This window comes from Bubalus kerabau, chromosome X (assembly GCF_029407905.1).
Source record: "Bubalus kerabau isolate K-KA32 ecotype Philippines breed swamp buffalo chromosome X, PCC_UOA_SB_1v2, whole genome shotgun sequence".
In the NCBI taxonomy this organism is placed as follows: domain Eukaryota; kingdom Metazoa; phylum Chordata; class Mammalia; order Artiodactyla; family Bovidae; genus Bubalus; species Bubalus kerabau.
The window spans coordinates 158,410,984-158,555,162 of NC_073647.1; the positions used below are offsets into that span (position 1 = coordinate 158,410,984).

Genomic DNA, 144,179 nt, shown 5'->3' on the forward strand with positions numbered 1-144,179 from the left:
AGATGCTCAACCTCTCTGTGTCTCTATTCTCATCTGTGATACAGGGTGGGAGCACCAGCGTTTTGGTCTGTTGCATAAGCACAGGCAGAATCTGGCAGAGGCTGGCTGAGAATGCAAGCCCCGCCGTTGCTGTTATTTGTGTTTTGTTCTTTAATCTTTTTAAATTTTTTAACTGAAGGATAGTTGCTTTACAGAATTGTGTTTTCTGCATGTCCTTCAACCCCCATATCTTCCAGGTCTTCAGACCTAGACGAGGAAGGGGCTGTTTAGGCACTTAGCTGCCCTGATGAGGACATGTGAGGTCAGGGATGCTAAGGGAGCAAGACCTCCCTTCCCACCATTGCTGTTCTTACTGAGCTGGGCAGCCCCAGAGCCCCTCCACACAGACAGGCAGTGCTGACAGTCGTCCACCCTGCGGACAACAGAGCCTGGAGCCACGTGTGCAGGAAACTCTTGTCCAGACCCCATCCCACCCCCTACCTGGAGGGTCCTTGAAGCCCACACTGTGGCTTCTCTAATGCACAGGTCTTGTACCTGTGCCCACGTGCTTTGGTCAATGCTGTTGCGACCTTGAAATTCTTAACTATGAAATAGTTCATCCTTACACTTCCCTTTTATGAGTGAAGTCTGATGGACCATAGGGTGCGCTGTGAGCAGAGCAGATGCACACAGTACAGCCCCCAGGGCTGACCAGTCTGCACGTGGGGACAAGGTGGACAAAGAGTCCACCCCCCCGCAGGTGAGTGAAGGTGGTGACTGCACCAGGAAGCCACGCTTGCTTAGACCCAGAACTGAGTTCCAACACAGAGTGGAGGCAATGGTGTTCTTAGCAGTTGACCACACCCTTCCCTCTATGGAAAAAAAAAAAGAGAGAGAGAGAAAAAAAAATCTAGGCAAAAAGCCTACAGCACCCAGTATTCCCAGGTGGTCTCCCATCCAAGTCCTAACCAGGCCTGACCCTGCTTAGCTTTGGAGATCAGCCGAGATCGGGTGCCTTCAGGCTGATATATGCGGAGACATATGCCCAATATGCTACTGGAGATGAGTGGAGAAATAACTCCAGAAAGAATGAAGGGATGGAGCCAAAGAAAAAACAATACCCAGCTGTGGATGTTACTGGTGATAGAAGTAAGGTCCGATGCTGTAAAGAGCAATATTGCATAGGAACCTGGAATGTCAGGTCCATGAATCAAGGCAAATTGGAAGTGGTCAAACAAGAGATGGCAAGAGTGAATGACAACATTCTAGGAATCAGCGAACTGAAATGGACTGCAATGGGTGAATTTAACTCAGATGACCATTATATCTACTACTGCGGGCAGGAATCCCTCAGAAGAAATGGAGTGGCCATCATGGTCAACAAAAGAGTTCGAAATGCAGTACTTGGATGCAATCTCAAAAACGACAGAATGATCTCTGTTCGTTTCCAAGGCAAATCATTCAATATCACAGTAATCCAAGTCTATGCCCCAACCAGTAACGCTGAAGAAGCTGAAGTTGAACGGTTCTATGAAGACCTACAAGACCTTTTAGAACTAACACCCAAAAAAGATGTCCTTTTCATTATAGGGGACAGGAATGCAAAAGTAGGAAGTCAAGAAACTCTTGGAGTAACAGGCAAATTTGGCCTTGGAATATGGAATGAAGCAGGGAAAAGACTAATAGAGTTTTGCCAAGAAAATGCACTGGTCATAACAAACACCCTCTTGCAACAACACAAGAGAAGACTCTATACATGGACATCACCAGATGGTCAACATAGAAATCACATTGATTATATTCTTTGCAGCCAAAGATGGAGAAGCTCTATACAGTCAGCAAAAACAAGACCAGGAGATGACTGTGGCTCAGACCATGAACTCCTTATTGCCAAATTCAGACTTAAATTGAAGAAAGTAGGGAAAACCACTAAACCATTCAGGTATGACCTAAATCAAATCCCTTATGATTATACAGTGGAAGTGAGAAATAGATTTAAGGGCCTAGATCTGATAGATAGAGTGCCTGATGAACTATGGATGGAGGTTCCTGACATTGTACAGGAGACAGGGATCAAGACCATTCCCATAGAAAAGAAATGCAAAAAAGCAAAATGGCTGTCTGGGGAGACCTTACAAATAGCTGTGAAAAGAAGAGAAGTGAAAAGCAATGGAGAAAAGGAAAGATACAAACATCTGAATGCAGAGTTTCAAAGAATAGCAAGAAGAGATAAGAAAGCCTTCTTCAGTGATCAATGCAAAGAAATAGAGGAAAACAACAGAATGGGAAAGACTAGGGATCTCTTCAAGAAAATCAGAGATACCAAAGGAACATTTCATGCAAAGATGGGCTCGATAAAGGACAGAAATGGTATGGACATAGCAGAAGCAGAAGATATTAAGAAGAGATGGCAAGAATACACAGAAGAACTGTACAAAAAAGATCTTCACGACCCAGATAATCACGATGATGTGATCACTGACCTAGAGCCAGACATCCTGGAATGTGAAGTCAAGTGGGCCTTAGAAAGCATCACTACGAACAAAGCTAGTGGAGGTGATGAAATTGCAGTTGAGCTATTTCAACTCCTGAAAGATGATGCTGTGAAAGTGCTGCACTCAATATGCCAGCAAATTTGGAAAACTCAGCAGTGGCCACAGGACTGGAAAAGGTCAGTTTTCATTCCAATCCCAAAGAAAGGCAATGCCAAAGAATGCTCAAACTACCGCACAATTGCACTCATCTCACACGCTAGTAAAGTAATGCTCAAAATTCTCCAAGCCAGGCTTCAGCAATATGTGAACCATGAACTTCCTGATGTTCAAGCTGGTTTTAGAAAAGGCAGAGGAACCAGAGATCAAATTGCCAACATCCGCTGGATCATCAAAAAAGCCAGAGAGTTCCAGAAAAACATCTATTTCTGCTTTATTGACTATGCCAAAACCTTTGACTCTGTGGATCACAATAAACTGTGGGAAATTCTTCAAGAGATGGGAATACCAGACCATCTGACCTGCCTCTTGAGAAATCTGTATGCAGGTCAGGAAGCAACAGTTAGAACTGGACATGGAACAACAGACTGGTTCCAAATAGGAAAAGGAGTTCGTCAAGGCTGTATACCGTCACCCTGTTTATTTAACTTATATGCAGAGTACATCATGAGAAACGCTGGACTGGAAGAAACACAAGCTGGAATCAAGATTGCAGGGAGAAATATCAATAACCTCAGATATGCAGATGACACCACCCTTATGGCAGAAAGTGAAGAGGAACTCAAAAGGCTCTTGATGAAAGTGAAAGTGGAGAGCGGAAAAGTTGGCTTAAAGCTCAACATTCAGAAAACGAAGATCATGGGATCCGGTCCCACCACTTCATTGGAAATAGATGGGGAAACAGTGGAAACAGTGTTAGACTTTATTTTTCTGGGCTCGAAAATCACTACAGATGGTGACTGCAGCCATGAAATTAAAAGACGCTTACTCCTTGGAAGGAAAGTTATGACCAACCTAGACAGCATATTCAAAAGCAGAGACATTACTTTGCCAACAAAGGTTCGTCTAGTCAAGGCTATGGTTTTTCCTGTGGTCATGTATGGATGTGAGAGCTGGACTGTGAAGTAGGCTGAGCGCCGAAGAATTGATGCTTTTGAACTGTGGTGTTGGAGAAGACTCTTGAGAGTCCCTTGGACTGCAAGGAGATCCAACCAGTCCATTCTGAAGATCAGCCCTGGGATTTCTTTGGAACGAATGATGCTAAAACTGAAACTCTAGTACTTTGGCCACCTCATACGAAGAGTTGACTCATTGGAAAAGACTCTGATGCTGGGAGAGATTGGGGGCAGGAGGAGAAGGGGACGACAGAGGATGAGATGGCTGGATGGCATCACTGACTAGATGGACGTGAGGCTGGGTGAACTCCGGGAGTTGGTGATGGACAGGGAGGCCTGGCGTGCTGTGATTCATGGGGTTGCAAAGAGTCGGACACGACTGAGCGACTGATCTGATCTGATCCCTTTATGAATGAACTCTGCTGTGTCCTGATCCTTCCATAATGGGTTCAGGAGGCTGAAGTCCAATCGGTCACCAGAGGACATCAAGGGGTGAGTGGGCTATGGGGCAGGGGGGAGGAGGGGTGGGAGGTGGTAACTCCAGGACTGGGGGAAATGGCCCTCAGTTCCCTCCCTGTTCCAGGCTTGTGAAGTGTTGCTACATGAACCGTGTCAGTAATAACCACCCACTGTTATTTTCTCGTTTCTTTCATGCTTTCCTAAAGGAACACGTTTGTCTGCTTGGTTTCCCTATTGGAAGGGAAGCCACGTAAACTCTCCATCTTCCATGACTTGTGGCTGGGGCCACAGGAGTGAGAGAGAGTTGGGGGTGATGCAGGCAGAGGAGTTTCAACTGAAATACAGTGGAGACCCAGAAACTTGCAGGGGCTTCTCACCTGCACCTCCCACCAGAGCAGGGTCTGGAATCCCCTGGAAGCCTGAGCAGGTCAAAGCTTCTCCCTCCCCTCCCCTCCCCTCTCCTCCCCTCAAAAAGCTGGATCCTGGGCCAGCCCACAATACCCCCAAAACCCCCATCACCCACAGGCCTTCACAGGCCCTCCCTCACAGAAGTGGGAAGACCTGCATGGCGGCAGCGATGGTGTGTGACCCCAGAGCTTGGGGTCTCAGCTGACCTTGAGCAAGGGGGCTGGTGCTTTACACACCCTCCCAGCCCAGAGAGATGCCAGCAGCCACAAGCCACAAAATGAAGCAGAGGTGAGGGAGGGGGCTGTTGATGTGAGCTGTCTGAGGTCCCATCCTGTCCCCATGACAGTGGCCAGGCCTCACCTGACACCATAACTGCCCTGCATGGGCAAACAAGACAGCAGCATTCACAGTGACAGGACAGCCAGCTGCCTCCATTGCACGCTCCACTCGGACCTCAGAGGCCCCATAGCTGTACCTGACCCACCTGGCGCTGCTCTGCTTGGCTGCCAGGACTCGGGGACCCTGGGTGAGTAAGTGAGTGCAGAGCACCAGAGGCCAAGCCTGTTTTCAGCTGCCAGACCTGCCCTGGTCGCCAGACCCATGAGCCCAACCAGTATCTGAAGCCAAGATGCCTTTGGGAGAATGACACCACAGACGCTGACCTCAGAGCTCAGACTCCTGAAAATTTACTAAACAGGTTGTTTTTAGTCTTTTTTTTTTTTAAAGTAGGAGGTTGTCAGGAAGAGGGAGGGGAATGACTTCCTTGGTGGTGCAGTGGTTAAAAATCTGCCTGCCAATGCAGGAGACATGGGTTCATCCCCGATCTGGGAAGATCCCACATGCTGTGGAGCAACTAAGCCTGTGCACAACTACTGCAGCCCAAATGCCTAGTGCCCATGCTTCCCAACAAGAGAAGCCACCACAGTGAGAAGTTCAAGCACAGGAACTAGAGAGTAGCCCCCACTCCCTACAACCAGGGAAAAGCCCGCATAGCAACAAAGGCCCAGCACAGCCAAAAATAAATAACATTTTTTTTAAAGTAGGATGCTGCAGCATTCCCTGCTGGTCCAGAGGCTAAGACTCTGAGCTCCCAACACAGGGGGGCCGGGTTCAATCCCTGGTCAGGGCACTAGATCCCACATGCCTCAACTGAATACCCTGTGTACCACAACTAAGACCCAGCGCAGCTGATTAAATAAATATTTCAAAGTAAGAGGTGGGGCGGTCCTAAGATGGTGGAGGAATAGAAAGAGGAAACCACTTTCTTCCCTACAAATTCATCAAAATATCATTTGAATGCTGAGCAACTTCCACAAAACAACTTCTGAACGCTGGTGGAGGACACCGGGCACCCAGAAAGGCAGCCCATTCTCTTCAAAAGGAGGTATGACAAAATGTAACAGACAAAAAGAGAGACAGAAGAGTTAGGGAAGGAGACCCGTCCTGGGGAGGGAGTCGTGAAGGAGGAGAAGTTTCCAATCACCAGGAAACCCTCTTACCAGGCCTGTGGGGAGTTTTGGAATTGCAGAGGGAAACATAAGTGGGAGGGGAAAAAAATTCCACAGAATATGTGCCTTAACCACAACTCCCAGCGGAGAAATAGCCTAGACACTCACATCTGCCACAGCAAGCAGGAGAGGCGTGGGTTGCATGCTTAGGGTAAGGACTGGGCCTGAATGCCCTGAGGACAATCTGAGGGAGCTAAGGTGAGATAGCAACCCAAACTGTGGGATAGCCAGAGAGAGAGAGAATTTTCCTGTGAAAGCTCTAACCTAAGGCACAGTCTGGCCACTTCACAGAACAAAGGACTGAGTGAACACCAAAGGAGAGCTAGCTAGCTGTGGACTGGCCCCTCACTCTGCCAGAGGCAGAGAGGCAGGTGGGCGACAGCCAGAGGTGGAAGACGAGGGGCAATCTCTGCCCCAGAGATGGCATCCTGCACCAATCTGTGAGCAGGCTCGTACTTGCTAACCACATCTTCCTGGGATCCTGGATGATTGGCATCTGCCAGGAGGGTCACAGCCTGAGATCAGCCCCCCAGAGGAGACATACAGCACACCTGAGACACCGCTCTTTTGGCACACATGGGACACCGAGCAGCCGGGACCAGGGAGGTGATTAAGACACATGGCCCACCTGGGGCAGTGTGCTTGCCAAGCACCTGGTCGCCTGAGCTGCTTGGACCTGGGAAGGGCACAAAACGCAGGTCCAACTGAGTCTGTGCCTTTGTGGAGTACCCGAGAACCTGAACCTGAGCAGCTCAGACCAGGGAAGTGCATGAAATGCAGGGCCAACTTTGGACAGTTCCCCTGCAGAGCAACCTGGAGCCTGAGCAGTGTAGACTGGGAAAGCACAGGCCATCATGAGTTGGGGCAAGCCCCATGTGGTCCATACACCATGAGTACTCCCCACACATGCCAAAGATATTTGTTTTCAGTGCTCCTCCCTCTCCACAACACAACTGAACAAGTGAGCCAAAATAAGTGACCACCTTCACTCCCTTGTGTCACGGTGGAAATTAGACACTGAAAGGACTTGCAAACAGAGGAAGGTAAAAGAAATAAAGAAGAGGGAGCCACTCTTGAAGTGACAGCTGCAGCAGATTAAAACCCTGTAGCTAGCATTGACTATGCATTGGAAGGGGCCTATAGACCTTGAGAAGAAGTATAAGCTGGAACAGGGAACTATCCGAAACTGAACTGACCCCACCCTGCTGGCAGCAGCTCCAGAGAAATTCCTAGATATATTTTTACAATTATAATTTTTTAATTATTTTATTTTTAAGTTCTTTATTACTCCTTTAATTTTCATTTTTAAAACCTACTATTACTTTGCAAAAACCTATTTTTTAAAGCAAACCATATATATATATATATATATTATAATTTTTGTGATTTTTTTTTTTAATATTGTGTTTTTGAGAATCCAACCTCTACTCTAGATGTTTAATCTTTGCTTTTTGGTATTTGTTACCAATTTTGTACCTTTAAGAATCTAATCTTCAGTACCCATTTCTACTTAGGGGTGTGAATACTGGCTTGATTTCTTTCTCCCCTTTTGACTCTCCCTTTTCTCCCCCATGTCACCTCTATCTCCTCCCTCCCCCTTCTCTTCTCTACTTAACCCTGTGAAGTGTGTTCTCAGCTGTGGAGAACACTTAAGGAACTGATTACTGGCTAGATTGCTCTCTCCCCTTTTGACTGACCCTCTTCTCCTCCTGGTCACCTCTGTCTCCCTCCTCCCTCTTCTCTTCTCCATATAAGTCTGTGAACCTTTCTGGGTGTCCCTCACTGTGGAGAATCTTTTCACCATTAAGCTAGATGTTTTATCATCATTGCTGTATGGATGGAGAAGTCTTGAGCCTACTGTAAGAATAAGACTGAAAGCCAAGGGCAGGAGGCCTAAATACAAAACTTGAGAAAACCAGAGAACTCCTGACTCCATACCTGCACTGAAACAAAGCTCCATCCAAGAGCCAACAAGTTCCAGAGCAAGACACACCATGCTAATTCTCCAGCAATGCAGGAATATAGCCCTGAGCATTAAAATACAGGCTGCCCAAAGTCACACCAAACCCATAGACACCTCAAAACTCACTACTGGACACTTCATTGCACTCCAGAGAGAAGAGATCCAGCTCCACCCACCAGAACACTGACGAAAGCTTCCTTAACCAGGAAATCTTGACAAGCCACTAGTCCAACCCCACCCACAGGGAGGAACATCCACAATAAAGAGGAACCAAAAACTTCCAGCATACAGAAAGGCAACCCCAAACACAGCAATCTAAACAAAATGAAAAGGCATAGAAATATTCAGCAGGTAAAGGAACATGGTAAACGCCCACCAAACCAAACAAAAGAGGAGGAGATAGGGCGTCTACCTGAGAAAGAATTCAGAATGATAGGAAAGATGATCCAAAATCTTGAAAACAAAATGGAGTTAAAGATAAAGAGACTGAAGGCAAGGATTGAGCAGATGCAAGAAATGTTTAACAAGGACCTAGAAGAAATAAAAAAGTGTCAATCAATAATGAATAATGCAATAACTGAGATCAAAAGCACTCTGGAGGGAACCAACAGTAGAGTAACTGAGGCAGAAAATAGGATAAGTGAGGTGCAAGATAGAATGGTGGAAATATATGAAGCAGACAGGAAAAAAGGAAAACGAATGAAAAGAAATGAGGACAACCTCAGAGACTTTTGGGACAATGTTAAATGCCCCAACATTCGAATCATAGGAGTCCCAGAAGAAGAAGACAAAAAGAAAGGCCATGAGAAAATACTTGAGGAGATAATAGTTGAAAACTTCCTTAAAATGGGGAAGGAAATAACCACCCAATTCCAAGAAACCCAGAGGGCCCCAAACAGGATAAACCCAAAGAAAAACACCCCAAGGCACATACTAATCAAATTAATGAAGATCAAACACAAAGAACAAATACTAAAAGCAGCAAGGGAAAGCAACAAGTAACACACAAGGGGATTCCCAAAAGGATAACAGCTGATCTTTCAATGGAAACTTCATGCCAGAAGGGAATGGCAGGACATACTTAAAGTCATGAAAGAGAAAAACATACAACCCAGATTACTATACCCAGCAAGGATCTCATTCAAATATGAAGGAGAAATCAAAAGCTTTACAGACAAGCAAAAGCTGAGAGAATTCAGCACTACCAAACCAGCTCTTGAGCAAATGCTAAAGGATCTTCTCTACACAGGAAACAGAAAAGGTTTATAAACTTGAACTCAAAACACACAGTTACTGTAGAAGTGAAGTTTTGAGAATAGAGGGCTATTACTCTAAACCCTATGACATTAGTGTTGGTCGTTCAGTCGTGTCCGACTCTTTGTGACTCCATGGACTGACCGCATGGAGCCCACCAAGCTCCTCTGTCCATGGGATTCTCCAGCTAAGAATACTGGAGTGGGTTGCCATGCCTTTCTCCAACTATGATATTAGAGGGGGCTGTTACTATAGAAGGGGAACTATCACTGTACAGGGGAGAGTATGACAATAGAAGGGGAGTATTACTGTAGAGGGGGGACTATGACAACAGAAGGGAACTATTACTATAGAGAGGGGAACTTAAGAATAGAGACAACCCCTGTCCATGGAGAGCAGTAAACACAAAAATAAAGGTCCAGGAATGTGTTTGCCATGAAAGGAGTCCTGATGGCATGCAGACCACCAGGACACCCACCCATAACAGGAGAGAGGGGACACTCAGACCCTGACTGGAGGCATTCCCAGCTTCTTAGCTGCTCAGGTGGGTGCTTCATCCTGGGAGCCTGTCCAGTCACTTTTACTGCAGCAACACCAGATCGAGAGACCGCCTCTGGGGAGTGACGGGCATGTGACCTTGTGCCTGGGCTCCATCGCCCCTAGGGTGGAAGCCCCCATACCTGGAGCACACAGGCTCAACTGGGCCCCTCTCAGCCCCAAGAGGAGGGGGCTGGTGCACAGTTCGAGGAAGGGGGACCCTCTGGAGGGGGTCACCAGCTCTAGCCTCAGGGAGAACAGACTTGAGCTGCTGGAGTCTGTCTGTTGGTCCCTATCTCCCCGCTCCCTTGCTCCTCCTCAAACCCCCACTTAACCTCCTGTGTCTCTCTGCCCCCTCACTCTACTTCTGTCTGTCTCTCTTCATGTCTCTGTCCATTTTTTTCTGTGTCTCAGTTTCTCCGTCTCTAGAGCACTTCTCCCCTCTCCACCACCCCATCCTCCTTTCTCTTCGAAGGAAGTCCACAGGTACCGGTTTCTCAGAGCCACGCCTCCACGCCGCCAGCACCGGGTCTTCTGTATGTCCTGTTTTCATTATGCAACACCCCATTTCCTCCCCCAGATTGCCCAGGCTCGGCCTCTTATGGGCTGGCAGGTGAGCTTTCCCGGCTCCTTTCTATGCCACAAAGGTGAATGCCAACTGTATGTCGGCACTGAGTTCTCGGCTCTGGAACATGCCCCTGCACCACCTCTCCATCCCAGGTGAGGCCCCACAGGCTCAGCTCAGCGGGGATGCGGCTGCAAGACGGGTCCAAGTGTGGGAAGCCTCAGAGCCAAACATGCACACATGCAGGCACACACAGGCACACTGAACACATACATGCATGCATACACACACACCAAACACACATGAAGAGACACACACCAAACACACATGTACACATACTGCACACACACACACACACACACCAGCACCTTCCCTTGTCTGTCCACTTTATCCCATTCAACCCGGAAGGTACGAGAACCCCCGAGAGCCTGCCTTCAGGACACATGCCGGCCTCCCTGGGGGGCGGGATTGTGTTTTCTCAGCCACTCTGTCCTACTCCTGGGGACACTACCTTTCCACCCACGTTTTCCATCAGAGCTTGTGCAGCACCTTCTGCACTTGAGCCTGGAGGGCCCAAAGTTTAAGGGGGCCACCCGCCCCCAAAACAACTCGATAAGTGGTACCAGAACTACCTAATTAAAATGAGGAACCTCTGACTCCAGCCAATTTGGTTGCAAAAAGTGCTGCAAAGCTCAGCTATAGGCGGGCATCTGGACTTGGGGATGGCCAGTGGTGACCAGGCAGGCGGGCACTTCCAGGGTGACACTGCTGTGCTCAGGCCATCTGAGGGGTGGCCACCAGACACCGTGGCCTGGGAGGGGAGGGTCCCTGCCAGACAGCACCCTGCTCACCTCCTCAAGGTGCAAACGTGCCTCATTCTCCACCAGCACTCCTCTGGCCATGCAGACACTGGGCCCTGCCCTGGCTCTGTGACCCTGAGCACTGCCCGATGGGAGCGCACATGGACAGTTGGACAAACAGGAAGTGCTGTTTTCTATGGAAGGCAGCTTTAGACTCTTTCTCACCCTCTTGACAGCTGTGGGGTTCTATGCCTGCCACCCCACCCTGCCTGGGAGGAGGGGCCCCCACAGGGCTCTTCCCTTGAGAGTGTGGAGCAGACAGGGAACCGTGGACCCAGTCTCTGGGCCCTTCCGGGTGCTTCCAGGTGGGAAACGCTGTGGGTGCCCCACAAGGAGGAGGCTTCTGAGTCTTCAGGACCACAGAGGGGCCCTTGGCCGCTCTCCTTCCCATACCCCTTACAAAATTACTCATGATGCCTCTCCCCTAAGCCCGGGCACCACTTATCTGCTTCTGTCTTTGTAAATTTGCCTGTTCTGGACATCTCTTATAAATGGACAGGTAAAATGTGTCCTTCTGTGTCTGCTTCTCTCACTGACCATCGTGTGTTCAAGGTCCATCCACGATGTAGCCTGTGTCAGAACTTCAATCCTTTTCATGGTGACTCATACACCACTGTGTGCATGGACCACATGCTGCTGACTCACCCATCCACCCACACACCCATCCATCCACTCATCTATCTGTCCATCCACCCACTCACCTATCCATCCACTCATCCATCCAACCACCCACTCATCCATCCATAAATCCACCCATCCAGCATCCATCCATCCATCCATCCACCGACCAATCCATCATCCACCCATCCACTGATTGATCCATCCACCCACTCACCATCCATTCATCCATCCATCCACTTATCTATCCACCCATCCATCCACTCTTCCATAACATCATCAAATCAAATTATATTATGAACTTGTAAATCCTCCTTCCCATCCCTTGACCCTGAGAATAAATAAGAAAAGAAAAAAGAGAAAGAAATAAAGCTAGTCCAAACCTATGTTCAGAGACAGAAGGGAAGGATTTCTGGATTGTCCCCAGGTGACTGCTAAAGTGTGAACCTCTCCACACTGTCTCTGAAACAGATCACACAGATTTAAAAGGGAAAAGAATAAGTAAAACCACACATAAATGACCACAACATTGGCGTCATAAAAAGCCTGAAAATACTATGAATAATTTCAAAGTACTTGTAACTAGAGAGGGTCTGTCTGTGCTCAGTTGTGTCTGACTCTTTGCAGCCCCATGGACTGTGCCCACCAGGCCCCTCTGTTCATGGGATTCTCCAGGCAAGAATAATGGAGTAGGTTCTCATTCCCTTCCCAGGGGATCTTCCCAACCCAGGGATCACCACTCCATCCTTTATGCCTCCTGCTTTGGCAAGCAGGCTCTTTGCCACGAGTACCACCTGGGAAACAACAAACCATAAAATCAAAAGCCATCTTAAGCCTTTCCTGTCCAAAAACGGGATTCCTTAAATAAATTGACTTTCACTTTCTCACATCTGCAGAGACCCCATTTCGAGACAAGATTCAGTCCCCAGGACTCAGCGGATATGACTTTCGGGACTCCCCCATACCCCGCGGTGCTATAGCTGTGCATCCTTAGGGTGGCTTGGAGGCACAGAGGACAGGCTCAAGGGGTGACATGTCCCCCGCCTGGTTTGCCTGCAGGGAGCCACAGCATGATGACCTACTGCCTGAACAAGAAGTCACCCATCTCTCACAAGGAGTCAAGGCTGCTGCAGCTTCTGGGCAAAGTGCTGCCATGAGTCACCTTGCCCATGGTGCTCAAGAGGTCCACCACCCAGGTGAGGGTCTGTGGGCACTCCCGGGCCCTGGACCCAGCTCCAGCCGCTAGTGTCCCCCACAGGGGGCGGTGTCCTTATCCCTCTTAGGGAAACGGGATTGAGAACAAACCTGCTGTAAAGCAGAATTGCTGTTTAGTTGCTCAGTCATGTCTGACCCCATGGACTGTAGTCTGCCAGGCTTCTCTGTCCATGAGATTCTGCAGGCAAGAATACTGGAGTGTGTTTCCATGTCCTCCTCCAGGAGATCTTCCCCACCCAGAGAGCCTCCCAGAAAGGTAGGAAAGGACACAGCTTTACTGTGGAACCAGCCTGAAGCCAGAACGGGGACCCATGGACTAACAGCATCACCGTCTGAAGTTACAGAGGCTGGGGGAGCTGGGAGGGGAAGGGGGAGGCTGGTTCCCGCCCTTTGTGCAGCTGAGCTGACACTAGAGCTCCTTCCTGGTCCCAGATAAGCAATAGCTGAGTTCCCATGTCCTCTGAGGTAGGTTTACGTTTGCACCCCAGCACCCCCTTCAGGGAGACTTTCTTGGTGGCGCAGACGGGAAAGAATCAGCCTGCAATGCGTGGGACCCAGGATAGATCCCTGGATCGGGAAGATCCCATGGAGGAGAAAATGGCACCCCACTGTAGTATTCTCACATGGGAAGTCCCATGGACAGAGGAGCCCAGCAGGCTAGAGTCTATGGGGTCACAGAGAGTCGAGATGACTGAAGTGACTGAGAACACACGCACGCACTCACACCCCTCCCCTGTAGTGCTTCTCCTGGGTGGATCGGGGGATTTATGGGGTGCAGAGAAGCCTGGGTGGGAGGCAGTCATTGTGGAGGATGGAGAGGAGTCAATGGCGGGGGCCCTGTCTGTGGGGAGGGGGCACCCAATTGACAGTGGTCCTGTCACTGGCACACACATTGCCCAGGGGGTGGATGCAGGCCAGGGTAGAAACCCACCTGGGCCCAGGTGCCCTCAGGAGCAGGGGCCCACCTGGACGGGACAGATGGCCCCTGCCTTCCTGTACCCACACTTGAGGGGCACTCATATTCCTGGTTTTTCTGCTCCCAGGCTGGTCCTCCCAAGAGGACAAGAGGCTGTCAAGCACAGCTCTTACCTGTGTAACTGCTTCCTCCTGGGAGGTCCCTGGTTGCTGGAATCCGCCTCAGGGGATCTGATTGGCAGAGAGCCAGGGCTGGAATGGGAACAACTACATTCTTGCCTGCATCAGCTGCCTACAGCCTGGCCCTAAGAGCTCACACCCAGAGGAGGGAGCAAGCAGCCGGGGGTCCACCAGAGCCAAGGAGTCCTGCAGGACTGGGGTCCCTCTGCTCAGAGGGTCCCTTGGTGCTGGGTCCCTCTCTTCTGCGTCCCTCCAGGGCAGGGTCCCCTCCATACTGGGGGACCTTGGTGCCATGGTCTCAAGTGGTATGGCTCCCAAAGAGACCTCGGTGTATGTGGGGTAGGGGCACAGGTGATGGTCTTTCAGGGGGTGTTTAAGATCAGCGGCTGTAGTAGCACTTCATTTAATCCTTGTAGAGGTGGATGGCAAGTGCCTGACAGTGGCTGACAATATTCATATGAGTCATTGTTTTTTCTTTTAATTTGGATTGAGGGGGGCTGTGACACCCTTTCCCATTTTTTATCCTTATATCTTTTTCTTTTTCCATTGTGACTCTGTGTAGAGAACACAGTACCATTTTCTGCGACTAGTTTATGTTAATATTAGTTTTTGCTTTTTCTTTTATTTTGGATAGAGAGAATCTATTATTTTCTTCCCCACTTTTTTATCCTTATGTTTTTTTCTTTTTCCATTATGACTCCTTGTAGAGAACACAGTACATTTTCTGCTACAAATTTATATTAGGGCTTCCCTGGTGGCTAGTTGGTAAAGAATGTGCTTGCAATGAGGGTGATGTGGGTTCGATCTGGGGTTGGGAAGATCTGGAGAAGGGAAAGGCAACCCACTCAGGTAATCTTGCCTGGATAATTCCATGGACAGAGGGGTCTGGTGGGCTACAGTCCACCGGATCAAAATGAGCTGGAAACAACTACGCAACTTTCACTTTTCAATGTACGTTAAAGTTTTTTTTTGCTTTTTCCTGTCTTATTTGTGTCATGGACAGATGTTTCATCCTTTCGTTCTCTTCCCTTGATTCCTTCTTGCCTTTCCTAGTACTGTTTGTGGGGGTGGGCACAGACCTCTGTGGGTCTAGTGTGTCCTCATGTCCAAGGGTCCAGCTTGGGTGTCATGGAGCCTTGGCATTGAACCCACAGGGAGCTTCCACCCAGGGACTGCCTGAAGGAGCGTGAGGCTGAACTCTGCAGGAACACGACCCCAAGACCACAATCTCGACCCGGGCTCTGTGCTCCACATGACCAGTGACCCTGGGGACCCCGTTCCCAGAAGCAGTGCCTCAACCCCAGCAGCACCAACACGGTTGATTTCACAGTGGCCGATGTGGCCCTCAGTTGGGCATCCTCAGTGCATGCCCAGCCCCTGAGTGGGGCCGCCCTCTGTGCCCAGCACAGATGACTGACCTCTGTGTGCAGGTGCTGAGCATCATGAAGTACCTGGATGCTGGCGTGAGGACCTGCAGATGCCGCACATGGAGGAGGGCACTGAGAGGAACCTGCACTCTGGCCACATGGTGTACATGACAGCCCTCATGGAGGTGGGGGTGGGGGCAGGGGTACGGATGGGGGGTCCGCCCGCCAGGGACACCACGTCTGGTCCAGGCAGGAGAGGGAGGGCCTCTGAGGGGATAGGCACACTTCCACTGAGATGGACATATGGTCACTCCAGGCAGGAGAGGCTGACCTCTAAGGGTACAACACAGGTCCACTCCCATTAGAAGACACTGACCTCTAATGGGACAGACACACGTCCACTCAGACGGACACACAGTCACTCCAGACAGGAGAGGCTGACCTCTAAGGGGAAAACACAGGTCCACTCCCATTAGAGGACACTGACCTCTAATGGGACGGACACACGTCCACTCCAGGCATGAGAGAGCTGACCTCTGGCATCAGTCACTCAGAATTCCCAACCAACACGCGTTTCTGAACTCACACCTGCACCCCTGGCCTCTGGGGTGTCTCCCAGAGTTTGGCTATACCAGGTCCCTGACACGTCTTTTCCTGTGTCTAGTTTTGGGCTGTCCAGTCCATTCTCTCGGCTGCTGGCCAAGTCACTTAAAGTCTCACACTGGCCTCGGCCCCCAGTGCCCCCACCACAGAACCTAATGACCCTTGGGGTCTGGAGGTTCTGTCCTGGGCCTCAGTGTACATGTACCCTGCTGGCCTTGCACGCTCCCTGGAATACAGACTTCACACAATATTATAAGCACTGCTCTCTGCTGCTGTCCATGCACACACACATGCATATCCATGCACACACAGGCCCTGAACACATGCACACCTGTGTGCACCTGTACCTACTGGAGTGTGTACATACACAGACACACACACACACACACCAGAGCAATTCCACGGCTCCTCACTGCCACTCAGGAGAGGCTGGGTCCCTTGGGAGCAGGCACCATGCTTTATGTCTTTGTGTGTCAGGACACCTCCACCCGTCTGTAGAGTGGCTGTGCTGGGGGAATTCCCCACCCATGACCCTCTGTCTCTAACTACAAGGCCCTTCACCCCACCCCACCCAGGACATGCTCATGGAGATCTGAGTGGCTGGAGAAGCACCCCCAGGAAGTGGTTATCCTGGCATGCAGGAACTTCGAGGGCGTGATAGAGGACCTGCACGAGTACCTGATGGGCTGCATCAAGAACATTTTGGGGACATGCTGTGTCCCCGTGGGGTGTGAGCAGGGGCCACAGGCTCCCCATGCTCTTGGAAGCGGGGGTGGTGGGAGCACTAGGCCTCACTGTAATCAGACTATCTGCTCGCTGTGTGAAGCTGATTCAGGCACCAGGTGATGCTGCTCATGGAACCCCAGTAATCCACCCACCACTCTCTCCACTCAAACACCCCAATGACCAGCCCATCACTGGTCACCGGCACCCCAAATAATCCACCCTGCCCGGTCTCTATTCAGACACCCCCAAAATCCATCCATCACCCCTCACGATGCCCCAGTAATCCACCAGCCATTTTCTATCAAAAACCCCAATAATCAATCCACCTCTGTTTCCACTCAGGCACCCCAATAATCGACCCATCACTGCTCAAGACACCCAAGTAATCTACCCACCACTGTCTCCACTCAAACACCCCCAAAATCTACCAATCACTGCTCAAGACACCCCAATAACCCACCCATCACCGTCTCCACTCAGACACCCTAGTAATCGACCCACTAGTGTCTCTACTCAGACATGCCAATAACCCACCCATGACTGTCCTTCTCACAGAGAACCCAATAACCAGCCCATCACTGCTCATAGACACCCTAATAATCGACACATCACTGTAGCTTCTCGGACACCCCCAATAACTGACACACTGTGTCACAAGGCACCCCAATAACCCCTGTGCACATGTCTCATGGGCACCCGGATGATTCTCCCCCTAGGAGGTGCTGACTCTGCACCAGCTGTGGTCCCACGGCCAGCAGGTCATCCTGTCGTACAAGGACGAGGCATCCATGAGTCAGCATGCAGAACTGTGGCCCAGTATCCCCTACTGGTGGGGGAACCAGGTGAAGCCCCGAGACCTCGTCCACTACCTGGAGCTCATGAAGAGCTGCAGCCACCCAGGGGAGTGCCGCCTTCAAACCGGGACACCTGGTCACACACATGTCATAGTGCATGAGGCTGGCTTTGGGGTCAAGTGGAGAAATGGAACAGGACATATTAGGGGACGTTATTCTGTTCAGCACATGGGGACCAGAGCATGGACATCCTTGGGGACGTTACTGTGTCCACCACAGGGGGTCAGGATGTAGACAGGATGTGGACATCCGTGTGGACATTATTGTGTCTACCACATGGGGCCAGGACATGGACATCTTTGGGGTCACTGTCCAGCCCGCCTGCCCTCTGTAACAGGAGAAATTCATGAGTCAACACCCCTGTGAGCCCCTGCTGTCTGAACTTTGGTCTCTGTCGGACATCTGAATCTCTGACCTCTGCGGAGGCCAGAGTCTGGGTGGGTGATGGCACAGCTTGGTGACTGCATGTGCAGGTGACCCCATGGGTTAGGGGTCGCATGGGTGGGTGACTGTGTGGGTGGGTGACCCCATGGGTTACTGGTCACATGGGCGTGAGACTGTGTGGGTAGGTGACTGTGTGGGTGGGTGACTGTGTGGGTGGGTGACCAGTTTGAGTTGCTGAGTGCAGGGTGTGTTACCATATGAGTTGCTGACCCGGTGAGTGGGTGACCACATGGGCGGGTGACGATGTGAGTGGGTAATCATGTGGACAGGTTAGCACATGACCTCACAGGTTAGTGACCCCTTGGGTGGGTGCCCACGGGGGTTGGTGGCCAGTGGAGGGATCACTGCATGGGGTGGTGACCCTGTGGGTGGGTGACCACGTGAGTCGCTGCCCACACGGTTTGGTTGGCCACATGACTCGGTGAGTTAGTGGCCGCATGCCTGGGCAGCTGACCCCACAGCCTGCACCATGAACAGCAGCCCCTCTCTTGTCCCAGGCAGGCTGTGGGTGGCCAGCATCAACCTCACCGAGAACCTGGAGTTTGTCCGCGTCCACCCGGCCTGGTCCCTGGAGAAGCTGACCCAGTGGGGGCTCCCGTACCTTTGCACATGGGTGCGGGACCTGTGCCCGGGGTCAGCCACCGGCAGTCGCAGGCGACTTCATCTGGGCCGACGAGTTTGTTGGCGACCTCATCGGGTTGAACTGGAAGCTGCTTTGGGGCTGATGGAGGGTGCGGGTGTGGAGCTGGGCGTCACGGAGGCTGCGTCTCAGTCACGTCCTGCAACGTAACCGGCCTGAACCGGAAGCCACCTCGGGGCGGAGGGACGGCGCACTGGGGAGCTGGGCCTTGCGGAGGCAGCTCCTCATTCTCATCCTGTGACGTCACTGGGCTGAACCGGAAGCTGCTTCGGGGCTGAGGGATGGCGCATGGGTGGAGCTGGGTATCATGGAGGCTGCGTCTCAGTCATGTCCTGTGACGTCACCGGCCTGAACGAGAAGCCACCTCGAGGCTACCGGTCGGCACGTTGAGGAGCTGGGCATTGCGGAGGCTATTCTCAGCCCTGTCCTTTGGGGCTTGTCATCCGTCCACGTGTCCACTGAATGTGGGTGACTGCCGAGGTGGGGCCAGGTGGCAGGGTCCATGGTCTCCTCAGTCCTCCGTGTGTCTCTCCGCGAATGCAGGGGGTGAGGCGATGATTAAAGGTGAGTGCATGATTTGTACAATCACATCCTCAGGGAGACACACCTGGTTCTCGGGTCTGTGGCTTCCCCATGGGAGAGGCTGGGGTGCCCCCTCCCCCCAGGCACTGAGACTAGCAGACGGTGACCCCCAGCTGGGGAGGGGAGGAGGCACTATGACAGTGTCCATAGGAGGGGACTGAGCGCATAGCGATCCCACTGAGAAATCCCTTTTATTAGATAAAGGGCTTCCCTGGTGGCTCACTTAAGAAGGCCTTCTTTTCTCTCCTTGCTAGTCTTTGGGACTCGGCATTCAGGTCACTATATCTTTCTGTGTCTCCTTGGCTTTTCTCTTCTCTTCTCATCTATTTGTAAGGCCTCCTCAGACACCCACTTTGCGTTTTTGCATTTTTTTCTCCTGGATGGTTTTGATCACCACCTCCTGTACAATGTTAGGAACCTCCATCCATAGGTCTTCTGGTACTCTGTGTGCCAGATCTAACCCTTGAATCTATTTGTCACTTCCAAAGTATACTCACAAGGGATTTGAGTAAAGCAAAGAAACAGAGGAAAACAATACAATGGGAAAGACTGGAGATCTTTTTAAGAAAATGAGAAATGCCAAGGGAACATTCCATGCAAAGACAGGCACAATAAAGGACAGAAACGTTATGGGCCTAACTAAAGCAGAAGAGATTAAGAAAAAGTAGCAAGAATACACAGAAGAACTGTTAAAAAAAATCTTAATAACCTGGATAACCATGATGGTGTGATCACTCACCTAGAGCCAGACATCCTGTAGTGCAGACACGTGGGCCTTAGGAAGCAGCAGTACCAGCAAAGCTAGTGGAGGTGATTAAATTGTACCTGAATGCTTTCAAATCCTAAACGGTGGTGCTGTTAAAGTGCTGCACTCAATATGCCAGCCAGTTTGGAAAACTTGGCAGTGGCCACAGGACTGGAAAAGGTCAGTTTTCATTTCAATCACAAAGAAGGGCAATGCCAGACAATGTTCCAACTACCGCACAACTGCACTTGTTTCACATGCTAGGAAGGTAATGCTCAAAGTCCTTCAAGCTAGGCTTCAACAGTATATGACCTGAGAACTTCACAGTCCACACATTCAAACAGTTGATTCTAAATGCACAGTGATGCCACAAAGATGGTCAAGGCAAAGACACACAATGTGATTTTATTTATGTCTAAATCAGTGAAACAAAATATTCACTGCAAGGTACAAACTTTTTTATCATGAAAAATCTTACGTTTGAATATGAAATATCCTGCTGAAATTGAAAAATATGTTTTAAAGTGAAATTCTTTAATTGTCAGTTATTTTGAGACATGGGAAAAAAGAAAATAAAATTACATTCATTGAGGCTGCTTCAGTTCAGTTCAGTCGCTCAGTCGTGTCCAACTCTTTTCATTGGGGGCTGCTTAAACTTTCACAGATTTTTTTCTTAGAAATTCCCTTACAGTTTTACAGTCTTAATTAGACTTAAAATGGTCAGTAGATTTTATACTATGTTTGTTTTCTGAACATTTTCATTTCCTTTAATTTATGAATGTAACTGCAATATTTTTCTATTAAGTGAGTATTAAAAATTACTCCTCTCTCCTGTGTGGAACACACTGCTTACCCTACTGTTGAGAGACATTTTATTGCCTAAAACCTTTCATAATTCAGCTCTACGATCTAGGTTTTTTTTGTTTGTTTGTCTTGCTTTGTTTAGGCTGAGAATTTTCTCATCTATTTTTAGTATCTTCAGAGTCTCTGTTAGGCATATGTGTCTGCTGTTGTTTACTTGCACAGTCATGTCCCAACTCTTTGCCACCCCATGGACTGTAAGCCCACCAGTCTCTTGTGTTCATGGGGATTCTCCAGGCAAGAATACTGGAGTGGGTTGCCATGCTGTCCTTCAGGGGATCTTCCTGACCCAGAGATGGAATTCGCACCTGCTACGGCTCCTGCATTGCAGGCGGATTCTTTACTACTGAGTGAAAAGAGATCATGTATACATGAAACCCACTTTAATTATGAAGACTCATAATTGGCGAAAAGCAAAGATGGAAAAGCCCAAACAAGCATTCATCTTTTACCAATTAATAATAAGAAAAAAAACCCTTAATTTCAATTTGCCTTCCTTTATTTTTTCAATTAACTTTTCATTGAAGAATGATTGCTTTCCAGAATTTTGTTGTTTTCTGTCAAACTTCAACATAACAGTCTTTCTTAACTCATAGTTTCTCTTCAATATCATCTTATCCTGTGTCAATAACTTCTTTTAACATTTCTTACAGACAAGGTATAGGCTGAGAATGAATTCCCCAATTTTTTGTTCATATTAAAATATCTCCTTCTCCTTTGTTTTTGAAGGATAATATTCCTGGATGTAGAAATTAATTTCAGTAATTAAAAAAAAAAACATTTTATTTATTGACATGTTGTACCTGTACCATGGATTTACTAGTTAAGCTGTATAATTCATTGATTTGTAACTTATTCATAGGTTGAATAACCATAACCACAGCCTCATTCTAGAATATTTTCATCCCTCCAATGGGAAACACTCTCCAGTTGGCAGACATTTTTCATTTGCCCTTTCATCTGGGCCCTTGCATTCACTCCTCTGTTTTCGATCTTTAGAGAATTACCTAATCTGGGACATATGCATTCACATGAACAGTATAGTGCAATACACAGCCTTTTGTTCCTGGCTTCTTTTAATTAACATAATCATTTCAGAGCGCTAGCATGTAATAGCTTGTATAAGAACTCCATTCATTTGATGGCCAAATAATTTTGCATTGCATGCTTTATTTATTCAATCACCAGTTGATGGACATATGAGTTATTTCAACTTTTTAAACTTTTTTTAGTTTATTTCTTTTTAAACTTTATTTTTAATTTAATAATTTAAAAAATTTAAATTTGATGGCTTTTTCTGCATCTATTTAGGTTATCATATGATTTTTAGCTTTCCTCTGGTTAATATGGTCTGTCACATTGATTGATTTGCAAATATTGAAGAATCCTTGCATCCCTGGAATAAACCCAACTTGATCGTGGTTTTTGATGTGTTGTTGAATTCTGTTTGCTAAAATTTTGCTGAGGATGTTTTTGCATCCATGTTCATCAGTGATATTGGTCTGTAGTTTTCTTATTTGGTCTTGTCTTTGTCTGGTTTTGATATCAGGGTGATGGTAGCCTTGCAGAATGAGTTTGGAAGTGTTCCTTCCTCTGCAGTTTTTTGAAAGAGTTTTAGAAGGATAGACATTTGCTCGTCTCTGAATGTTTGATAGAATTCACCTGTGAAGCCACCTGGTCCTGGGCTTTTGGCTTTGGGGAATTTCTCGATCACAGCTTCGATATGGAGCTTGTAATTGGGTGGTTCACAATTTCTATTTCTTCCTGGTTCAGTCTTGGAAGATTGAGCTTTTCTAAACATCTGTCCATTTCTTCCAGGTTATCCATTTTATTGCCATAGAGTTGTTCATAATAGTCTCTTATAATCCTTTGTATTTCTGCATTTTCTGTTGTAACCTCTCCTTTTTCATTCCTAAGTTTGTTGATTTGATTCATCTCTCTATTGTTCTTGATGAGTCTGGCTAAAGGTTTATCAATTTTGTTTATCTTCTCAAAGAACCAGCTTTCAGTTTATTAATCTTTGCTGTTGTTTCTTTCATTTATTTTTCATTTATTTCCGTTCAGATCTTTATGATTTCTTTCCATGTACTAATTTTGGCTATTTTTTTGTTGTTCTTCTTTATCGGTTGTTTTAGGAGTCAATTGAGGTTGTCTATTCGATGCTTTTCTTGTTTCTTGAGTTAGGATTGTATTGCTACAAACTTCCCTCTTAGAACTGCTTTTCCTGCATCCCGTAGGTTTTCAGTTGTCATGTTTTCATTGTCATTTTTTCCTAGAAAGTTTTTGATTTCCATTTTTATTTCTTCAGTAACCATTGGTTATTTAGAAATATGTTGTTTAATCTCCACATGTTTGTGTTTCTTACAGTTTTTTTTTTCTTCTAATTGATATCTAGTCTCATAGTGTGGTCAGAGAAGATGCTTGATACAAGTTCAATTTTGTTAATTTTACTGAGGTTTGATTTGGGACCCAAGATGTGGTCTATCCTGGAGAATGTTCCATGTGCACTTGAGAAGAAAGTGTATTCGTCTCCATTTGGATGGCATGTCCTCAAGATATCAATGAGATTCATCTCATCTCATGTGTCATTTAAGAGATATGTTTCTGTATTAATTTTCTGTTTTGGTGATCTGTCCATTGGTGTGAGTGGGGTGTTAAAGTCGACTATGATTGTTTTACTGTCAGTTTCTCTTTTAATGTCTGTTAGTGTTTGTCTTATGTATTGAGGTGCTCCTGTGTTGGGGGCATAGATGTTTACAATTGCTATGTCTTCATCTTGTATTGATCCCTTCATCACTATGTAGTGTCCTTCCTTATCTATTGTAATCTTCTTTAGTTTAAGGTATGATATGAGGATTGCTATTCCATCTTTCTTTTGATTCCCATTTGCATGGCATATATTTTTCCATCCTGTCACTTTCAGTCTATATGTGTCTTTAGGTCTGAAGTGAGTTTCTTGTAGACAGCATGTACATGGGTCTTTTTCTTTTAAATTAATGTATTTATTTTAATTGGAGGCTATTGACTTTGCAGCATTGTGGTGGGTTTTGCCATATATTGAGTTGAATCAGCCATGGGTGTACATGTCTTCCCCATCCTGAAACCCCGACCACCTCTCTCCCCATCCCATCCCTCAGGGTTTTCCTAGTGCACTGACTTTGAGTGCCCTATGTCATGCATCAAAGTTTGATGGGTGATCTACTTCACATATCTGTAGTCATTGCCAGGTTGAAGATAATTTACTATTTGTAGTCATTTTCATCTGAAATTTAACATAGTTTATCAGAAAAACTTGTCTGGAGCACTGCTGAAATTTCTGGATAATACACTCACCTAATATTTCTTTTCTATTTTAGATCATTATGTTTTTCTGCTTATATAATGATGCATATCACTATGACTGACTTTGCTTTGGTAACATAAGACCTCAGTAAAAAGCCATTACATTTTTCAAGTTGGATTGAAAATTTTTTTCTTCTAGTGAAAATCAGTTTGTTTTTTCTTGCCCATTTTTCAGGTTATTCTAAAAGCTGGGATGTTTGTAGCCAGTTAGCACAATCAGAAGGTTACCAGGACTTGGCCACTCGGCAAGAGCTCATGGCTTTTGCTCTGACACATTGCCCTCCCAGCAGCATTGAACTTCTTTTAGCTGCCAGCAGCTCTCTGAAGACAGAAGTAAGTCTCCCAATAAAGTAAATCCTGAACTGTATCAAGTGTATTTTGTTGGGTCTGTGGATCTTGGGTTTGTGCTTTTTTTGTTTTTCCAATAATATGAAAATTTTAATTTATGGAAAAAATAGTTTGTTACTTACAATTTTGAAGATATTAAGCTATAAAATAGTGTTGTTGGCTTTATTCCAGTAAAGAAAGGCTACAGGTATGAGAAATAAGAGAAGAGTATTAGGAAACAATTTATTGAATATAATGGGGAACATTAGTATTGTCAAGAACAAAATATATAAGGGGAGGTCCTGTGTAGTATACTGGAAACCATGTGAATTAAAACCAGTGGTGACACCATCCCCTTAGAAGCTCTTTGGAAATAGCAGGGTGTGGTCTTTGGTTGGAGAGAAGCTCAGTTTCCTAAAATTCACAGGCTAAATCTGCATCAGGGGGATGTTAGGCCAGTTGTGAAACGTGTGTGAAGAGTTCTGGAATTCATATTTTTATCTCCTGGTCATTCATTACATTGTACATCAGGTTTTCCACAGTTAATTCCACTCCTGAAACTGTGGTTGCATCCTTGGGAAGGTGTTCATGAAGCCCTGAAGTAAGCCTGTTACCACTAGGAGATAGCATTTTTTTGTTTGTTTGTTTTTCCCCCTCGAAAGAATGCTTTTTAAATTTCAAGTCTACATTGTAAAATGAGGCAAATTTTAAAACAATTCTGTTATAATATATAGTGTTCTTTTTCAGATTCTTTATCAAAGAGTGAATTTTCAAATCCATCCAGAAGGAGGGGAGAGTATCAGTATGTCACCATTGATGAGTAAAGCACTGCAAGAGGTGAGTCTGGGTGAGAGGGAGGAGTTTGAAAGGTGCTTGTGAGAGGAATGAAACAATTATCTCACACTGTATGTGTGGTATGTGTAGACTGTTCTTTTAAGCTTTGTGTGTCTGTGTGAAATGTAGCATTCATATCAGTTCAGTTCAGTCGCTCAGTCGTGTCCGACTCTTTGCGACCCCATGGACTGCAGCACACCAGGCCTCCCTGTCCCTCACCAACTCCTGGATTCATATGGAAAAATTTATAGAACAAAGATGTCCATCTTAATAAAGTATCATAAAGAAAACATGCACAAACCCATCACACAGATAAAGAGCTCATGACAAGCCTTCCCCCGCACACCCTTCTAACTCTTTGCTGTCCTTCCAGAGATCCTGACTCATCATGATAACCAGATCCATGTGTGTTCTGTTCTTCTTTTAAAGTAATTTAGAAACCTATAACACCCATCCCAGAGTGGTAGTTTAATTTTAGCTGTTTTTGCACTGTATAGAAATAATTACACTCAGTATTACATTTGTGAGGTTTATCCATGCTATTGTAAGTATTGCAGTTGATCTTATTGTTACTGCGGTATAGAGATTAATTGCTATATGCATACATTCCAGTTTATCCTTTGTAATACTGACTGACACTGGTTTATTTTCAATTTTGGTACTGAAATAATGCTGTATCATCACTGTGTAGTGTTCCTAGTGCACATGTACAGACTTGGAGGTGTGTGTTATTAGATAAGTGTGTTTGTTCAACCCCAGTTGATAGTCCCTGATGATTCTCTTGAATGGTTTTACCCATTGCACACTCAGCAGCCATGTCTGGGATTTTCATTTGCTCCCCTCCAGGTAGTGCCAACTACTTTGGCATGGGTAGTTGTCGAAACTTTACCTCTTAACTGTTTTGAGATACCTGTTTATGCTTTTGATTTGCATTTTTCTGGTTGCTGGTGAGATGAACTTAACTCAGGAGGGAGCCTCTTTTGTGAGGTTCCTTGTTCAATTCCTTTGTCCATTTTCTGTTGAATTTTAGTCCTTTTTCTCTTTCCTCATTGAAATTCTTATGAATAAAATTTGTCTGGAGTCATTAAGTATTAATATGTATGAATCTCAGGAGAGCTGGTCCTGGAAAAGGAAGGAGGAAGTGTGTACTCACCAATACCTCTTTAACTCTTTAACCTTTGCTCCCTGGAATTTAACTTCTTATGACAATTTCTGGCAATACAGAAGTGGCGTTTGTTTGTTTGTTTGTTTTAGGTCAAAAACAGTAGGTAGTCTAACTAGGTAAATTAAGAGATGATAATCGTCTTTATAGGAATCCACAGGATTCCTTTAAATGGTAAGGCTTTACTTTTAAAGCGTAAAATGTCATTCATTTTCCTAGCAACTATTTTAGAAGACATCTGTTGTGATAAGTGAGCTATATCTTAGCTCCTTTTTTTGTTTTTATCTATTTTTTTTGTTTTGTTTGCTTTATAGTTCCATACATTGATTCACAATTTTTAAAGATCATACTCTGTTTATAGGTATTATAATGTTGACTACATTCCTGGTTCTGTACAGTCTGTCTTTGTAGCTTATTTATTTTATACCTAATAGTTTTTAATCTCTTAATCCATTATCTCTATTTTGCCCCTCCCACCTTCCCTTTCCTCACTCATAACCACTAATTTGTTCTGTGTACCTGTAACTCTGTTTCCTTTTGTTATATTCACTAGCATGTTGTATTTTTTATATTCCACATATAAGTGGTTTCATACAGTGTTTGTCTTTCTAACACAGCACCTTCCAAGTTCATCCATGTTATTGCAGATGACAAAATTTCATTCTTTTTTATGGCTGAGTACTCTCCATTGTGTGTGCTTGTGTATATACACCACATCTTTATAAATTGACTGTAACTATCTTGTCAAATTCATTTGTAGTTGTATACCTTGTAGTTCTTTTAGAAGTCTGGTTCAAAGCTTCATCTGTGGAGTCTATTGATAGAGTTAGGGCAAGATTATTTAGATTTTGCCTACAGTCAAATATACACAATTACCTCATTTCCATAATTCTTTCTTTTATATTAAACTTCTGCTTGGCAGCCATTTATGGATTATACATGTGTATCCCCAGTTCAGTACCAAGTGATCTCAGGATCTCAAAAAAGTTTGTAAAGTGACTTTTGGCCCTTAAGGATTTTTATCCTCTTCCTCCTATAAATAGTAACTCCAAGACAGCAGTGATCAATAGAATTTTCTACAGTGAGGGGAATATTCTATATATCTACATTGTCCAGTATAGCAGCAACTAGTCACATAGAGCTGCTGAGTATGTGACATATAGGTAGTGCAACTAAGGAATCAACATTTAAATTTTGCTTAATTTTATTTAAGTTAATTTCACTTAATTAAGGCTGCTGGGTACCCGAGTGGGCATCACAGTTCTAGAAGGTGAGATACTCAGAAGAGGAGGGTGTTCCGCCATCAGTGCTGCAGACAAAGGACTGTGTTTGTTTCTATGGTTGCACTCCCTTTGAATTGAAGTCACAGCATTTTCCAGGGGCTTGGAGTGATGGGGATGCTTTCTTCCTTTGGCATGTTTTGACTTGTATTGATTAGAAACTATTCGGTTTTCCCTTCCTGGATCTGAGAGCACATTGAATTCTGTGGTGTTTTCTCCAGGGGATTCAGAACAGATCTTATATTGGAGATTTGGCAGATTTTACTATTTCTCAAGGTCCAGTAGAAGACTTGCTTTTCACAAGATCTTTATCCCAGTTTTTGTACCTTTTGATCCTCTGATCTCTTCCCATTTGTTCAGCTACATCTCTCACTGTTGCTCCAGCCTCCTCTCTTTTCATGCCTTCCAAACATGTGCTGTGTTCCATTCATGCTGAACTTACCCCATTCTCTGAGTAGGCTCTCTCACAGCTTTGGTGTTATTTAGGGTTCTCTCTGAAGCTCCAGAACTTTGGCCACCTGATGCGAAGAGCCGACTCCTTGGAAAAGACCCTGATGCTGGGAAAGATTGAAGGCAGGAGGAGAATGGGATGACAGAGGATGAGATGGTTGGATGGTATTACTGAATCAATGGACATGAGTTTGGGCAAAGTTCAGGAGATAGTGAAGGACAGGGAAGCCTGGCGTGGTCCATGAGGTTGCAGGGGGTAGGACACGACTGAGCGACTGAACAACAGCAGCTGCCTGTACTGCCCTTCTTGTATTGTTTCTGATCATCTTGCTGCCCTCTTGATCTCACCTAAGCTGTCGTCGTCTTTATCAAGTTTTCCTTGAGTCCTCGTCGTTCCCTCTTCTGCATCCCCCAAATATCTCATAGCATTGGATCAGCTCATGTGTGGTACGGTTTGGCGTGTATGGTGACTGGAAGTGTGTCACTTACCTTTGGTGCTCTCTCCAGAGAGTGCTTGCCACAGAGTGAGTGCCTAGTGAATGCTTAATACAGATGCATTGGAAACTCCCACTGCAGAAGGATCAGTGTGTGGTAAAAATGGATTAGAAAGTAAAACTAGAAGGAATTTCCAACTAGATGCATGTGTGTGACCTGGGTGCTGTTGAGGACCTGTTGTGTTCTGGCCATGTAAGGGGAGTATCATTTCTCTATTCAGTATAGAACTGCACCGTGTTTCTGCTGAGTTCAGCTCCATAAGCTTATTCTGAAATCCCCACATCCTTCTTTATAAAATCCACGAGAAGCCTCTTGCGACCTTTGGGTTTTCCATTTCCTGCTCTCTGATGAATTAGAAAGTCAGCCAGGCTCCGTGGTGGCCTCTGTGGAGTAGGGCATGCTGTGTCTCCACAGGGCACGTCCTGATCCATTCAGCGTCCTCAGTACCTGTGGGAGACTGCCAGCAGTGCTTCACAGGATCCACTTTGCGAGGAAGAGGAATTGTTCCAGAATGATTCTTGTATTTTTTTTTATTTTTTAGCACCTTAAAAGCGTTCCTGTCTTCCTTTCTCCTCTTTCAGCAAGCTCTAATATTAATAGATCTAGATCTGACAAAGTGCTAATCCAAACCCTCAAACACATCATGTCTTTGATTCATGAGGCACATTTCAGAATATTATAGCTACTATTATTAGATTAAAATACAGTGCTTAGCTATAAGATGCTGTGTGTTACACATTAACAGTAAATGCAATAACCACATTAAATTATAACTTATAAATGAGAACCGACTGTATATGTAATCGGCTTAATGCCCAAGACTTTCATTACTCAGTTGTGAAAATGATGATTTTTACTTATATATCCAAATAAAGTAAAGATGTAACTGCTGTGCAGTTGCATTTGTGTTACTACAAGTGGAGCCTTCAAGTTTGAAGATATTAGCTGTTGTTCTCAGGAACGAGATATTTGTTTTTAAATAAAATGCATAATTTATGAATAACTACCAAAATTAGAGTTTCCAGCTTCTTAATGTTGGTTATTATGTTTTTTAGATGTAGTAGTATTCCACCACTTAGAGCGTATTAACATTTTGTTTAGATAGTGTTAGCTATATCAGTTAGGCAATAGTGTTTTCCCCAGATAAATCTAATTAGAGTTGAAAATGGATTATATACAGGGTTCCCATTAAAAAATCATCTTCACTGTGGGAAATCTTGTTATGAACATTTTAAGTGGCTACAAATTTATAAGACTGGACTAATTATTGTTTCGAACTGGGGGCAGGGCTTGGCATAGAGCTGTTTTGAATGTATAAAAGGATTATTTAGAAATATTAAAATAAATTTCTGACAGTTGTATTTCAGTACCATGACAACTCTTTCTCTTCCCCTTCACCAGTTAATGGGCATTTGGGTTGTTTGTACTTTTTAGCTATAATGAATACTGTTGCTATGCTATGAACATTTGTATACAAGTCTTTGTATGAAAATATGTTTTGATTTGTTGTGTAGGTATCTGGGAGTGGAACTGAAGCATTGTATGGTGTATATGCTCTAAATATTGGAAAACATTGCCAAATTGTTTTCCAAAGTGGCTGCACCAGGAATTTTTAAGTTTCCCCTTTCTTCATATCCTTGCTAATACTTAACTCTTGAATGGCTTTTTGCTAAAGCCATTCTTATGAATATATGTGGTATCTCCTTATCGTTTTGGTATGTGTTTCCAAATAAGTAACGATAATGAGCTCTTTTCATGTGCTTACTTGCCATTTCTGTACCTTCTTTGATGAAATGGCTACAAATATTTTCCCAGTTTCTTTTTAGCTGTTATGTCAACTCCTTATTAAGTCATAAGAGTTTTTGTTGTTGTTTTTAAACTCTTGGATACAAGTTGTTGTTGGATGTGCGATTTGAAAAGATTTTTCTGTCAGTGTGTGATTTGACTTTTTACTTTCTTAATAGTGCCTTTTGAAGTGCAGAACCTTTTAACGTTGCTCAAGTCCATTTTATTAACCTTTTCCTTTATTGCTTGCATTTTTGGTGTTGTATCAAAGAAATCTGTGCCTAGCTCAAACCTGTGAAGATTTACTCCTGTGCTTTTTCCTAAGAGTTTTATAGTTTTAGCTTTTATATGTATTGAGAGGTAGTAATGAGCCACTTTTTGTATGAGATAAGTATAAGGTTGAGGAAAATCCACATGCAGAAAGATCAGTTTAGAATTTTATCTCCTGTTATATGCAAAAATGAACTCGATAGGATCATGTTTGTTTTCTCTTTTATGTGATCTTGTTCTTTCTTAAAGGATTTTAAATCTTACACTGCACAAAGGCACAAATTAATATTTTAAAGTTTAAAATGATTTCATCTGAAATGAATTTGTACCATAATTATTGCCTTAGTAATTTTCTTTTTTCGAGATGTTTTGGAATTTTGGTTTTCAAGCTCATGTTGTGTTTCCTGAACCATCTGCCTTTGTCGTTACATACAGATCATTTATGTCATAGCGTGATAGTGGTTATTGGATGCATGTGCCATGATTATTTATGTTTTCCTTTGCTTTTGGGCATTTGAATTGTGCCCAGTCTTCCTATATTTTAGACTGAACTTCACTGAGCATTTTATGTACATATCTTTGCATATTCATGCTTGTATTGCCCTGGGATATAATGGAAAATATGGGCTCCTAAGACAGATAATTTCCTGTTTCTTGTGGTCCATCCTCTGTAACTTTAAGTGCTGATTTAAAAAATGAAAAAGAAAATAAAAATATACTAAATATACCTCTATTTTTCCTAAATACAGTTCTCTTAATTTGGATTCAAGAATGAATGCTAGAAGATTCAAGAAGGGTTCAGTCCCTAAAGCCCCTGAAATAGTGTGTCAAATCTGGTGTGTCTGTCTGTGACTTGGTGTGTTCATGTATGTTCACACAATGAGTACATCAGTTTTGCATTCAGTTTTCTGGGGAAGGCACTTACAGCTTGCCTTAGAAATGTGTAGGGGGCCGGGTCTTCTAAAGATAAGAAATTGTAGCCTGGCATTTTAATTAGCAGATGAACTGAAGCAGAGTCAGACGTCAGAGTGATTAGTCCTCATGGGGTTTTCTTCTACTGCTTCTTCTGACAAATAATTCCAGAAGCAGCATCACCAGTAATAAGCATTCCATTCTTAATATTTTGAGTTCAGGATGCAATTTGCTCCAAGTGTGGGGCTTCCCCAGTGGCTCAAGTAGTAAAGAATCTACGTGCAGTGCAGGAGACACAGGAGACACGAGTTTGACCCCTGGGTTGGAAAGATACTCTGGAGGAGGAAATGGCAACCTACTCGAGTATTCTTGCCTGGATAATCCCGTGGGCAGAGGATACAGTCCATGGGGTCGTAGTGTCAGACACGACTGAGCACATGCATGCCCATGACACGATGAAGTGTTAGGTGAAGGGAAGTACTTTTGATCATTTAAAGATACGTTGGAAGAGAAAGGGTAGTGGCTTAGCTCAGTTTGAGCTGTTTGTGATCCTTAGTCTCTGTTATGGGTACCACCAGCTCAGTTTGAACTTGACAAACCAGTTTCTTAGAAATCAACCCTCAGATCACCAGACACCAGAGGGATAGGGAGTCCTGGCATGCTGTGGTCCATGAGGTCAGAAAGAGTTGGACAAGACTTGGCGGCTGACTGAACAACAACAATATCAGACACCAGAGAAAGCAGTTCCTGCATGGGTTTACTATAGTGATTGATGAACAAGAATTGTTTCTGTAAGCCAGACTTGACATGTGGAACTGTTCTTGTTCTTGTGAACCTGTTTGGTAATGTTGTCTATTGTAGGACTTGGAAAATACTACCAGTGCCTATGAAGTTAACCTTTGAGCTATGTAACACTTGATGCTAATGAGATTTCATGTTAAATTTTATGCTGGGAGTTGTTGACTTGGTTTGGGAGATTAATCTATTTCTGCTGTTATACACTCTAAATTAATTGCAATATGTGACTATGAATATAAAAACTGCCAGTAGTCATCATTTCAGGAGTAAATTTTCCTAACCTCTTTTTTCTTTCCCTATTACATGAAGTTGAAATAAAAGTATTTTCCTCATTAATGACTCTGGTTACACTCTAATCTTGGTAGACTGTTCCCCGATTAAATGTTTCTTCTGTAGTCTAAATGAGCCTTTTATTTTGCTTTCTCTTTTGTAATTCCTATAAGGGAGGGATTTCTTACAGAAAAGCCTTTTGTCATGCACATTTCTGTGCATTGAAATTTCATTTACTTTTCGGTTTCAGATGTTTAAATTTTTTATATTGAGTCAGCCAATCCATATGAACAGAGTAAAGTTTAGGTTTATTTTATGAAATGGTATAATTGTCTTATAGCCTATATTTTTTGATATTTTTCAGTGAATTTGATTTTCCCCTGAATGAAGTTATTTCATACTTAAGTGCCATTTTTCTTATCATGTTTATATTTTTTAGTTTCTATAGTTGATAGCATTCAAATCATTCCATAACCCTCTCGAGTAAGAAGATTCTAAAGATGAACCAGAATTGAAAGTGTGACACGAAATCTTATCTGAATAACAGTTAGTTGCTGTAGGCATAACATATTAGATTTAGAAAATGTTTCTTCAAGCATAGGTACAGTAGAATCAGACTTCTTATTCATATCTACAGTACAAGCTATACTTCAGTAATTTTCATATACCCTGAGCATGTAGTAATCAACAAACATCATCTCTGCCCTTGAAAAGCTATTGTCTAGTTGAGAAGAAAGACAGAAAAAATCATAATTATGGCAAGTATATTAAAAGTAGGCATGTAATGTAATGAGTGGGAAGGAGAAGAGTATTTCTTGACAGGATTTTACTGACAGCAAAAATACCACATTTCAAGGAAGATATAGAATTTCTTTGTGACCTTGGAGCAGGAAAAGACTTCATACAAAAAAAATACTAATTATAAAGTTTAAAAGCTGATAAATTAAACTAATTTAGAAGTTTAAAAACTTCTCTTAATCAAGACATCATTAAGATAATAAAATATAATCTGCAGAATAATAGAAAATGTCCATAAATCATTTATCTAATAAGGGCTATGTATCCAAAATATACAAAGAAAAACCAAAAAAATGGCGCATGAATAAGAAAGATAGACAACCAACAGAAGAATGGGCAGAAGATTTGAACAGGCACTTGAAGATCGTCCACTTTCATTTTTCTGTGGTTGGATCCAGAATCCTTGAATTTCTCTTCTTATCTGACTTACCTCAGTCCCTTTTCATCTTTAGAAGAAACAAATAAAAGCATATGAACTTAAAAATGCATTTCAGATTCAAATATACCTTATGGAAACCTCTTCTATTCCCAGTATCACTGCCTTAATTCAGTTCCCGATTATTTTATCTTTTTAATTTTTTTTTTTTTTTTTTTTTTTGCCATGCAAGGCAGCTTGCAGGATCTTAGTTCCCTAACTGATTTTGGGTGGCCTCCGGCTACAACCACATGGAACAAGGCTTGGGTTCCCAGTCACAGATGGGCTGGGTCGCAGTGGTAAAAGCACCAGGTCCTAGCCACTAGGCCAGTGGTCAGTGTCAAGGGCCCTGACCCTTTGGCTTTGCAGAAAAGAACTGCCACAAAGACAGAAAGTGGTGAAGCAAGTAAAGTATTTATTAGGAGTAAAAAGAGTACATTACCTGTGGATAGACACAGGCAGACTCAGAGGGAGAGTCCCTGAGTTGCTGAGTCGTGCCTTTGTGGTAGTTTGAATTACTTTCATGGGGCATTTCTTCCGGGTTTCCTTTGGCCAGTGATTTGCCTGCTTCACAGTCCTTACGTGGTTTATCTCAGGATCCTCCCATGTGGACACATGCATCTCTTTGCCAAGATGGATTCTACCACAAAGGCATATGGGTGGAACATCCCATGACATGACTCTCCTTTGGCCTCCAAGGAGCCTTTTCTGCCCATGTGTGGTTAGGGAGGTCTCTAACTTCGGGAACAAGAAATGTGTGGTCTGTGAAGTGTCTAGCCTCCTCCCTTTATTCCCCTGCTATTTTTGTCTTGGAATTTCCATCAATAGAGAATGAATCTCCAATTACTTTACCCTGGGTTGGGGGGCATGGCGAGGGTAGTCCCATCTGCCTCATGACCAAGAATTAAACCGAGGCCCTTGGCAGTGAAAGCACAGAGTCCTAACCTCTGGACCACTAGGGAATTCCCCGAGTCCCTGAATATTTTAAATTTGGACTAATTCACCAATCTCCTAATGGATTCCTGCTCCTGGAAAAAGATTTCTAAAACATAAATCTCGTTATGTTAACTCCTTTTGTTTAAAGCCTCTCAGGGGTGTTGTATTGTCCAGGTGATGATGGAGGTGCTTTGGTGTCATGTCAGTAGGTCTCTTGCTGGTCTTGCCTCTGCCTATCTTTGATCTTCGTGTGCCCTGACCTTCATCTTTGTGTATTCTTTTCTATACCGTCATTGAATCAACTCAAGTTTCCTCCAATATTCCATGTTGTTTCATGTCTCTTATTTGTATAAGTCTACCAGGAACATCCCCTGGAGGAGGGAAAAGCTACCCATTCCAATATTCTGGCCTGGAGGAGGCCATGGACTGTATAGTCCATGGGGTCGCAAAGAGTAGGACAGGACTGAGCGAATTTTACTTTCACTTTTCACCTGAAATCATGGGCGCTTCTCTGGTGGCTCAGTGGTAAATAATCCATCTGCCAATGCAGGAGACACAGGTTTGATCCTTGGATTGGGAAGATCCCCCTGCAGAAGAAAATGGCAGCCCACTCCAGTATTCTTGCTTGGGAAATCCCTTGGACAGTGGAGCCTGGCAGGGTACAATCCATGGGGTCACAAAGAGTGGGACACAAGTTAGTGACTAAACAACCTGAAATCATCACCATTTCTTCTTTGGAAGCCTGAAATTCTTTCCTGCTGAAATATTACTTCTTCTGTGAAGCTTTCTATGATGGTGCCTCTAGGCAGAGGACATAGTGATTTGTCTGTATCTTTGCCTCCCTTTGTAGTTTCTGGAGTTCAGTGGCTCCCAAGGGCAGAGGCTGTGTCCTTCTTGTTTTTATCACCTAATTGACTAGTACAATATAGTATGACATCAAATAGGAGTCTCTCAGTATTTGCTGAGTAGGGGAATGAATTCTGATTGGTTTCTGTTTTTTTTAGGTATAAAATCTAACATAAATTGAGATGCTTACTATACTGTATACTTATATATGTACACACATATTTGTGTGTGTGTATATATATATATATCTGTGTGTATATATATAGCTACACATACACACATATAGTGAGAGGGAGGGAGAAAGAGAATGTCTAGTTACTGCAAATTCCTTCTGAGATTTATTTCTGACAACGAGCTTTTTATGGCAATGTTATTCAAAGAGGGATATATATATATGTGTGTGTGTGCATATATAGTACTAGTTCTGTTCAGTGCAGAGTTACTGGGGGCAAAAGCTTAGAAGCAGAATGAAGCAGGAATGTACCTGAATCCAAAGCTTTCAGTAGCCCAGATAGATGAACACACTCAATGACGAGCTGTCCAGGGTAAGCAGGCCCTGCCCCCACGATGCAGGGAGGGAGTTAGCAGTACCATCTACACTGCTGCCTAATAATAGAAGCTTCTTCGCCGCGGTCCTGACCCTGTTAGAAAAGAGGAGCCTCTGGAGTGCAGGAGCCCGATGTGATGAGCCAACTGTGCTACTAAAGTGGAGAAGAAATGAGCCTCCTGCCGTCTTCTCAAATAGTGAAGAAATTAAGGAAAGACTTCTAGTAATGCTGCCATTGAAACAACTGTGTGTGTGTGTATGTTCCCTCGCAGTGTTTATGCCCTGTATACACGTAATGGGCCTTGTAAAGCCCTGACACATACCAAGCTTTCACGACATGGCAGCTATCGTTATGATTACTCTTGGAAAGGAGATTTGTGTTTTTTCCTATGTTGGTCTTTCTACTTGTCTTTTCAGACATGTTGATGAGCTTCAGTCTTCTGTTCTGTCTCCTTAACCCTTCCCTCCAACCTCCACAGGCATGCAGAGGACAGGGTGCACAACCTTCCTAATTGCTGAAATTGAGAGGAAAAACTGAGAATGTGAGGTTTAGCCTCCCTGGATTTCCTCTTGATTTTGCCTGTCAACAGAAAGGGTACAATGCGTGCATGTGTGCTAGGTCGCTTCAGTGGCTCAGTCGTGTCTGACTCTTTGTGACCCCATGGCCTGTAGCCCACAGGCTCCTCTGTCCATGGAATTCTCCAGGCAAGAATACTGGAGTGGGTTGCCATGCCCTCCTCCAGGGAATCTTTCTGACCCAGGGATCGAACCCACATCTCTTACGTCTCCTGCATTGGCAGGTGAGTTCTTTACCACTGGTGTTACCTAGGAAGCTCAGAAAGGGTACATTCAGTTCTAATTTTTGTTTCTTGAGGTTATACACATGTGGACTAGTTTATTTACTTGTTCATTTAGGTACTTAAGTCTTTACAATCCAGTGCATTTTACACTGACAGCACTTGCTATTTGGAGCAGCTGCATTTCCAGAGTGCAGTTGCCCCGTATATCTGCCAGCTGCCGGGTTGGACAGCACAGGTTTGGGCAGTTCTGGAAGTTTGTTCTGCTCCATTTCTACCACTGGGCTGCTATGATTATTTTGCTCAGATGTTATTCTGTAGACTCAACTCCTCCTTGGAAAAGTGACTCCCAAGATGTAGACTCGCAGAAAGATTTTAGCCTTATTATGGCTGGAGATGGTGACTGCAGCCATGAAATTAAAAGACGCTTACTCCTTGGAAGGAAAGTTATGACCAACCTAGATAGCATATTGAAAAGCAGAGATATTACTTTGCCAACAAAGGTTCGTCTAGTCAAGGCTATGGTTTTTCCTGTGGTCATGTATGGATGTGAGAGTTGGACTGTGAAGAAGGCTGAGCGCCAAAGAATTGATGCTTTTGAACTGTGGTGTTGGAGAAGACTCTTGAGAGTCCCTTGGACTGCAAGGAGATCCAACCAGTCCATTCTGAAGGAGATCAGCCCTGGGATTTCTTTGGAAGGAATGATGCTAAAGCTGAAACTCCAGTACTTTGGCCACCTCATGCGAAGAGTTGACTCATTGGACTCTGATGACCCAGACTCTGATGCTGGGAGGGATTGGGGGCAAGAGGAGAAGGGGACGACAGAGGATGAGATGGCTGGATGGCATCACTGACTCGATGGACGTGAGTCTGAGTGAACTCCGGGAGTTGGTGATGGACAGGGAGGCCTGGCGTGCTGTGATTCATGGGGTCGCAGAGTCGGACACGACTGAGCGACTGATCTGATCTCATCTGATCTGATGGCTGGAGATTTAAGCCAAAGTCTTCATCTACTGCAGAATAAAAATGATGTTGTTCTTTCAGATCAAAAATATATTTTCTTGTTTTGTTTTTTTTTTTAAATCAGTGTTCAGCTGTAAGCAACAGAAAACATTCTAGCTTTTATAAGCAGAAGGGGACTTTTTTTTTTTAATTTTAACGAGAATTGGAGTCTTGCACAATCCTTCAAAGGTCTGGAGAAGCAGGCTTTGGTGTATTTTTAGAGTAACTGTAAGAAAAATACTGAGGAGATTAACTACCACTGGAGCGGAAATCTGCCACAAGAAGTTGGGGAACTTGAAAGCCCCTCCTTGTCAGCTGTCTCTGGTGCTGCTTTGACCCTGCCAGGATAACAAGCCTGCAGAATGTAGTCCACACTGTCCTTTACCCCGTGAGGCTAGGGACTGGTCACTGGTACTTGCATCACCACTACTGCAGAAGAGCAACTAGGATGACCAGAAAAAAATAGAAAGAGGAAAAAACAAAGTTCAGTATATTTTCTACAGGGAAAGCACAGTAATAACAAAAGTACAGTCTCTACTGTAGTTTCACTGTGCAAATCTACACAGTGGGTGCATCTGTTTGAGGAAAACTAGGTCATGTGAAGAATGTCAGCCCTAGGGAGTCTGGGAAATGTAGTATTTAGCTTTTCAGCTTCTAGCAACGCAGCCTGGGAGCAGTCTAGAACTGAGTTGAGTGAACCAAGCTGCAGTATCTGCTGCAAAATCTGAAACCCAGGAGAAGTGCTGGTCTTTTTTGGGCACCTAAACCCCTAGCAGTTGTTTTTGACGTGGTTGCCCTTATATACAATCAGTTTAACATGAGTATTTTCTTCCTTAGCATATCATCTGTGTTGTTTTCATAATTAAATTATAATTTATAGTGCATCGAGTTAATAGTTTATACCTTTCCCAAAGTCCAGAAAGCTTATAGGAAACACAGGTTTAAAAATTTTTTTAGAAAATGAAGATATATTTGACATATTACACTGTATAAGTTTAAGGTATATAATATATTGATACACTGATATTATAATATAGTTGCCATTGTAGCGTTAACTGACACCTCTGTTGCATCACATAATTATCATTTCTTCTAGTGTTGGGACACAACTTTTTTTTTTCTTTGCATTAAACGAATAGAAAATCTTTTGAGAAAAGTTAACCAACTGCCCAGTGAGGAAATTGTAAGTATCAGTTAATGCAGCTTAAATACATTTCATTTTAGTACTAAGAATAAAATTAAAATGGTTTTCTAGAAATTATAAGTGTACCAACATGATGTAATCATTTTCTTTTACTGCTATGACATTTAGCAGCTTTGAAACAATGCAAGTTCTTATAATTCCCATAGTACAGAAACCTGGCAGGCTTGGGTGGGTTTCTGCTTAGGATCTCAGCCAAAGTCAGGGTGCCCACAGGACTGTGTTTTCTGGAGGAGAATTCATTTCCATGCTCATTCATGTTGGTAGTAGTGTTAGTTGCTTAGTCATGTCTGATTCTTTGTGACCCCATGGGCTGTAGCCTGCCAGGCTCCTGTGTCTGTGGAATTCTCTAGGCACTGGAGTGGGTTGCCATTCCCTTCTCTAATTCATGTTGTTGACAGAATTTAATTCCTTGTGTTTTCAGGACTGAGGTCCTCATTGCCTTGCTGGCTGTCACCTCCAGTTTCTTTTCACCTTCTCGATGCTTCTCACATTCTTTAACTCTTGGCCACCTCTCTCCATCTCCAAAGCCAGCAATGATGTGCTTCACGTCTCTCCTGCCTCTTCTCCCAGGGCGTGTCTGTGTGACCCTAGCTGGGGAGGGTTCTCTGCTTAAAAGGCTCATGTGATTAGGTTAGTTCCACTCAGATAATTCAAGATTTATCTCCTCACCTTAAGGTTTGTGTCCATAATCATATCTGCCAAGGTATTTTGCCATCTAATGTAATGTATTTGCGGGTTCTAGGGATTAGAATGCATGTATTTTCAGTTCAGTTCAGTTCAGTTGCTCAGTCGTGTCCTACTCTTTGCGACCCCATGAACTGCAGCATGCCAGGCCTCCCAGTCCATCACCATCTCCCGGAGTTCACTCAAACTCACATCCATTGAGTCGGTGATGCCATCAACCCATCTCATCCTCTGTCGTCCCCTTTTCCTCCTGCCCCCAATCCCTCCCGGCATCAGAGTCTTTTCGGGGGCCATAATTCTACCCACCCTATATGGAGGCTTTCAAGTTGGTCTAAAATGGTGAATTTCTCCTAAGTGTGTGTTGTGATGATATCTTGGTAATTATTGAGTGATTCCACGATTTATCTTTTTTTATTATTCAGATAACAAATTAATGAATGATGTGATGCAGACCCAAATAGCCGAACTAAACTCTCCTGTGAGTGGCAAGAAAGTTGTTCAGATTGGAAGACTAGACCTTCATTTTTCTTTCCTTTGACTAGAATGCTACAGGAAAAGTAAGTAGAAGTAGGCAGATACTAAACCAAAGGCTGGGTTTTCATAGAACAAATTTCCCTTTCTTTGATCAAAAAGCAGCTGTGGTCACTGTCATTTCTGTTTAAACAAATGTCGATATATTGGCATTTTTCTCCCCATGAAACCTCTTGGGTTAGTACATGGGGAGTTGGAATTGTAGCTGATTGCTTCGAGATTGGCAGGAGGTTCCACGTTAGAAACCTTTTAAATGCTATTAATCATCCACTTGTTTAGATGAAAAACAAAATGCCTTTCAGTATGTAAAGGTGGATCATCAGAATCTTGTACCTTTGTCTGGGTCACAGTAGCGTTGTTGAAGTGGATAATTTATTTCTTAATCTAAACCATAAATAGTTTAAAATGTCTTGTTAAAGAAACAAACATGAGTACCTCATTGGAGGATATTAGATTAGTAAAAAAAAAAAAAAAATAAGAACCCGCTATTTGCTTTATAAATACTTCTGAAAGAGATTCTTTGACTAATGCATTAAGATGTATTTTCCTTTACTGAATTTTCTTTTGTATATGATTCAAGGAGCTACAGTATGCTAATATCACGTTCACATTTTTTTTTTGGTTGTTATTGGTAAAGATGAATTTTTAAATCTGTTTAATTTCATGTCTGATAACTCCAAGTTGTCGCATTATCACTCTCTGCTCTGTTCTCTTCTTTTTACTCTTGCCATTTTCTCTCTCTCTCTCTTTTTTTTTTTTAAACATAGGATGAAGTAAGTGTCCCAGGCAGCAACTCAACCGACGTGCTCCACTGGACCACCGCTACCACCATGAAAGTCCTCTCCAGCACCAGCACCACCACCAAGGTTGTGCTGCAGGCCGTCAGCGATGAGCAGTGGTGGAAGAAGTCTTTGACTTACCTACGACCCCTTGAAGTGAGCGAGGCATTCTGTTTTCTTAAAGCAGTTGGGGTGGTTTATATCAATTCATTAGCATGCTCTTCAGTTGGTTTCACTATTTAAGTTTATCTTTAGATTATTAATCTCCTAAGAAATCTAGGCCTCCCATCGGATAGGGAATGAGTAATTGATTTTATAGACTGTAATTTGCTACCATACTATACTTGAAGAATACATCGATATAGATTTAAGTAAGGTTGGTTTCTATGTCAGAATTGAAGTTTACTGAGATGAAAAGGAAAATGATGTTTATTAAGGCTTTCTCTCTTTTGCTCTGTTTCTGTAGGGCAGTAGAAAGAAGAGAAACGCTAGGAGCCATCCCGGGGGCTGTCTTAGTTCTCTTCAGCTTCTGTGACAAAAATATTTTAGACTAGGTGACTTAAACAACAGACAATTTATTTCTCACAGTGCTGGAAACTGAGAAGTCCAAGGTCAAGGCCCTGGAGAATTTAGTGTTTGATGCAGGCCTGCTTCCTGGTTCATAGAATGCCTTCTGTTTGCTGTGTCCTCACATGGTAGAAGGGGGGTGAGGGACTTTTCTGGAATCTCTTTTTTTATAAAGGCACTAATCTCATTTTCCAGCTCTGCCATCATGACTTAATCACTTATCAAAGGCCCCACCTCTTAACACTATTACACAGAGGTTAGGATTTCAACATGAGTTTGGGGTGGGGGTGGGACACAAATATTCAGTCTTCAGTGGGGCCTCTAGGTAAAGGGAATGTTTTAACCGATTCTTTTGTGTTTCTGCAGGTAGAGGTCAGGACAAGCATTGAGGTTGTTTTCTGTGACTTCTTAGCCCGCTGTGTCCCTCCTGTCTTCCCTGCATCGTCATGCTGCTTTCCGTCCTTTAGCCACATACTAGGAAACTAACAGGAAAAAGAAGCATGGGCCTTTTTATAAAGGTACCCCGAACACTTGAGTATCTTATTCATTCATTCTGCAAATACTTACCAGGCATTTTCCATGTGTCAGATGTTGTGCTCATCACTGGAAATAGAGTGGGGAAACCCTTCAGTCTGATTTCCTTCCTTTGAGTCCTCTGTGTCTCAGTGGGGGCAAAAAAGAAACCAACAGATAAAATACTTGTATGATAATGAGATGGCAGGTGGTGATGAGTACTGTGCAGAGAACTTAAGCAAGGTAGTGGAATAGTGAGTGATACTGGAGGAGTGAAGTTCTGATTGCAGCAGGGGGGTTAGTTTCTCAGAAAAGGAATCACTCTGATCAGAAAGCTGAGTGAGCCATGCAGACAAGTACATTTTGAAGAAATAGCCTGATGTCTTTGTAGAAGGGGGCCAAGGTAAGGGAGAGCAGCATGATGAGTGGGAAGATGGTTGGAAATGAATGGTTGGAGAGATGGTGAAGAGACCCACGATGTAAAGCCTTCCATAGATGGTGAAGAGAACTACAGATCTGATTCTCAGCAACACAGCGTTGTTTGAAAATTCAGACAATGCAGTCATGTGATCCAAGGTTACTTTTAATACATCTGTTTAACTGCTGTGCAGAGAGTCGTCAGTAGTGAAGCAAAAAGATGCTTCTCTCTTCCAGGAGTCCAGCTCAGAGATGTTGATGGCTTAGATTAGGGTAGCCATGAGGGACATGAGAAGTCTTTGGTTTGAGGGTGTACTTTGTGGACCTGCTGATGGTCTGAACGTGGGATATGCAGGAGAGAGAATGGAGGATAATCACCCAGAAGAAACCACTTACTGATGGGCTGTGGGCTTGACTTTGGGTGAAGTCTGTGCATCTCATCACTTCATGCATCACACTGGATTTTGACTAGGGTTATTTTCTGTCTCACCTGTTGGGGCTTTTTGAAAGTTCATGTCTTAGAGTTGGACCATTAAATAAAGCAGGCTGAGTGCTGAAGAATTAATGCTTTTGAACTGTGGTGTTGGAGAAAACTCTTGAGAGTCCCTTGGACTGCAAGGAGACCATACCAGTCAAACCTAAAGGAAATCAGTCCTGAATATTCTTTGGAAGGACTGATGCTGAAGCTCCACTACTTCGGCCACCTGATGTGAAGAGCCGGCTCATTAGAAAAGATCATGATACTGGAAAAGGTTGAAGACAGGAAGAGAAGGAGTCTACAGAGGATGAGATGGTTGGATGGCATCACTGACTTGATGGACATGAGTTTAAGCATGCTCTGGGAGTTAGTGAAGGACAGGGAAGCTTGGCATTCTACAGTCCATGGGGTTGCAAAGAGTCGGACATGACTGAGCTAATGAACAACAACATCTTAGATAAAGTGGTTAGCACTGTGCCTAGTATATAGTTTTCTCTGAAGAAACTATTTTAACATCATTTGCAGCAGCAGCTTGATTGTTTCCTAGGCTGTGCTTGCCCTAAGTAAGTGCTCCATGACCTTGGAGGATTGGGTGAATGTCTTCTTCTTGGCTCTTCCAATAAGGGGCTTTACAGTCTGTTTGAGGAGAGCAAAGCATAAAGATAATTAACCATGGTAGGGATACTAAAATATTGCTAATGAAGAGGACTGAAGACCAGTCTAATAAAGATGTTCCTGTGGGTTGTAGTTGTGGGGGCGGTGGGGCTGGTGAAGGGAGCCCAGTCTTACCTTGCCTCCAGCTGCTGTGGTTTCAGCAGGTGTGGTCTGTGGCAGGCCTGGGAGGAGAGGTGGGCAGTCAGCATGGACCATTACCCTTGTAACGGGAGGAAGGCATAGAGGCCAGTAGAATGGACAAAGTAGTTGCATGGAGTGTTAGCCTTTAATGGTAATTAGCATTTAGTGAATTTGAATGTTATTCTGTGTAGTTTAGATTTGATACTGCTGACTGCATTATTCAGAGCTACTAAAGGTTTTTTGGAGCAAAGGAACAGCATATACAGAATGATGTTTTAGAAAGGTTATCCGGACTGTTGTATAGAAAACTGGCCATGTGTGTGACACCGATTACTTCAGTGTTTCTGATTCAGTGATGTCAAAGTGACCAGAAGAATCAAAAAGCACTTCAGGGTGAGGCTGAAGCGCTGCTCTTAGAACGTGGTGATGATTCTTAATATTCTCTGCTGGGTTTCAGTGTCGCTCTGACACTCTCTGTTCGGCTTGCACAGTACACGTTGATCCGTTTCTCCTGAAATCTATTTGTTCTTTCTTCCTTCCTTTCCTCCTCCACCTCCTCTCCCAGCTCTCTTTCCTTTATCCACTGATCGTCACTTTGTTCTGTTTAGGGTCAAGAATTTGGTGGTGTTTATCAAATTGGAACCAGAGCCAATGAAGGCCTAGAAAAACAAGGCTGTCGTCCTTTTTATGAATCTGTCATCTCCAATCCCTTTGTTGTAGAGGTAAGGGCAGTGTGCCTAAGAACATAGATTTAACTATCATGGTGGCTGCGAGCATTTTACTACAAACAAAATACGCAGTTTTTTTGAAGATGTACTTCTTTTGTTCATACTCATGTTTTGCATTGGTTTTATGTGATTCGTTACATGTTATGAGACTAAAATAAAATCTGTTTTACAATTTTACATGGAATAATATGTTTTAGTAAGTGAGAAGCTATAATTCAAGTTATGGGAAGATAAAAATCCTATCATTATCTTTTCTAAGAATATCTTTATAGAGAAAAAGCCATCCCATCAAATGATGTCACTGCTTCTCTTGTCTAGTCTGAAGTGACCTATGACACCTATCAGCATATCCTGGTAGAAAGCTTTGCAGAAGTGTTACTGAGAACTGGGAAACTGGCAGAAACTAAAACCGAAGGAGAAGAAGTATTTCCAACAACAGAAGGTATGAAAGGTTCTAGTTCCCCAACAATGTGTGACTCAGAATAATAGGTGAGACTGTATGAATGAATGAGAGTTAGGAAAACCAGTAACATTTTCAGTAATTTTGAATATCTTAACTTGACATCATCATTCATACATTTATTTATTCATTGATTTAAATCATTTATTGAGTACCTACTATTTTCTGGATACTTGTAATATTGAAGATTTAAAAGGATAAATGAGATAAAATTCCTATTTAGGGTGCTAATCATGTAAAGTGATTCTTACAGGGAATGATATAGAATAATGAGCTCAATAGATACTACTTTCTTTCCTGGTTTTATGGGTTAATCAAGAACTCTTATGTACCTGTTTCATGGACTATAGATGTGAATTTCGTCTTAAGAATTTTCTACGTGGTGCCATATTGTTCCATGTGAAATTTTTTGAAAAGAATGAAAATGTATGCAGTTGACCAAAGACCACTTGCCATTTGTACTTTTTTCTTCTTTAACCTCCTTACTTCTTTTCAAGGTTCCAGGGTAATTGCCTTGACTATTTTTATTTTTCAATTTTCCCTCTCTGCTTTGCCAGCCTTAGTAGGTACTTCAGGACTTAAAGACGACTGGGGCTCCAGCTATCTTGTCTATATTCTAGGTATCTGTAAGGAGTATAGAAGGGAAAAACAGTTTTCTTGGCAATCTTGTCCAGGACTTGCACTTCCATATAGCCTATAACTGCTAATGAGCCTGAATGATGCTGTTTTAATGGAACACATTGCAGTGTGGAGTAAAACTTGGAAAAAATGTATGTGGAGAATAGAACTGCCATGTTCCTGGAAACCTGATACTATAACTTATTTTTAGATCATCCTTCTTTCAATCATTATTTATATGCAGTTGTAAAGAGAGGAAGCAAATACTCTGCAGAGCCTGGGATGCTGGAGGTTTTTACAAAGTTACCGTTTTTCTTCAATTCTGAGATGCATATCATGATCTATAGTTTCTCTGCCTTGTTCAGTCATTAAGTCAAGTCCAACTCTCTGCGACCCCTGGGCTGCAGCATGCCAGGCTTCCCTGTCCTTCACTATCTCCTGGAGTTTGCTCAAACCCGTGTCCATTGAGATGGTGAGGCCATCCAACCATCTCATCCTTTCTTGGCTTCTTTTCTTCCTGCCCTCAATCTTTCCCAGCATTAGAGTCTTTTACAGTGAGTCAGCTCTTTGCATCAGGTAGCCTAAGTATTGGAGCTTCAGCATCAGTTCTTCCAGTGAATAGTCACAGTTGATTTCCTTTAGGATTGGCTGGTTTGATCTCCTTGCTATTCAGGGGCTCTCAAGAATCTTCTCCAATGCCACAGTTTGAAAGCATCAATTCTTCAGCACTCAGCCTTCTTTATGGTCCAACTCTTACATCTGTACATCACTACTGGAAAAACTATAGCTTTGACTAGACGGACCTTTGTCAGCAAAGTGCTATCTCTGCTTTTTAATATGCTGTCTAGGTTTGCCATAGTTTTCCTTCCAAAGAGCAAACATCTTTTAATTTCATGGCTGCAGTTACCAGCCGCAGAGACTTTGGAGCCCAAGAAAATAAAGTCTGTCACAGTTTCTACTTTTTCCCCTTCTATTTGCCATGAAGCGATGGGACCAGATGCCATGAGCTTAATTTTTTGAATGTTGAGTTTTCAGCCAGCTTTTTTACTTTCCTCTTTCACCTTCATCAAGAGGCTCTTTAAGTTCTTCCTTGCTTTTCTGAAATTAGTGTTCAAGTCACAGTTGAACGCTAATTCACAGGTACGTTCATGTTTCTTTTTTGCCTCCCAGAAGCTATTGCTAAATCATGACACATCTTATAAGTGATATTGAATTATAAGAGTATAGTTGCATTGCTGTTTCCCCTTTTAATTATTTCTTCTTTTCTTTACAAATATAGTAAAGTTTAAAAATAAAATAAAATTAAAAAAATAAACAAATATTGTAATACATTACTCATGGATTAAATTATGATTGATTGTTAGAATAGCTTATACAGATAAAATCTAAGACCCTAAGAAAATACTGGTTAGACATGGAAATATCATCTGTTAATTGGTGTAGTAAAGGACTGAATTAATAACCAGGAATTCGGAAACATTGACTTATGTAATATCTTAACACATTATCGATTAGAGAATTTTTGCAGAACCTAAGGCCTGTGACCAGAAATTTGCTGTGTAAGTGAATACTGAAACACTCTGGTCAATAACATTGGGGTAAAGTGAAAGTGAAGTCGCTCAGTCGTGACCGACCCTCAGCGACCCCATGGACCGCAGCTTTCCAGGCTCCTCCGTCCATGGGATTTTCCAGGCAAGAGTACTGGGGTTCGGTGCCGTTGCCTTCTCCAACTCTGAAAGTGAAGTGAAAGTGGCTCAATCGTGTCCAACTCTTTACGACCCCATGGACTGTCCATGGAATTCTCTAGGCCAGAATACTGGAGTGGGTAGCCTTTCCCTTCTCCAAACACTGGGGTAACAAAAGATATATTAATACATCTCCAGTCAAGAATATGTTAATTTATGATTTAGCTTATGACATATATATGTGTGTGTGTGTATTTGCATACCTCTCTTACAAAAAAAGGCAAGAAAATGGAACCACGTGCTAAAGGTTTAAAAGATGGCTGTGTCCTTGGAGAGACTCTGTCACACTGATTTCTCAGTTTATTAAAGCTTCTGCTGTTTTCCAGAGCTGTTTTTGGAGGAAGGTGGAGAGTACATGAGAATAAGGTCCTGGTGGGGCACAACTTTCTAGATTATTTGGCCTCCCCCTTTCATGGTGTTCTTAAAATACCTGACCATCTTTGTGGTAGCTGGTAACTAAATGATGAGGCCTCAGAATGATCTGGAAGCATGAAGCAAATAGAGATTTTTGTGGAGGAGCTGTATGGATTGGGGGGTAGCACAATGATAAATTGGGGATCCCCTCCTGTTCCCTTTCTCACCATGTGTACATCATTCACTGAAGCATTGGTCCTTGAGCCACCTACTCTCCTTGTACCTGGAGTATAACATTCAATTATAACTCAAAGTTGGTGATACCTTTTGACTACTTTCATCTAATTCTACCTTCCCCTACCCCCTGCCTCTGGTAACCACAAATCTAATCTCTTTTTCTGTGAGTTTGTTTCTGGAGTGTAATTGACCTACAAAATTGTTAGTTCCTGGTATATAGCATCATGATTTGATATTTCCGTATGTTACAAAATGATCACGTTTGGTTTCTCTTGAGGATGCTAACATATTTGAGACAGATATCATTAGCTATTTTATAGTGTCAAATATTTGTTAGAAACTCAACAGATTTGATGAATGATATAGGTTAAATGACCTAAATTAAAATTATAGAAATGTGACTCCTGACTTTGGTTCAGAAGTAGGTCATGAAACAAATTAAACTTCCCAACACGATCTGACTTTTCAGAATTTTTTAATAAAGTTGATGAAAAGGTTTTTTATGGAGACTAGCTGAAGAAAATTGATCATTTATTTAGCTAAATGAATGATTTAACAGCTAATGATTTCTAAATCAATAATATGGGCAGCTTTCCTCTGTGAATTCTGTTCTGGAATTAAATTTATCAGAGAGTGCTTGCCAGAGGCACTTATTTTGCAGAGAATTAGTGCTTGGAGGCTTAGGCATAGATTTCATCTGATTTCTAGACAAGTATTACTTGTCTAGAAAATGCAGTGTATTTTCTGCAAGGTTAGAAAATAAGCATTGCAAATTAAATTCATACACAGTGCTAAATGTAGGACAGATCTTTATTATTATTATTTTTTAAATAAATACATGTATTTTAAATGGTAATGAAAAATCACTGCAATACAGTCTACAGCCAGCAAGATATCTTGTGGATCCCATCCGATTGAAACCCTGTGGTTTCTGGACTACTTCAGATCCTCCTTGATAATTTTGTCATATGTAGCTTTACATGGCTCACAGATTCTCCTATATGTGAGGGTTTGAATTGCGCCTCAGTGAGGGCTGCTGAGAAAGTTGGGATTGGGGTCAAGTGTGGGCAGTTATGACGTGTCTCCCCTTTCCCCTCCTCCCATCTCTCCCCTCTCATCTTCCCCCAAGCGCCCCACCAAGTTGGTTTCCTTCAATAATTCAGTTGTTAGGGAGGAGGGGTTCTGGGTCAGCACTTGGGTTGTAGGGATTAATGAGCCGTGATCTGGCTGTGGGAGAAAAAAGATGTCACAAAGTGACTTTGACAGTTGTGTTAAGCATCAGGGAAGAGACATGATCCCTTTCCTTTCAACCTGGGGACGTAGGAGATGCTGGTGTGCCTGACACGGGTGATGGTGGCCTTTCCCGTCTTGGAGCAGCAGCGAGGCCACAGGCTTTGTGTGGCTGGAAACTCAGCTGCCTGAGTGCTAGAGAGGAGGCACATGTATACTTGTCCACACGGAACCCCGTTTGGGAAATAACTGTTGGGGAGCTTGAGCATTTGACCCTGTTTTCAGAAGGATTTTTCCCCTTTTCTTTAAATATTTTATTAAGGAAATTTTCAAATGCATAGAAAAGTCAAGAAACTTCTACAGTGAACCTCCCATATACTCTCCACCTGGATTTCAACAATTAATATTTTACTACACTTGCTCTAGTCCTCCCACCAAATACAGCTTCTTTCTCTGACACATTTCAGAGTTGTAGGCATCGTTACTCTTCGCCTCTTGACATGCACTGTGCGTATCTTTAACTACAGTCAATATTTCTTACTTTTTTATTTTACAACAGTTTTATTATTTATTTTTTTTCATTTACCAACAATGAAATGCAAAAATCCTAAGTGTAGACATAAGACTGTGAGTTTTGACAAGCACAGCACCTGTGTAACCCTGACTCCTTTCAAGATGCAGAACTTTACTGTCACCCCAGAAAGTCGATGCCTCTTTCCTGAAAACACCCACCCCACACTCCCAATCGGAACTGACACATGTTCAGTTTTTCCCCTGCTATAGATGAGCTTTGACTGCTCTAGAATTCATTCAGTGGGATATATTCTTTTATGTGGAACGAGATTTATCTGCTTCTATCAGTAGGTTTTTTTCTATTCTTTCTTTCTTATTTTTTTTAATAACTGAAAGGTATTCCACTGTATGAATATACCACAGTTTACCCCTTCTCCTAGTGAGGGACATGGGAGCTTTTTCCAGCTGAGGGTTGTTATGAAAAAGCTGCTGTGAACTCAGCAGTTTTTGTGAACCTGTGTTTTTACGGACCTTTGTTTTTATTTCTCTAGGGTAACTATCTAAGGGTGGAGTTGATGAGCCAAAGTTTTTTTTAAGGAACTATCAGACCTCTCTTGTTGGCTGTTGTGGTTTTTCTGGGCTGTGGTTCTTTAAGACTTCAAGTTCCCCATCTGAATTTTACCTGCCTGGCAAGGAGCAGACAGAAGCTTGTCCTCAGGATAGAAGCTGTAAAGATGGGAAACTCACTGGTGTCATTTCATTTTCCAAGTGGCATCTGCCCTCTAGTTTCTGTCTGCTTTGAGTGTCTCACCAGTGCCTTAAGATACCTGTTTTTCATGCTTTATCCAGAGTACAGTTTTCATCTGCAGGAGGGCTGTACAAGTAAGAGAACCCAATCCCAGAAGAATTTAAATTGGATGTAGTATTCTGGATTTCACTGGAGTTCGTCTGATGAGAGTGGGGCAAAAGTCTGAGTCATCAATTCCCCAGAAAGATGAAACAAAAAGCCAGGGTACCTTTCTCTTAGGATTAATTCTGAGGAGTCAACTCATATCAATGAAGCTTACCCTGTGGAGAGGACTTTGGACTCACCCTCAACTTAAGCGATCTTCATCTTCTGTGGTTGAAGTAGATGTCAGGAGACCTCTTGAGAAATGGGCCAAATGGGCATTCAGGTGGATGAGATATGCCAGCTAAATGGCAGTCCTGGTGGAGATGCTGCAACAAACACTTGGCTTAAAGTGAGAATTTGAAAAACATGGCAATTTGGCGATAGCTATAAAAATTATAGTTGTGGGGTTATTTGACCTAGTGATTCCGCTTCTAGGAATTTATTCCATGAATTCTCACACATGGAAAACACGGCACATGTTCATTGCTTGTAATAGCATAAGATTGTCGATAGCCTGATACATACCGATGGAGAGGGATATCTTATTTTGTATGTTTCGTTTTCTGTCTGCGTGAGTCAGCTTGGGCTGACAGGACAGAATACTATAGACCAGGTGGCTTAAACAGCAAAAATTCCCAGTCTCACAGTTTGGAGACTGGAAATCAGATGCCAGTGTGGTTGGGTTCTGGTGAGTTATCTCTTCCCAGCTAGCACACAGCTGCCCTCTCACTGTGTCTTTACCTCAGGGCAGAGAGAGAGGGAGAGGGAGGCAGAAGGTATGAAGGGGGCAGAGTATGGGTTTTCATGGGAAATAACAGGCGAGGTCTGGTAGGCATGCCTGAGCAAGCTTGAGATGAAGAGTTTGGGTAACTTTGGTGGACTCTGGGCTATGGGGTGATCTCTGCCTATCTAGCACTTGGCCCTGGGGTGATCAGGGCAGAGGTGATATTGTGCCTGGAATGCAGAAGCCAGAGAAAGGGGCTGGTTCAGAGAATTGGCTCCAAGCTGGTTGGTTTGCACATCAGTGGTGTGCCCGCAGGGAAGCTGTTTGCTTTACTTGGCAACTGACTAGTTTGCCAATAGCCCAGATTGACAGGACTCTTCCCCCTCAAATGTCAGTGCATTATAAATTGCAGAAAAGTTTTAAAATTGATGGATACTGTTGTGAATATGGGGCTTCCCTGGTGGCTCATTCAGTAAAGAATCTGCCTGTGATGCACGAGACCCGGGTTCAGTCCCTGGGTTGGGAAGATCTCCTGGAGAAGGAAATGGCAACCCACTGCAGCACTCTTTGCTGGAGAATTCCATGGACAGAGGAGCCTGGCAGGCTACAGTCCATGGGGTCACAAGAGTCAGACATAAGAGTTGTTTATATGAAATGAAGCCTTTGTGGTTATTATTCACTTGGAGCAAATATTTGTATTTTAAAATGATTATTTTCACTATTTGTAAAAATAACAATGATTCTTTGGACTTCTCTGAGGGTGATTTTTGTCATTACTTTTAGCTCATGGAAATTAATTATTTCTTTTCTCTTTTGCCTGCTAAAAGCTTTGTATTCAATGAAATATGTTCAAGAAACACTGGTGACCATCTTTTGAGTTGTACCTGTGAAATAATATAACTATTTGAAAAATAAACCTATTGAAACTTATATTTTCAGATCTAGTTTTTCCCTCACAAAGGTCTCTCAAGGGAACTCTGCTTTATTTCAGCCACGTCATCATGACTGTTCTTTGTTGTTTTTGTTTTTTGTTGGGTTGTTTTCCTTTTAGAATTTCCTTCAGGTCTCTCAAGGGAACTCTGCTTTATTTCAGCCACGTCGTCATGACTGTTCTTTGTTGTTTTTGTTTTTTGTTGGGTTGTTTTCCTTTTAGAATTTCCTTCAGGATCTGGAGCATATGCTTAGGACTTCAGGGGTAGCATATTTTTTCATCCCTTGAAGGTGCTTTGATTTTTGGAAATCGCCAAATGTACATTAAATGGAGTGTAAGATTGAGTTGATGATAGGATTAAAAACAAAAAGAAAACAAGGAAAGAAAGAAAGGAAAAAAGATCTGACTGGAAGTCAGTAATGGGACTGGATGATTTTCCCAGGAAGGGCTCAGACCAGCCCCAAACACAACTCTGAGAGGGACGGTCCTCCATTAGCTGGGGTATCGGCCATTCACCTGGAATAAGGGCTCCTGAGCCATTCGAGACAGGGCTGGTTTTGATGAGTAGGTTTAGATTCTAAAAGCCATAAAAAGGGGGTGGTTTGAAAACTGTCCTCTTTTGTACATAAGGAAGGGAAATATCTGAAGGAAGTAAAAATGGAGTGGAAAAAAGCTAGATGAGATTGGAGGTTGCAATTGTAGAGGAAATGAGTATTTAGAGAACTCAGATTCTTTTACTAGAGGTACTGTGCAAGAAGCCTAGTTCCCTTTTAGATGAGTCAGGCACAGGACATGGAGTTTTAGGTCACTTCTGACACTCCACCCACTTAGAGCTGGCTCATCTAGGCTCAGCTGGTAAAGAATCCACCTGCAATGCAGGAGACCAGGGTTCGATCCCTGAGTTGGGAAGATCCTGGAGAAGGGAAAGGCTACCCACTCCAGTATTCTGGCCTGGAGAACTGTATAGTCCATGGGGTTGCAAAGAGTCAGACATGGCTGAGCAACTTTCAGCTTCCTCTAATACACCATAAAATTATATGGTGTATTTACAAAGTGAAATATTACTTACTTTGAATTATTTAGATGCTGTTTACCATCATTAGTGAAGATCAGGAGAGTGTGTTCTCTATAAAAAAAGTTTACACTGTGATGACAGTGACTGTCTGGTATTGGCCACTTAAGGTCCTAAATGAATGCCTCCTTGTTAATACAAAATGGATAAAAACACAGGTGTTATTCGCAGTGTTCTCTCTTTTATTAAATCCATGGCATTGATAGGTTGTTGCTTATATAAAGAAGTCTTATAAAAGTTGTAACGGTTGGGATATTTTAAGATGTTATATAATCAAAGCATGAAACTTGTTTTCTTTTCGTGGAGTGTGGTGCAGAGAAAGAACCCAGCCATATTGTCATGACTGTAGTAATCAAGAGAGTTATCCTAAGTCTGCTCTCGCAGATCTGTGTTGTTGTTCTGACCATGAGTGCTCACGTGGTCATCTTCCACAGTAGCTGGCATTGATATCCAGAATTGTATAGCATGGCCTGGGTCTCTAAAACCGGAAGATTAGCTGGAAGTGACACCCTCACTGATCTGTTTGCACTTAGACTTTGTAGCTGCACTAACAGTATTCACATATGTAAGTAGCAAATGGCATAATGTGTTTGAGTTAAGGCAAGACTACCATTTAACATAGTTTCATATAATCTGTACTTTGATGGTGCTGAATAGACTTTCTTATAAAGCATCTTAAAAAGTTCTCTGAAGATAATTACAGTTGAAATCATGAAGGACTAAAATCGTGACACTTAGTAACCATGACTGTCACATGGATCCTCAAAGAAAACAATGAATTTTTTTTCCCCCGCATCCAGTTCTCTTACAGCTAGCAAGTGACGCTTTACCAAATGATATGACATTGGCTCTTGCTTATCTCCTGGCCTTACCACAGGTAAGTTTGCCCTTAACCAAGAAAAAATGACTTAAAAAATGAATAAACTGAAAGTCTCTACTGGGGATTTTCACCAGTGAATTGTTTATTGCATGTTTCATTTCCTTCTGGTTGTTCCTCTGCATAACGGAAGGGCTGTGGTCAGTATCTCAAGAGTAAAGTCTACAATGTTAGCTGAAATCTTGATTTTTAAATCTTCTTTCACATGCATAGGATCTGCCTTTATAATCTGTCTGAATTTTAATGTAGTCATGTTAAGATGAGCTTGAGTCGATTTGATAGAAACTTTGAACCAAAATTCTACAGTAAGGACTAGAAATGTAATGGTTTATGATGGTTGTGCCAATTTCCTTTCAGCTGAGCTCTTTCTCTTGTTCTCCCTTGTAGGTGTTAGATGCTAACAAGTGCTTTGAAAAGCAGTCCCACTCTGCTCTCCTTCTCCAATTGGCAGCCTATTATTATAGCCTCCAGATCTACGCCCAGTTGGCTCCATGTTTCAGGGACAAATGCCATCCTCTTTACAGGGTGAGTCCTCACAGTTTCCACTTTATTAATGAGAAATGGTAAAGCTTTTCTAAAGTAGTTACAACACTTATTTACCTCTTCGGAGGGACTGAAGCGCTTTGCATTCAGAATGGATTCACAGTGGCTGTGTTAGATGGAGTTGCTTTTCCATGCATTAATAAGAGGCAGAGGTTATAGTATGTAAGGTGAATGTTGCTGCTGCTGCTGCTAAGTCGCTTCAGTCGTGTCCAACTCTGTGCGACCCTGTAGACGGCAGCCTACCAGGCTCCCCCGTCCCTGGGATTCTCCAGGCAAGAGTACTGAAGTGGGGTGCCATCGCCTTCTCCGAAGGTGAGTGTTGATTCACCCCTAACTTCTCTGTCATTTACTTTATTTTACAGCATTCTTAGGAAAGGCTGAAGTAGTAGAGGAGAAACGGAGAACTGGCTTTGTAACTACTTTCTCAAGAGGAAGATGGCTCTGATTTAGGACAGTATGCAATGTTGTTCTTTGAACAGCACTGCACTTTTATTTATTTTTAAGCCAGAGAGGTATGAGAGTAGTAATTGTGCAGGTGAAATGTTGAGACATACTATGCCTACTTACTCCCATGGTTCTGACACCTTTTATTAAATTTATTGTTAATTTCTGAGTGAGCCCACCTAAGCTTGGCCTCAAGTTACATTGCCTTCTTTTCTGGACCCAAAAGTGTTTCAGGTGCTGCTAGAAAATGGAAGGCCTCTAGGTTTACTTGTCTGCACCAGCTTTAAGCATCAGCATTCAGAAATTATCTCCTTTTTATACTGGGTATTTTAAGAGAATTACCACTTTAAGAATAGATAAGCAAATAGATTAGACTTTCAAATCCACTCTGTGTACAAACTCAAGGCTTAGTGTCTCTTGAGGCAGGATTCTTCCTCCCCTGACCCAGAGCAGACTGCAGAGAAAGAATTTGGATGCCTTGGCCATCCAAAACATATCTAAGAGCCTGTAAGTATATGAAAACATTCTGTTCATGGCAAAATCTATGGCTTTGATTCATCAGTTTTTATTTAGAAAGAGAAAGGGGAATGAGCGAACTCTCTGCCACACAGGTTACTCTCCCAAGGGCATCACCATTATGAGTGGATATTGTTTTCAGAAATGGGTATATTAGGATGAAGTTTGGGCCAAGAAAAGAACTGTCTTTTTTAGTCTAGTTCATGTATTACTTTATTTGGGAAATTTTGAATTTCTTGTTTTGATAGCTACTACTGCTTTGTACTCCTTTTTCCCCCTATACTCTAGTAATTTTCCTTTGTTTTGCTTTTATATCACAGGTATGTTTTTGTTTGAGATAAGGAATTGACCTACTGTGTTATAAATTGAGAGGAAGAGTGATTATATATAGGTGGAAGTGTGGCAGGTTAATTTCTGGAACAGTGTACTTACTTAATGGAGCAAGCATCGTCTCTTCCTTTCTGTCGCTTCTGCATCTTTTTCCAGGCATCTGGCAGAGCAGCCTTTCCGGAATGGAGGTCTGGGCTTCCTCTCCTCCACTTCAGTGCTTCAGTGGTTTCCCGTGGCCCTAGCGAGGTCGTCTGGCCTCTGTTTCCTCACCTTCATTTTCCTTTTGTTCCAGCCATACCAAGCTGCTTAAATTTCTCACACAGCCCGTGTATTCTCTGTTCCTTGTCTTCAGCACTTTGTAATCTTTTGCCCATAATGTTTCGCCAGCATGCCTTTGCTTAGTGCTCGGGTCCTGCCACCTGCCACCATCCTGTCATGCTCCCAAGCTGTGCTGGATGCTCCTCTGTGTGCCTGTACTGCCCTTTCCTTACCTCGTGACTTCTATACTGTGTTACTTTGAATTTATCTATTTTCATCTCACTGGATAACGAGCTGTTTCAGGCCGGTGCCTGTGTTGTATTCATTGGTTTCCTCGTTGCAGGACCTGGAATGTCAAGGGGAGTAAACAGATGTTCCCTGGGGTAGAATACTGAAAATTAATGAGTCATCCTTCAGTACATAGGAGGCAGTTGGATAATGTGTGTGTGTTTATCAAAAATATTTGTCAGATGACTGCTTGTGCCAGGCAGTGTTCTAGGTCCTGGGAAGACAGTAGTGGACAGTGTATATAAAAACACTTCCCCTTTTCAGATTTACATTCTGTTTGGGGAGGGGCCCCATCAACAACAAAAAAAGTAAATATATTCTTTGTTTGATTATGATAAGAGCTTTGCAAACAAAAAGCAAAGAAGAAAGTTAAGCAGTGGAGTACAGTTTAAAACAGGCTCAGGAAAGGCCTGAGTTAAGAGGGTGACCTTTGACTAAAGAAAAGGATGAGCATAGCACGAGGAAGACTGAGGGGAGGAGAGCGTTCTAGATAAAAGGATGGAACCTATAACAGAGAAGTTGATATGTCCCTGTGCCATCCTATGTACTCTAGTGTTTTTTCACAAGTATTTAAGGAAGTATTGAAAGTATTACTTTATAAAATGTGAGGCACAGAAGTGTTGCCTGACTCCAGAGGGAAAGGACAGCAGTGGAGTCGGTGACCAGACTTCACTGTGACCCGATCGGGTCTCCTCTAGGCCGGGAAGGTGTCAGGAGGGGTCACAGCAGTGGTGTATGTGGGGCTTGTTTAGGGGAGCTGTCTGGGAACGGTAGAAGGATGAGTCTCACCGTGGGAAGACATAGGCTGTCTCAGTACCTTTCACATTCATTCTGCCGTTTGATTCCATTGAGCAGCCTCATTTTGCAGAAGTGGCAGCCTCTGCAGAAGGTAAGACTCAGAGAAATTGGGTTACTTGCTCAGGGTCGCTCCGGTAGGACGTGACCTCAGTCTCCGGAGCTCCTGATTCCAGTCTTTACCTGCCCATTGTCTGGTCGTGCGGCCACTCCAGCTTTGTTTCAGAAGCAGCGTGTCCCTGTGTTTTGGACCCGAGTGATCTCTGGCTTGCACTCCAGCATGATGTTTCTACCCGCTTTGCAGTGGCTGCTGGCTGAAATCTCCACTCCCGTGTTTGACAGGGAAGCCACTCAATGAACACTGGTGGCTCTTCCTCACCCCACCAGTCATGATCCCAACACTGGCTCATTTGAAGTTTATGCTCTGACTGTTCAGACTGTATATTTCTCTGAATCTGACATCCTTTCCCACGCCTTGGTGTCTGTGCAGATGTAATTCTCCTGCCTGAAATACCTCTTACTTCTTCCCACTAGTAGCAGATGAGTCTGAGCTTAAAAAAGCTTGCTGTGTGAAACTTTCTCTGCTGCCTGAAATGATTTTGTTTTTAATTCTCTTTCTTACCTTTCTAATTATTGTAAATAATCTTTTTTTTTTAAGTTGAAAAGTAAAGTTAAAGTCACTCAGTCGTGTCTGACTCTTTGCGACCCCATGGACTGTAGCCTACCAGGCTCCTCTGTCTATGGAATTCTCCAGGCCAGAATACTGGAGTGGGTAGCCTTTCCCTTCTCCAGGGAATCTTCCCAACCCAGGGATCGAACCCAGGTCTCCCACATTGCAGGCAGATTCTTTACCAGCTGAGCCACAAGTTAATTTCTGTCTCTCACGGCGCTCTTCCAGACTTCCCCTAGAGCGGATCTTGTAGGCTGTGATAGCCGGTGCACCTCGTCTTCTTTCCACATATGATCCTGTTGAGGGCAGGAATCCCCGTCTATTCAGAATCCCCAGGACATCACCTCCTTCTAGTTACTCAGTGACTGTTATTGGCATGTGACTAATTTGAGGAATCATTTCACCTGCTATGGTGAACAGCCATCAGTATTACATTTTGGGAGTCCTGACTTTTCTTGGACGGGCCTGTTAGCTGGATGTTTTAAGTATGTTTGCATTGTCCATTGACTACCTAATGGCTCATTATTTGAGTCTTTTCAGAATCTCTCCCTGCAAAAAACCACACAGCTGAGTTTGAATTAGACATGACAAATTTCTGATGAATCATCTTGGAAATGGAGATCCAAGTGGTTTCAATTTGTTGCCCACACATAATAACTCTCCACGAAGCTTTGCTTCCGCTCAATTGTCAGTCCAGCTTGTTTCACATTTTCTCTTTCCACTCCCTGCAGTTCTGAGCTGCGGGAATGATAACTTAGGTAGATTACTAGGTTTGAATGAAAGTGTTGATATGATTTGTGGTGTCATTTCTGATAAGAAGCCTGTGCATCTTGGTGCAAAGCACATCCTGTGTCAGCCGCACAGACCCCCAGGACCCGGCAGCAAACCTGGGTGATCATTGGAGCAGCCCAGCAGGCCTTTTTTCTTTTTAATATTTATTGATTGACTGATTGATGGATTGATTTAGCTGGCTGCACCAGATCTTAGTTGCAGCATATGGAATCTAGTTCCCCGTCCAGGTATCGACCCCAGGCCCTCTGCCCTGGGAGTGTGGAGTCTTAGCCACCTGACCACTGGGGAAGTCCCTCATGTTTCTTTTTAGAGATCTATAATGATGATTGGCAAATGGTCACTTGCAGAGAATTTCCTCTTCTAGTGTTTATCCTAATAAACTTTTTATGTTGAAAAAACAATGCAAAAACATGGCAAAAAACAGATGACGAAAATAGGATAAAACAAAAGGTCAGTTTCCTTTTTGTATCAGTCCATAAATAGTTATGGTTGTACATATTTATATAACAACTTTTCAATACAGATATGAGTAAGCTATACACATTTCTGTACCTTGTTTATTTGTATCTTTTGTAATTATTGTAACTGCATCTTTTTTACAAATTGAAGTATTTAATTGTAGTTTTTTTACAAATTGAAGTATTGAAATTTACAAAGTGTTAATTTCTGGTATACAAACAAAGTGGTTCAGTTATACATATAAGCATGCAAGTACACACGTGCATATATTCTTTTCCATTGTGGGTTATTACAAGATATTGAATATAGTTCCCTGTGCTATACAGTATGACCTTGTTGTTTATTTATTTTATACAGAATACTGTGTATCTGCTCATCTCAAACTCCTAATTTATCCCTCTTCACGTATATGCATCTTGAAGTGTAATTTCTCTAGCTTAAAAAAAAAAAGTTTAAGAAGATAAAATCATTTAAAAATGGAAATGTGTCTTTTAGTTTTATATGCTAGAGAATCAAACCTAGCAGGGGATGAAATTCAAAACTTTATGGTAGACTATTTCTAAGATGCATTTTTTTAAGCTACTAATTGAAAATACTAAGTAGAAAATTATCTCAAGCAAGTAACAACCCTAGAGGGAAAACATACCACCTGTTTAAAACTTTCCAAACAATATTACCAAGAAATGGAGACTATTAAGCCTGAATGGATTTATTACCTCTACTAGTTAGTAGTACTAGATGAAGTCATTCAGCGTTCTAGTCTCATAAATATTTATGTACATTAATTTTTTTTTTACAGGGACCTGGCCATAGTCTTTAAAGAAAGCATATTTTTTTTTCTACACCTTAAAGAAACTGCATTGCCAGATTTGGGGGGAAGATTAGAATAATTTATTCTCTACACTTCTTAAATTTTTTATGCCTTTTTATGTTTTCAGTTTTTGTAGTATCATTTCAATACTGAATATGGGAGATTTCAAAGCTACCCGTAAAGTCCTTCAAAAGTTTCTTAAAGGCTAAAAACTTTTGTACTCATGGATCATGTCATTGAACTTAGGTGGAAAAAGAGGGAGAAAGGTTTGAATATACTTTGCTCAAAAATTAGTGACTTGATGTGTAAAGCTGGATGTAGGACATTCAAGGAGCTCTGCTGGCAGGGTAGGGAGCAGGGCCTGGTACAGTGGAGAGCCCACAAGACAAGAGATCAGGAGGCTTGAGTCTCTTCCTTGCTGTGAGACTCCAGCTCAGGATGCCTAATTAGAGATTGGCATCTATAAAGCAGTTACCAGCAGTCTTCTGTGCCCATCACTGGGTTGGTATGAAGGTCAGATCAAAATCATGTGAAAGTGCTTTAGAAACTTTAATGCTGTGCACTTGTGAAGTGATTGAATGAATGTATGAAATGAAGTGTTGGGCTGAGTAGAGGATGCTTTTGGAATATATTGAGAGAAATTGTGATGAGCCCAGGGGAAGAATTGTTGCTAGAATTTAAAACTTACTTTAAAAATAAAATAAAATTAAAAAAAAAAAAAAAGAAAAAAAAAAAAAAAAAACTTACATTGGAAATAATCATGACAGGTAAAGTTTCTGGAGGAAGGGATAGAAAGTAGTAGTGATAATGATTAGAAAATAATTTGCATAGAAAGCTAGAACTTAAAACATGCTCATCCATCTACTCTCTATGAAGCGTCTGTCAAGAACAACGTATTGGTTGGCCAAAAGATTCGTTCGAATTTTTGCCCCAAATTGCATCTCTAGTAAGCAAAGGATCTGGTATATAAACTAGTACTGCTGATGTAAAAGCTGCTGCTGCTCTTTGGTGTGTCCCCCTTTTACTCCACAACTCTAATGTGCTGTGGGAAAGATACATCCACTAAGTACACCTGGTTTCTGCCCTCTAGAAACTAATTTAATACTTAAAAGAGAGGCAATGTAAAGTATGCAATAAAAGTACAATTAAAGTGTAACAGATGTATCAGTAATGTGCGTGCATAGTCACTGAGTCATGTCCTACTCTTTGCAACTCCATGTTCTGCAGCCTGCCAGGCTCCTCTGTCCATGGGATTCTCCAGGCAAGAATACTGTAGTGGGTTGCCATTTCCCTCTCCAGGGTCTCTTCCCAGTCCAGGGATCAAACCTGTATCTTTTGAGTCTCCTGAATTGGCAGGCAGCTTCTTTACTACTGTGCTACCTGGGAATACCTTTGAGTAAATTCCATAATTGCTTTCATTTTTGGAGCCCCTCCTACGGACCAGGTCTTGGTTTGTGTATTTTATATGTGTGTGTGTGTATAGTTTCTTAGGCTTTGTGCAACCATGCGAGCTATAGTATATTGCCATTTTATAGATAAGACTATTAAGTTTGTAGTTGTTAAGTAGCTTGCACAAGGACATTCAGCTAGTAACTTATGTGTATCCATGTTTATTACACTCTGTCATGCCATTTTCTTCATTGGAAAAAAAGAATAGGTGTTTTTTTGCCACGTATGAAAATGAAGGTTGTATGTGGAGACTTGAAACTCTCTGTGAGATAAAGAAAAGCCAGTGTAATGTTAGTAGTAGCAATTATGTGCATTATTGCTGTGTGCTATTCAGTACTCTTGGAGCTGAACTCTTTAACCTGGTTTGGGAATTTGCTTCATAAATGGTGTTAGAAAGAGAATAGAAATGAGATCAGATATTTGGTGTACTCTCCCAATACAGGTACCAAATCCATGAGATGCCAGAAAACTGAGTGAGAAAATGAGTATGGTACAATAACCGTAAGAAGCCCTTGGGAGAGTGAAGGTAGTCTGTTCCATGAGTAGGGAGTAGGAACCAACAGCCTGGTAGAGCAGGGCATGGAGTCATACAGAGATGGGCTGCCTGGTTGTTGCTCTGCCTTCCGAGCACACTGGGCTGTTTGAGGCTGGAGGACTTGAGTCTAAAATCAGAGGGTCAGAATATACATGGAAAAAAGCCTTCTTCACTGTTTTGATCAACATGAGTTAGCTAGTGGAGTGCAAAACCAGTACAAAGAGCTCCCTGAAAGAACACCTCAGAAGAGCTGTCCTGCTGCCCTAAGACCCCAGTTGCTGCATATTTGCTCCTGCTCTCTCTCTTTCTAGGCAGAAAAGTGCTTACTGGATGAGGTGTGAGACGAGCGGGCAACAACAGGGCACACCAGGATGCAGAGCAGGTGTAGATGGGCTGCTGGCTCCCTGGCAACATCCATATGCCAGACGGCTTCAGAGGGGGCTGTGCCTCTGGTGGGTGGTTCAGGGAGGGGCCTCATGAGCTTCAGTCTGTAAGCAGAAGGGAACCGGGTTAAATGACAGATGAAGAGGCACTAAGAGCCTAGGAATGGGATCTGATTTGCCTAAATCCGTTGCCAGATATACCAGCCTTATACAGCTTATTCCCAAATCACTTCTAAATGCAGTTAGATCAGCTTTGTGCACTCCATCTTCCCATCAGGGCTTAGCCATCTAGGCTTAGCACATATTCTCACCTTTACTGGAATTTGTTTCCCTGTTGTTTTTTTTTTAATATATAATAATTTTATTTATTTTTAGCCATGCTGGGTCTTCCTTGCTGCACAGGTGTTTTTCTAACTGCGGCAAGCGGAGACTAGTTGCGGTGCAAGGGATTCTCATCGTGGTGGCTTCTCTTGTTGCAGAGCATAGGCTCTAGGGTGTGTGGGCTTCGGCAGTTGTGGCTCCCAGGCTCTAGAGCACAGGTTCAGCAGTTGTGGCCCATGGGCTTAGTTGCTCCAAAGCATGTGGGATCTTCCCGGACCAGGGATTGAACCCATGTCTCCTGCATTGGCAGGTGGATTCTTTACCAGTGAGCCATGAGGGGAAGCCCTTTTTCTTGATGGCCTTTTTACTACTTAACACCTGAATAGTTAGACTAGGAATTAACTCTTCCACGAAGCCCTGCTTGACACATGCCTGAAGCCAACCCCTCTGTATTCATTCCCATAGCACCCTGTGCTTAGTGGTATCAAACCATTTATTGTCGTTTGATTGATTGTCTTTCCTTATAGACTACATTCCTGGAGGAAAGGGTCACATCTTCTTAGGACATCACCTGGCACATAATAGCTGCACAAAAAGTATTTGTTGAGTGAATGACAGGTGATCTTACAGCTACTTACTTGGGAGCATTGGTTTTCAAATCCAGGTCTTTTGACTTGAGATAGATAGCTGCAGTTTTTGAAGACAGGACTCAGTGTATGCATAGAGATAGCGGAAGCATTTAGTAAAGTTGACCTTTTCTTAAATCTACCTGTTGGAATCCAGGAAGATTTCTTTAATTGGTTTTTATCATCACTTCCAGACCGTTCCTTAATAGGATCAAGAGAGAGAATGTCAGGCTAGGTTTGGCAATATAGACCCGACACTGATAAATCGCCTGTGCAGCTCAGAATAATGACTTATGCATGAGAAATGCTGATGGCTTATTATAATTAGATGTGTTTTAGAGAGCCACAGGTAGATTCGGGAGTGTTTTTTTTTTTTTTCTTTCTAATTTGCTCATATTAGAATATGTACCATGTCTTCCCAGAAGCTGGGAGGGATTGAGTTAATGTTGTTCACATGTTAAGTAACTCTGGAAGCATGGTGGAGCTGCTATGGCTTCATTGACACCCAGACCAACTTTAAATAAATGTGGTTATATTATATTTATTTAATATAAATAAATAACTACCTTTCCTGTCAGCTGATCAATTCTGGGCTTTGTTCTATTTGAATAATTGTTTTGTAACATCAGTATCAGTTTAGTCGCTCAGTCGTGTCCGACTCTTTGTGACCCCATGCGCTGCAGCACGCCAGGCCTCCCTGTCCATCACCAACTCCTAGAGTTTACTCAAACTCATGTCCATTGAGTCGGTGATGCCATCCAACCATCTCATCCTCTGTCGTCCCCTTTTCCTCCCACCTTCAATCTTTCCCAGCATCAGGGTTTTTTCAAATGAGTCAAAGAATTACAGGACAGTATCCCATTGAGCCCCAAATTGAGCAAAGTACAAATTGGTTGCATACTTTCTTAGGAAACTAGAAAAAAAATGATGATTGTAGGAACAAGGATGGGTTTTTTTCCCCCTTACTTATCCCTGGAGAAAATACTCTTCTACTTAACTGCCTAGGCATTTCTAATGGGATTATTGAACTACAGCTTTGTTATTGAGAATACTTAGATGGTCCAAAGAATATTTATCCAGGGGCAATGATGACAAAAATTGCTTCCAGGGTGAATTATTATAAATGATCAGATAATTAGGGAAGAGATCTGGAATAGGCTCAGGTATCCAATGGTAGTTGAAAAAGCAAGCATATGTATTTTTTAAGTGGATGGAGGTTTTTAAGGTAAAAGAACAGAGCAGGCATCCAGAAATCCATTCCTAGACTCAGTTTCTGTGTCCTGTTCTTATGGTCTGCAAAATGGACCACCTCTGCAACAGACTCCCCAGGGTGGTTGTAAACCTTGATTAGATAGCGGCCGTGTGAAGGGCCAGACAGACGTCCAGTTGACGTGACCTTCTTCCCATTGTTACTTTTTTTTTCTAATTAGTCTTTTTGTTATTCACAGGCTGATCCCAAAGAACTGATCAAGATGGTCAGCAGGCATGTGACTCTGTACGGACAAGAGGCCTGGCCCGAGGAGCTCGCTGCACTGACCAAGCAGTTGCACTATTACAACCAACGCCTGCTGGACTTCACTCAGGCTCAGATCCTCCAGGGCCTGCAGAAGGGTGTGGACGTGCAGCGGTTCACGGCCGACGACCAGTACAAAAGGGAAACCATCCTTGGCCTGGCCGAGTAAGAGATACCTTTGTCTCATAAAGGGATGGGATAAAACACACAAGGACAAGCTGAGGTATCAGGACTATGAGTCACAGTCCCTTAAAGATGTACATTCATGGTTACCGTAAGCAGGGTTTCCTCTACTTCTTCCGATCCTGTGAGGGACATGTGAGTCTTCACAAATGGATTGTTGGTGGGATCATGGTTAGCATAGCTGCCTTCTGAATGATCAGTAGATGCGGACTGTATTTTAGGCTTGCAGATTTAAAATAGTAAGGATGATAATTATAAGAAAATTTCCCTATGATTTTGGTATCCTGACCCCAGTACCATGTTAGAGGTGATGCAGTATGATCGGGGTTAAAAGTATGAAGCTTACCGTGTGCGTGCTAAGCCACTTCAGTTGTGTCCTATTCTTGGCAACCCATGGACTATAACCTGCCAGGCTCCTCTGTCCGTGGGGTTCTCCTGGCAGAAATACTGGAGTGGGTTGCCTTGCCTCCTCCAGGGGATCTTCCTAACCCAGTGATTGAACCCATGTCTCTTACGTCTCCTGCATTGGCAGACAGGTTCTTTACTACGAATGCCACCTGGGAAGCCCATGAAGCTTACTTTAGAAATTTAAAAACAAGATTCCCTTTGATTCCTGGCTGGAATCTCACTTTCTGCTACATGGCTGTTTAATTTCCTCACTGTGTTAAAAATAGGTACAGTCGACTTAATCCAAGAGGAAGGACCACGTGTTGTGGGTCCAGGGCACCTTCATCTGTCCTGGGTTCCGAGAGAAAGCAGATCTTTCACTCTGGCAGTTTCTCTTGTTCGAAGCCTGTAGCAGCTTCCGTTTTTTCCTTTGTCCCTTAGCTCTTTCCAGAGAAAAGTTAGCCCTTGTGTGAGATGCCAGTACACTTCAAGGCCTGTGGGAATGTTCTCTTCTAGGTATGGAGTTGCCCTTGGTTTTAATACTGGTCCTCATTTTTTGTTTTAGATCAAATGAGTTCTGATCAAATGAGAATTACATGCCAGGTGTTGGGGAAGTTAAACAAGATATTTTTATAAAGTGGGCTCACTCACAATGGTTATTAAGTTAGAGGTATGTTTTGTTTTTAACACCCTGATTTGTGGAGTGCTTCTTATGGGCCTAGAATGGTGTTAGATGCTCTATAAACTTTATTTTGAAAACATCTTTTAATCCTTAAAGGTAGCCCTCTGATAGAAAATGTTATCCCCATGTTATAGCTGAAGAACTTAAAAGTGTTTGTCACTCAGTTATGTCTGACTCTGTGCAACCCCATGGACTGTAGCCCACCAGGCTCCTCTGTCCATGGGATTCTCCAGGCACGAATACTGGAGTGGGTTGCCGTTTCCTTTTCCAAAGAACTTAAGGCTTATTAATATTAAGTAATTGGCCCAAGTTTCCATAGATGGTAAGGATCACAGCTGTGATTTCCTGCTACCTACCAAAGGCATCACATCTTCAGCACCACACACCCTGCCCACACTGCCTGATTGAATTTTCCCAGAAGCATTTGTATGCAGTTCAGTCTAGGTTTCCAGCCTTTGAAACAAGGGTAGATTGTGCCTACATTTTACAGTTATTAATCTCTCCTGATAAGTACCTTAAAATCAGTGGTAAAGAATCTGCCTGCAATGCAGGAGCCGTAGGAAATGCGGGTTCGATCCCTGGGTCAGGAAGATCCCCTGGAGGAGGGCATGGCAACCCACTCTAGTATTCTTGCCTGGAGAATCACATGGACAGAGGAGCCTGATGGGCTATAGTCCATGGGGTCACAGAGTCAGACATGACTGAAGTGACTTAGCATGCACTCACGAGAGGTACCTTAAAATAGCAAAGACGGTCTTGATTATGGCAGTGGCCGTTGCTATTTTTCATCATTATTCTTAAATCTTAAAGCAGCAAAATAACTTTAGTACTCTAATAGTACTTTATATTATCCTGGGCTTTTTTCCTATGAGAAGACACTCAAATTCTTTTTAGAGTGAGGCAGGGAAAATGGAGATCAAAGAAAGATAGTAGGGACAGCCTATGGGAGAATTCAGTTAAGAGAAATGTACAGTTTTTTTTACTCTTCCCCTCTGTTCTCCTGGAGGTTCATAATTTCTTAGGTTCGTTTAATGTCCAATTTGAAAGTGACTGAAGAGATAATATCATGCAATCTCCTTACTTTTGGAAGAGGCATGTGAGAAGCACAGAGCTTTAAAGCATTGTTCAAGGTCACAGAGCCAGGAGTTGAGCCTGCACTTCCTATTGCCAAGTCCAGTGGGCTTTTCTTTGGGCATTTGGTAATCCTGAGTGAGATTGTTTATGGTTTCTTAGAAGAGGGTTATTATGCAGATACAAGTTAACAAGATAAGGCATGCCTTACATCATTTTTGCTAGGGCTTTGTCTTGTCTTTTTTTTTTAAGCATCCAGCTAGCACATGCTATTTGAAGCATATCCTAGAGGACAAATATATGCTTTTGATAAATAAATAATAGAATCTTCTCCACAATCTGTTGTTTATAAATATACACAGCAGTCTTTAGATGGCTCGTTCAAAATATCTCAAAGTATCTATGAGTTTTCTGAGTTAGCACTTCTGGTTTGGAGACAGGATTTTAGCATCTCACACAAAAGAATCCTTGAAGAACCTGCTTCCTGCTGTTTTGCAGCTCCACCTTCAAACGTGGCCATTCTTTATTTTCTTACCAATTTTATGTCCATTTTAATGGCTGTTGTTTTCTGTGCATACATTATAGTTGTCCTTTTTTGTCTGTATTATCTTAGTTATTACTATCTCAGTGGCTAGGGTGACTTTGAGGAAAACAGAATATAGTTTGGTTTCTTCCCACTTTTATCAGATAATAAAGATGTGAATACTTAGTACACACCTGGTGTCAGATGCTGTGGTAGACTCTCATAATAGGAAGGGTGAACTGCTAATGGTCCCTGTTCTCCACAGACTCTCATTTTATCCTGTGGATGTCAGGATAAAATGAGAGTTTTATCAATAAATCCTTTAAGAAATCATTTTTAATGACAGTTGCCTAATAATCCAGGTATTGACAGACTGAATTCAGTCCTTGGTCTCTTTTTTATAGTCTATGAGCATTGAATGGCTTTACATTTTTAAAAATGGCTTACATTTTTAAAGGTTTGTGGAAAAGCAGGAGTAAAAAGCAATAGAAGAATATGCTTCTGAGACCATATGGTGGTAAAGCCTGAAAGATTTACTATTTGGCTTTGAACGGAAATCATTTGCCAGCTCCTAGATGATCCAACTTACAAATATCGGTTTCCTTAGTGAGGCTAAGTGTAGTCTTAGCAGTATTACTTGATGGTAATAGGTATTTCATTCCTGTTTCTGTGGTTTTTATCCACCATCCTTCTTTTTTTTTTTAATTTATTCATTTTAATTGGAGGCTAATTACTTAGTGGTTTTGCCATGCATTGACATGAATCAGCCATAGGTGTACATGTGTTCCCCATCCTGAACCCCCCTCCCACCTCCCTCCCCATACCATTCCTCTGGGTCATCCCAGTGCACCAGCCCCGAGCACCCTGTCCTATGCATCAAACCTGGACTGGCGATCCATTTCACATATGATAATATACATGTTTCAATGCCATTCTCCCAAATCATCCCACCCTTGCCCCCTCCCACAGAGTCCAAAAGACTGTTCTATTCATCTGTGTCTCTTTTGCTGTCTCACATACAGAGTTATCATTACCATCTTTCTAAATTCCATATATATGCATTAGTATACTGTATTGATGTTTTCTTTCTGGCTTACTTCACTCTGTATAATAGGCTCCAGTTTCATCCACCTCATTAGAACTGATTCAAATGTATTCTTTTTAATGGCCGAGTAATATTCCATTGTGTATATGTACCACAGCTTTCTTATCCATTCGTCTGCTGATAGACAACCATCCTCCTAATGAAGAATCCCATCCTTATGTTTCCTTTGCTTCAGGAAAGTTGGGGTCTTGTGACAATTTCTCCAATATGGCCTTTATGTAGGTGCTCTGGACCAGAATTGTTTACATACCTAGAGATTCTCATATCTGATGACACCATTCCCTGATTTGAACTTTCCATTGAGTCTCCACTGCCTGTAGGATAAGGTATAGGTCCTTCAGTAGACCTGAGGACCCTGTGCATTCATGGTTGTGAAACCCCGTCTATCAAAAGCCCATTTGTCTCTTCTCCCTCTTTATCGCCTCTGCTTAGTTAATCCCTGTTCACTCTCTCATCTGTATCCTCACAGTATTTTGTAGTCTTTTGACATTACCCCTTTCTGTTTGATGCCTGGTTCACACCTCATACACTCCATTAGGCCGCGAGTTCCTCAAGAAGTATCTTGTTGTTTTTATATCTTAGACAGCTGGCATAATAGCTGGCCCAGTGTAGAAAATGAGAATTTATTGAGTGACTAACTGTGTTTTTCTCAGAGATTTACCTGTGGGGCAGGGATCCATTTCTTTGCATTCCTTTTTCACTGTAGGCCCTGGTACCTAGACCATCATTTTTTTATCTCACTACGTTTTGGACTGGGTCATTCTTTGTTGCAGGAAGGCTGTTCTGTGCATTGTAGGTTGGTCCACAGCCTCCCTGACCTCTGCCCACTAGATGCCAACTGCTTTCTCCTTTTCCTCATCCACCATGACAATCAAAAATGTCTCCAGACAAAATTGTCAAATGTTCCCTGAGTGGAGCTGAATCACCCTCGTTTGAGGTCCATTGATCTAGACGATTCCTTGGTCATTTGCAACGCATCACAGTGAAGAAGGAGCATTAAAATCCCTTGGGTGTACTTTTCCTGAATTACTGTGACATGTCTTATGAGGGACTGTGCTGGCTGCGCCCCCTTTAGCATGAGAGCAGTCGTAATGAACGCTTTCTCTGCTGATTAAGGTCACGTGTTTCTCTTCTTTCCTTTCCCTGTGGTTGATGCACATTTGTGAAGGACGCTGGAGGAAAACGTCTACAGCATCGCTCTTTCTCTGGCCCAGCGCTACAGCGTCTCCCGTTGGGAGATTTTTATGACCCATTTGGAGTTCCTGTTCACCGACAGTGGGTAAGCACACAACTTGTGTAAGTTTACGTCCATGTCTTTTTTCAGAGTCTGTTTTAGAGGAATCTTGAAGTTGTATTGTTCAGTTTCACTTTTCCTTTTGAGCTGTTGTCGACTGGTCTCTTTGTACAATCTCTCTTCATACATCTCTTTAGACATCAATATGCTAATGATTGTCTTAGTTTTTGTTTTCAGTGATAATCCTGAATTTGAGACTTTTTATTCATTGAATCACAGACATTTACTGAGAATCTCTTGTGTACTAGGAATAGTGTTAGGTCCTAGGGTTACAAGTCGTGAACAAAAGCAGACATTTGAGTTGTCCTGGAACTTTTAGTCTAGGGTAGAAGACAGATAATAATTGAATAATGACATAGGCAAATGTGAAATTAAAACTGTGACAGGCCCTGTATAAGAGAGCCCAACTAGGGGATTTGGCATAGTTAGGGAGGACTTTCCTGAGGAAATAACTCTTGAGCTGAGACATAACTATTGACTCAAAATTAAGTATTGAATATACTAGAAGCGTTTTCTAGGAAGGCAGGACAGTTTACTGTAAAAAGCCCCTCGATAGGATGGAACATGATTTCTGCAGGCCTAATAGATGGTGATATGGTGAGGCCCCCAGAGTCATTGGAGCATGATGTGAGATGGGGGGAAACCAGACCTTGTAACAAGAGCATGTGGGCCCTATCTAGGGCTGTGGGATCTTTCCTAAGAGTGATAGGAGGGTACCTAAGGATTCTGATAAGAGAGAGAGGTAATATGATCAGGTTTTCATTTTGATAAGATCATTGTGGCCACCATGTTGAGGAAAGATTTTAGGGAGGCCGTTGCAGACATATATGGACAGTTTAGGAAACTATGAGAGTAATAGACTATAGGACGGATGACCATAGCCTGGAGTGGGGTTTTGAAAGTATAGGAGTAATGAGAATGGGCTTCAGAGATACCTGCAAAGTGAAATAGAGGGCACTAAATAAGTCAAATAATAAGGATAAACTAGCTATGGAGGTGAGTGAAAGGAGGAGGGTTAAACATTACATCCAGGACTCTACTTGGTCAGTCCATTGGATGATGACATCATTTGAGACAGAAAATACTAGTTAGGGGCACAAGGTTAGGGGAGGGTGAGGAAAAGGCAAAGGAATAGAAGTGTTATACATGTGGCAGTTCCCAAGAGGAAAGATCAAGTGGACAGTGTGTCTTACAGATTTGGGATTCATAAGGAAAGGTGGAGTTTGGAGATAGTAATTTGGGAGTTATAGGCACATAGATAATAAATAAGTCATGTTGCTGGTGTTCTTTGGGAGTGAATGTAGAATAAGAGAGGAGAAAGACTTAGCACAAAATTTGAGGACCTTCCACAATTAGTGGGAGAGGAAGAGCTGCCAGCAAAAGGGACAAAATCAGCAATTGAGAGGGAGGAATATTGTTCTAGAGAAGCTATGGGACAAAAGGGTTTAAAGAAGAGGGGTAGTGTTGAATGGTCAGTTCAGTTCAGCTGCTCATTCTTGTCCAACTCTTTGTGACCCCACAGACTGCAGCATGCCAGGCTTCCCTGTCCATCACCAACTCCCGGAACTTACTCAAACTCATGTCCGTGGAGTCGGTGATGTCATCCAACTATCTCATCCTCTGTTGTCCCCTTCTCCTCCTGCTTTCAGTCTTTCCCAGCATCCCGGTTGAATGGTCAAGACCTGTTATAACTTATCAGCTTTAATTTTATTAATATTTCTGGAATTCTACCATCTACATCTTAAATATTTATGAAATTGTTACATGGATGACAGTATTAATCTGTAATAAATATTGTAGTAACTTCACCATTTTAGAGGCATAGACATGTTCAAATAAATGTTTATTATAAAATGCATATTGGCTTAAAAATTTTTGGCATTTTATTAAATGTCTCTTTTCATTGACTGTTTCATAAAAGGTTGTCATATCTGTCCAAACAGGATGCCCCATTGGTCTCTGAATATATTATAAATTATCAGGCAATCTAGTAATGTGCATGACTGTTCCCAGCATATCATTACGGCAGATCACAGTGTGATTATGCAGATGCACAGCAGTTACAAAAAGGAAATCATTATCTGCTGATGCCATTACTTATGAGCAACAAAACACCTAATGTTGATTTAGCAAGTGGTGTTTGGTGCTCCCTGTTCTTTACTTAAGACTGTTATTTGTCATACTGTTCAGTCCAGCTTAGTCACATGAGTATTAAAGATCAGCTGTTAATACAGTAGAAATTGCCCAATATTTACTTGCTGAATCAATGCCAATAAGATGTCAGTAGATTGCAGTTACAAGAAAAAGACGTTCTTTATTTTAGGGTTTTTGTGTTACTATTCCTTTAAAAAAGCCATCTTCGCCTCTGAAGTTGATTTTTCTATAATTTTGCCTTCTCCTTCCTCTTGGTTGAATTTGGAGGTATTTCCTCATCTCAGCCAATGTACAGAGAAGCAGGCACACAGGCTGGATGAGGGAGCCTTGTGCACTAACGCAGACGCTTCCGATCAAGAAACCGTGAGTACATCCTGATAGTCTCTCCAGCCGTGTGTCCCTGCATGGGAGAAATCAGTTCTCAGAAACTCATTCTCCTATATTCTTAAGTCATAAATGATTTCATGGTGAAATGTCAAACCTACAGAACCTGACACATGATCGATCCTTAATGAATGGTAGTGATTACTGGAATTTCACTCCTGTAAGAAAGAGATAATTGTCATAAACACCCAAACTTGAGTTCCTGGCCTCCTTTCCCCCTTATTTTTTCTCATTTTCTTTCTTTTTCTTGGTAGTTTTCAACATCAGAGATGGCTTTGTGGGTCTGTGTGCCTGTAGTCAGCTCCAGCTGGCGGACCCTGGCTCTTCTGAGTGTGTTCAGCTCCCTGAGCTCAGGGTTGATTCTCGCTCACCGCAGCCTCCACAGCCCTCTTCACCTCTGGGCTGTTCTAGGCACTTTGGTGCATCTTAGAGACGATGTCTGGTGTGAGGGCATGGGTTTTGGAGTCAGGCCACATTTCAAGATCCAGCTCTGCTCCCCATAACCCTAACTGTGTAGCCTTGAGCAAGTCTCCCGATCCTCTTGCATTGCTGTTTTCTCAGGTATGAGGACCATGATCCCCACCTGGTTATGGTTGTAAAGATTAGAGAAAATCTGTGGTGTGTGTGTGTAGCCAGGTGGCTCTTCAATCTGTCAAGATTATTCCTGTTACTGCTCTTGTCAGTTCTGCTGATTCCATCAATGTCTTTAAGTTTTGAATACGGGATCATTTTGAAATGGCAGAGGATGCTTCTAGCTGGTGGAATAGTGCATTTGTTTATTCATGAAGTATTATTATCATCTTTCTTACTAGAACTTTTGTATTTTGAGCACAGTTTTAAATGTTGAACAAAATGGGCTCCTCCTTACTCTATAGCATGTATTCTAACTGGGGAGACCCACACCACACACACACAGTTAAGAACAACTAAAAATAAATTGCTAGTCATAGTAAGTACCATAAAGGAAACCCACAAGGAGCGGATAGAAAAGACCTGTCTTAGGACATACAAACAGATCACTCTTGGAGAAAGGAAGAAAAGGCATTTGCAGAGGGACTCCATTCTGGGACAGTGGATTGTTGGCATTTTTGAGTAAAGGAACAGCCTTGGTGGCTGGAGCGAGTGGAGCCCAGTGAGCAAAGGAGGACTACACAGGGGCCAGAGATACCTTTGACTGTCAGCTTTGAGAACAGCCTCAGTCTGTTCCTTCTTATTTAAGCTGCAGACCTGAAGGCCACATATCCTACACTTTTATTTCACTCTGATATGTGCTTTTCCATCACCCAGGGGATTGATTATCTGCATGATCTTGCTTGGGTGGCAGAGATCAAGTGAGATACCTCTTCATCTCAGCTGGTCAGTTTAGTGCCACATCTTTAGATGTTGGGAAGGGACTCTGCCTGTGCTGTGCTGCTTTGCACAATCAGTTGTATATTGTCTACTAGGAGTCTGTGGTCTCACATATAAGGATGGGCAAGAGCATGTTATAGCTATGAGGAAGTCAATGAACTATGTAATGTATCTACCTTCTCCTGTGTTGAAACAGAAGCTGAGGGTTGCTGTTGTTCATAGGCTGATGTCCAGAGTGCCATGTTGTAGAGAATTCTCAGTTCTGGCTTTCTCCTCTTGGCTTAGTTGAAGAGTTAGTGTGAGAATAATTAGTGTGTAGAAAGGGGGATTTAAGGCAGCTTAGCTTTTTGTAACATTGAAAAATAAGGTAAATAAAAATTCAAGTCCAGGAAGAATCCATATTGGAGTCGAAGGCTTGACTATAGAAATTCAGGTCATAGGTCTTACCCATTTTTTAAAATTGAGCTATGCATTAACTTTGGATCTTTCTTTGGCCCAAAGGGTCATGATGCTGATCACGACTGTGATTTGCATTGTACATAAGAAAAAATCTACCAATCCTAAAAATGGAAAAACTAAATGCTACCATTACCCAAATGGAGGCAATTCTTTTCATACATCTGCTACCTCCCTTTCTGTGTTATGATACTTAGGGCTACTTTTCCCCCAAATAGTAAAGAAAAAAATTCCTTATACTGGCACAAAATGTAGTAAGAAAAAGATGCATTTGGGGCCTGTTCTCATCTTGTGAAAAGTGCTCAGTACTTGAATCCTACAGGTCTGGATTCACACCACAGCTCCATGACTTCCTTCTGATGTGGCCTTGGTGAGCAAGTTGTTTCATCCTTCTACTCCTAGAGTTTCCTCCTCTGCAAAATGAGTATTCTCACTCCATCTTGCAAAACTGCTGCAAGCTTTGAGATATTTATATAAAATACCTGGCATGTTGTAGTAGATGCTCAGGGGTGAAAAAAAGTAGCTATTTTTAAGTCTGGGCTTCCTTGGTGGCTCAGTGGGGAAGAATCTGCCTGCCAAGCAGGAGATGCAGGTTCAGTCCCTGGGTTGGGAAGATCCTCCAGAGAAGGAAATGGCAACCCTCTCCAGTATTCTTGCCTGGGGCCTGGGAAATCCCATGGACAGAGGAGCCTGGTAGGCTGACCCCATGGAGTCACAAAAGAATCAGACATGACTTAACAACTAAACAACAACAGCTATTAATTCTGGAAACAGACCAGATTTACTGAACTCACCCTCTGACAGCTGTCAACCTAAGATTGCAGATCTGATTTTTGAACAGTTATTTTTCAGGTCAATGTGAATATCAATTATAAGATAACTGCTTTGTAAGAATTAAATGAGATAGCATAATACTTGCTATCTAAGAAGTGCTTAATCAGATCAGATCAGTTACTCAGTCGTGTCCGACTCTTTGCGACCCCATGAATCGCAGCATGCCAGGCCTCCCTGTCCATCACCAACTCCCGGAGTTCACTCAGACTCACGTCCATCGAGTCAGTGATGCCATCCAGCCATCTCATCCTCTGTCATCCCCTTCTCCTCTTGCCCCCAATCCCTCCCAGCATCAGAGTCTTTTCCAATGAGTCAACTCTTCGCATGAGGTGGCCAAAGTACTGGACTTTCAGCTTTAGCATCATTCCTTCCAGAGAAATCCCAGGGCTGATCTCCTTCAGAATGGACTGGTTGGATCTCCTTGCAGTCCAAGGGACTCTCAAGAGTCTTCTCCAACACCACAGTTCAAAAGCATCAATTCTTCGGCGCTCAGCCTTCTTCACAGTCCAAATCTCACATCCATACATGACCACAGGAAAAACCATAGCCTTGACTAGACGAACCTTTGTTGGCAAAGTAATGTCTCTGCTTTTGAATATGCTATCTAGGTTGGTCATAACTTTCCTTCCAAGGAGTAAGCATCTTTTAATTTCATGGCTGCAGTCACCATCTGCAGTGATTTTGGAGCCCAGAAAAATAAAGTCTGACACTGTTTCCCCATCTATTTCCCATGAAGTGATGGGACCAGATGCCATGATCTTCGTTTTCTGAATGTTGAGCTTTAAGCCAGCTTTTTTACTCGCCACTTTCACTTTCATCAAGAGGCTTTTTAGTTCCTCTTCAAGTGAAGTTCCACTTCACTTTCTGCCATAAGGGTTGTGTCATCTGCATATCTGAGGTTATTGATATTTCTCCTGGCAATCTTGATTCCAGCTTGTGTTTCTTCCAGTCCAGTGTTTCTCATGATGTACTCTGCATATAAGTTAAATAAGCAGGGTGACAATATACAGCCTTGACAAACTCCTTTTCCTATTTGGAACCAGTGTGTTGTTCCATGTCCAGTTCTAACTGTTGCTTCCTGACCTGCATACAAATTTCTCAAGAGGCAAATCAGGTGGTCTGGTATTCCCATCTCTTTCAGAATTTGGAGGATGCCCATTGCTATGTCTGTGCTATGATATCTTTTAAAATATTTTTGGTAGAGAGATAATAGGAGACTCCATAAACCAGTCGGAGTTGACAATTTATGAGAAATGAGAAGGCTTAGGGGGTCAGGCTTGTCCTGGAGGAGACGAAGCCTGTTCACATGGCCTTCCTCCCACATAACCACTCTGTCCATAGAAACCGTTCCACAGAGGAGCTCGGCAAGTGCTAGTGTGTCAAGAAGTCGACTCCGAGGTCCTCATTACTGAGCCTCTCATGAAGTTCGTAGGTGACCTTGCAGAGTGAAAGTTCATTTTTTGGTTTGCAAAGGCACTTGGCTAACATGCTGGAGAAGCTGAAAAAGGCCATCATTTTTTCACCACATTTCCCCCACTTAATCACATATGCAGCTGTCAGGCAGCGCTACAGATCAGGTCTGTGATGTCAGGTTCCTTCGGAGGCATTTGTGTGGTAAATATCTTGAACTGTTTCCCTGACATCGAGGAGGAGTGTCCCTCCTCACATTGGAGGAGTTGTGATTTAAAGGGTAGAATCATCTCTTTCCACAGTGGGGAAAGAGTCAGTGGTGGGGGCCTGTTCACCTGTGGTCATGGTCATTCACGTGGGTTTACGCATCTTCATACTACTGGGGTTAGTCTTTGGGGGACCCCTAGGCCCATCCCTTTGCTCCTTCCAGCTTCTCCCAGGAGCCCTCACCTCTCTCCTTCCAACCCCCTTCTGTGTACTCCTTACAGTCAACTCATGAAATGGTGTATTACTCAGTCTCAGATTAAGTAAAGTATAATACATTTGAATAAATTTTTTTCCCTATACCAATAGAAGTCCTTTCAATTCATGCTGTTCTTGAATCACATTTTTGGGTGATTGACAGCTAGAAGCCATTACAGAACCCTTTAATAATGGGATTAGTGCCAATAATTTATTCCTTGTGCCTTTAGTACAACTAATGCTAGCTTCTTCCTGTAGTTAATCTCTGAAAGTTAATGAGCTGCCTTACAGCTAAAACTTAGAAAAAGCACTTAAACAGTTTTTAAGGGCAACCACTGATTTGATTAGTGAAAAGGCCACATGGTATTTCTTCCTACTCTTCTTGAATGTGGGTTCTTTGGAATTGTTTTCTAAGTAGAGATTTCATTTCTTGTTCCAAAGGGAAGATAACAGCTTCTTTCGATGGAACTATTAAAATGGATTATCGATTACTGGCATCTATAAAAGATCTTAGTACCTTGTCATTTACTGAAGAGGGAGGTTTTCGTATTTATCATGTGTCAGTAAAGATATTCCAGTATCTCTCTTGACAAGATAATTAGGGAAAATTGCACATTGAGCAAACTGAATTGTAGGCACAGAAGAGTAGGTGGGTGGGAAGGGGGAAGGTAATGTTGACTGAAAGAGACTATTTTCAGAATCAAGTCAAACATAGATGAGCTAAAGCTATTATGATTTAGTCATTGTCCATTTTGTAAATGAGTCTGTCTTAGATAATCTGTTTATCGGGTGATAGGAATGAAGTATGACAGGAGAACTCTTAGATTTTTGCCACTGGGAGAGAGAACTAATGTCTGTGTTAGAGAAAGAATCCTGTTTTTGAAATGGTTATCAGTACAGGTGCTGGAGCTCCATGGATTGGTGGCTGCTTTGTGACAAGGTGAGCAGACCCATCCACACAGAGTCCCGACAGATCTGGACACTTGGTCTTAGGCAGGTCACTTGTCTCTAATGACAGGTCTCATCTGGAAGTTGGTAATTGGGCTTGCTTGGTGGCTCAGATGGTAAAGAATCCGCCTGCAGCGCAGGAGATCTGGGTTCAATCCCTGGGTCTGGAAGATCTCCTAGAGAAGGAAATGGCAACCCACTCCAGTATTCTTGGCTGGAGAATCCCACAGACAGAGGAACCTGACAGGCTACAGTCCATGGGGTCACAAAGAGTTGGACATGACAGAGTGACTAATATTTTCACTCTCAAGTTGGTAATTACCCAGATTCCACTTGTCTGGCAGTTATCAGTGTAACAAGTACAAGGTTTTTGTTTTGTTTTTTTTTGTTTTCTTTTTTCCTTCCATCGAGCGTGTTCTTCTGCTTGCAAATCTTTGTGAGTATGAATCATCTTAACAGGATGACACAGCTTCTTATTTACTTCTTCACTACATTGTTTTCAGACTTCACTTAGCAAATTACAAAGGAACATCAGAAATTCTGTGACTTGCATATACCACTGGGTGTACAGTACAGGCATACGTTGGAGATATTGCAGGTTTGGTTACAGATCACTGCAATAAAGCCAATATCACAATACAGCTAGTCCATGAATTTTTGCTTCACAGTGCATATAAAAGTTACATTTACACTGTATTGTAGTCTGTAAGTGTGCAAAAATAATTACATCTAAAAAAACGTGCTGCTGCTGCTGCTAAGTCGCTTCAGTCGTGTCCAACTCTGTGCGACCCCATAGACGGCAGCCCACCAGGCTCCCCCGTCCCTGGGATTCTCCAGGCAAGAACACTGGAGTGGGTTGCCATTTCCTTCTCCAATGCATGAAAGGGAAAAGTGAAAGTGAAGTCGCTTAGTTGTGTCTGACTCTTCGCGAGCCCATGGTCTGCAGCCTACCAGGCTCCTCCGTCCATGGGGTTTTCCAGGCAAGAAAAACATGCAGACCTTAATTAAAAGATATTCATTGCTTGAAAATTCCAAAACAATTGCAATAGTCACATCAAAGATCACTGATCACAGATCACCATAACAAATAATGATAATGACAAAGTTTGAAATATTGCGAGAATTACCAAAATGTGACACAGAGACACGAAGTTAGCAAATGCTCTTGGGAAAATGACACCAGTCATCTTGTATGATGCAGGGGTGCCACCAAGCTTTGATTTGTCTTAAAAAAAAAACCAAGTATCTGTGAAGTATAGTAAAGCAAAGCACAGTAAAACGAGGCCTGCCTGTGTATTTCAGAGATGGCCTTGCACACTTTGAATAGTTGTAGGATCCAGAAGAGTTTCGGACTAGCCATCCATTTATACTCACTCTTTCCTATACAGACCTTGTGCTCGCTTGTCTTGATACTTTTGTTCATATTATTTCTGCTTCATTCCTTTCTACAATACCAACTTCAAGCACTTCTTTCAATAAACCTTCTGTTGTCGTTGATATCTACCTACTCTGAAGTTATAGCTTTAGTGGCCTTACCCTTTTATTTATTTTTTTTAATTGAAGGATAATTGCTTTTCAGTGTTGTGTTGGTTTCTGCCATACATCAGTGTGAATCAGTCATAAGTATACATATGTCGCCTCCCGCCCACCCCCTCGGTTGTCACAGAGCACCGGGTTCAGCTCCTTGTGTTATATGGCAGTTTCCCACTAGCTATCTATTTTACATGTGGTATATATATATATATATATTTCAGTGCTACTCTTTCATCCCACCCTTTCCTTCCCCTGCTCTGTCTACAATTCTGTTCTCTATGTCTACAAGTGGTTCTCCTCTTGATTGGGATATAATTGCATGTCCTTTGTTAGCCCACACCATTATTGTGCATTGTTGTTTAATTATTTAGAATGCAACTGGATTTTCACACTGCTAGCTGAGAGCTCTGTGTTGTAAATCTTGATACCCTCCCTGGTGCTGAGCACAGGTCTCTTATCTGTAGAGGACACCTAAGTTTTTGTTCATCCTCCCATCTATTTGGCATTCAAGGCACATGTCGAGTGTTTCCTTCATACCACACGCTGGTGCTTGGTACTGAGAAACTAAAGCTAAAGAAGATGTGGTGTCATTTTTGCCATCAAGTGGTACATAGTCTATGTGGGACAGGCAGACTAGTAAATAGTTAAAGCATATTATGAATAGAAAGAAACTGTGGGGCATTTTTATAGTCCAGGAACATTTTTATAGAGAGGGATATTTTTGCAAATGTTTGAATTGTATCTTAATAGAAAAATAGGATTTCTCTTAAACTGAAAGTTAAAAACGCATTTTGGAATTGCTTGATATTTTGACTTTATAGATTGCTGCCATTATCCCAAGTATTATCACACCCTTGTACAGATTTTAAAGTATATCGTGTGTTAACTTTATTTACATAAAACAAAAACATGTCTTGGCACTTGCTAAAAGAGGGAATTCCAATGAATAGAATGTTGTATTTCAGAGGAGTTGCTTTTAAACTATATAAAGCCTAACTTTTATCCTGCTTGAGGTCTCGCTTCATGCTCCAGGTCTCATTCTCTGCTCCCAGGTTCTTTCTCTGCTGCTACTATGAACTCTGGAAGCTGGGTGTTTCCATTAGAGCCCAGGGCTGCCTGGAGACCTCTTACAGTTAGAAAGCTTGAAGCTCTTCCTTTGTGGGGTGTCAGGATTAAACTGGGCAGGAGGCACTGTGTTCTGTCCAGAGGAAAGTATGATACCAAAATTCAGCCCTCTCCATCACCCATTTAACACAAACTGATTAACCAAACAAAACCCCTTAAAATTGTTTTCAACAGTTTGACATTAAATGACTTTTAATAAATTACATTATAAAAACATTTAAGTCAAGATTGAAACATTAAGATATGTGCTTTATTCAAGTGGCTTCTTTACTACAGACAATTCAAGTGCAAGTATCTCTTCTTTCCTATTTTTATTCTGTTTGAACACAGTATCAAGGTTATGTCCTCTGAATATCAGTTCTAGCCTCTTGAATATAAAATTTACGCCAGAAAGTTGAGCATTTTTCTTCACCTCCCTTTTTCCTAAATTCCTGAAATAATAAGTTTGTTTACATTTCTATAATGAAGCTCAAGTTTTACCTTTTTTCTTATGACATGAAGAAATAATGCATAGTGGAAGGTGACAGATCTGGGTTCATTTCCTAGCTAGTAAACACTGGGCTGCTTTCTGCTGCAGAATGTGAAATAATATGACTTTCTAGGGTTACTTTAGACCCACATGAGATAATGTGAAAATCCTGTAGTACCATTTGAAGTGGAAATGACCTGCACCTGTACCAGAAACAAGTGGTACTACTGTATTTGATTAGGCAGCAAGAAGGAATTTGTGAGAAGTAGTCTTTCTTCCTGGAGAAGGCAATGGCACCCCACTCCAATACTCTTGCCTGGAAAATCCCATGGACGGAGGAGCCTGGTGGGCTGCAGTCCATGGGGTCGCTAAGAGTGGGACACAACTGAGCGACTTCACTTTCACTTTTCCCTTTCATGCATTGGAGAAGGAAATGGCAACCCACTCCAGTGTTCTTGCCTGGAGAATCCCAGGGACGGGGGAGCCTGGTGGGCTGCCGTCTATGGGGTCGCACAGAGTCGGACACGACTGAAGCAACTTAGAAGCAGCAGCCTTTCTTCCTAGGTTTCCAGAAAAAAGGGCACTTAAAAGAAAAAAATGGAACCAAATCTTACCAATCTTAACATAATTTGTCTCTTAATTTCAGTTTGTCCACAGGAGAAATTGAAAACCACGCCCAGTCCCTTCATCTCTTTGAGACATTGAAGACCGACCCTGAAGGCTTTCACAAACACATGGTCAAGTATATTTACCCTACGATCAGTGGTTTTGATCACGAAAGGCTGCTGTACTATTTCACTCTGCTGGAGAGCTGTGGCTGTGCGGATTTCGGGAAGTACGCCATTAAACCGGAAACCCATGTTCGGCTACTGAAGAAATTTAAGGTAGTGGCATCAGGTAAGATGATCATCTTCCTGCCTGAATTCATTCTTTAAATTCAGTCTCGGACTTCATTTTTGGTACATGATCGTGTTCCTGCACCGTGGCTGGCATGACTGTGAAACCTCAGTATTTTGATGCTAATTGACTTTAGTTATCTCTCTAGCTCCTTTACTTACTGTTGAGAGACTTAAATACTAGAGAAAGTTAGGTCACACAGTGACTTACAGAAGGCCTGGTATTCAAATCCAAAGTTCTTGAGGTCTTTTTTCCCCTACTCCCATTGTTTATATTTTATCTATATAAATGACAAGGTTGAGACACTTTAAAATAGGCCATTTGGCAGAATTTTACTTCAGTGGAACCTATGTGTTTAAGGAATGTATGAAGCCTTTAAAATAAGAGCTTTAGAATCTTTAATGAATTGTGGAAATCTGTAGAATGGTGTCTATTTGTCTTTATGCTCATAACTAAGAGGTTAACCAGAAGGTATGCAATTAAAGATAGGGAGAGAAAAAGGGGAAAAAAAGAAAAGAAAAGAAGTTAACTACATTAAAATCTCTCAAATCCGTATGAAATTGTATAATTTACTGAACCCGGGTCTCCTGGCATTGCAGGCAGATTCTTTACCATCTGAGCCACCTGGGAAGCCTTTATAATTTATAAGGTACTTTCATCTGCTATTCATAACGATTGTGAGAATTTACTTCAGTTTAACAGTGGTTTACTGAGTAACTGAATTCGACCCTGGACCAGACACAGAGGAAAAGGAGTGAGGTTCAATCCCTGCCTTTAGGTAGTTGATGAGATGTCAGCTGGATGACAGATGAACCTGGTGCAGTTTGGTGAGAGAGCTGTTGGAAGAGGATGTAGGTGCTGTGGGGCACTGAGGAAGTGAGGAGATGTTGCCAGGTCCAGGGTACGTGTGAGGATGCTGGGACTCACAGAGTGACCTGTTGAGGGCTGCACAGTTGGCCAAGCTGCAGGCAGGGATTGGAACTCAGATTTTCAGTTTTATCTCAGTGACAAACGAAGCTGTCTGTTGGAACTGAATCTTTTCATTCAACCATGCAGAGAGGCCCTGTGTGGGTTTGAAAGTTCCTGTATGTTTATGTTGGAATGAACTACTCTCTCTTTTTCTTGCCTTTCCAATAGGTCTTGACTACAAAAAGGTGACTGATGAAAACATGAATCCCCTTGAGGCATTGGAGCCAATCCTTTCAAGTCAGAATATCTTATCCGTTTCCAAACTTGTTCCCAAAATCCCTGGAAAGGATGGCCGCATGCTTTCCCCAAGCTCTCCGTACACCATCTGGTTACAGAAGCTGTTCTAGACTGGAGACCCTCACCTCGTTAAACAAGTCCCGGCATCCCCCCAAGAGTGGCTGCACGCCTGTGACGTCTGCATGAAGTACTTTGATCGCCTCCTCCCAGGCGACCTCATCACTGTGGTGGATGCAGTGACCTTTTCTCCAAAAGCTGTGACCAAGGTAACCAAAAGATAGCTTCACGTATACTGGCCATTTTAGAAGAAATGAAAATTGCCCTTCTGGTCTGTCAATTGGTTTTTGTTTCCTTTCTTGAAATGAGAAATACTTACGTGGTTGGTGGTTTTGTTTTCTGCTGAGCATGACGTATGTTCATTGGGAGGTCATTTTCCTCTATCATAATTGTACAGGTAGTCTAAATCAGGCTTGACGGTTGTAATTTGCACATCCATTTTGTTCATATTATAGTTGTTCTCATAATATGTCATTTTATATTAAATGCTCCATCCTCTTCTTTCCAACTGACGAGTGGAAAGAACCTCCAGGGCCAAGCCCATGTTTCCTGCATTCAGAGCCAGGCTAACAACTTGCTGCATTGAAAATCAAGATCTTAAAAAATTTTTGCATTAATAACACTTAGGACGTGACTGGCTGGTAAAATTGCCTGGAGTCTGTGTGGCATTTTCCAATGTCCATTCTGTGTCTCGGTAAGCACTTTTAACTGGATTCTAAGTCCTGCTGTTGCTCCTTCAACAATGTAGACTTTCACAGAAATAGAGAGTATAGGTCCTTCCCCTCCCCTCTTGCCCCTCTCACCCAGACTCCCCTGCTTACCACAAATGTGAATTTCTCATTGCTTGGACATGGGGCATTGTCTCGCCTAGAAAATCTGACTGCTGGTCTCAGATCTAAACAGCATCATCTTTGGGACTCCCTTTCACTTTCTCTCCCGTCTTTGCTGCTACCTTCTCTTTTTACCAAGTTGCCCAGTCTGCCCAGGACCCTACCTTGTGTATTTTTACTGTAGTTCATGTTATCCTGAAAACTGAGCATAGAGTCTAAGAATCCAAGTCATTCATTTGGAGATTGGCACAGGTGGAGGTTCAAACATCTACTAGAAATGCTAGTTTTAGCCGCTTTGCTAGATTAATAGTTGTGGGTAACCAAGGACTCCATTTCCTTATTATAACTCAATTAATTCAGTTAATAACTTGGTTTGAAATTTTATAACCAATACGGTGAAAAGGAGATAATCATTTTTGTTGTTGTTAAGAAAAAAGCAAGGATGGTTATAAAAGGATTTAGCATGATATATCTGAAAAGAGCACACGTGTAGAGTTACAAGGCTTTGAACTTTGGACCTGCCACTTCTCAGCTCCTTGGTTTAGCCTCAGGAATCTCTGTTAGACTTCTGCCTCCTTAGGGCAAAGGCTGTAATTGGAATTTATGAAACAGATAATAGCATTACCCTGATTTGAGTAGGTGAGGAAATGAAATTGAGGTTGAACAAGGTTAATTTGGTAATAGAGGAGCTGTGATTTGAACTCAGGGAGGCTTGTTCCAGGGTCTTTGCTCTTAAGTACTGAAGTATACTATTTCTAAGAAGTAGAACAAACAGCTAGAGTCAAGGGACCTGGAGTCTTTGTAGCAACTGTGGGAGAAAAGTAGGGCCAGAGAGCCCCAGGCATTTTCAGTCCAAGCGGAGCAGCCTGTCACGAATGGCTTTTTCCAGAGCAGGGCTAAGTCTAAATGAGGAAGGCCGGGCCGGAGCCTCGCAATGTCTGGGAAAAGACGAGAGTCCAGCAAACAGTGGATAGATCTCCAAGGGGTGAGAAGTTGGAGTCCAATTACGTACTAGCAACGCTGCAAGTGTGTTTTGGAGGGAAAGGGCTGAGAAAGGAAAATGGCTCCAGAGCTGGGTGGGACCTGTGAACCAGCTGAAGGAGCTCTACAAGTGAACAGACTGGCCAGGAAGATGGAGTGGCCCAGGCTGAAGAAGGTTTTATGTATTTTGTCTAAGGGCAGAGACAAAGCCTAGCATAGCCAGCCAAGGCCATGTTCTAATTGTGAGCACGGGTATGGGGGTGGACAAACAGCCTAGACTTTCCAACAGTGGTTATTTGCTCATGGTTAAGCAAACCTACCCACTCCAGTGTTCTTGCCTGGAGAATCCTAGGGATGGGGGAGCCTCGTGGGCTGCCATCTATGGGGTCGCATAGAGTCGGACACGACTGAAGCGACTTAGCAGCAGCAAGCAAACCTAGGATTTAGATGCAGAGTCTACTCAGATTGTTATTTATGTTTTCAGTCAGAAGATTTTAAGTTACAGCACATTCTCATCGCCTTAGTTTCTTAAAGATACCCTCAAACCACGAGAAAATATATGACCCAGTTGTCTGTGGGCATATGTGCACTTTTTCCAAGGAAAAGATGCATAGCTAACCCAGTTGGGATCGAGTCAGTTAATTGTGGTGTTGTTTTCTCTTAGCCCAGATGGTGTTAATTCTCAGCAAGATATTTTGCTATAGAATGTGTCAAGAGGTGGTTTCCTACTAAGTCAAGCTATAGAAAAGTAAGACAGCCACATTAATTTGCTATCTTTAGCTTTATGTCTATTCTTGGTTTATTAATTGGCAAGCTCTAAGTTTTCCATTCAGAGAGGGCAAATACAAAGTTTAGGTGCAGTGCGTCTTCGATATCACACAATGCTGTCCTAGAGAGAGAGGGTATAAAATTCATGTTGAAATACACCCCTCACACGTCAGAGGACACATTTGGAAAAGGAAATGCGGCTGGATGTGGCCAAGTTTGCGAAACACCAGATGCTGCCACAGCTTGTACATGATGTAAAAAAATGTAAAATAAGTGTATGTTACTCATATATAGTGTGCAGTTTTCAAATGTGTACCCACATTTAATTCAGAGCCAAACTTTTGGAAAGAACTGGTGAACTCCTGCTAGAGGGCCTAACAAGTATTCAGATACTGGAATTCATAGAAGAATATCCCCAAAGCCTGAATTTCATACCCATTCTGTGATGAAATAAGCCTGCTAAGGCATTTTGCCTTCATAATAATAGTCGCTTGCGTTAGCAGAATTCATAGACATTCTGGGGAAAATATTCACAAAACAACATTATGTCATGTAGGCTAAGATTGAATTTGCATGACATTCGAGGTGATGAATATGCAGAAGGAAAAAGAATACAAATGTTTCAAGTGCATTGGCTCTAGTTCTCAATTGCCCCTTTCCAGTTGAGTCAGGTTAGGGTTGCTCTCATATTGCTTTTCCAAATCAGTAATTAGAAACATTTTTATAGAAGGGCCAGGGAACAAGTTCGTGGGTTAGAAATCCAGGAAAATGGTCAGCAAAGCTGAAAAGCAGGTCAGAACACCATTTGCTTGGTTCAAACATGATGTGATTATAGAAGGGGGCTGCTGCTGCTGCTGCTGCTAAGTCGCTTCAGTCATGTCCGGCTCTGTGCGACCCCATAGATGGCAGCCCACCGGGCTCCTCCATCCCTGGGATTCTCCAGGCAAGAACACTGGAGTGGGTTGCCATTTCCTTCTCCAATGCGTGAAAGTGAAGAGTGACAGTGAAGTCAGTCAGTTGTGTCCGACTCTTCACGACCCTATGGACTGCAGCCTACCAGGCTCCTGCATCCATGGGATTTTCCAGGCAAGAGTACTGGAGTGGGGTGCCATTGCCTTCTCTAATAAAAGGGAGCACTTGCATGTAATCCCAGCCTTTGTATTCTGTGCTCAGTGCTCACTCTCGTTTGCTGGTAGAGCTACATCCAAAAATAAGGATGTGGAAAATACTCCTCCTATTTAGGAAGTGCTCCTCTGGAGTTTGCCCGAATCTTTCTTTTAAAGCTCGGTAATCGCAGAATTAAAAGTGCCTTCCAGTGTCCTGTGCACTGCTTCTCAAACTGGATTGGGTAGGCGTTTACCACCCGCTCCCCACCCGTGTGCACCCGAGGTTTCAGCTTCTACCAGTTTGTTCATTTGGGAAATGTATCTCCTTTGGGTTAGAGCAGAAAAATTCTTGAGAACCTCTTTAGTCTGACCTCTTACCTTGAGCATCATTTCTATTGTTAATTAAGCTACTACCTCTGCTTCTATATTTATTTACACACACACACACACACAGACACACACACACACACACACATATACACACATGCACATAAGGAATCTTTCTTTCTCTTACGTTGCCGACTTTCTGGTTCTGCCTTCTGAAGCTGTGGAAACGGCATGAGGCCATCTCTTGTTCATAAGAGTGTTTAGATTCTTGAACTAAGCTACTATTTCCTCCCATTGTCTAGACTAATTGCTGTAAAAATCTAGGAAAATAGATTTATCTTAAAAACCATGATATGATCTAAAAATAAATTTTACTTCAGAAGTTTAAGTCACAAGCAAAAGGCTGCATTTTAGCTATAACTTCAGGATCTTTCCAGTGCTAATGCCGTCTGTTAACTAAGAATGGGAGTGCATTTTTCACCATAATGAAAATTGCTGTCAGAAATCTATGTAAAAATGTTTAGGTAATGCCTATTTCCTGATTGCATGGCATAATATATGACTTTCTGATGCATCAATCAAATGCATGCTATACAGATGTATTAAGTATTTAGGCATTATTGTGTGCTGTATACTCTATTAGTTGCCATTGGAGACATCAAAACATAAAAGACATGCCTATAAGAAACTTAAAATTAAGGGTTTTTTTCTTTACAGTAAAATTATAGTAATTGAGAATTAGTCTCCCTATGAAATTAGAAATTCTTTGACGGCAACGATGTTGCCTTTTATCTCCAAAGCTCCAGGTATCTAGCACAGTATAAAAACAGATACTCCTTAAAGTGGTTGTTAAAATAGTTATTATCATAGATGGACAGTTTTTACATCTTTTAATTTGTGAATGCCTTATTATTCTTAACAGTTATTGAAGATCCTAAACAGCCTTTGTTTATGTAATATCTGTTGATATTTATCATATTAGAAATTAAAACCAACATATTTTAAAAATATATGTTTAATTCACTTAAGACTACCAATAATAGATCCATTTATAGGTTGCTGGTAATAGCATCTCTTAATGGAAAATAGAAAGAGAGTTATTTCACACACACACACAAAATGAAAGTGTGACATCATTTTACAGTTACATGTCTGGCTTAATGTTAACAGAACACAGCTAGGCTCTCATGTTTGTTTCTGTGTTCAGTTTTTGTTGTGTGGGTTGAAGAAGATGAAGTTTTCAGCCTTACACAGATACAAGGTTAGAAAAGGGAGGTGTGCTTTAATGGCCTGTGGTGTAATTTTGAGTGTTCTTGCCACACTAAACTCTCAACAAATGATAGATTCTTACAGGCTAGTTGTAGTGTAGAATCAGAAATCCTATCCTTTATATCTCTATGCTCCGTTATACTAAACTGTTGTTCTAGATTGCACTTTGAATGGCTCTTTTACCCGTGTATGATTTGGAATATAATGCATTAAGCATTTGGAAAATTGGCTCACTGAGTTATACAAATCATCCAAATGTTGATACAGAGCCTTATATATCATCAACAAAATCACATGGATTATTCTGAACACTCATCTCATCCAGCGAGTCTTTAAGCATTGGGAAGCTGTCACGCTCACAGTTGTGGGTACATGTTTTCCAAAATTCCAATTTTTGCTTGAAAGCTTAAGTTTTGTCATTGGCAACAAATACTGTGAGTTATTTTTCTTGAAGTGACAGGCTCACTTTGTTCACGTTGGAGAAAATGTTTGCCAAATATTCAAGTCTGAATAGCCATAATTTGTCTATTAAGTCATTCTTTCAAGCATAAATGGTAATGTATGCCAAAGCAGCTACTTCACCTCTTCATGACTGAGAGAGTCATTCAAACACTTTTTCTTTATTATATTTCAGTACACAGTGAGGCATTTTATGTGTATCTATCAGTCCTTCAAAGATAATGCATTCAGTGGTTGAGATTTAATGAATTATTTTTACTCCTTCATCAAGAACATTCTCAAATGAAAATACCAGTGGAGAGCCCAGTGACTCTTAGGACAGCTTGGTGCCACTCCCTTGATTGTGCTAAGTCCCCACAGTTTTATCCACCATTGCTTTTTTACCATCATCTAAGTGTCAACATGGCGAAAAAGGTAAATAATGTTTTCATGTCATTATCAAAATAATTTTGACCTTGTTCACAAGGTCACTCTTGAAGAGTCATAGACCTTTGTGGTTTGTGGCCTACACTTTGAGAACCAGTTATAAGTTATTCTTTTCAAAACCACAGCCATCCTGGTGCCCATATGAAAGAGCATTTCAACTTCCTAAATATGTGTAATACAAAAAATAATGAAGATATGTCTGGTCAGTGCCTAAAGGATTGTCTTATAGTTCAGTTCCTCAAAATAGTGTAATTCCTAATCAGCTTTCCAAATGTAGAGGTGTCAGAAAGAACTTGAAAATGTAAATGGAATGTGTGCATGGTAATGTCATGATAACACTCTATGAATTTTTGAGCTTGCAATATATCTTTTCCTTCTACAAAGTTTAGCTTTTATAATTTTTTTGCAAACATATACATTTTTTAATATTAATCAAGCTTAGCAGAGAGTTCTCTGGGAGAGGCGTACATTCTCCTCTTCCTCAGTTTCATTGCCAGGCCAGGATTTCGCTTTAGAGAAGAGGTGATTGATTTTTCCAGGACTTGAATGCAGTAGTTTGAGGGTCATGATTAATCATGGCTCCACTCTTTCTTTACTCATACCCCCATTTAGAATTCAGGAGGATGAAAATGACTATCAACAATAAATAAATACTGTCGGAAGAGCTGGAATTGGGGAACATGGCCTGGATCTGCAGCCCAGTAGTCTGTCTTTCATGAAAGTTCACACTTGTTTGAAACTTGGCTTGTTAAGAACGGCTGCAGAAAGTCATTCTAGAAGGAAGCTAAGGATGGGTGTGCCCTGACAGGCAGGGCAGACTGGGGTTGGGACATTAACCTGTGGCTCTGAAGTCTGCTCTCATCCAGTGGGGAGGAGTCAGGAGACGGGGAGAGGGATGCCCGCGGTGCGCTTGCTATAGTTTTGGTTGGAGTGGAAATTTTCTCCTCATAATGGAAAGATGAGGAGAGGACAGGGGACTTTTGGCTTGCTTAATTAATTCGGCTTGATAATGAAACCTCTTGCCAGTGAGGGGAGAAAGGAGTCCAGAGTCTGTGGGGACCTGGTGATATTACCCGCCCTGCCACGCCCACTCCCTGAGGCCACTCCTCTCGTCCCTGTGAGTCGTGTGGTGCATCCTCCTGGGACCAGTCGTGGCAGTGCAACCTGTTGTAGAAGACTCCAGCCTAGGTCAGAAGAGACCCTCCTCCGCCTTCCTGTGGACGAGGCTAAAAATTCACTCTCTGTTCTGTTTCCCATCTCAGATTTTTGCCTAACTGAACTGAAGATTAAAACTCATCACAAGTTTTAAGTTAAGCCACGAGCTTAAATGAGAGTAGAAATAGGCCAAGTGTTACAGGTCAGCAACTTTAAAATGACCCAAATTTAAATTCCTGTGATTAAATTCCCAGGGAGAAATTGACATCCTTAAAATCAAATCCACCTGCCCTTTTAGTTAAAGTTCAATTCCATCGAAATCCAAAATTCGTAAACTCAACAAAAGTAAAGTTCAGAGATGGTTTTCCTGGTTTCTGCTCAGTCTTACAGAGAGGGCTACGTCAGGTGTCTGGGTGATTAATCAGGTTCTTTCAGCAGAATACACCTTCTTTCACTCTAGGAGTAGCTTCTTCAGCAAATTTGAAGTTAAATTAATCCTGCCCCAAGTTTTCCATGCATTGCATTTTAAAAACTCTAAAAGAAAAAGAGAAAAAAATTAAAACAGTATCAACCTCAACTCTATGACCTTGTAATTTAGAAAACTCAGGCAGATCACCAGCTCTGAAAGAGCCAAGCAAAATCCTGTTCCGAGTTCAATCCAGACACACATTCCTAGAAGGCTGGAGAGCATGGAAGAGGCCTGGTGGGGTGAGAGCAAAGGGGAGTTGACAGAAAAAACCCCCACTGGGTTTAACTTTGCCAGCGTATCAGGTCAAACCGCTTATCCAGAGATTGGTTGGGTAGGTCTCCCATCAAGAGGTTAACTGTGATGTGTGTTCCCCATGGAGAAAAGAAAAAGCACCCACCTTGTCTCCTCTCTGAGGCTGATGTATTTCACATGTCCCCGTCTGCAGTCACTCTGCCTACCTAATTTCCATTTCCCCATTTAAGCTCTGCGTTCCTCTCAGTTGTGTCCCAGTGGCTACTGTTGCTGTCTTTTATTCTATGAAATCCCACTTGTCTCAGAGACCTTTCTCTAGGGAGCTTTGCCACTCATGCCGGTGTTTGTTTCTGCTGAAAATCACCCTCAATAGATCTCTCAACTGAAATCAACATAAATGGTTTTGAATTCTGTGCCCCTAAGGACCATGAGAAGACTGTTACCTTTGCTTTGTGCTTGTCTGAATTGAAGTATTTCCATCATATATTTGGGGCTTGATGGGGAAAAAGCAGTAAATAGTGTCTCGTCTTCCAAAGTTACAGTCAGTTAAGAGTCAGAGGGATCAGCCAGATGAAGATCAGTTACTTTATTGTTGGGAGGGTTGGTGTAGCAAGCATGGTTGATTTTATACATTCAGCCTTCCTCGTACTTGCTCCCTGCCCAGATCTTTAGACATCCCTGCCAAACACGAGGATATTTTATTTGGAGAGCATGAGTGCGTCCTCAAGAGTGCTGCCTCCCACCTTGATTCCCATCCATGGGACCCCGAGTGGTGGCCTCTGGGTTAGTGCTGCCCAGTAGAACGGTGATGTGAACCACCTGTGGAATTTGAGACGTTCTAGTAGTCACATTTAAAAAAGGTGACACAAAATAGGTGAAATTGTCCTAAATGTTACCATTTCAACCCAGGTCTCCTGCATTGCAATCAGATTCTTTACCATCCGAGCTACCAGGGAAGCCCATAAAAATATGAGCGAGATATTTCCACATTTTTGTTTTTGCTGTTTTGTTTTTATTTTTGCATGTTCTTTACCATCTGTTGCGGACTTGTTAATAAAGACGAGTCGCATTTCAAATGTTCAGTAGTCACATGAATGTATTGGACACATAATGCCTCACTTGAACCAAAGTCCACACTTATCCCACAAATGTCGGCCACCGGGAGGACAAGAGCAGGAGAAAAGTCACAGGCACATCTCAGAAAGAACGGGAAAGGACTAGCCACCCAGCGTCAGTGTCTTCCCCCTTGTGTCATCAGCTGTCCCTCCTCCTCCCCCGGAAGTGAAAGGTGAAGAGAGGAGCGGTACTTTCCTTCTCAGGACCAATCGGGGAACGTCCTCCTCTGCAGGCCTGGGTAGTAACTGTGCAAAGGACAGGAAAATGGTTCCTGCCACACATACTAAATGAAGGTCAAGCTAACAATAAATTATAAGACCTCAGGCGTTATCTGTCATCTACAGAGATCACTGCACGTGCTGTGTAATAACAGTGGTAATAGCTCCCATTTATTGTTCACTTATTATGTACCAGAAGCTGGCTCTCCACTTGACCTTCTCTCTAGTTATCATCACAGTGACCCTGCAAGGTTGATATTACATCTCAGTTTGAAATGAGCACATTGAAGGTTAGAGGTTAAGTAATTTGTTCAAGGTCAGAAGCAACTTAGTAGCTGAGTCAGAATTCCAATCCTATTCTTATCTGTTTAGTGTTAGAGGTCTTCAGGAAATGATAATCTTTTTTCCTCAGGGAGGCACCCACTATTTTCTGAAGCAGATTGGATCCATTGATGTTATTTCTTATATGGAGTCCACATCTGCCCCTTATCTGGTCTCTTTTTTGTAAAAAGAAATAGAACCACTTCCTTCCTTGCTCTTTGAGAAATGGAATAAAAATACCATATATCCCCCAAGACTTTCATGCCCCGTTTCTTCTTTATTCCTCAGATAGCCTGGATTTCATGTGTTTCATTTATAATCACTTTTTCCTTGACACAATTTATGTGTGTGCTTCTTCTTTTTAAAAAAAAAAAAAAAAGAAACGAAAAAGTAAAAAAAAAAAAAAAAAAATTGCCTCCATGTATTACTTTTCCTAGTGCTATTGTAACTGATTACCACACCCCTCAATGCTTAAATAATATCATTAATTGTCTTTAATTTTGTAGGTGAGAGGTTGGGCAGGGGTCTCTCTGGGCTGAAATGCAGGTTTAGGAAGGGCTGCTTTGTTGTTGGAGGTTCCAGGGGAGAATCCAGTGGTGAGTGAAGGAAGTGAAACTCCCTTCTTTGGCTCGTGGCCCCTCTCCTCCATCTTCAAAGCCGACAACACTGCCTCTCTCCGATTCTCTGTCTTCACATGCTTCTCTCCAACCAAAGCCAGGAAAGGGTCTCACTTTCAAGGACTCACGTGAAAAGATGGGAGCCTGCGTGGAAAGCCCTGGATAATCTCCCCATTGCAGGGACTGGACCATTAATCACATCAGCAAAGTCCCTTTGCCGTTACCATAGCATGTTCGCAGATCCAAGGATTAGGATATACCTCTTTGGGGACTGTGATTCTGCCACCCTTTACTTTTATATGTAATAAGGTTTTAGACACTTCAGTTCAGTCATGCATTTGTGTCCTATTCTTTGTGACCCCCTGGACTGCAGCACGCCAGTCCTCCCTGTCTATCACCAACTCCTGGAGTTTACTCAAACTCATGTCCATTGAGTCGGTGATGCCATCCAACCATCTCATCCTCTGTCGTCCCCTTCTCCTCCCGCCTTCAATCTTTCCCAGCATCAGGGTATTTTCCAATGAGTCAGCTCTTCGCACCAGGTGGACAAAGTATTGAAGTATCAGCTTCAACATCACTCCCTCCAATGAAAACTCAGGACTGATCTCCTTTAGGATGGACTGGTTAAATTTCATTACAGTCCAAGGGACTCTGAAGAGTCTCCTCCAACACCACAGTTCAAAAGCATCAATTCTTTGGTGCTCAGCTTTCTTTGTGGTCCAACTCTCACATCCATACATGACTACTGGAAAAACCATAGCTTTGACTAGACGACCTTTGTTGGTAAAGTAATCTCTCTGCTTTTTAATATGCTGTCTAGGTTGGTCATAACTTTCCTTCCAAGGAGTAAGCGTCTTTTAATTTCATGGCTGCAGTCACCATCTGCAGTGATTTTGGAGCCCAAAAAAATAAACACTGTTTCTCCATCTATTTGCCATGAAGTGATGGGACAGGATGCCATGATCTTAGTTTTCTGAATGTTGAGCTTTAAGCCAACTTTTTCACTCTCTTCTTTCACTTTTATCAAGAAGCTCTTTAGTTCTTCTTCACTTTTGCATATCTAAGGTTATTGATATTTCTCCTGGCAATCTTGATTCCAGCTTGTGCTTCCTCCAGCCCAGCGTTTCTCATGATGTACTCTGCATATAAGTTAAATAAGCAGGGTGACAATATCCAGCCTTGATGTACTCCTTTTCCTATTTGGAACCAGTCTGTTGTGCCATGTCCAGTTCTAACTGTTGCTTCCTGAGCTGCATATAGGTTTCTCAAGAGGCAGGTCAGGTGGTCTGGGATTCCCATCTCTTTCAGAATTTTCCAGAGTTTATTGTGATCCACACAGTCAAAGGCTTTGGCATAGTCAATTAAGCAGAAATAGATGTTTTTCTGGAACTCTCTTGCTTTTTCCATGATCCAGCGGATGTTGGCAATTTGATCCCTGGTTCCTCTGCCTTTTCTAAAACCAGGTTGAACATCAGGAAGTTCACGGTTCACATATTGCCGAAGCCTGGCTTGGAAAATTTTGAGCATTACTAGCATGTGAGATGAGTGCAATTGTGCAGTAGTTTGAGCATTCTTTGGCATTACTTTTCTTTGGGATTGGAATGAAAACTGACCTTTTCCAGTCCTGTGGGCACTGCTGAATTTTCCAAATTTGCTGACATATTGAGTGCAGCACATTCACAGCATCATCCTTCAGGATTTGAAATAGCTCAACTGAAATTCCATCACCTCCACTAGTTTTGTTAGTAGAGATGCTTCCTAAGGCCCGCTTGACATCACATTCCAGGATGTCTGGCTCTAGGTGAGTGATGACACCATCGTGATTATCTGGGTCATGAAGATCTCTTTTGTACAGATTTTCTGTGTATTCTTGCCACCTCTTCTTAATATCTTCTGCTTCTGTTAGGTCCATACCATTTAGTTTCTTTGACTTTAAAGTTAGTATGTTTGATCTTAAATCAACTAAGATCTACTGACTTACATATAAGAAAGTATGTATGTATTATGGCACTACATCAGCTTTGTTTTTTTTTTTAATACCAAAATGGAAAAATGGTAAAGTATTGAAAAAAAAAAACCAAACCCTTAAAGCTGATGTAGTTCCATAATGCATACATACTTTCCTATATGTAAGTCAGTTGATCTTAGTTTATTTAAGATCAAACATACTAACTTTAAAGCCCAAGAAACTACATGCATGTCTTTCTAATTACTGGTGTGTGTGTGTGTGTATATCCACATTGATCTTTGTGTATACATTACAACAGTGAATGAAGATCTTTTGATCTTCATAATTTCTTTAAATTGAAAGGATGCATGCCAAATGCATGTTTGTCTCAGAAGACACTATTTCTGAAGATCCTTTTCTGAATGAAAAGTTCCTTTCTCATGTATTTTTTAGGACTATTTTTTAGAGCAGTTTTGGTTCACAACAAAATTAAGAGGAAGGTACAGAGGTTTCCTAGTTGTTCCTGCCCCTATACATGTATAATCTCCCCCACTTTCAAGATCCCTCATTAGGAGATACTTTGTTTTTTTAATTGATAAACCTACACTTGACACATCATCGTCACCCAAAGCCCATAGTTTACCTTACTGTTCACCTTAGTGTTGTTCTTTCTGTAGGTGTGGACAGATGCATAGTGACATTATCTAACCACATTGAATATCAGAGTATTTTCATTGCCCTAAAAATCCTCTGTGTTCTCCCTATTCATGACCCCCCCCCCAAACCCCTGGCAACCATTGATCTTTTTACTGTGTCCATATTTTTGCCTCTTTTAGAATGTTGTATAGTTTATGCTTTTATATAGACTATAGCTACATATAGTCATATGCTTTATATAGACTATAGCTGCATATAGTCATATGCTCCATAGCCTTTTCAGAATGGCTTCTTTCACTTAGTAATGCGCGTTTGAGATTCTCTGTGTCTTTTCATGGCATGATAGTTTATTTCTTTTTAATGCTGAATAATATCCCATTGTGTGGATATATTGGTTTATTTATCCAATCACCTACCACAGGACATGTGGTCATTTCTAAGTTTTGGCAATTATGATTAGAGCTGTTGTAAACATTAATGTGTAGGTTTTTATGTGGATGTAAGTTTTCTGCTCCTTTGGATAAATACCAAGGAGTACAATTATATGGTAAGAGTGTGTTTAATTTTGTAAGAAACTTCCAAACTGTCTTCCAAAGTGACTGTACCATTTTGCATTCCCACCAGCAATGAATGAGAGTTCTTGTTTCTCCACATCCTAGCCAGCATTTGATGGTGTCAGAGTTCTAGATTTTGGCCATTCTGATCTGTGTGTAGTGGTATCTCACTGGTGTTTTAATTTTCATTTCCCTGAGGATATATGATATCCAGTATCTTCTTACATGTTTATTTGCCATCTGTATATGTTCTTTGGTGAGATGTGTTTTAAAGTCCTTGGCTCATTTTTTAACTGGCTTGTTTTCTTATTGTTGTTTTAAGAGTTCTTTGTATATTTAATATAACTGTAGTTTATCAGATGTGTCTTTTGCAAATATTTTCTTCCCGTCTGTAGCGTGTCTCTCACTTTCTCAACATTGTATTTCTCAGAGCAAAAGTTTTTAACTTTAGTAAAGTCTAGTTATCAACTATTTCTTTTATGAATTATGTCTTTGGTATTATATCTGAAAACTCATATCCCTACTCAGGTCATCTAGATTTTCTCCTATGTGATCTCTTAAAAGTTTTTAGTTTTGTGTTTTACGCTTAAGTATAAGGTCCATTTGTAGTTAATTTTTGTGAAAGATGTAGGTCTGGGTTTAGATTGATTTTTTTCCTTCCTTTTTTTGGCATGTGGATGTCCAGTTGTTCCAGCACCATTTGTTGAAAAAACTGTCTTTGCTCCATTGTATTGCCTTTGTTTCTTTGTCGAAGATCAGTCAGCTGTACGTATCAGGCATACGCATATGCTGTCCATTTCCCCCCTAAATTTTAATGGTGTTTGTTGTTGCTATTTTGTAATCATACTGAATTTGACTATTGGAGAAGGAAATGGCAACCCACTCCAGTATTCCTGTCTGGAGAATCCGATGGATTGAGAAGCCTTGTGGGCCACAGTCTGTGGGGTCACAAAGAGTCGGACACGAGTGAAGTGACTTTGCAAACTTGACTGTAAAGCATTACATTTACTCAGTTTTACAGGGTGACTGAATATTAACTCATAATTTTTTCTCCTATAATCTTATCAGTATTTTGCCTATTTATCTTTGGTTTTGATGTAGTCAACATTTGACTCATTTGATTCCAAACTGAGTGACTTTATCCATTCCAGATACATTCAGGAACTGTTTATGTGAGCACATTTTCAGTGCCATTGTTCTAGGTGCTGTAAACAGGTTTAAATAAAGACTGCCAAGCTCCTTGCCCTTTTGAAGCTCACAGTTGATTGGGATAAATGTATGAATACATATCAAATGAATTTATAATTGAATATAAGAAGTATCATTAAGGATATTAATAAATGCCATGTGTTCAAAGGAAGAGATAATCAGTAAATGTTTATTGAATGCCTTCTATATTCCAGGCATATATTTGTTACTAATGCTACGTAGTAGTGATTATTTCAGGGTTTTTAAATGTGCAATATATATTGCTCTCATCTGACCTTCAGCTAGATTGTATGTATTATTACAGTTGTAAACATTATCCTTCCATTCCTGTTCTTAAATGCATTTTCATTTAAGGCACCATTTTCTTCTATTTTCCAGGGTGAGAGTTTTGTTTGATAAGCATATCCTATCTTGTCAAAAATGCAGAAAGCCAGGAGCTTAGGAGATAAGCAAAAAGGAGCAAATCTAAAAAAGAATTGTCTTTCCCATGTGATTGTCAAAGGCACAGAATAAAGGGAGCAGGTAGAATACGCAAAGGATAGAAAATAGTTTTTGAAGCATAATATGATGTAATATAATTTATTCGTAAATAAAACATAGACAGTCCTATGAAAAATGACCTGTTAGAAGACTCTAAGGAAAAGTAAGGCTGGCCTGTTAAAAGTCTTATGTCGTCTTTATGTTTCCAAAGTTGATTATTTGCCCACTTGCCCTTTTTCCATTTATGAAAAGTGAAAAATCCACAAATTTCCCTAGAAGTCGTTTCCTATTTGGCACAGGATCTCTTCCAGTAGGCATCATTGGCTACTTTGTTCATTCATTGACCAGATGTTTTTTGAGTCAATGAATAGGCTGGGAAAGACAGCCTGTGCGATGACCCTTAATGATCTTGACCTTCCAGTGTTTAATCCTCTGTGTGATCTCCTCCCTTTGAGTGTGGACTAGACTGACTTAATTCACTTTTAACAAGCAGAATATGTACAGCAAAAGTGACGGGATGCCCTTTACAAAGTAAGTTCTGAAAGTTCTGACAAGACCGTGGCTTCTTTCTTGGGTGCCGTCTCCCCTCCTTGGGTCATGCACTCTTGGGGAATCGACGCACCTTGTTGTGAAGAGCCCCAGATGGCGAGACCAAGGATGCCAGTCACCATGGAGTAACTGTGGTTATGCATCTCCTGCCACCCAACCAAGCGACCTGATGAAACTGCAGAACTGACCAGTGGTTCATTTCTAGCCTCGTAAAAGATCTTAATCCAGAGAGGCATCTAGCTAAACCATACCAGATTCATGAATCATAGGAACTGTGAGATAATCAATGTTTTAAGCTTCTAAATTTGGGTTATTTGTTATCCAAGACTGAAAAAACACCATAAGTGCCTCCTGTGTATCAGAAATTGTTCTCAGTGCTAGGAATATAGCTGTAGTCACATTCAGAAGAGTTTTGTTGCCAAGCAGACAGCCTATGTTTAACAGGCCCCTTTGGCTGCTTCCTCAAGGAGGGATTGTGGGTATGGCATCCACTCTGAGTATTGTGACCTGTAGAAGAAGCAGCCTGAGAATTGGCCCTTAGATTGTCTGTCAACATCACCCTGTAACAATAAGAGGGACTAATGTTTTCTTCTGAAAGTCTTTCATAGTCAACTAGGCTAACAACGGATGTAGATTAACCGTTTTCCTCTTCAACTCCAGCCCTCAAATAAGATACCATAAGAAGGGGAAGGTGGTATTTATTGTAATGTTACTCTGTGAATTGTCCTGCCACCTCTGTGAAATAAATACTTGTATCATCATTTTAAGAGATAAGAAAATTAAAGCTCAAGGATGTTAAATGACTGCTCATGAGACTGTGGCTCATGAGACTGTGGCTCATGAGACTGTGGCTCATGAGCTAGATGTGACCAAGTCAGGATTCGTGAATAGGCCTGCTCCCCAAATCTTGCTTCCCACGGCCTCCGTCAACTGAGAAATTTGACTGCAAAAGCCCATCTTGGGTACTCGTGATTATTGGCTTGACTGGCAAGCTGAAAACTCATTCTCTGTTTGTGCTTGGAAATTATTTCAAATTGGCTATAGTAATAATTTAGTAAGATTGAAAATTGGCCAAAAGACCACGTTCGCCATCCAGTCATAAATGATGATGCCTCTGTTGCCGAGGAGCAGTCTGGCGGATGCTCAGCTGCTGTGTGTTTCTGCAGCCCTTGCAGGCTTCTCCATGAATAAAGCACAAGAAAGAGTACACACTCCTTCCTGGGAGGCTTGTGGGCTCTAAATTCACAGGGGGTGGATGTCTTGGGGAAGACAGAAGAATAAATAAGCAATCTTAGAATAATGTACAGCAAATACCAAAGTGTATTTAACATTTAGAAAAAAAAAGAAAGGCGAAAAATCCAAAAATCACCTCCCTGCTGAAATGTTATTCTGTGCCTGGCTGACTTCAGGGTTCTGAATTTTTCGTTGTTCAACCATAAATCTTCAGTGATGTGGGTCCCCCTCTCCTCCTCCATTCTTTATTCATCCTACGATCCCTTCTCTCATTTATTAAGTACCTTTTAAACTTATAAGCAGATTTATCTTCTAATTGCCATTTTATGAATACTTTCTCTTGCCTGGGTAGTAAAGGGATTTATAATGGAAAGTCATGCCCTCTCCACTCAGCTGGTGCCAAAAGCTTTTCAAGTTACGGTACCCAAAGGAAGATCCCTGTCTAATTGCAGCCACCTCAGGATGCTGGTTGTTTCTGCCTACCATCAGGGGGAACTCTTCACAGATGGAGACGGTGAACTAATATAGTAGTGAAGGATTCAGAATTGATATGATCGACGACTTGTAATGTGGTAGCAGTGAGTTAAAAATGGTTAACAGTTAGTTGATGGGACCACCCAGGAAAGGCCTCATAGTAGATGAGGTATTTGAGCCCAGTCTTAATAAATGAGGGTGTTGGTCATGCAGGGAAAAATTAAAAGAGGAGGGGCATTCCAGGTAGATGTGGCAGTTTGGTACAGGCACGGGATAATCTAGTGCCTTCAGTTGACTACAAGACATATGATATAGATAGAAGTATCTTGATGAGGCTACAGAGAGAAGAAAGAGCCTGGTAATGAATGAATGCTTACCTGGCTAAAGGTTTTAGACTATCCTGAGACGTAAATTTTAGGCTGGGTAGTGACATTCTCAGATTCTTGCTTTAGAAAGATCACCTTGGTGATGATCAGAGAAAGGAACAAAAGGCACCAGCTTGGGCACAGGGAAACTCCAGTGTGAAGGGCAGTGTGGTATTTTATGGGAGAGATGAAGATGGACCAGAGAGGCATTGACACGAGACTGACTCAGTTTGTGCTAACTACTGTAAATGCAGGCATGTGTGCTATATCTCTGCTTTCATAATGCATTTCTGTAAACATCCTTTGAGGATGCTATTTATCCTTTTGGTCACTGAATCACCTAGCGAGTTCCTTAATCATACTAGAACCAGCTTTTTGCCCAGCGTATGTCATCTGATGAGCGAGTTTTTCATTCCACCCGTATGTGTGGAAGACTATGATGAATTGATGCCAGTTATCAAATGATAAAATTTCCATGAGAAGAACCGAGTAAAACACTTTTAAATTAACACTGACCCTGGAAAATCTGGAAAATTCCCTCCATGAATATTGTGGCCATCCCTTCATTCTTTCTGGAATTATTTCTCCACTGATCTCCAGTAGCATATTGGGTACCTACTGACCTGGGGAATTCATCTCTCAATGTTGTATCTTTTTGCCTTTTCATACTGTTCATGGGGTTCTCGAGGCAAGAATACTGAAGTGGTTTGCCATTCCCTGGCCTAACAGAAGCAGAGGATGTTAAGAAGAGGTGGCAAGAATACACAGAAAATCTGTACAAAAAAGATCTTCACGACCCAGATAATCATGAAGGTGTAATCACTCCCACTCACCTAGAGCCAGACATCCTGGAATGTGAAGTCAGGTGGGCCTTAGGAAGCATCACTATGAACAAAGCTAGTGGAGGCGATGGAATTCCAGTTGAGCTATTTCAAATTCTAAAAGATGATGCTGTAAATGTGCTGCACTCAATATGTCAGCAAATTTGGAAATCTCATCAGTGGCCACAGGACTGGAAAAGGTCAGTTTTCATTCCAATCCCAAAGAAAGGTAATGCCAAAGAGTGCTCAAACTACTGCACAATTGCACTCATCTCACATGCTAGTAAAGTAATGCTCAAAATTCTCCAAGCCAGGCTTCAGCAATACATGAACCTTGAACTTCCAGATGTTCAAGCTGGTTTTAGAAAAGGCAGAGGAACCAGGGATCAAATTGCCAACATCCGCTGGATCATGGAAAAAGCAAGAGAGTTCCAGAAAAACATCTATTTCTGCTTAATTGACTATGCCAAAGCCTTTGACTGTGTGGATCACAATAAACTCTGGAAAATTCTGAAAGAGATGGGAATCCCAGACCACCTGACCTGCCTCTTGAGAAACCTATATGCAGCTCAGGAAGCAACAGTTAGAACTGGACATGGCACAACAGACTGGTTCCAAATAGGAAAAGGAGTACATCAAGGCTGGATATTGTCACCCTGCTTATTTAACTTATATGCAGAGTACATCATGAGAAACGCTGGACTGGAAGAAACACAAGCTGGAATCAAGATTGCCAGGAGAAATATCAATAACCTCAAATATGCAGATGACACCACCCTTATGGCAGAAAGTGAAGAGGAGCTCAAAAGCCTCTTGATGAAAGTGAAAGTGGAGAGTAAAAAAGCTGGCTTAAAGCTCAACATTCAGAAAACGAAGATCATGGCATCCTGTCCCATCACTTCATGGCAAATAGATGGAGAAACAGTGTTTATTTTTTTGGGCTCCAAAATCACTGCAGATGGTGACTGCAGCCATGAAATTAAAAGACGCTTACTCCTTGGAAGGAAAGTTATGACCAACCTAGATAGCATATTCAAAAGCAGAGACATTACTTTGCTGACAAAGGTTCGTCTAGTCAAGGCTATGGTTTTTCCTGTGGTCACGCATGGATGTGAGAGTTGGACTGTGAAGAAGGCGGAGCGCCGAAGAATTGATGCTTTTGATCTGTGGTGTTGGAGAAGACTCTTGAGAGTCCCTTGGACTGCAAGGAGATCCAACCAGTCCATTCTGAAGGAGATCAGCCCTGGGATTTCTTTGGAAGGAATGATGCTAAAGCTGAAACTCCAGTACTTTGGCCACCTCATGCGAAAAGTTGACTCATTGGAAAAGACTCTGATGCTGGGAGGGATTGGGGGCAGGAGGAGAAGGGGGATGACAGAGGATGAGATGGCTGGATGGCATCATTGACTCGATGGACGTGAGTCTGGGTGAACTCTGGGAGTTGGTGATGGACAGGGAGGCCTGGCGTGCTGTGATTCATGGGGTCGCAAAGAGTCGGACATGACTGAGCGACTGAACTGAACTGAAGCCAGGTTTGAGGAGACACACTACCTTTGCCATGTGACACATCGGTGTAGAGTTAGAGAGATGAGGATGGCAGGTGAGTTTCGAGTGCTTATAAGGGGCATGTAAAATGCCTCTTTTATCCCCCCAAACCATCTGAATTTCTCTGCATTGCCCCCACATTGAGGTGTCAGGATGGGGCTGTGTGATGACAAGGCTCAGCCAGGGCCACAGTGAACTGGGGAAGTGACTTGCTGATTTCATAAAGCATAAGGGTGGGGCCGCCTGCGGAGGAGGTCTATATAGGTATGCTCAGGGGATATGGAGCAGACCACTACAGGTCTTCAAAATGGCAAAAGACAACTGCAAGTGGAGCAAGGGCAAGGGTATTCAGAGCATTCTCACAGCCTGAAGATGGGGGTTTCAGACTGGAAACTAGAAAACTGAGGCATGCTACCTGAACACTGAGAAAAGGAGGTGGGATGGAAGTTTTCTGGTAGGTGACCCAGCATTAAGTGGTTTTCCAGGTGCTCTAAGACCACCTTGTGGGATTCCCTGGTGGCTCAGAAGGTAAAGCATCTGCCTGCAATGCAGGAGACCCGGGCTAGATCCCTGGGTCAGGAAAATCTCCTGGAGTAGGAAACGGCAATCCATTCCACTACTCTTGCCTGGAACATTCTATGGACAAAGGAGCCTGGTGGCTACAGTCCATGGGGTCACAAAGAGTCTGACACGACTGAGTGACTTGACTTTCTTTCTTTCATGTTGTAGGAGGAAAGTGGAATGATCCTCATTTCCACAGACACTTAAATACAGACTAATTATCAAGGAGGGATTTTGGGCAAGATATTCGAAACTAGATAATGGTGAAAGGTGAGAGATAACAGAATGAAAGCCTGAATACGGTGGCTGTGAAGCCAGGTTTGGAGGAGACACACTACCCCTGCCATGTGACACATCAGTGGGGAGTTAGAGATGAAGATGGCAGATGAGTTTCGAGGTCTCCTCAGGGGCATTTAAAATGCCTCTTTTATCCCACCAAACCCTCTGAATTTCTCCCTGTCCTCCCCTAGAATTGTCAGGATCGGGCTTTGTGATGCCAAGGCTCACCCAGGGCCACCATTGGCTGGGGAAGTTATTTGCTGAGCTCATAAATCATAAGGGTGTGGCCCCCTCAAGAGGAATATATATAGGAGTGCTCAGGGGCCCTGGAGCATACCACTGCGAGTCTTCAAAATGACAAAAGACAACCCCAAGTGGAGCAAGGGCAAACGTATTCAGTGCGTTCTCACAGCCTGAAGACAGGGGTTTCAGACTGGAAACTACAAAACTGAGGTGAGCTAAGTGAACACTGAGAAAATGAGGTCGGATGGAAGTTTTCTGGTATGTGCCCCAGGATTGAATGGTCTTCAAGGAGCTTTAAGTCCACCTTGTGGAGTTCCCTGGTGGCTCAGAAGGTAAACCGTCTCCCTGCAATGCAGGAGACCTGGGTTCAATCCCTGGTTCAGGAAGATCCCCTGCAGAAGGAAATGGCAATCCACTCCAGTACTCTTGCCTGGAAAATTCCGTGTATGGAGGAGCCTGATGGGCTACAGTCCATGTGTTCGCAAAGAGTCAAACATTACTTAGTGACTTCACTTTCTGTCTTTCACTTTGTAGGAGGAAAGTGGATGAGATAGTTGGGTGACATCACCGACTCAATGGACATTAGTTTAGATGGACTCTGGGATTTGGTGGTGGACAGGGAGGCCTGTGTGCTCCCTCCATGGGGTCACAAAGCGTCAGACTCGACTGAGTGACTAAAGTGAACTGGATTGCAAGAAGATCAAACCAGTCAATCCTAAAGGAGGTCAGCCCTGAATATTCATTGGATGGACTGAAGCTGAAGCTCCAAATTTTAGCCACCTGATGCAAAGATCAGATTCATTGGAAAAGACCCTGATGCCTGGTATAGATTCAAGGCAGGACGAGAAGGGGATGGCAGAGAATGAGTTGGTTGGATGGCAGTACTGGCTCAATAGACATGAGTTTGAGCAACTCCAGGGGTTGGTGATGAATAGGGAAGCCTGGTATGTTGCAGGCCATGGGGTCACAAAGATTTGACATGATTGACCGACTGAAGAGAACTGAATTGAAATATTTCTAGGAGAATGGGATATATATGTGAATTCTGGCTCCAGCTTGATTAAGTATGCTATTAAGTAAGATTTGTTGGAACAAATCAGATAGAGAAGTCTCCCACAAGACCCACCCTCCCCCAAATAATATCTCCTGAATTTCTAAGTGGTGGCACTGCACTTGGTCTAGTATAGTATTCCCAGGGTTAAGATTGCAAAAGCTCATTGAGGCCAGAATCACATTAGCTTATTAAATATTGAAAAGTGTCCCTGCGGTCTGCAGGAAGGTCTAGAGCTGCTCCCACCAGCTCAGAAAGCCAGGTCCTAGCCCTGAAATCTCTGTTTGATTCTCCTCTCCATCTTCCTCCTTCTAATCACCAACCTGTAGCACTCTCTGTCACTTGCCCTGGAAAGGTTCTTTGTTCTTGCAGTCTTCGTCATCTTCCAAGAATGCATGTACATTGTCCATATTTTGAACTGTCTGCTGATTGAATGAAAACATTTGAGGAATGGAAATGTGAGCCTGCAGAGTGGCCTGAACGGAAACTTCTTGATTAAGTTCCATAGAGGGAACCTGCACTACCTTCTGGCTAAGTTGAATGTTAGTGATTTGAATCACATCGAATGTGTCAGCCAGGAGATGAACATTTTCTCTCTGAAACTGGCACTAAAGGCTTTTATATTACTTCACTTTGGTTGTACCTCTTCTCCAAGGTGTCCTGTACCTGGTACTGTTGCCTCCAAATATTCTCAGTTATGCATGTCTTGGGTATGATGTGATGGAGAACAGACTCTGTCTTTTATTCTTGGCTAAGACAGAAGGTCAAGAGGTTTTGTTTCTCTAGTTGGTAGAGGACTTAACATCTACCCTCTCTATCAATCCTGGGGATATGTGTCTGGCATGGCTGCAGGTGTTAACGGTGAGCTTGCCTGGAGTTGTGGTTTTGCTGCTCACAACAGCCCTTGGTGTGGTTGAGGACCACGTGCATCTCCATGGGTTGGAGACCTTCAGTTTGGATTGGGGTTGTATCCCTATATTTTTAGGATATGTAGATTGCAAGCTAGAATGGTGGTCTCCTGGGGTTCTCAGGAATCGAGAGGGCTGGTGATAAGAGTGGCGGCCATACACTACAAATTCTGCCATGGAAATGGTGACACAAACACGCCTGGTCAACTGTCTTGTGGAGAGGCCCAGGTGGCTGCAACGGTTTTGGAGGGTTTGTTATCCTCTAGGCTGCCCCATGGCTACTGCAGCTTAGTGTCTGGGTTAGGGAAGGTGTAGGTTGGCATGGTTACCACAACTTCACACTTTTGTGACTTCCCCAAAGCAGTAGGCAGCAATGCCTTGGTCACTACCCTTTTTCTCCCCAGGATTTAAAAAAGATGTGTGGGAAGGATAAACGGAGAGGCCTGTATCTTTTCCACAAGGTCAGGCTGCTTTCCTTTGTGCTTATTTTCTTCTACCATTTCCTGTAAATTATGCTCATTTTAATGTTTCCTATGTCACCTTTACCCATGAAGTAGGAATAAGTTCTAACCCAGCTGAATCTCTAAACAAAGAATGAAAACTCTTAGGGAGCACTAGGACTTTGTGAGGATTATCAGTTGATGGGTAGGAGAATTCTTTTCCAGTTTCCATTCCCTGAAAATCTATGTAAGAAAAGGTGGATACTTTTGGAATTGACAGATTCTTTTCAAGAGAGATGCATAAATTGTTTTGCTAAAGCTGCCATAACAAAGTGTCCCATACCAGGGAGCTTCAATAAATGTTTTCCAAACTTCTGAGGATCAAGCCAGTAACTAAAGAGTCAGCTGATTTGTTTTCATCTGAGACCTCTTTTGGATTTTTAGTGGCCATTTTCTGGCTTCGTCTCCACGTAGTCATGTTTCTGTGTTGTCTCTGACCGATCTCCTTTTCTTACAAAGTGCCAATCGTATTAACCCAACTACCCATCTAAAGGTCCTATTTCCAAATAGGGTCAGAAAGAAATTATAATTTACTCACAGTTTGACTAAAGTACAGAGAGTTAGAGCTTCAACATACAAATTTGGAGAGAACACAATTTATTGCATTCTATTGATTTTCTTCTTTCCACTTGGTACTGCTATATATGCATCTGTTTCCCAGGTTCACCCCAGTAACCAGGTATCCCCAACCCAGAAAGCAGCTGGTTAAGAAAAATGGGTTGTCCAGGGGTAATGTAGGTGAAACAAAAAATCAAAATTTCTTACCAACCCAGAAATCCTCACCACAAAGACATAAGGGAAGGAAAACATTTTTGTTTTTGAATGAATATTAAACCATAATGTGATGCTCATGATATGGAAACTACTAAAAATCATAAAGACAAAAGGTATACTGTATATGTGTATCCTAGCATCTCAGTTCATTACAGAATTTTCAAAATAATAAGTAGTCTTTAAATAAGACCTGATGACAACATTTTTCAGTTTGTTTCAGTTTGTCCTAAAGTCACTTGGTAATTGAGGTGACCATCAGCCTTTCCTAGTTTGCTTTATTACAGAAGAAGGATAAAACACATTCTCATACTTTGATGAGAGAATCTGGTTTTGGAATGAGGCATTCTCTCAGATAGTCTGCTACCCTCCAAAGACTTGAGATAAGGTGCTACTGTTACCAAATACCCATGTGCCCAACATAGTTAAGCTAAGCAATGTCAGAACATCGGCGTTTAAAACTGAGGGATTTTTTATTGCAGGGCATGAAAGGAATCGGGTGGCTTACACCTTTAAAAAAGGCTAACTTCCCAAAAGCTTTCAGCAAAGCCCACTTATAGGAAAGGTGAGGGAAGAGTGTGATTAGCTGTTTCAAACTTCTTCCTGTAGATCCTTTGTTCTTGAGGTAAAGTCAGGGTCAGGTAATGGTGCTCCTGTAAACCTCCATAGAAACAAATATTATTCCCTATCCTGAAAGGAAAGGACCCAAGTTTGACTTTCACCTTGCAAGGTCCTGCTTAGGAGGATGGTGTCCCTGTGCAGGCTGGCTACCCTGTCTGGGTGCATTCATCTAGCACCCATTCTTGGTCCTCCCACCAGTGCCCAGTCCCAGCTGAGGAGGCAACTCTCAGTTCTGTGCCCTCCACTTACCAAGATCCCCATACCAAACCCCGCCATCTTCAATGAGGGTACAGGTGCCTGGTATGCAGCTGGGCTTCAGTCTCCTCAGTTTAGCCAAATAGGGCACTGGGTCCCACAAACAGTGACCCATGCAAATTGCCACAACCATTAGGTCATGAATGTGGGGATGGGACACATTGGCTAGTGCTTTGAAACATGTCATGTCAGTGAGTGGCTCACGCAAGGACTCTAAGCCTCCGCAAGACCCAGCCGGTTCAGAAACTCTGCTGCTCACTACCCAGCCCAAGGCCAGAGACTTTCACTACACTCTGCTGAGAGGCTGACTGTTGGTGGAGTTGGACTTCAAACTTCACTTGTGTTCTTGTCCTAAGGGCTGCCATTCCATGTCCATCCTGCTTCTATTACAGTCTTCCTTGAAGAGATTATTTAACCTATGACCAAAAGTTGGTAACCTGGATCATCATGGTCCATTTCCACTAGCTCAGAAACCACGTTCCACTCTGTTTCTATAACTCAGGTATTTTAACAATGTCATGTGATTATAAAATTTTTGTCTTCTGCTAACCTAGTATTTTACCTAGCATAATGTCCTCAAGGACATATATATTGCCAGCAGGGGAACCATTTATTTATTCACTGTTGGAAGTACAGTTGATTTGTCATATTTTTAAACATGTTATTGTTGTAAGTCAGTCAAGCTGAACCAATTTCATCTGTACATATATCACTTCATTTTTGGATTTCTTTCCCATTTAGGTCACCATAGATCACTGAGTAGAGTCCCTTGTTTTATGTTTTCTTTCAAAATGTATTTATTTTTCATTTTAATCTGAGGATAAATGCTATACAATATTGTGATTATTTCTGCCATATATCAACATTAATGAGTCATAGGTATCAATGTGTCCCATCCATCGTCAAGCCCCTCCCACATCCTTCCTTACCCTATTCTTCTAGGTTGTTCCAGGGCACTCGCTTTGGATGCCCTGCTTCATGCTTATGAAAACCTGAATGATGATTTTCCTGCATGAAATATGTAATATTCTATATTTCACTTTAGAAAATATGAAATAAGAAATCTGTTTCATGTTTAAAAATCTACTTGTATATTTCATTCATCATATACTGAATCTTGTATGTTTCACATATGGATATATATACACACAGTTTTTCCTTCCTGAATATGGAATTCTAGATATTTCACATATTAAAGCTGAGCCTACATGTTCCTGGCTGAATTGTGAAATTGTATACATCCTATATGAACATATCAGTTAAGTTTTACTGACATGAAGAATGCAATTAAGATATGGGGAAGCAATATGAATTTGGAATTAGCTCTATTTCAAAAATGAAATTCTGGCCACCACTGTTTCTTCATGAAATGTGGAATTCTTTCTATTTCTCATTTATATCAAGACAACGATTTTCCCCCATGAAATATGGAATTCTTTGTATTCTCATCTATATCTAGACAACGATTTTCCCCTATGAAATTCTCTGTATGTCCTGTATCAAAATCTAGGCACTAATCTTCCTTCATGGAAGTTGGAATTCTCTATATTTCACATCTGAAGATCAGAATGGAGATTTTCCTATTTTCCTAAGAAATAAGGAAATCTCTGTATTTATGTGAGCCACTGGTACTTCAGCTACTTAAACACCTGTGTTCCCTGTTTCCATTTGTGTCCCTATGCCTGGAGCTGACAGATGTTGGGCCAGGTGTTCCAGGAAGTTTTGGTTAGGGGGTGCCATGTGAGGGCCAGGCAGGGAGCCAAGGGAAGTGGTGTACTCCTTCCTCAGAGATTGGCTGCATTCCCGACACTGCTCTAGCCTAATGCACAAGTTTTGGGATGGACTCTGCAGCACCTGACCTCCCCACCCCCACGTCCTGCCCAGGGCTTGCAGTTTGGATCCAAGGTGAGCACCTCTGTCCCTGAGGTACCCAGGAACCCTGTCTCACCTGTGTGGACTCCAGAGCACAAGTAGTTGCCTGCTGCCCCAGAGGCAATTTCAGGCTTGAGGAGGGTTGAAGCATCAGGTTCAGGTTCCTTGATTTGGCTGTTACTGGCCCTGCTGTCTCACTCGCTCGTCAGGATCTTCTACACTGTTGTTCATGCAAATGGATTCCGAGGACTCAGCCATAGCTTTGTCTTGAGCCGAGTTTGTCAGCTGGGTCACCGCTGCCAGAGTGCCCATTATTCCAAGGGGTGTGGTCCTGTGAGGAAAGGCCTTTAGGATTCATTTCATTGGTACCCGATAGGGTCTGGAGGTCAGGGTATAGAAGTCAGTCCCCTCTCTCCAACATATTACACGTGTATGATGTCACAAGGCTGTGGGAACAAGCGTGTCTTACATTCCCTGCTCATAGGCTGTAGGCAAGAAACCAATTGGAGGGGAGTGACTGAGGCTGGATGTGTATGGATGTGGGAGTTGGACTATAAAGAAAGCTGAGCGCCAAAAAGTTGATGCTTTTGAGCTGTGGTGTTGGAGAAGACTCTTGAGAGTCCATTGGACTGCAAGGAGATCCAACCAGTCCATCCTAAAGGAGATAAGTCCTGGATGTTCATTGGTAGGATTGATGTTGAAGCTGCAACTCCAATACTTTGGCCACCTGATGCGAAGAGCTGACTCATTTGAAAAGACCCTGATGCTGGGAAAGATTGAGGGCAAGAGGAGAAGGGGAAAACAGGATGAGATGGTTGGATGGCACCACCGACTCAATGGACATGGGTTTGGGTGGACTACGGGAGTTGTTGATGGACAGGGAGGCCTGGCGTGCTGTGGTTCATGGAGTCACAAAGAGTCAGCCACTACTGAGCAACTGAACTGAACTGACTGAGGATGTGGGAACCCGCTGTGCTTTGGTGTCTAGCTCCTTTGCAGCTCTGGGCCAATGCCAGGGCCACATGAAGAGTAAGACCAGAGGAAGGCAGGAGCACCCCAGGACCAACCTGAATCTGCTTAGTTGTGAGCCCAGGTCTTCAAGGCTCAGGGGCTCTGGACCCGCTGGCATGATGCAGCCATCTGGGGATGTTCACAGACCAGGTGGCACACCAGGCGAGGAGGCCGCCCTTATCAGGAGGCAGGGAGGTGGTGGAGGAAGGTGAGGCCCTGGAGGAGGGAGAGGTGTCGGGAATTGGGCAAGAGTTCCAGTTGCTGGTGGAAGACATCATTGAGGAGGTTGAAGTTGCTGGGGATTTTCTCCCCAGGACTTGGAAGTGACGAACCTGAAAGAATGACATTCGGACAGTCTCTTGCAAGGACTGACAAGTTTATTTCTGCAGTCAAGCCTTTTTATAGAAGCAGGAACAAAGAGCTTAGAGTATATAGCCAGCAGAGCGCATACATGGTTAACACCTAATCAGTAAAAATATTTCAAGGACAGCGTGCTCTAAGTGACCCATGTGCTTATCCCATAACCCGTTTTCTCAAGCAACATCCTTAATATTTATTATGAAATCTTGGCGCCGGGCACAACCAAAGGCAGGAGATGTTTTTCTGTCTGCAGCACACAAAGCCGGGGTACTTCTGGCCTTTTGCCATTTTCCCAAGGACTTCCTCCAACCGGCTATTTTGTACTGTGCTTCCCAACATATCCTCCTTTTGTTTTTAATTTAAGCATGGCAGCTGCTAGTTGGACTCTATTGTAGGAGGCACGGAGTCTTGAGTAGAGACATCTGTATCCTATACACAATGACAGAAAAAGCAGGGTGATTAATACATATATAAAAATGTTGCTTCCTGAAAACCAAGTTTGAGGGTCTAGAGACGATAGGGTTTTGGTTAAAGTATCATAAAATTGAGTGCTGTACAATTCCTTAGGTACTTTAACTTGAAAATTAGCAACTTGTTGTTTCAACAAATTGATGTCTAAACTTGAGTTATCTGTGAGATCTTGCAAATGCACTTTAACTTTATCCCAAGGATATTCAGTGCTATTATAGGGCATGTTAGTCAGACAAAAAGAAGTAAAATTCCAGTGACAACATATACGTGTTTGGAAAGTCAGTTGCTGCACTTGATCTCCTAAGTGGATAACCACAGTTTGTAACTCATTAATTCGTGTTTGTAATTGCTGATCTATTTGAGCTTGTCGAGTCCAAAGATCATGAGAGTCTTTGAGCCAAGCAGTGATAAAATCATGATTTTGTATAGAATTATGTAAAGCCATACCAGACAAAGTTCCTACAGTCACAATGGAGATAAGGCTTAAGATGCCTGCAATAATCCACCCAATGATGCGCTTAGATCACCTAAGTCCAGTTTTCAACAATACAGAAAGAAATACAGAATCAGTCCAAGGCTCAGTTAAATTTACAGGAAGCCATAACTCAGATCTTTGTTTAACTAGCGCAATGCTAGCATTGTGATATGAAATGGTGTGATTAAGGCAGGTATACAATGCACATGCAGTACAATTGACAATCTTGGCTGATAAGTCAATATCAAAATGCCCTACAATAAACAAGTACGGAAGGTGAACACATGATTGAATATAACCAGTACTATTGTATAGGAAGGTATAATTAGAAGGACGAAACATACCCACAGTCCCATAAACACTAGTGAAGTGCTCTAAGGCTGCTGGAATTTTCCAAATGTGCCATTGCTCTGGCCCCACAATGGGGACGACAATCCTGGGTCGTGGGGGTGATAAGCCCCCGTTATACTAATTCAGCAATATGTCCTTATCAGTCCAGAAACTTGTCTTAGACTTAGGAAAGCCTCCAATGCTTTATCTATTAAACCAGGAGCAATTATGATATTCCTCCTGCTCTTCAGAACAGTTTACAAACAACCCATGAGGTCCCCAGTTGACAAATTTAAATGTATGATTAGTATGATCTTGCTGAATTATAGAAACTTTCCCAAATTGGCCTCGACAATCAGACCAATGTAACGGTTGTATCTCCTGTTTTCTTCTCCAAGATACAGTATGACATGAAGGTTCCTCTGGTTGAAAAAGCGAGTTCGAATAGTTGGCTGTCTGGCCTGGATAATGTCGCTCAGAGCCATTAAGTAAGAAAGATGTCGTAGCAAACATTCCCAGATGCAAAGCAGTCCCATTATTGGCAGAGTATGCCCACCACTGTGGGAAGATAGTCATGCAAAGGGGATGAGATCCGAAACAGATAGGCAAGGTTTTGAATCCCACGGAAATGTTGATTGGTTTTCCCTCATCTTCTTCATGAATTGGTCGCTTTATGGACCAGGGACTTGGAAAATGCATGCTATCATTAGTAAGATCATAGGGGCTTTATCTACCCAATCCACTATGGAGAGAAGTGGTGGGTTGGGTATGTATTCCCAATAAATATATTCTGCACTTACCCCAGAGGAACAGGAAAGAACAGCTAACATTGCCAGAAACAGCTTATCTGGAGTCATAGGAGTTCCAGTACTCTTCAGTGTCTGCTCAGCCTGACGAGTCATGTTTTTCACTTGATCCCATGTCAGGTAAGGATTCAGACAATGGCGTTTACTCATTGGCTCCTCCAGGGTCATTGATGAGACCCTTCGCGTCAACTACATCACTTCCCGAGGGAGTCTGGTCTCGGGGTTCCTCTCAGTAATGGACATGGTGAAGGGGAACCCAGATTTCCTCTCCATCTGCAATGACAAGACCATAACCCTTGCCTAGGAGTTGTAAGATTCCTGGTAGCCACTGATTAAATTGCTTATACCATATTGGTGTATTGATTTCTAATTTGCTCTTTTTGTCTTCTGCAAAATGTCTATCTGCACGAGTATCAGAATTATTTTTTGTTAAGTTTTAAAAATTTAGGGAATAAAGAGTTAAAGATAATAATAATTGAGGGTTCATAGGATAAGAAGTGTATCTCCTCTTCCATAGTCCCCCTTTCTGTTTTAATAAATGAGTTTTTAGGGTGTGGTGGGCTTTTTCAATAATGGCTTGACCCTGAGGATTATAGGGTATTCCTGTAATGTGTGTTATGTTCCATTCTGATAAAAATGAATGAAATGAATGTGAGGTGAATGCAGGTCTATTGTCTGTTTTCAAGACAGAAGGAATCCCCATAATGGGGAAGGTGAGTAGGAGTGTGGAAATGGCATGTTTATTGGATTCTGAAGAGATAGGTATTGCCCAGATAAAGCCTGAAAATGTATCAATTGAGACAAAAAGCAAAGAAAACTTTCCTAAGGAGCAGTTAGTGAAATCAGATTGCCAAAGGGAGTTAGGCTGTTGCCCCTGGGGATTAATTCCTGAAATCGTAGTTCATAAGTACAGAGGGGTGCAGACATCATAGGTTTTAATAAGATGCTGCACTTCAGTGAGAGGAATATGGTAGTTAGAGTGCAATCTGTTAGCATTGGTATGAAGATTAGCATGTTCGTCATTGGCAGACGTAAAAATGGGAGCTATGAGCCTGTCAACAGCATCGTTTCTTGCAACCAGAGGGCCAGGTAAACCTGAATGAGCACGTATATGTGCAATAAAGAAAGGTTCCATACATGAGCAAATTAAAGTTTGAGTCTGTGAAAAGAGAATATATAATTCTTCATCTAGGTTGTATAAAAAGGTGGTAACAAAATCAGGAAAAAGGGAAGCAAGGTATTTGGAATCAGTATATATGTTGCAGGATAATGGTTGAAGCGACAAAAGAGCATATAAAGCATACAGTTCAACTCTTTGTATTGAAGAATAGGTAGTGGGTAATTTCTCTTTGATATCAGGGCCGACAATTCCTGCTATGCCTTTCTTGTTGCCATCAATGAAATAGGTGGGTGCATTGGAAATAGGCTGGGATGCAATGATGTTAGTTACAATGAATTTAGTACATTGTAGAAAGTCTCACAATTTTCCTTTCGGCAGATGAAATGAGATAACATTCTGAAAATCACTTAATGCCATTTGCATGGTCAAGTTATATTGTAAGGCAATTTGCAATTCCTTTTTTGTCAAGGGAACGTGTATTGCATATGGATCAAATCCAGTCAAAGTTTGTATATGGCTTCTTCCTGACACAATTAAGTGCCCTATTTTCTTGATATATAATTTTTTTAGACTGTTTAGTGTGTAAATATACCCATTCTATTGGGCTATGCTGAGTTATAATTGCAGTGGGCGAATGTTCAGTGGGGAATATATATAAAGAAATTGGTTGATCATAATCTAGCTGAGTTGAAAAAGATTGTTGAATGCGTTTCTCCATTAAGGCCAGTTCTTTTTTGGCCTCTTTTGTTAGCTGCCTAGGGCTATTAGGGTCAGGGGATCCCTCTAAAATTTTAAATAGATTTTGTAAGGCATAGGTGGGGATGCTGACAGATGGCCGCAGCCAATTAATATCTCCTAGCAATTTTTGAAAATCACTCAGCGTGCATAGAGACTGCATAGAAATTTGAGTTTTTTGAGGTTTGATTTTAGATTCTTCCATAACATGTCCTAAATAATTAAAGGGTGCTTTCCATTGAATTTTATCTGGCACAACAAGCAGGCCATGATTTTGAAGAGTAGTAGTAACTTCATTGTATAACTGTTGCAAACAGAGTTCAGATTCCATAGAAAGAAGTATATCATCCATGTAATGAATTATAAATGCAGTAGGATATTTATCTCTAATGGGTTGTAATAAAACACATATGAGATATTGGCAAATGGTAGAAGAGTTCATCATTCCCTGAGGTAGCACCTTCCATTGAAATCTTTTAACAGGAGCCATGTGATTTATAGAAGGAACTGAAAAGGCAAAACGTTTTCTATCTTAACGGTGCAGAGGTATAGTAAAAAAGCAGTCTTGTAAGTCAATAATAACTACAGACCATCGTTTTGGTACCATAGAAGGGGAGGGCAATCCGGGTTGTAAGGGCCCCATAGGTAACATGGTATTATTAACATTTCTTAAATCTATCAACATTCACCATTTTCTTGATTTCTTTTTTATTACAAAAACAGGGGAATTCCATGGGGAAAATGAAGGTTCTATATGAGCTTTTTGTAATTGTTCATTTATTAATTGCGTAAGAGCTGCCAATTTTTCTTTAGTTAGGGGCCATTGAGGTGTCCATATTGGGGTATCAGATTCCCAATCGAGAGGCAGTGGTGTTAATTCAATGGCCCCCATTAAAAAGGTTCATTTAAAGACATTGTGGCTTTCGTTTGTTCAAGAAAATCCCGTCCCCATAAATTGATAGGGATATTAGTAATATATGGTTTAAGATAAGTTACAATTTGATCAGGGCCATACATTTGTAAATAGGATGCATTGACAAAAGTTTGTGTGGCATCGGTTTTATCCACTCCTAATAGTCTAGAAGGAGCCATAACCTTACCCCAATCAAGGGGCTATTCTGCAGCTCTAATGATTGAAATGTTAGTTCCGGTATTTAACATGCCTGTGAAATTTTTTCCCCGTATGTGTAAAGTAAGCATGGGTTTCTGATGTTCCTTTAATAAGGTGGATAGTGCAGCAGTAAGGTTGGTACTGCCAAAGCCTCCCTGCCGAACTTTATCAGATGCCTTCATTGGTTTGACATATGGCAAAAGTAATAATCGTGCAAAATGTTCCCCTTTTTGTAAGTATACATTTCCCATTTTCACAACATTTACCATAACATGTATTTCCCCTTCATAATCTTCATCCATAACATTGGTCAATACCACTAAACCTCTCATTGTGCAGCTATTACATCCCCAAATCAGTCCCATTGTCCCGGGTGCAATCGGGCCATAATATCCAGTGGGAATTTTGTGGGGGTTGTATAATTCTATTAGTTCCATATCATAAGGACTAGGTATATCAATGCAAGCACTGTAGCTGCTTGTAGCGTCATAATGTTAGGTGGTCCTTTTGTAGCAGGGCTAGGGGACGGCCCCTTTATCAGTTTCCCTGTTGTTTTTGTTGTGCATCGGGGTTCGAGGTGTTTCCATCCTTAACAAATTTAGAATGACATTCATTCAGCCAATGGAACCCCTTTTTACATCTTGGACATACTCCTCGGGGTCTCTTCTTATTAGAAGTAGTATTTTTTCTGGCCTGTGTTGGCATGCAACATTGTTTTTTCATATGGCTGGGCTTCCCACAGTTAAAACATTTGGTATTAGCAGCTTTCTGTACATTAAAGGTTTCCAATGTTGCCAATTTTGTTCTATGGGACATAGATCCGATATCCCTACATGCTTTCAAATATTCCATAAGAGAGCCAGTCAGCTCTCTTACACTGTTGGTGGGAATGCAAACTAGTTAAGCCACTATGGATAACAGTGTGGAGATTCCTTAAAAAACTGGAAATAGAACTGCCTTATGATCCAGCAATCCCACTGCTGGGCATACACACTGAGGAAACCAGAAGGGAAGGAGACACATGTACCCCAGTGTTCATCGCAGCACTGTTTATAATAGCCAGGACATGGAAGCAACCTGGATGTCCATCAGCAGATGAATGGATAAGAAAGCTATGGTACATATACACAATGGAGTATTACTCAGCCATTAAAAAGAATACATTTGAATCAGTTCTGATGAGGTGGTTGAAACTGGAGCCTATTATACAGAGTGAAGTAAGCCAGAAAGAAAAACACCAATACAGTATACTAACACATATATATGGAATTTAGAAAGATGGTAACAATAACCTTGTGTACGAGACAGCGAAAGAGACACTGATGTATAGAACAGTCTTATGGACTCTGTTGGAGAGGGAGAGGGTGGGAAGATTTGGGAGAATGGCATTGAAACATGTATAATATCATGTATGAAACGAGTTGCCAGTCCAGGTTCGATGCACGATACTGGATGCTTGGGGCTGGTGCACTGGGACGACCCAGAGGGATGGTATGGGGAGGGAGGAGGGAGGAGGGTTCAGGATGGGGAACACATGTATACCTGTGGTGGATTCATTTCGATATTTGGCAAAACTAATACAATATTGTAAAGTTTAAAAATAAAATTAAAAAAAAAAAAGAGCCAGTCTCTTGAATTGGTCTGAGCATGGATTGACATTCCTTATTAGAATTTTCAAAAGCAAGTTGTTTTAAAATAACATTTTGTAAAGTCACATCCTTAATAGATTTCTCAACTGCATCCTTTAATTTTCCTATAAATTGAGAATATTCCTCCTCATGTCCTTGAATAATCTTAACAAATGAACCATCAGAGTTAGTGCTATCAACCTTGGCCCATGCCCTGCAGGCAGTTTCTTTAATGAAATGTAACATCTCAGGGGTAATATTAGCTAATTGCACCATTACATCGGCCATAGTCCCTGTTCCAGTCAGTATATCATAAGTTAAATTGGCAGGGTTACCATGAGATTGCTGGTCAATCATCAGCTGTCGGGCCTCATCATTAACCCACATTTGCCACTGCAGTAATTGTTGAGGATTTAAAACCATCTTTGCTACTTGAAAAAAATCATATGGCATCCAATGGTTAGCCCATCCTCTGAAAAATTCTATACAGTAAGGAGAAGTAGGTCCATACAGAGTACATGCTTTCTTAAAGTTAGACAACATGCCAAAATCTACACCAGCCCAAGAATTTTGACCCTGGATGGGTTGATCAAATTGTATTGGGAAAGTGAAAGCACAAGCAGGCATCTCCCAAGGAGGAGTGAAGCGGTTAGTACGAGCAAGGTTAGCAACTGCAGTTACAGACAGAGCAGAAGGAAAAGCCTCAGATTTGGGCTGTCCACTGAACGAAATGACTTCCGCCTTAAGCAGTTTCGGTTTTGGCACATCCTTAATAGATACATCGTCAAGTTGTCTTTCCAGGGTTTGTGTTTGATTGAGCATGACATTCTTGCATTTCAAAGCGCCTTGCATGTCTTGTTCATCAAGCTCTTATTCATGCAAAGACCGAATAGTCTGTACCTCCAAATCAACATTATGTCCTTCAATTTGTTCTATGACAGCCTGTATGAGTGGCTAGGTAACCCACCATTGAGGAGGAATGTGAACTCCCTGCCGATATGCTTGCAAAACATTATTCTTAACCCTTTTCCATACATCAAGATCAAGCGTCCCTTCCTCCGGGAACCATGGATTATGTTCCAATAGTATATGATAGCAATCATTCAATTGATCTCCTGAAACATTAACACCGTTTTGTTTCAAAAAATGATGCATTATAGAAATGAAAGGAATTTTACTGCTACGTTGTCCCATCTTTCTGCAGGGGCTCGTCACTTTGCTCAGCCTTCCTTTCAAGTCCCTGTTCGGGTGCCACCTGCTGGGGATTTTTTTCTCCCCAGGACTTGGAAGCGACGAACCTGAAAGAATGACACTCGGACAGTTTCTTGCAAGGACTGACAAGTTTATTTCTGCAGTCAAGCCTTTTTATAGAAGCAGGAACAAAGAGCAGAGTGCGTACAGGGTTAACACCTAATCAGTAAAAATATTTCAAGGACAGCACGCTCTAAGTGACCCATGTGCTTATCCCATAACCCGTTTTCTCAAGCAACATCCTTAATATTTATTATTAAATCTTAGCGCCAGGCATAAGCAAAGGCAGGAGATGTTTTTCTGCCCACAGCACACAAAGCCGGGATACTTCTCGCCTTTCGCCATTTTCCCAAGGACTTCCTCCAACCGGCTATTTTGTACTGCGCTTCCCAACAGAAGTGGTGGTGGAGGAGGGGCAGGAGAAGGTGTCCTCGCAGGAGTGGGAGGAAAAGTCAGAGGAGAAGGGCCAGGAACATCCAAGGACAGAAGCCTCAAGTGGCCAGGCCCCACTGGAGGCAATGGAGGCATTGGCAGCCCTGCAGATGGAGCTGAGCTCCGTGAATGAGAAAGACCCCAAAGCCTATCTTCGGCTCCAGAGGAAGGACCATCAGAGGAGAAAAGTGTCCCTTGAATTAGAGAAGTGCCATCATCCAGGGCATCCCTGGCTTCGGGCCCAAAGCTGTATCCTTACTGCCACTTCTTAGGGGTCAGCTGCTTAGGAGGAGGAGAAGAAACAGGAGCAGGAGGAAGGGTCGGGGTGGGGGCACTGGCCAGGCAAAGGGGGGGCCAGGGAGTTGGGGGCTGCGGGTGTTGCAATCTCCAAAGACACAGTGCCAGCAGACCCTGGGAATCGCTATACCTGTGTCTGAGCAATTGACTATGGGAGGCTCCTTTTGGCTCACATCTGAATAGAAGCCAAACACTTTGGCGGGGAATGTATGTCATCAGTGACTAGAGACAGTGTGCCAGAGTAGCATTTCCAGAGACTTATTATTGGAATTGTGGGTTATCTGGTAAAGTAGCAGAGAGACTGGCCATCCTACAACCAATCCCGGTCAATCTGAGCCCTTGTGGTTGTGCCGACTCATGCAGTGTTAAACCCGGAGGTTGTCCACATGCAAGGTGGAGCTGGAAACGGCTCCTGTCCTCATAGGAAATTAGTGCCAGACAGCTCCAGACACACCCATGCCCCCTTGTGGAGATAGGAAGCAGGTCAGAGACCCAGGGCTCTCTTGTTAAATACACACGCGTGCACGCGTGTGCACACACACACACACACACACTTTCCCTTGGAAAAGGTGTGCTACTGAGACTGCAGATCCTGACATTTTAAACAATTGAAATGCCACTACCCGGGACACACAGGCCAGGCATAGGTCAGGAGCAGTCAGAAACAAACCCTCCCTTGGTGGATGCAGAGAGGGGACACAGAGTGCCACAGGGGACCTAGAACTTTTAACATGTCTGATTGATTATGGGAACTGACTACTGTCATGCAGTTCCTGATCTTATGGGTGATGCCCTTGCTGTTCTGGTTAGCACAAATTGATACTTCGTCGTTCCTTGCAGCAGTCCCTAATCAGAATTGTCATTAGCACCAGGGATGGACTCTTCAGAGAAAAGGGTTGTCTGCTACACAGATCTTCTCCAAAAAGCTGAATGAATTTGGGGGTGAGGTTGGGATACCTAAGTGCTATGTTACTTGTAGCTAGGAGTGTTTGTTTCCAGAAATAAGCTAATTTTTAGAAGGTTGAGATGCTGCTTAGGGCCTTCCTGTTAGAAACAGCACCTCCTTGTGATAGTGCCTAGATATGCACAACCTTGGGGCTTGTTGGGCCTTCATACAGTCTAGATTGGCGGAACTGACTAGTGCTAGTAGAAAATTGAAGTCAGACAATGCCGGACTACTCCTTAGGCTAGCTTTTGTCATGCAGGCCTGTCACCTCTGGCATCTAGAGGCTCCTTGACCTAAAGCAGTTTGTGAACCACCCCCAGGTGACAGTCAGGATGAGTGACCAAGAAGACATGCTTAGCTACAGGAAACACTTGAAGGTCAGGCTGTGGACACCACAATGTGAAAGGGAGGTGACTGTGAAGGGGAGGGAACATGATTTATCCCTGCAAAGAGGAAAGGACAGCTCTCCTGTTAAGAGATTTCACAGCTCACCACCCCTCCACTTTGTCCTGGCAAGTGGAGGAACTCAGGTATCCACTGAGTGCTGCAAGATCATATTGTTCTTTTGGAACAACCAGCAATTCCAGAATGAAGTGACTGTTAAGGAGTATATCATTAGCATCACTGGTAAGAGGAAGCTCCCTGGATTTCAGGGGTAGGTGCCGGGAGCCAGCATGGGAGTTCCCACCCATGACAAAGGTCATGCAGAGAGGCCTGATATGCAAAGGCAAGTCAGGACTCGAGGGGCCCCCTGGACCTGCCTGAGCATCTACCCCAAAACCAGAATCTGTTTTACTACTCTACGACTTTCACCAACTCCTCTGACATTAACGGGGGGGCTATCCCCGACCACCTTTCTTTGAAGAAAATCAACTTAGAGCTCTACTTAATTAGCCTCCTGGGCATAATAGGAGTGTTTCAATCCAAACCCCTCAGATGGCTCTCTAACTTGCCTGACAGGTTTATCCGGACTCCTACAGCTACGCATATGGTTGTTTACAGCCTCCCAACTGTGAGAGGCATGGGAAGCTTAAGATATTCAAATAGTATAGAGCCTCTCAGGGAGTTAGAAATTATTAGAATAGAACTAGTAGAAGATTTCATTTTTGAGCTAATGCTTGCTGCCAAGTTTCCACATCCCCTGTATTGTGTCCTTTGGAGTATATTAATTAATATAGTTGGTATATAGAAAAAATAAGTAGTGGCCTTGGTGTTAACAACTTTAGACCCTTGAGGTAATAAATTCTTTCCTTGCTACAGCCCACTGCACCTTTGACCTATAGGAATGCAACTTTATCTAGTGCTTTCGGAGAGTGGCACCAAACTTTAGAAAAATTACTCTTAGAAAAAACAAGTTTTCTGGTTAACTAACCTTTATCGGAATAGAGAGTCATAAAATGTTAATAGGCCTTCTGGCCAGAAGATGATGTAAATCACCTAAAGCATTTGTATACGATAAGTCTGCAGAAAAGAAAGCCTGGTCTCGATAAGGATCAAAGACTGCTGACTTTGCATGACTTTACACCCCCTATTATCCTCTATGCACAACTTAAGGTATATAAGCTACCTTTGGAAATAAAGCTACAGGCCTTGCTCATCAGGCTTGGTCTCCCCGTGTTGTTCTTGCTTCCTTTTCTCTCCTTTTCTTCTCTGTTCTTCCTTCAGGATGACTGAATGGAGCATAAGGGCTCTCTGAGACCACTTATCTGCCTGGGCTTCTAAGACCCACTCGAGAAGGTACCTAAGGTGGGGCACCTTCAGCTATTCAAGAGGGCACCTGCAGCCTCCGTGGTCAGAGCAAGTTCGTTGTCACGAACTTTATTAGTTTCCCATGTAAACCAGTCAGATCAACCCTCTGTCTCTTTCTCCTTTTATCTATCCTTTCAATCGCCAATGCCATCCTCCTGAGGATATCCCTGGATCCAACCGGGGCTGGAGCCTGGTATGTAGGTGGAGAAAGGTTGAGTTGAACATGGCAGGTGATTTAGGTCCATCTCTGACACTCCCTTTCCTGCAGGATACCGAGCAACTCATTCCACTCCAATTCAGTGGTACCCGGGATTTGAAAAGTTGCTTATGAGCTGTGAAAGGCTCTGGGATTCCTGGCCTAAAAAAGAAAGGCATTCAATCAGTGGCCAGCGAGGATGCTTCATCAAAATACACATCAGAAGGGGCCAGAAAGAGTGAGCCTTTGCTAGGCTTTAGCCGGAGTTTATATAGCTACTGCTGCTGCTAAGTCGCTTCAGTCGTGTTCAACTCTGTGCGACCCCACAGATGGCAGCCCACCAGGCTCCCCTGTCCCTGGGTTTCTCCAGGCAAGAACACTGGAGTGGGTTGCCATTTCCTTCTCACACATAGTCACCCGCTGACTCAGAGGCAGTTTCAAGCTTGAGGAGGATTGCAGCATCAGGGTCAGGTTCCTTGCCTTTACCTCCCAACTGGCCGGGGTGTCCCACTTGCTTGTCTGGCACATTCACCCTGTGGCTCAAGCAAACAGATTTGGTGGAACTGCCCACCACTTAGTCTTGAGCTAAGACTGGCAACTGGATCACGGATGCCACAGCGCCCAGAATTCCAAGTGGTGTGTCCCTCTAAGGAAAGGCCTTTAGCTTCCATTTGATTGGTTCCTGCTGGGGATTTGAGGTCAGGCTGTGGAAGTAGGCCCCCACCTGCCAGCATACTACGCTGGTGTGACATCACAAGGCTCCCAGTGCACGTGTGTCTCAGCTTCCCTGTTGATAGGCTTTGGGCCAGCAACCAATCTTGGGGGACTGCTTGTGCCTTTGCAACGATTTTGCCGGTCAACTAATGTGCTTAGGTGTTCAGGTCCTTCGCAGGTCTGGGCCATGGCAAGGGCCACATGGAGAGTGAGACGAGAGGAAGGCAGGAGTGCCCCAGGACCACCCTGGATCTTCTTTGGTGTGAGCCCGAGTATTCAGGGTGCAGGGGCCCTGAGACCTGCCAGCATGATGGGATTTGTAGTCCCTGTAGCATGCGTTCTCCGTGGGCAAGTGCGTGTGTCTGTGCATTTAGCAAGAGAGCCCTGAGTCTCTGAACTGCTCCCTGTCTTCACAAGGGGTGGCATGGATGTACTGGAATCATTGAGCACTGACTTTGTAGGAGGACGTCGCCCCTTCCACCTCCATCTGGCGTGTCAACAACTTCCTGCTTTTTCACTTTACTAGAGCAAACAACTGGAGGGGCTCAAACTCACTGGGATGGGTTGTAGGACTCCCGAAGTCTCTGCTACATTCCCGGATAATCCACAATTTCAATAACAACTCTCGGGGAACGTTACTGTGGCAAATGGCCTCTAGTAACTGGTTACATACATTTTCTGCTCCAGGGTACAGCTTCTGTTCAGATGTGAGCCAAAAGGAGTCTCACCAAGCCATTTGCTGACACACATACAGGTGTAGCCATGCCCAGGCTCGGCTGTCACTGTACCGTTGGAGCCTGTAACTCTCCCTGCCCCAAATTCCTTAGCCCCCCAATTCCCTTGGACCCGCTCGCCTGGCTGGTGCCCTCACCCACACCCCTCCTTCTGCTCCTGTTCCTTCTCCACCTCCTGAGCAGCCAACCTCCAAGGGTGGCAGTAAGAATACGGCTTTGGCCCAGAAGCCAGGGATGCCCTGGATGATGATGCTTCTCTGGGCCAAGGGACCCTTTCTCCTCTGATGGTCCTTCTTCCTGAGCCAAAGTTAGGCCCTGTGGTCTTTCTCATTCGCAGACCTCAGCTAAGTAGCTGGAACACTTGCCGATCCTCGACACCTCTACCTCCTCCACGGACGTGCCTTCCTCCACCACCTCCCCATTGAAGAGGGCAGCCTCCTTGCCTTGTGGGCCAACTGCTGCCTGCAACATCCCAGACGGCTGCAAAGGGCAGAAGGTCTCTGGGTCCCTACAACCTGAATACTCAGGATCAAACCAAAGAAGCACCAGGGTGGCCTGGGGTGTTTCTGCCTTGTCCTGGTGTCACTCTCCATGTGGCCTAGCAATGGCCTAGATGATGTTGGAGGCAGCAGGTGGCCCACCAGGGGAAAAGGCATGTACTTCCTCTACAGTACACTGATTCTGTGATAATGGATGGTCTGTGTGCTGACCTGGCATGGATGGAGCTGGGGTGGTCTGTGCACCGACCTGGCATGGATGGAGCTGGGATGGTCTGAGTGGTGACCTGGCGTGGATGGAGGTGGGGTGGTCTGTGAGGTGACCTAGCATGGATGGAGGTGGGGTGGTCTATGTGCTGACCTGGCATGGATGGAGGTGGGGTGGTCTGTTTCCTGACCTGGCATGGATGGATTTGGGGTGGGGCCAATCTATGTGTTCCTAAGTGACAAGAGTTAAGCTGTGGTTGACTGGTGTAATTTATAAAATCCAGATGTGTTCTCTCATATGTATATGTCAGTTCATATGTATATGTTAGTTGCTCAGTCATGTCTGTCTCTTTGTGACCCCATGGACTGCAGCACACCAGGCTTCCCTGTCCATCACCAACTCCCGGAGCTTACTCAAACTCATGTCCATCGAGTCCACGATGGCATCCAACCACCTCATCATCTGTCATCCCCTTCTCCTCTGGTGTTCAATCTTTCCCAGCATCAGGGACTTTTCCAATGAGTCAGTTCTTCACATCAGGTGGCGAAAGTGTGTGGGTATGAATAAATATTTACTGTACTTTAGCTGCCCTCTCAATGAAAAATAGAAGGATGCTTATGAATTTACTTCATAAAATCTGAATGTATAGAACAGTCTTTTGGACTCTGTGGGAGAGGGAGAGGATGGGATGATTTGGAAGAATGGCATTGAAACATGTATAATATCATATATGAAACGAGTCGCTAGTCCAGGTTCAATGCACGATACTGGATGCTTGGGGCTGGTGCACTGGGATGACCCACAGGGATGGTATGGGGAGGGAGGAGGGAGGAGGGTTCAGGATGGGGAACACATGTATACCTGTGGCGGATTCATTTTGATATATGGCAAAACTAATACAATATTGTAAAGTTAAAAAATAAAATAAAATTTTAAAAAAATCTGAATGTATTCTCTCGTATGTATCAGTTCAGTTCAGTTGTTCAGTCGTGTCCGACTCTTTGCGACCCCATAGACTGCAGCATGCCAGGCCTCCCTGTCCATCACCAACTCCCAGAGTTCTCTCAGACTCACGTCCATCCACTCACGTCAGTGATGCCATCCAGCCATCTCATCCTCTGTTGTCCCCTTCTCTTGCCCCCAATCCCTCCCAGCATCAGAGTCTTTTCCAATGAGTCAACTCTTCGCATGAGGTGGCCAAAGTACTGGAGTTTCAGCTTTAGCATCATTCCTTCCAAAGAAATCCCAGGGCTGATCTCCTTCAGGATGGACTGGTTGGATCTCCTTGCAGTCCAAGGGACTCTCAAGAGTCTTCTCCAACACCACAGTTCAAAAGCATCAATTCTTTGGCGCTCAGCCTTCTTCACAGTCCAACTCTCACATCCATAGATGACCACAGGAAAAACCATAGCCTTGACTAGACGGACCTTAGTTGGCAAAGTAATGTCTCTGCTTTTAAATATGCTATCTAGGTTGGTCATAACTTTCCTTCCAAGGAGTAAGCATCTTTTAATTTCATGGCTACAGTCACCATCTGCAGTGATTTTGGAGCCCCCAAAAATAAAGTCTGACACTGTTTCCACTGTTTCTCCATCTATTTCCCATGAAGTGATGGGCCCAGATGCCATGATCTTCATTTTCTGAATGTTGAGCTTTAAGCCAACTTTTTCACTCTCCACTTTCACTTTCATCAAGAGGCTTTTGAGTTCCTCTTCACTTTCTGCCATAAGGGTGGTGTCATCTGCATATCTGAGGTTATTGATATTTCTCCCGGCAATCTTGATTCCAGATTGTGCTTCTTCCAGCCCAGCATTTCTCATGATGTACTCTACATATAAGTTAAATAAGCAGGGTGACAATATACAGCCTTGACGAACTCCTTTTCCTATTTGGAACCAGTCTGTTGTTCTATGTCCAGGTCTAACTGTTGCTTCCTGACCTGCATATAGGTTTCTCAAGAGGCAGGTCAGGTGGTCTGGTATTCCCATCTCTTTCAGAATTTTCCACAGTTTCTTGTAATCCACACAGTCAAAGGCTTTGTCATAGTCAATAAAGCAGAAATAGATGTTTTTCTGGAACTCTCTTGCTTTTTCCATGATCCAGCGGATGTTGGCAATTTGATCTCTGGTTCCTCTGCCTTTTCTAAAACCGGCTTGAACATCAGGAAGTTCACGGTTCACATATTGCTGAAGTCTGGCTTGGAGAATTTTGAGCATTACTTTACTAGCATGTGAGATGAGTGCAATTGTGAGGTAGTTTGAGCATTCTTTGGTATTGCCTTTCTTTGGGATTGGAATGAAAACTGACGTTTTCCAGTCCTGTGGCCACTGCCGAGTTTTCCAAATTTGCTGGCATATTGAGTGCAGCACTTTCACGACATCATCTTTCAGGATTTGAAATAGCTCATATATATATGTGGGTATAAATATTTACTGTGCATATGACGACCTCTTGAGGAGAAACAGAAATATGCTAATGAATGTAATTTATAAAATCCAAATGTATTCACTCATGTGTATGTGTGTATGCTGCTGCTGCTGCTGCTGTGTCGCTTCAGTCGTGTCCGACTCTGTGCGACTCCATAGACGGCAGCCCACCAGGCTCCCCCGTCCCCGGGATTCTCCAGGCAAGAACACTGGAGTGGTTGCCATTTCCTTCTCCAATGCATGAAAGTGAAAAGTGAAAGTAAAGTCGCTCAGCCGTGTCTGACTCTTTGCGACCCCATGGACTGCGGAGCCTACCAGGCTCCGCAGTCCATGGGATTTTCCAGGCAAGAGTCCTGGAATGGGCTGCCATTGCCTTCTCTGTGTGTGTATGAATAAATATTTATTGTGCTTATGCTGCCATCTCGCGGAGAGATAGAAGAATGCTTGTAAATGTATTTATAAAATCCAAATGTATCTTTACATGTTGAAAATGATACTGTATAACTTTGTTAAAAATTAATATATGCTCATAACAGAAAATATAGAGTTGGTAGAAAAGTACAAAGAAAGAACAAAATCACCCATGATCTCATTTAACATTGGCTCAGAATTCTCAGTTCCTGGGACAGGAAGATAAAAAGATGAGGGTGTGCTAGTTCTTTTATTATAAAATCATCTTTTCTGCTATTAGAATGTTAACATAGAACTTGGTTTTGATACATGATTCTTGCTTTGTTTATTATCTTTAAGTCTCTGCTTTTACAAAGACCTAGTAATTTGACTCCCTGTTTAGAGACTGCTTCAAGGTTGTTTTGTTTTTCCCATTTTTGCTATAATTAAAAAAATGTTGCATGTCATGGCTGTGGTAAATAGTGATGCAGTGAACATTGGGGTGCATGTATCTTTTTGAATTAAGGTTTTCTCCAGGAAAATGCCCTGGAGTAGGCCATATGGTGATCGTATTTTTTGTTTTCTAAGGAGCTGCCATAGAGTTCACCATATCGGTGGTACCAATTTACATGCCCTCTGACAATGCAAGAGGGTTCCCTGTTCTCAACGCTCTCTCCAAATTATTGTTTGTAGAGTTTTTGATGAGGGCTATTTGGACTGGTGTGAAGTAATACCTCATTGTAGTTTTGATTTGCATTTCTCTGGTAACTAGTGATGTTGAGCATCTTTTCAAGTGTTTGTTGACCATCTGTATGTCTTCTTTGGAAAAATGTCTATTTAGATCTGCCCATTTATTGAGTGTTTGTTTTTTTTCTAATCCTGGGCTACATGTGCTGTTTGTATATTTTGGAGAGTAATGCCATGATAACTAATGAGAACTCTCTGTATAGCACAGGTAACTGTCCTCAGTGCTATGTGGTGACCTAAATGGGAAGGAAACTGAAAAGGGACGATGCATACATATATATACAAATACACGCATACATGCAACTGGTTTACTTTGCTGTACAGCAGTAAGTAACACAACACTGTAAAGCAACTACATGTATACATACTGTAGGCTCCATTTATAGAAAGTTCTAGATGAGGCAAAGCTCATGTTTACTGATAGAACTGAGAACAGGGGTTGCATTGGGGAAGCGCAGTGCGGGGAAGTGATTTTCTAGGATGATGGGAAAAAAATATTGCAGTGAATTTCATATATATAATCTTCGTGAAATTACATAAATACTTCTGCAATGTAACTTCCAAACAAGGTCTTGCTAATTGGCTCCATGCGTTTATAAATTTACTAGATACTGTCAAATTTGCCCTTCAGAAAGCCGCATCACTCTATGCTTTCACAACAATGCTTGAACACTCATTTTTCAACCTTTCATCCTCAACTTGGAGGAAATATTTGGTATCATTCAATGCTTTCATTGAACTTTTGGCAATTTCCATGGTGAGAAATTGTATTCCATTATTGTTTTGGTTTGCATTTCTTTTATCATCAATTAGTTTTAACATTTCCTCCTGTTTTTTGGGGTAATTTTTTGTATTTTTCTTCTGAGTAATTTGCATTTCTTTGTTCCCTTTGTTTACATCATGTTTGTCTTCTCTTGGGTTTTTCATCTTTTCTTAACTTTTGAGCTCTGTATAAATTAGGTAAATGCATCCTTTGTCAGCTATCTTCCAAATATTTCTCAGTTGTCATTTTGTAATTCCTTGTTTATTATTTATTTACCCACAGGAATTTTTCTACAAAGTGTAAATTTCCCCTTTTTAACCTATTGGACAAAGATCACTTAAATTAAGAAATTTAAATAACAGGGAAAACTCCAGGGAACTAGAGGGTGTAGGTTGAAAGATTGCAGGGAAGGGGTGTAACTCTGAGTTCACCTGTGTGCCTTTCCACATGTACTTTTCAATAAACTATTTACTTTACACTGAAATATATATATAGAGAGAGAGAGAGAAAAAAAAGAGTAAGTGAAGGTGGGTAGTGCCATGATGGGCCAAGATGAAGCCAGGACGGGTGGGGCTGGACCTGGCACTCCAAACATGAGTCAGCCATAGGCTTGGTCAGCCCTGTGAAATCAACAGGGACAGGTCTCTCGAGCTGTGATTACAGGACTCAGGGAGCCCTAGCACGTGGTCAAAGCCAAGGTCACGAGGAGGGAAGCACAAGCAGGGCAATGATGCTGCCCAGTAAGCCTGTCTCCCTTGGGCCAGAGGGAAGGTGATGCTACTTTTATTATGGAAAATGTAGTCTGTGGATATTGGGAAAAGAACTTGGTCAGTGCACGCAGTGTGAAAAAGTAACTAAAATCCATGTTTAATTTCACTACAGTTCATATTTTGTGGCTTCCTCGGTGGCTCAGTGATAAAGAACCCGCCTGCCAATGCAGGAGTCAGGAGTTAGATCACTGGGTCAGGAAGATCAAAAGAAATGGTAACCCACTCCAGGATTCTTGCCTGGAGCATCCCATGGAGAGAGGAGCCCGGTGGACTACAGTCTATGGGGTTGCAAAAGAATCAGAAACGACTGAGGGACTGAGCACACAATATTTTAGCCTATCTCCTCCACATCTTTTTTTAGCTCGTATTTTTTTCAGGACTGGGCTTTAGTGGGTCATACAGCAAATGTATGTTTCACTTCGTAGAAAGTCCTAAACTGTTTCCCCAAAGGGCTGTATCATTTTACATCCTCACCAGCCATGTATGAAGGCTCCACTTTCTATCTTCTCCAACACTTTGGTCCGTTTAGTCTTTTGATTATGGCCATTCTAGTTGCCATTGAAAGAAAATGTGACCAACCAGAGGAAGATACTCACAATGTATCAAACACTAAGAGCATATTAGGAAACAGTATGTGTAATGTAATCAGGGATGTGACTAAAACTGGAAGTCTAGATGCTCAGAGAGTAAGAGACATTCTGAACTGGGTTAGAGGGGCTAAGGAGTTTTGAAAGCTATCTGTATTGCGAAGAATCAGATACACATTAATAGTAAAGAGCAGGTAATAATCCAACTGGAGAGCTCAAGGAATTATCAAGAGGCCCATACCCACACTCAGTGAAGAACTACATACATTATCTCCACTTCCCTATCTATCTTTATATTTGCTCATCTCAGAATGCATCCTCCCTAAACATTCTGCCTGATTTTCAAGAGAGAAATCATGCAGTAGGCATTCCTGTGTGATAGGCTTCCTTCACTCACTGTGTTTCTTTAACCTTTGTTTCTTTAAATGATGTCTGGCTGTTCAACAGAGATGAGCCTGATTTGTTGAAAGAAAAAAAGGCTTCATTAACATATGTGAAACAACGGAGGATTAATTCCGGCAGAAAAAATACACTCATACCCAGTGGGCAGTAAAGCGATTCATTCACCATAAGTCTCCACTGCTGTGAAGGTGTAAGAGTACTTAAAAACAGGGAAAAAACATTCCACCCCAAGAAAATGTTTACAGCAATAGTCACCAACCTTTGTGGCGCCAGGCATGGTTTCATGGGGGCAATGATTCAAATGCATTACATTTACTGTGCAGTATTATTTCTATTATTATGATATCAGCTCCACCTCAGATCATCAGGCATTAGATCTCTTGAAGAATTTTCCACAGTTTGCACTGATCCTGGTGTGTTGCAGTCCAGGGGATGAAAAAGAGTTGGACGTGACTGAGCGATTGAACTGAACACATTCAAAGCCATTGGCCTAATCAACAAAGCAGAAGTAAATGTTTTTCTGGAATTCCCTTGCTTTTTCTATGATCCAATGGATGTTGGCAATTTGATCTCTGGTTCTTCTAGCTTTTATAAATCCAGCTTGAACATCTGGAAGTTCCAGGTTCACATACTGTTGAAGCCTTGCTTGGAGAATTTTGAACATTACTCTGCTGGCGTGTGAGATGAGTGCAGTTGTGTAGAAGTTTGAACATTCTTTGGCATTGCCCTTCTTTGGGATTGGAACAAAAACTGACCACAGGACAGGAAAAGGTCAGTTTTCAATAGAGTATTACTCAGTCATAAAAAGGAACACATTTGAGTCAGTTCTAATGAGGTGGATGAATCTAGAGCCTATTACAAAGTAAAGTTAGTCAGAAAGCAAAAGATATATATTGTATACTAATGCATTTATAAGGAATCTAGAAAGATGGTACTGAAGCATTTATTTGCAGGGCTGCAAGTGAGAAACAGACATAGAGAACAGAATAATGGACATGGGGAGAGGGGAGGAAGAGGGTGAGATGTATGGAGAGAGTAACATGGAAACTTACATTACCATATGTAAAATAGAAAACCAACAGGAATTTGCGGTATGTCTCAGGAAACTCAACAGGGGCTCTGTACCAACCTAAGGGGGTGGGATGGGCAGGGAGATGCGAGGGAGGTTCAAGAGGGAAGACGTATATGTATACCTACGGCTGATTCATGCTGAAGTTTGAGAGAAAACAACAAAATTCTGTACAGCCATTACATTAAAAATTTATTCATGTTTTATTTAAAAGCCATTAAATTAACAAATTTTAAATTATTAAATTTAAAAAAGATTAAAAAGAAATAAATTTAAAAAATAAAAAAGTTGAAATGACTCAAATGCCCATCAACTGGTGATAGAATAAATAAAACATGCAATATTATTTAGCCAGCAAATGAATGGAATTCTAATATAAGCTATAACATGCTATAGCTCTGAAATGATTATGTTAATTAAAAGAAACCAGGCACAAAGGGCTGTATATTGCATTATTCCATTCAAGTAAATGAATATGTCCCAGATTAGGTAATTCTCTAATAGAGTAATGGATACCAGGGCCCAGATGAGGGGGGAAATGGAAAATGTATGCCAACTGGAGAGTGTTTCCCACTGGAGTGATGAAAATATTCTAGAATGAGGCTGTGGTTATGGTTATGCACGGTAAAGTCATGGTACATGAACAACATGTCAGTAAATTTAAAGTTTCTTGAAAAAACTACTAAACTTAACTTCTATGTGCAGGAAAATCATCCTTCAAGTATAAAGGAGCAGTAGATATTCCCATATGAACAAAACATTGGGAAATTCATTCTCAGCAGATATCTGGTCTGTAAGAAATGTTAAAAGTAGTTATTTACACAAAATAAGATGATATTAAAGACAAATTATGAGTTAAGAAAGAGTGTCATAAATAAATGAAGGCCAAATAAAATGAAGGTTTTTTCTCATTATTAATTGGTAAAAGATAAATGCTGTTTGTGCTTCTCCATCTTTACTTTTCACTGATTATGAACCTTCATAATTAAAGTGGGTTTATTGTACATAAGATATATTTTGGTTTCAGCGGTAAAGTATCTGCCTGCAATGCAGGAGCCGTAACAGATGCGAGTTCCATCTGTGGGTCAGGAAGATCCCCTGGAGGAGAACTTGGCAACCCACTCCAGTATTCTTGCCTGGAGAATCCCCATAGACAGAGGAGCCTGGTGGGCTTACAGTCCATGGGGTGGCAACGAGTTGGACACGACTGAGCAACTAAACAACAACAGACAAACATTCCAAACAGAAACTCTGAAGATACTACAAATAGATGAGAAAATCCTGAGCCTAAGCAAAGCGAAACAAAAAGCCTAGACAGTAGAGCTGAATTGTAAAAAACCTAGACCGTAGAGCTGAATTATAAAAGGTTTTAGGCAATAAGAGTCTCTCAACACTAATGTAAACAGTGTGTTCAACACAGGAGAGAGGAGTAATTTTTAATACTCACTCACCAGAACAAATTTCTAGTTACATTCATAAATTAAAGGAAACAATAATGTGAAGAAAATAAACATAGTATAAAATCTATTGTTCATTTATATCTAATTATGACTGTAAAAGTGTAAGGGAATTTTTAAGAAAAAACATCTGCAAAAGATACAGTTTAAGCTGCCTCAATTAAGGCAATTTTCTTTGGTCCATACTTTAAAAATAACTGACAATTAAGAAAGAATTTCACTTTAAAACATTTTTCAAATTCAGCAAGATATTTTATGTTGCAAGACAAGAAGATTTTGTACTTTTCAAGCTAAAAAAGACTGTACCTTGCATGAATACTTTGTTTGACTGATTTAGACATTTAACCACATTGTGTGTCTTTACCTTAACAATCTTTGTGGTACCACTGTGTATTTAGAATCAACTGTTTGAATGTGGGGTGTGTATTAGTACGTTCCCTCAGGGACTGCAGGCTGTGCAGGAAGAGGTACCAAGGCCTTCCAAACCATGAAGTATGCTCTGTTTAATGGAACAGTGGTAACCATGGCAGGCTGTGTTGGTGCCAACTGTTTAATAGGGGCTTATCTTAATTAACTCCCTCATAGAAGATCATGAATTTTTAAAGATAAGTACTAAAACTGTGGCCCTATGAAACTGTATGTATATATGTATACACATATATACACATATGTGTGTATGTATATATATATTTTAAAACTCTGTACCTTGTAAATTATATATAAAATATTAAAACCTGACATTAATGGCAAGAAACTTTTAAAAATTAAACCAACAAAATTTGGTTTTGGAGAGGAAAAGTGCTTAATTAGGGACTTTATTTTAGAATACTGGAGTATGGAGATGGTAATAAAAGGAGAACCTACTTTTACTTGGTTTTATTCTTGTAATGAAACTCTTTGTGGGCAATGGCCCCCAGTATTGCCTGCACGGGATGTGGGCCACTCCTGCCCCACCTGTGGGGGCCCACTGCTCCATTCTAAATTCCTTCGTTAACAAGGGCCTAATCAATGTTGGCTTTGTGACCTGCAAAAACACCATTATTTTCCTTCCTTTCTTCCCTCCTTCCTCCCCCCTCTTTCTTTCCTTTTCTTTCTTATTATACAATTGTGACAGTTTGCTTTCCATTGATAGTTATTACAGAGTACTGGCTCTATTCCCCATGTTGTACAATACATCCTTGAGCTCCTCTTACACCTAACACGGTGTGCCTCCCACTCCCCCACCTCTGTATTGCCCCTCTCTCTTCCCCTCCCCGCTGGTAACCAGCAGATTGATCTCTGTATCTGTGAGCCTCCATTTTTGTTACATTGTCTACTTTGTGGTGTTTTTAGATTCTATAAGTGATATCATACAGTATTTGTCTCTCTGTCTGAGTTATTTTACTTAGTACTATACCTTCCTCTTTGTTGCAAGGGTTAGGGTTAGGGTTAGTTCTTTTTTTATGGCTGAGTAGTATTCCACAGGTCTTCTGGGTGGCTCAGTGGCAAAGAATCTGCCTGGCAATCAGGAGATGTGGGTTCAATCCCTAGGTAAGGAAGATACCTTGGAAAAGGAAATGGCAACCCACTGCAGTATTCTTGCCTGGAAAATTCCATGGGCAGAGGAGTCTGGAGGGGTAGAGTCCATGGGTTCCAAAGACTGGGACACGACTTAGTGACTGAACAACAAGTGTCCCACAGTACATGTATACCACATCTTTATGCATTCATCTATCATCTAATGGACATTTACATTGCTTCCATGTCTTGGTGAATGGTGTACCTCAAGGAACATTGGGGTATATGTGTGTTTTTAACTAACATTATGAATCTTTTTAAAATACATATCCAAGAATGACATTATTAGGTCATGTGTTGCTACATTTTTAGTTTTCTGAGAAATTTTCATACTGAAAACCACCACTATTTTACTCCTAAGGACTACCGTCTAGAAAGCAAGATTGAGCTCTGAGGTTTTTAGTTGTTGACAGCATATCTTGAGGTGTAATAAACACTACTATGAAGTAGGTGCCCTACGGGCAACTAGCTTGTATGCCTTTTTAGCAAATGGCACTAACACCCCACACATGACACGGCTCCCTAGCTACATTCCCACCTCTGCACTCACACGCAGAAACACAAAGTCCTTTTCCTCTTCTCCCGTGGGAAGTATTATCTTTGGGGCTCAGTCTGGACCCAGTTCTTCCCCCAACTTTCTGGCTAACTGGACCTTCTGGTCCCATCTCCAAGATGGATTAAAGCTCTAAATGAAGGACCAGAAACTATAAAACTTCTAGAGGAAAATACAGGCAGAACATTCTCTTACATAAATCACAACAGGACCCTCTATGACCCACCTCCCAGAGTCATGGAAATAAAAACAAAAATAAACCAATGGGACCGAATTAAACTTAAAAGCTTCTGCACAACAAGGGAAACAATAAGGAAGGTGAAAGACAGCCATCAGAATTGGAGAAAATAAAAGCAAAAGAACTGACAAAGAGTGAATCTCAAAAATATACAAGCAGCTCAACACTATAAAGGTAAACTACCCAATCAAAAGATGCTCAATGTCACTCATTATCAAAGAAATGCAAATCAAAACCACAATGAGGTACCATCTCACGACCATCAGAATGGCTGCTATCAAAAAGTCTGCTGCTACTGCTGCTAAGTCGCTTCAGTCGTGTCTGACTCTGTGCGACCCCATAGACGGCAGCCCACCAGGCTCCCCCATCCCTGGGATTCTCCAGGCAAGAACACTGGAGTGGCTTGCCATTTCCTTCTCCAATGCATCAAAGTGAAAAGTGAAAGTGAAGTCGCTCAGTCGTGTCCGACTCTTCACGACCCCATGGACTGCAGCCTGCCAGGCTCCTCCGTCCATGGGATTTTCCAGGCAAGAGTACTGGAGTGCAGTGCCATTGCCTTGTCCAATCAAAGTCTACAAGCAATAAATGCTGGAGAGGGTGTGGAGAAAAGGGCACCCTCCTACACTGTTGGTGGGAATGCAAAATAGTACAGCCATTATGGAGAACAGTGTGGCGATTCCTTAAAAAACTGGAACTAGAACTGCCATATGACCCAGCAATCCCACTGCTGGGCATACACACTGAGGAAACCAGAACTGAAAGAGACCTGTACCCGAATGATGATCACAGCACTGTTTACAATAGCCAGGACATGGAAGCAACCTAGATGTCCATTAGCAGACGAATGGATAAGAAAGCAGTGGTACATATACACAATGGAATATTACTCAGCCATGAAAAAGAATACACTTGAATCAGTTCTAATGAGGTAGATGAAACTGGAGCCTATTATACAGAGTGAAATAGAAAGAAAAACACCAATACAGTATAGTAACACATATATATGGAATTTATAAAGATGGCAACGATAACAATGTATGCGAGACAGCAAAAGAGACACAGATGTACAGAAGAGTCTTTTGGACTCTGTGGGAGAAGGCCAGGGTGTGATGATCTGAGAGAATAGCATTGAAACATGTATATTATCATATGTGAAACAGATCGCCAGTTCAGGTTCAATGCATGAGACAGGGTGCTCAGGGCTGGTGCACTGGGAAGACCCAGAGGGATGGGATGGGGAGGGAGGTGGAAGGGGGGTTCAGGATGGGGCACACGTGTACACCTGTGGCAGATTCATGTCAAGTATGGCAAAAACCACTACAGCATTATAATTAGCCTCCGATTCAAATAAATAAATTTTAAAAAATAACTAAATTCCTTTGCTAAAAAGGGCCTGATTAATGTTGGCTTTGTGACCTCCAAAAACACCATTATTTTCCTTCTTTCTTCCCTCCTTCCTCCCCCCCCCCTTTCTTTCCTTTTCTTTCTTATTATACAATTGTGAAAGTTTGCTTTCCATTTATAGTTATTACAGAGTACTGGCTCTATTCACCATGTTGTACAATACATCCTTGAGCTCATCTTACACCTAACACGGTGTGCCTCCCACTCCCCCACCTCTGTATTGCCCCTCCCTCTTCCCCTCCCCACTGGTAACCAGCAGATTGATCTCTGTATCTGTGAGCCTCCATTTTTGTTACATTCTCTATTTTGTGGTGTTTTTAGATTCTATAAGTGATATCACACAGTATTTGTCTATCTCTGTCTGAGTTATTTTACTTAATAGTGTACCTTCCATGTTACTGAAAATGTCAATATTCCATTCCTTTTATGGGACAACTTCCTTCTATGCCTTTTTAGCAAATGGCACTGCCACCGCACACGACACGGCTCCCCGGCTCAGTTTCCATCTCTGCACGCACGCAGAGAAACACCAAGTCCTCTTCCTCTTCTCCCATGGGAAGTGTATCTTTGAAGCTGAGTCTGGAACCAGTTCTTCCGCCCCTACTTTCTGGCAAACTGGACCTTCTGGTCCCATCTCCAACCCCACAGGACCCATCTCCCTCCCTCTTCACACGTTTATCCCTGTCCTGCCCTCTCTGCCCCCCACTCTCAGAGAACTCGGAGACAAACATAATCTCACATCAGGTTGATTTTATTTTCATTCTTAATGTATGAAGTTGGTATAATAGTCACCGTCTGTACTGTTGGCCAGTAGTCAGCCGCAAGACCCCCGAATATTTCTGAGGTCTCTAGCCATGCCTTGAAGTCACTGGCTGCCCACCGGTCCCGCTGGAATGACAGGGGTCTCCACACTCTCTGGGACTTCCTCTGGTCCGTTCTGCTTCAGCTCTTCATTCACCTTGGAACACTGGCTACAGAGCTTTGAGCCTCTGATTTTTCTAAGGTTCCTTGTGGTGGGCGGTTTCTGAGACGTTTTCTTGGTCAGCTTTGCCTGAAGGTGATTATTCACTCCCACACTGGCCCTGGCCACCTGGAGAAAACAAGAGAGGGGTAGAGAATGTCATTGGTTTGGGGAAGAGGGTGAAGGTGGCCGGGAACGACAGAATCAGGAGAAGGGGTGTGGGCAGAGAAGGGTTATGTGCCAGGCAAGGACAGGGGAGGGGGTCTTATGGGGTGGGGTCAATGGGCAAGAGGAGTTTGGGTGGGCTCAGCTCACCTTGACATTTGTTTTGGGCCTCAATTGAGAGGAGGTCTCCATCCTTTTGTCCCGGGTAACACGAGGCAGGTGTTTCCTAACTACTCTGGAGCCTTGGGGCTTCCCAGTCAGCTTAGTCATTTTGAGGCCTCACAGTGGTCTGCTCCAGAGCCCCTGAGCACCCCTATATATACCCCTCCCTAGGGAGACACACCCTCATGCTTTATGAGGTCAGCAAGTCTCTTCCCCAGCCAATGGTGGCCCTGGGTGAGCCTTGACATCACAAAGCCCCATCCTGACACCTCTAGCGGAGGATGGGGAGCAATTCAGATGTTTTGGTGGGAGAAATGAGGCATTTCTAATTCCCCTAAAGAGGCCTCCAAACTCCCTGGCATCCTCATCTCTCTAAGTCAACTCCGATGGGTCACATGGCAGGGAGAGTGTGTCTCCTCCAAACCTTGTCTATTATATCTATTTATGACTGTAAAAGTCTGAGGGAATTAAAAAAAAAATCTGCAAAAGATACAGCTTAAGCAGCCCCAGGTAACATAAGTTTATTTTCTTTGTTCCATAGTCTCAAAATAACTGACAATTAAGAATGAATTTCAAATAAAACCTGTTTTTCAAATTCAGCAAGATCCTTTGTGTTCAAATATAAGACGATTTTGTTCTTTTCAAGCTAAAAAAAGTTTGCACCTTGCAGTGAATACTTTGTTTCACTGATTGAGACGTAAATAAAAGCACATCGTGTGTCTTTACCTTGACAATTTCTGTGGTATCACTGTGTATTTAGAATCAACTGTTTGAATGTGGGGTGTGTATTAGTACCTTCCCTCGGGGACTGCAGGCTGTGCAGGAAGTGATCTCGAGGCCTTGCAAACCATTAAGGATGCTCTGTGGAAGGGAGCAGTGGTAACCATGGCAGCCTGTGTTGGTGACAATTGTTGAACAGGGTCTTCTCTTAATGAACTCCCTCATAGGAGACAATGAATTTTTAAAGAGAAGTACTAAGACTGTGGCCGTATGAATTTATATATATATTTATATATGTATACATATACACGCATATGTGTATGTGTTTGGATACACACACACACACACACACACACACACATGCGTGTGTGCATTTGTATATATGTACACTGAAACTTTGTACCTTGTGAATAATATGTAAAATATTAAAACCTGACATATATGACAACAAGCTTTTCAAACTTAAACCAACAGAATTTGGTTTTGCAGAGGACAAGTATTTAATTACTGACATTATTTTAGAATACTGGAGTATGGAGATGGTAATCAAAACAGAACCAGTGTTTACTTGGTTTTATTCTTGTAATAAAAGTCTTCGTGGGCAATGCTCCCCAGTATTGCCTGCACGGGATGTGAGCTACTCCCCCTGCTCCACCTGTGGGAGCCCACTGCCGCATTCTAAATTCCTTTGCCCCGAAGAAGACATACAGATGGCTAACAAACACATGAAAAGATGCTGAACATCACACATTATCAGAGAAATGCAAATCAAAACCACAATGAGGTACCATCTCATGCCGGTCAGGATGGCTGCAATCCAAAAATCTACAAGCAATAAATGCTGGAGAGGGTGTGGAGAAAAGGGCACCCTCTTACACTGTTGGTGGGAATGCAAACTAGTACAGCCACTATGGAGCACAGTGTGGAGATTCCTTAAAAAACTGGAACTAGAACTGCCATATGACCCAGCAATCCCACTGCTGGGCATACACACCAAGGAAACCAGAATTGAAAGAGACATGTGGACCCGAATGATCGTCACAGCACTGTTTACAATAGCCAGGACATGGACGCAACCTAGATGTCCATCAGCAGACAAATGGACAAGAAAGCAGTGGGACATATACACAATGGAATATTAATCAGCCATGAAAGAGAATACACTTGAATCAGTTCTAATGAGGTGGATGAAACTGGAGCCTATTATACAGAGTGAAATAAAGCAGAAAGAAAAACGCCCATACAGTATATTAATGCATATATATGGAATTTAGAAAGATGGTAATGATGACCCTATATGTGAGACAGTAAAAGAGACATAGATATAAGTAACAGATTTTTGGAGTGTGTGGGAGAAGCTGGGCGTGGGATGATTAGAGAGAATAGCACTGAAACAGTTATATTACCATATGTGAAATAGATCACCAGTCCAGGTTTGATGCATGAGACAGGGTGCTCAGGGCCGGTGCACTGGGATGACCCTGAGGAATGGGATGAGGAGGGAGGTGGGAGGGGGGTTCAGGATGGGGAACACGTGTACACCCATGGCTGATTCATGTCAATGTATGGCAGCAACCACTAAAATATTGTAAAGTAATTAACCTCCAATTAAATAAAAAATTGAAAAAAAAAAAAAAAAAAACTATAGAGTAGAGGTTAGACTCTCCAAAACACAATATTAAAAATACAAAACAAAATCAGTCACAAAAGTTAAATATATATATATATATGAAATTTGCTTTAAAAAGTAGAGCCTTTTTCTGCAATGTAATAGAACGTTATAAAAATGAAAATTAAATAAAGTAATAACTTAAAAAATTAAAAAGTTGATAATAGTAAAACTATATCTAGGAATTTTTCTGGAGCTTTTGTGGGCAGTGTGGGATCAGTTCAGTTTCATATAATTCCTTGTTCCAGCTGGTACTTCTTCTCAAGATCTATCAGCCCCTTCCAAAACTTAGTCAATGTTAACTACAGGGTTTTAATCTGTTGCACCTCTCACCTCTAGAGTGGTTCCCTCTTCTTTATTTTGACTTCCTCTGTTTGCAAGTCTCTTCAGTGTCTAATTTCAACTCTGACATACGGGGGCAAAGGTGGTCACTTATTTAGGCTCACTTGTTCAGCTGTGTTGTGGGGAGGGAGGAACACTGCAAACAAATATCCCTGACTGATTTTGAAGCTGAAACTCCAATCCCTTGGCCACCTGATGCGAAGAGCTGACTCACTGGAAAAGACCCTGATGCTGGGAAAGATTGAAAGCAGGAGGAGAAGGGGACGACAGAGGATGAGGTGGTTGGATGGCATCACCGACTCAATGGACACGGGTTTGGGTAGACTCTGGGAGTTGGTGATGGACAGGGAGGCCTGGCGTGCTGCGGTCCATGGGGTTGCAAAGAGTCGGTCACAACTGAGCGACTGAACTGAGGAGGGTGGCTAGTTCAAAGGGCAGCTCCTCCCTATGGGCAGATGTCCCCCACTTACACACTCTGCTCTCTGCTCCTGGGCTCCTCACTCTGAGCACAGAACAGCTTTTGGCCCCACTGTGAGTTAGTCTGGCCTGTAAGGCCAAGGCTCTCTCCTTGGACTTGTGCAGTCACCGCATTCTGTTTCCGCTGTACACACCTCCAGCATTCTCAGTTGCTAGGTCACAGACACCATGGCGGCATTTCTGTTGCTGATGGTGGCATTCCCTCTTCACCTGGTCTCCTCTTTGTCTCCCAGCCCTATGCCAGAGGGGAGTACATTTCCTCCAAAGACCCTAACAGTTCAATTTTAAGATCTGTGTGACTGCTTCAGGTATGTCCCCTCATCCCTTTCTCTTGTCCCCCAGACATGGTACCTAACCCATCTCACTTGGAGTTAATGGCATTTTTTCTTAAAGCGATGGCAACCTATACATGGAGGTGTTAGCAGCAGTGGTGCCCACATCGGGGAGACTGAGTTGAGACAGACCAACGACAAGAAACACATTAGGAAACATACTTTTAGTTCATGGGAAACACCCCCTTCCTGTTGAGACTTGGATCACAGATGGTCCATGGGAGTATGCGGTACAGACTAGATAAGGTAGCTGCTAAGATAGGGGAGAGCTTCAGATGAGACTTCTGTAAGAAATGAGACATCATGTCAATGAGCCATGACTCATTGTAGTGAGGACTGCATTTCACATACAAGTCTAAATGCCACTGGAATCCTCTGTGTACAACTTTTCTGTAACAAATTTATCGCAAGGAAATTTCAAACATGTCAGTGAAACACACATACCCAATGAGCTTTATGACTGAACTTACAATCGGGACAAATAGGGAGAAGAAAACCCAGGCAGAGAATATGTACAGTAAACCATTTTATAAACTTACAATGGGATATAACACAATTCCACATTATGAAGAATAAAGAAGAAAAATCCTCCTAGTACTGCTAAATAAAAAGCTGATTGATTTGGGAGAATGGCATTAAAACATGTATAATATCATATAAGAAACGAATCGCCAGTCCAGGTTCGATGCAGGATACAGGAAGCTTGGGGCTGGTGCACTGGGATGACCCAGAGGGAGGGAGGTGGGAGGGGGGTTCAGGATTGGGAACACGTGTACACCCGTGGTGGATGCATGTTGATGTATGGCAAAACCAATACAATATTGTAAAGTAAAAAAAAAAAAATGCTGGAGAGGATGTGGAGAAAAGGGTATCCTCCAACCCTGTTGGTGGAAATGTAAATTTGTGCAGCCACTATGGAGAACAGTAAAGAGGTTTCTC

At 42.5% G+C, this 144,179-nt stretch overlaps 3 protein-coding genes and 2 pseudogenes across 3 annotated transcripts in view; all 5 read left to right on the forward strand.

Moving 5' to 3' along the window:
* Positions 1-4,633, forward strand: part of LOC129640250 (histone-lysine N-methyltransferase PRDM9-like) — a 15,767-nt gene extending 11,134 nt beyond the window's left edge. Inside the window, exons 12-13 of the mRNA XM_055565455.1 lie at positions 642-739; positions 4,571-4,633. Of these exons, the coding sequence (XP_055421430.1) occupies positions 642-739; positions 4,571-4,633 (161 nt within the window). The remainder of the gene's footprint in view (positions 1-641; positions 740-4,570) is intronic.
* Positions 4,634-10,316: 5,683 nt separating this feature from the next.
* LOC129639914 (PI-PLC X domain-containing protein 1-like) lies at positions 10,317-18,944 on the forward strand (annotated as a pseudogene).
* Positions 18,945-19,151: 207 nt separating this feature from the next.
* On the forward strand, positions 19,152-41,324 carry LOC129639918 (NBAS subunit of NRZ tethering complex-like). The gene is made up of 4 exons (XM_055565214.1): positions 19,152-19,266; positions 24,408-24,565; positions 25,307-25,396; positions 40,467-41,324. Exons 1-4 carry the CDS (start codon positions 19,257-19,259, stop codon positions 40,476-40,478), a joined length of 270 nt encoding a protein of 89 aa, XP_055421189.1. The 5' UTR covers positions 19,152-19,256; the 3' UTR covers positions 40,479-41,324.
* On the forward strand, positions 40,490-85,203 carry LOC129640251 (NBAS subunit of NRZ tethering complex-like). Its single transcript, XM_055565456.1, is given in 10 exon segments — positions 40,490-40,522; positions 41,343-41,510; positions 44,733-44,846; positions 45,171-45,294; positions 54,429-54,505; positions 54,893-55,030; positions 65,174-65,403; positions 70,358-70,468; positions 82,255-82,505; positions 83,643-85,203. Coding segments are annotated over 10 exon segments (1,596 nt in total). The 3' UTR covers positions 83,993-85,203.
* Positions 85,204-112,105: 26,902 nt separating this feature from the next.
* Positions 112,106-123,625, forward strand: LOC129640252 (testis-specific Y-encoded protein 1-like; annotated as a pseudogene).
* The last annotated feature ends 20,554 nt before the right edge of the window (positions 123,626-144,179 follow it).

Coding starts and splice junctions, on each gene's coding strand:
- LOC129639918 (XM_055565214.1), top strand. Junction 24,566..25,306: donor GCAGCTCTCTGAAGACAGAA/GTAAGTCTCCCA, acceptor GTTCTTTTTCAG/ATTCTTTATCAAAGAGTGAA.